This window comes from Mytilus californianus, unplaced genomic scaffold (assembly GCF_021869535.1).
Source record: "Mytilus californianus isolate M0D057914Y unplaced genomic scaffold, xbMytCali1.0.p SCAF_1, whole genome shotgun sequence".
NCBI classification, from domain to species: Eukaryota; Metazoa; Mollusca; class Bivalvia; order Mytilida; family Mytilidae; genus Mytilus; species Mytilus californianus.
Window position 1 is genome coordinate 129,318,829 of NW_026262581.1, and position 112,812 is coordinate 129,431,640.

The 112,812-nt window shown below is 32.0% G+C and overlaps 3 protein-coding genes across 12 annotated transcripts; 2 read left to right on the plus strand and 1 right to left on the minus strand.

The window, feature by feature from the left end:
* Window positions 1-4,379: 4,379 nt before the first annotated feature.
* Window positions 4,380-30,115, plus strand: LOC127713779 (protein phosphatase 1 regulatory subunit 42-like). Of its 6 annotated transcripts, none has more exons than XM_052219813.1 (11): window positions 4,380-4,499; window positions 10,273-10,460; window positions 11,311-11,480; window positions 13,602-13,740; window positions 14,081-14,315; window positions 14,935-15,066; window positions 15,470-15,535; window positions 17,622-17,636; window positions 21,768-21,885; window positions 22,510-22,527; window positions 26,357-30,115. In XM_052219813.1, the coding sequence occupies exons 2-11, from the start codon at window positions 10,326-10,328 to the stop codon at window positions 26,502-26,504; spliced, it is 1,176 nt and encodes a 391-aa protein (XP_052075773.1). In that variant the 5' UTR covers window positions 4,380-4,499; window positions 10,273-10,325; the 3' UTR covers window positions 26,505-30,115. The 6 variants fall into 6 exon arrangements, with proteins under 6 accessions (XP_052075773.1, XP_052075774.1, XP_052075779.1 ...); XM_052219814.1 differs by lacking the exon at window positions 22,510-22,527 and adding an exon at window positions 25,111-25,181; XM_052219819.1 differs by lacking the exon at window positions 22,510-22,527 and adding an exon at window positions 23,126-23,151 and having other exon boundaries at window positions 26,357-26,486.
* Window positions 30,116-40,567: 10,452 nt separating this feature from the next.
* Window positions 40,568-47,549, plus strand: LOC127714016 (uncharacterized). 2 transcript variants are annotated; one of them, XM_052219976.1, is made up of 7 exons: window positions 40,568-40,824; window positions 41,439-41,616; window positions 42,069-42,196; window positions 43,163-43,248; window positions 44,197-44,319; window positions 45,984-46,019; window positions 46,857-47,549. In XM_052219976.1, exons 1-6 carry the CDS (start codon window positions 40,766-40,768, stop codon window positions 46,016-46,018), a joined length of 609 nt encoding a protein of 202 aa, XP_052075936.1. In that variant the 5' UTR covers window positions 40,568-40,765; the 3' UTR covers window position 46,019; window positions 46,857-47,549. The 2 variants fall into 2 exon arrangements, with proteins under 2 accessions (XP_052075936.1, XP_052075928.1); XM_052219968.1 differs by lacking the exon at window positions 45,984-46,019 and having other exon boundaries at window positions 40,569-40,824.
* A 2,853-nt stretch (window positions 47,550-50,402) lies between these two features.
* LOC127713498 (afadin- and alpha-actinin-binding protein B-like) lies at window positions 50,403-105,372 on the minus strand. 4 transcript variants are annotated; one of them, XR_007987496.1, is made up of 15 exons: window positions 104,617-105,372; window positions 66,934-67,087; window positions 66,567-66,700; window positions 65,821-65,989; window positions 65,438-65,576; window positions 64,492-64,564; window positions 63,844-64,009; window positions 63,203-63,293; window positions 62,232-62,339; window positions 61,343-61,473; window positions 60,431-60,604; window positions 58,882-58,978; window positions 57,264-57,387; window positions 53,643-56,160; window positions 50,403-53,475 (listed from the first exon to the last, which is right to left on the minus strand). XR_007987496.1 is itself a non-coding variant. In XM_052219789.1 (14 exons), exons 1-14 carry the CDS (start codon window positions 104,691-104,693, stop codon window positions 55,977-55,979), a joined length of 1,821 nt encoding a protein of 606 aa, XP_052075749.1. In that variant the 5' UTR covers window positions 104,694-105,372; the 3' UTR covers window positions 50,403-55,976. The 4 variants fall into 4 exon arrangements, 3 of the variants coding, with proteins under 3 accessions (XP_052075749.1, XP_052075750.1, XP_052075751.1); XM_052219789.1 differs by having other exon boundaries at window positions 50,403-56,160; XM_052219790.1 differs by lacking the exon at window positions 104,617-105,372 and adding an exon at window positions 80,092-80,162 and having other exon boundaries at window positions 50,403-56,160.
* Window positions 105,373-112,812: the final 7,440 nt, after the last annotated feature.

Sequence of the window (112,812 nt, forward strand, 5' to 3'; positions counted from 1 at the left end):
TTAAATGTTCGTGATTTTAGAAAAAAAAACGATTTTTTTTGCTGTATATCTGTATATTTATCTGATTAAAAAAAAAATCATCTGTGATTTTTCTGTAACTTTTTCATAAAAGTTGGTAAAAATAATCTTTACACATAATAAAGGATGGTCTATGTACTCGTTTTCAAGCTAATGATTAAAATCAATCGAAAAATACATCTTTTCTCAATATGTCACAGTTTGACGTCGCGAAAAATAACATTTTACGTTAGCGATGTCTTTATCTTCCCCTGTAACTGTATCGTATGCCCTTAAGGAAAAGACGGTTCAAATACCCACTCTCATATGTAAAACATCACTTTACACTGGTAGGACACCCACAGATTGGAAATACGCAAATCTAGCAACCGTATTTAAAAAACGGAAAGTAAAAGCCACAAAATTATCGACTTATATCACTGACATGGATCTCCTGAAAATTGATTGATTGATTGTTTGTGTTTAACGCCAACTCGGCACTGATGGCTATATTGTGGCGGTCAGTTTTTATTGGTGGAAGAAGGCGAAGTGCCCAGAGAGAACCACAGATCTTCGTCAGGTAAACTGACAATCCTAGTCAAGTAAGATTAGAGTCGAACACAGCTGCCACGTGCGGAGTACGAATTCATAACCTCAGTTTTGACAGGCTATTGATACAGTAGATGAACTACTTATAGACCACTCGGCCACCGAAGATCCGACTCTCCTGTTAATGAATGGAGCATTTCGCTACTTAACACATTTTAAACGAGCCAAAAAAAAACCATCATACTATATCATTTCTAGTATGGCTTTCGTCAGTTTTGATCATTATAAAGGTAAACCAAACTCATTTTGCTCATACATATCTTATGATAATGGACTTTTCAAAGCTATAAACAAAGTCTTTCATTGTCGATACCATACAAACTTCACTACTATGGTATACAAAACGGAACATTGAACTGAGTCAACTTTTCCTTACCGATCGTACACGAACTGTTGTTCTGGATGGAGAGTCATCTGATATGGACTCATTCACATCAGGTGCAACTCAAGTAACTTAAGACACAATAGTTGATCTAGTCTTGTATTCAGTTTATACCAATGAGCTTCCAGATTATTTGCTATCTAGTAAACTAAGACTGGTTGCAGATGCTTGTATCGTCTACAAAAACATCAGAACTAAAAATGAATGTGACTTTCTGCAGTCTGATTTAGTCACAGTCTTTACAGTAAGACAGAAGAAAGAAAAAAAAACCGTAAAAACATGACTACATTCTTCATCAACACAAACGTGAACTTTTTCTTAGGCTAGATGATATTTTGTTGACCATTACGAACAATAGCCCCCCCCCCCCCCCCCCCCCCTTTGAATCCTGTATGGAACTCCCTTGGTAGAAATACTAATTCATGAAGAAGAAAATGTAAACAAAAAAACTTTCAGGTCACCACTTTTCGGAGTGTTCCACATCATCCTTGGCATGTCAAAATTCCGGAAATTATGCATCTTTTTAACATCTGAGTTTTGCACCGGTTTGCTCTCATCACGTGAACTTTCAATATAGAAATATATAGTCTTTTCGTGAATATATCAATCTAAAAGTTGTGTCTGTGCAGGATCAATTATTAAAGAAAAATATTTTTACAAAGTAGGTTATCCGTTAAAAGATTTGTAGTATATATTTTGAAAAGGTTGTCTCGATTTCTGTACATGTATTTGCTGCCTATTCGATCTATTCACATTCAATGTTCTCCTTGGGATAATTTGTTTAGTAACTAATTTCAAAAGAAGTGTTCATTCTTTGCTGTATATCAATCGATTCCTGTGGATTTTCCCCAGGGCTTATCGGATCTAGCTGCATGCATAAACGGATAATTGGCATATGTTCCATAGACGTATACAGCAGGAGAAAAATAAATTGAAGTTGGTAGTCCAGGAATATATTCGCATAGCAACATTTTAAACCAATTTTACACAAAGCTCATATAGCCTGCTGTACTTGTCGATTGCTACTTTAGGAGGGAAATGATAATATAACATGGAGATTTTGTTTTTATTTTATTTCAATTCAATTTTATTGTTACTATTTACCAGAACGTTTTCTTACAATTAATAACGTCCTTGCTAAAGCGGAACAAACGTTGAAAAGATAAAGTTTTGAGTGTTTACAGGGGAGATAATATTTTCTTCGCATCACATTGCGAAGCTATTAGTTTCATACGATTTTCACGCCATCCCGAAATTATTACGTAACCCATATCGGTCCTCTTTGGTTGCCTTATGATGTGGGAAAGATTCTATTGGCTAGAATGAGATATAGAATTGGAAACATGTCCCGAACAGGGGAAGATATTAATTACGGACAAAATTCAGTATGGGTATTTAAGATCCGATCTGATACCCAATTGCCTTTAATGGTTTACCTTGCTATATGTTGCGTCAAATTCATATTGATAAATAAGATGAGGGACAAAAATGAACAAGTTTCTGAGTGATCATCTTACTATATATGAATATACACCAACACTTAAAAATTATCTATTACTGCCAATGATTTTCAAGAATGTTGACAGAATACCTGTGATCCATGGTATAAAACCAAATGATATAGAAAAAGTCCAGCTCCGCCAAGAGCACATGATACATTGTATAACCCCGAATTGTGCATTATAATTGTTGTGATAATGATGTGGAATATTTAGGAGCATGTAATAACAAGTTAGTAAAATTGCTTTGTAGAAAAACATGCATGATGATCAGTATCCATAATCAAATAAATATTGCGTCAGAAATGACTGTTAAATGTCCAATAACTCTGGCACGATAAAATATAAATTGTCAAAATATAAAGCAAATCTATATTCTCCTATACCAACAACATAGTAAAGTGTGTAGTAAATTGATCAACGCATACTAGATCTAGTGCATTACATGTAGAACAATACCTATTATTAACCTGACCGTCAAAGTCCCATAACTGTGGAATGACAAATCAAATAATATCAAAATCAAAGCATATCTCAGGAATGATGCAACCAAAGAATTTGAAAATCAAAATGAAGCTTTCTTCTAATTTTTACGGTGATGTTGTTTACCGAGCCCGGAAATTTAGATACGATCCGGGTAAAGTTATCAAACCTTTAAATAAACTTATTCTAAAAGGTTACCAATTCAACATTGTAATTAGAGCTTTGAATATTGTTTTAATTGGTATAAATATTGATTTTGTTATCAGTAAATTAAAACCATACTAAATATCATTGATATACACATATGCACATTCACGGTTCTACAATCTGTCGATACCTATATTTTGGCATCACACAAGGTCATGTTTCTGCTCTAACTGTTAATGACGTCTTTAACTTAATCCATTGGATGTTGGATGTCACAGTACTGATTGATATTTTAGACTTAGATACATGATTCTTTTATTTGTTGTTATTGGCCTTGAACTAGCTGTCAGTAACTGCTAGTACTCTCAGATCTATACATATACTTTGCGTCTTTTTTGTTGTGACGGATGTATAAATTCCCTGTCACGTCCGGTCTATGTTTTTGTTATTCTGCTTTGTATCGATCTGATGAGTTAAGCCCTTTTCAACTGATTTTATAGTTTGTTCTTATGTTATACTGTTACACTACTGTCCCAGGTACTGGGAGGGTTGGCGCCTTCAAACATGTATAACCCCGCCGCATTCTCTATGTGCCTGTCCCAAGTCAGGAGTCTGTAGTTTAGTGGTTGTCTTTGGTTCATGTCTGTCATATTTGTTTTTCGTAAATTGTTTTGTTATAAATTAGGCCGTTCGTTTTCTCTACATTGAATTGAATTGTTTCAAATGTTTCATGTCGGGGCCTTTTATAGCCCGTCGGACTATACAGTGTGGGTTATTCATTGTTGAAGGCCGTACGGTTGCCTATAATTGCTTACATCCACTTCATTTGAACTCTGATGGATAGTTGTCTTATTGGCAATCAAACCAAATCTCCTTATTTTTATATTCTATCAATCCGAATGTTCCTTTTAAGCTTTGTGAGAATTGGCAAATTTGAGTTTTTATAGGAAATATTCATGGATGAACTACAGTATGAATATATACACAAAGGAGATAACTAACACCTTTCTCATATTTAAACAACCACATAAGTCACATCTTGCTTAAAAGTGTGATACAGCGAATCACTCCAAAGCTTTTAAGAAAGCTAAAACTTGTTTGACACCAGATTTCCAACTGATACTTGGTCGTATATTTTTCAAATAGATTTTGGTTTTTAGTATTAGTTAAACAAAGTTCTCTTCTGAAATAATCTGAAAGGAGCACATTCACTGCTGATTTGAATACGGCGAGTAATATCTTTATTACGTTTTATTGAATTCTTCCGTCAATAAGGCGCTTGTATCAAACCTGACCTTGTTTTGAAATATTTCTTCGGTTTGGTATCACTTTGCAGACAAAGAGCCACATGAAAAAGTGGCAACAGACTGTTTGATATACAGGTATTTGAATATAACATATTGGAAACTTAAGTGGGTCAAATTGCTTCGTGAAGTTCATAGCAACAGAAGCCTAACGACTAGTCACGTGATTATGCTTTAAAAGTATAGTCTTAATATTGCTTGTTTTCTAGTGTGGTATAGTCCTTTAATGACTAATGAGTGAAGTTAAATTTGGCCTGAATAGAATATAATCAATTAATGTGAATAAAATTAATACTGATTCTAGTCGAACCCAGGTACTTGTCGGTTACTGGCCATTTAACTCCCCTTTTTTACCTAGGTTTGTTATGAATGGTCTGATTAATCAGACTTAAATTGGTTGAACAGAATAGGTATTACAACAAGAGAGGCACCGTACATTGGAATACAGGGGTGTCAGGTTTGCTTTTCAGATGTTTCAGCCACACAACAATTAGCCTGTTCTTAATTCCGATAGTATTCTTCCAATTTGAGTGTTAGGGAGGTCTAGTTGAACTATTTTTCCAACAATAGGTACCAGATCATATAGGTGTCTTCCTGTTTCACCAATTGTCCATCTGCTTTGCCATTTCAGTTTTGTAGACATCTTGACTGCACTTCTGACATCCGACATAGTTATGACATTATATTGTTCATTTAGTGATGAGGCCTCCTTTGCAGCATCTTGATCAGAATCTAAAGGATAGTGGGTTATCACATGGTTATTTCATTTTTCGTACACAAAAATTAAAATTACGTCATGTCAATGGTTGAATTCCCATTGTTTAGGATGTTGTAAGACAATCACAGTATTTTGCTGAATGCTAGTGAAAATTACACAAACTAACGATGAACCAATTCCGTATTATAATGATAATAACTACAGACGCATGAATGACACAGCTGACAGAAGAACAATGATCACAAAAGTGAAAAATATGCATTCCACACACATTAACAGACATTTGGTTGGATCCCCTTAGTTAAATGTATATATCAATGCAAATGTATTGTTTCAATTTATTGATTTAGTTGCTTGAATTTGTAAAATTTATATATGTTTTATATAATTCAATTCAATTCAAATCTTTATTGTCATTACACTACATTTCATAGCATGTAATATAACAGCATAACAAAATGAAAAAAAAACCCAGGGGTGTGGAACAGGCTGGTGTGGAAATGCTATCCCCGACTCACCCGACTTTTACATTTGAACAACTGGACAAGTAATTTTTTTGTCTGGGTTGCCCATGGACAAGCAGGGATCTCCATGACCTGTTTTATGATGGTGCACAGCCATCGTAAAATTATCTTCTGCCATCATCAAATGATTACCACCATCGTTAAATTGTCTTTTGCCATCATCAACTGATCCCTGTCATTGTTAAATAGTTGCACTATGATTTCAATGTGTAGTCAAAATTTGTTTTAGTTTCGCTAGCAGCCGCCATTTCTGTTAGCAATTATAATTATTGGTATGTAATTGCGCATGCATAACCCCTATTATTATATAATCCAAAGAGTCCTCCTGATTGCTGTTTTAAAGCAAGATTTAGAGGGATATCTGGATAACGATCGCTGATCACTTGTACATGTAGTTAGAGACACCTGACAGGAGAACACTTGATCAAGAGAGATGATTAATTTCATTTATATTAAATTTCTTTTCAGCAAATGCCGCTGAAAATTTAGATTCAAAAATAATATTTAAATTCAATTACTACATGTACTAAGAAAAAAGTATAAAAAGTGGAACACATGCTTTTATTGATTTAAGCAATTAGCATCCCCCTTATTAAACAAGTACAAGGTTATACTCTTAGTCTTAATCGTAAAACAGAGCATAATTTCATGCAAAATAACAACAATTATCGATCATAATCACTCACTTTAGTAGTTTTAAAACTAAATACTTAAATATTTACTGCAACTTGATAACCTGAAGAAATTTTGTATCTTTATTCCAAATTCATTTCATAGTTTACAATCAAATTAATACATCCAGTTTACATTCAGTTTTGAAAGATGCATGTTGCATAGTCTATTACTGTGGAATTTGCAATTTTAAGTCGTTAAAACCATTTCAATTTTAAACTTTTGCCCTCCACAAATCTCTATTCATCATTTTACAAAAACAGGTACGAACTCCTTGTTGTTGATGCTGCAAATCATAGATCCCGGTTTGTGACTTCTGAATTGTATAATAATTTTGACACTACTACAACAGGGTGTTTAACAGTGGGAAAAACAATCCCCATTTTTAAGTCCTGACAAAGTTATTTAAATATGGTGAGAAGACGACTCTGGGGAACCTTCTGACAGGAAAAAAACTTTGACGTTAACAGGACAACTGAACTGTTACAAATGACAATTAAAGAAATATTAAAAGAGTTTGGTTTGATAAAATAAATTGCAATTTGGTCAGAATTTTGAATAAACTGCAATAGGTGGAAAGCAACACATACAGTCAAGTCTCAGTAGTGTATTTAGATTTTGAATTTTGGGTCCATTTTTCGGTCGCCATCAGGGTCCAAAGGGTCCAAAATTAACCTTTGTATGATTTTAACAAAATCTGAAAGGGAGGGTTTTTTGCTATGCTGAATTGCTTATATTTGATTAATTTCCTTTGGTTTTTTTTTTACATAAGAGTTACCTCCCTTACAATGTTTTAGCTTATAATTTATGTCTTATCTTTGAGGTGATATGCAAATGAGAAGCTGTCGTTTTATATTTTAATGTTATTAAGAATTTTGCTGATTCAGATATATTAATTTTAGTCCAAAATATTGTCCACTTATAAATAAATAAATTGAATTCTTGGTGTTCTTGGATATGCAGAATCTAATGGTGTATTTAGATTTTGGATACTAGACCATAATATGTATATAAGTCCAATTTCAAATATTTCAGTTCTTTGACCACATTCATACTGTGTCAGAAACCTCTGCTGTATCAAATATTTAATCACAATACAAATTCAGAGCTGTATCAAGCTTGAATGTAGTATCCATATTCACTCCAACTCTTCAGGTTCGACCTCTTTGGTTGTATCAAGCTGCACCCCGCAGAACATTTTATTGATTGATATTGGAGTATTTCATTTATGGAATGATTTTAATGCCTAACCTCATTATGCTCCCGCCACCATTGAATTTGAAGTTCCATGTATAAAGATGCCCAAGGTTATGTTTTAGTCATGTAAGCTACAGAACTTCTTTGTAGGAAATATCTATACACAAATACATAAACATAACAATGCAGTCCTTCTAATATGATTTTGAGATTGTGGGAAGTAGTGGGCATGGCATGGTATACACTCCTGACTAAATAGTTATAATTTATTTTTTCCAGGTTGTGAATTAATATGACATATTATAGTATTGCAGGTAAATTAAAAAGAACAACAATTAAATCAGAGGTAGTATTATTGTCGAGCCTTCGACTTTTGTGGAAAAAGCGAGACATAGCGATCCTACATTCCGTCGGCGTCGTTGTCGTCCGCGGCGTCCACAAATATTCACTCTGTGGTTAAAGTTTTTGAAATTTTAATAACTTTCTTAAACTATCCTGGATTTCTACCAAACTTGGAAAGAAGCTTGTTTATGATCATAAGATAGTATCCAGAAGTAAATTTTGCACAAAAAAAATTCCATTTTTTCCGTATTTTACTTATAAATGGACTTAGTTTTTCTGCCAGTTAACATTACATTCACTCTGGTTAAAGTTTTTAAAATTTTAACACCTTTCTTTAACTATCCTGGATTTGTACCAAACTTGGACAGAAGCTTGTTTATGATTAAAAGCTAGTATCTAGAAGGAAATTTTGTTAAAATTTAATTCCATTTTTTCCGTATTTTACTTATAAATGGACTTAGTTTTTCTTCCAGTTAACATTACATACAGTCTGCAGTTTAAGTTTTTAAAATATTTATTAGATTCATAAACTATCCTGAATTTTTACCAAACTTGGACAGAAGCTACTTATAATCAAAAGATAGTATAGAGAGGAATATTTTTATTAATTTTTTTCCTCATTTTTGTTGAGTCTGCGATTAACAGCAAAAGTAGGCGAGACACTGGGTTCCGCGGAACCCTTACGAATTTTTAAATAGGAGTGACCATGTCTCACATAAATAAAAGAAAACTTTGGGTATATGTCAGTGAGACCAACTGGCTTAAAAAAACCAAAAGCAAAACATATAAGGTCACCATATGGTCATTTACTCAGACAAATTAATGTCTATATACTGTAAATTCAGAAATTATTGCGTGCATTTATTATTGCGATTTTTTGAATTTTAGACTAAAATGCGATTTTATTTTTTTTGATATTGAGAAAAATCCTCTTAAATTCATATAAAAAATTTCCAAATGCGAGTTTAAATTATTGCGATTATAACCCTGTCGCATTTTTCGCAATAATAAAAACCTCGCAATAATTTCTGAATTTACAGTATACAAGATGTCCATATTTAAACTTCAGTCAATCTTGTTAACTTGGAGTTGCCTTACATGTAGCATTTTGTTAAATTGGGAAGGCTTAATATCATACAGTGTACTAGCTATAAACTGAGAGCAGAAATGCAGTCTCATAGAAGGGCACTTATGTGTGGTGTTCATTTTTACAACAGATTTATCTTTTGAATTAGCATAGATCAATAGTGCCTTTATTATATTTTTTACCCAAGCTTAACATCCTTCTTACAGAGATATGTTAGGTTTCCTTTGCCTTATCCCAAAATATTCTTTTCACTCTCTTGCCTTTTTAGCTCACCGGGGCCCAAAGGGCCCCATGTGAGCTTATGCCATCACTTGGCGTCTGTCGTCGTCGTTGTCGTCTGTCATCGTAAACTATTTCAAAAATCTTCTCCTCTGAAACTACTGGGCCAAATACCTTCAAACTTTAAATAAATGTTACTTAGGGTATCTAGTTTATAAATTGTATCCGAAGTTTTGATCCATTGACAAACATGGCCGCCATGGCTAAAAATAGAACATAGGGGTCAAATGCAGTTTTTGGCTTATATCTCAAAAACTAAATCTTTTAGAGCAAATGTGACGGGGTAAAATTGTTTAATTGGTCAAGATCTATAGGCCCTGAAATTTTCAGACGAATCGAACAATCCATTGTTGGGTTGCTGCCACCAAATTGGTAGTTTTTAACAAAATTTTGCAGTTTTTTGTTATTATTTTGAATATTATTATAGATATATATAAACTGTAAGCGGCAATAATGTTCAGCAAAGTAAGATCTACAAAAAAGGTAATATGACCATAATTGTCAATTGACCCCTTAAGGAGTTATTGCCCTTTAAAGATAATTTTACACAATTTGTTCATCAAGTTTGCTAACATTTAAAAATCTTCTCCTCTGAAATACAGGTGAGCGATTCAGGCTCTTGAGAGCCTCTTGTTTCAAGCCTAATAAGTCTAGAATAAACAAAAGGATTATAAAAAATGTGGACATGGTTGGTAAAAAAAATATGTGGACATTGGACATTGGAAAGGGAAACAAAGTGAATATTTTTTTAAGTGTGAGGGGTGCAACCTGAAGGGGCGGGGTGTGGCAACCCTCTATTTTTGGCTAGCTTAGACACTGATATAGTCTATAGTTACCAGTATATGGGAGCACCATGATCTAATATAGTCTTAAAGTAAATTGGAAACACTTTATGCCATATTTTCTCTAGTTGTATTGGAAATACCTTATCTCATTGTATCTAGTTATTATATTGTTAAATTTTTTAGTTATCCTAACTTACTTTGACATTTAATAAAGACCTCTTATCTTATTATTTTTTTTTTATTTCAGGGATGGAAGGTATAGAAGCTACATGATTTTATGGTTTAGAATATAATATTAAAATGGTCAAGTTAACTATTGACCTGATTGCTAGGGGTACCTCTGGTTACACCAAGAAGAAACGAGATGAATCTATGTCACAGTATTTACGCAGATTAACTCATCTTTACTTGGAAGACAGAAATATTGACGAAGTGGTATGACAATTATGCTTTTATTTTATAACTTTTCATGTAATTGAATGATGTAACTGATGATCCCTTTCAAATACAAATAAATAAAAATAACTCAATGTTTTTATGACATGGACACTAAAATTGCTATCATGGGTAAATATTAATAGTAAAAACTCATCACAGATAACAGGCTTATAATTTTGTATGTCATATACACATGTCATCTGTATAAGAACCATCAGTGGCATTCAAATCTATACAGCTTGTAGGCCAATTCAAATATGAAGTGGAAGAAATTGAAAAACATAAATTCCAAAAATTTGTACCACATATGACTAAAGCCATCTCTGCCTTGAGGTAGACAAACCTGAGTGTTTTGAATTCATATTTTTTAGGGACTATAATAAAATAAAATGTTCAGAAGTTAAACCATTTAGACAGTCACACTCACAGATGTATATTCTTGTATGTGAATCTCCTTGAAGGTAGTTTTTACGAAGTTTGAGAAAATTGACTCTGTAGGGTTAATCAAGTGGGAAAAATATCCTTAGTATGTTAACAAGAAGGCATATAAAGTAATTATGCTTATGGGACAGATACCAATAATGAACCTCTGCTCTATAAATTTGGTCTCCAGCAATGATTTACTATCTATAAGGCAATGACAATTTGTCAAAAAAGATCAAGAGATGACCTAATGGATCTCAAGTATAAACTTTCCTGTCCATGTAATTGTATGGATTAACAACAAAAAGAGGGAATGTTTTATTGCATATTTTTGTCTGATTTTAAATTCAGGCTCTATTTCTTTATTTGATTGTGAAATGTTTATTTGTGTAATGTTTTTTAAGTTTTTTTTATCCTTTTTCAGAGTGATGAATTATCAATGTGTAAAAATCTGTCTGTGTTGTACCTGTATGACAATCAGCTGAATAGAATTCCTATGCTTCACCAGAACCAGAACATTAATATGCTGTATTTACAGAATAATGATATCTGTAAAATAGAGAACCTGACACCTCTTGTCAGACTGTCTAAATTGTAAGTCACTTCTTGTTAGACTCTCTAAATTGTAAGTCACTTCTTGTTAGACTGTCTAAATTGTAAGTCACTTCTTGTCAGACTGTCTAAATTGTAAGTCACTTCTTGTCAGACTGTCTAAATTGTAAGTCACTTCTTGTCAGACTGTCTAAATTGTAAGTCACTTCTTGTCAGACTGTCTAAATTGTAAGTCACTTCTTGTTAGACTGTCTAAATTATAAGTCACTTCTTGTCAGACTGTCTAAATTGTAAGTCACTTCTTGTCAGACTGTCTTAATTGTAAGTCACTTCTTGTCAGACTGTCTAAACTGTAAGTCACAAGATTAAAAGGAGATATAGGGTATATGTCAATGAGACAACAAACTGACAACACAACAAAACTAACTAAAATAAGGCTTCACTTGTCAGACTGTCTAAACTGTAAGTAAAAAGATGTGTGATATATTTCAATGAGACAATAAACTGATAACCCAGCAATACTAACTAAAAGCCTCAATGGTCTATCTGTCTAAACTGTAAGTCAACAGAACCTGACTCAAATCATTCAACTATCTTAACTGTAAGTCAGAAGAATCCAATCTGACTGATTGAACTATAAGTCAACAGAATCCCTTCAATCTGACTAACTGTAAGTTAACAGAATCACTCTAGACCGACTAACTGTTAGTTAACAGACTCACTCTAGACCGACTAACTGTAAGTTACCAAAATCTATTCAGATTGACTAAACTGTAAGTTAACAGAACCTGACTCAAATCATTCAACTATCTTAACTGTAAGTCAGAAGAATCCAATTCGACTGATTGAACTATAAGTCAACAGAATCCCTCCATACTGACTACTGTAGGTCAAAATCAATTCAGCCTGACTAGCTGTAAGTTAACAGAATCACTCTAGACTGACTAACTGTAAGTTACCAAAATCTATTCAGATTGACTAAACTGTAAGTCAACAGAATCTGTCCAGACTGACAAATTGTAAGTTAACATAATTCATTCAGACTGAATAGATTTCGCCCAGACTGACTAACTGTAAGTCAACAGAATTCCTCCAGACTGAATAGATTTTGTCCAGACTGACTTAATGTAAGTCAACAGAATTTGTCTAGATTTACTTACTGTAAGTCAACAGATTCCATTCAGAATTTCAGAGACTGACTAACTGTAAGACAACTGAATTCATTCAGACTGATTAACTGAAATTTGCATTGTCTAAATTTACAGATGTGCAACCTATATTGGGTGAAAAAAAGGGAATTTTATGAAATCTAGTTGTATATCTTCAGACATTTAATGAAATTAACCCATATATAAAGTTTTACAAATACTTTATTAAGATTGAGAAAATTCTGGGCCTTAAATATGATGATTCAGCATACATTCACAGTTAACAGTATGCATAGTTTACCTAAAGCCCTGTATGCAAAGTAATTTCATGAATTATGTATATTTGTACTAAAAATTGTTAAGAAGTGCTTATATTTACTCTTCACAGTCATTGAAACTCATTGATGTTCAAGATAAAAATTGTTGTTCAGGTGTTTTGTCCAGACCTGTCAAATTCCTATAAGTAAGCCATAACGCTTGATTGTGACTGTAGCATCAATTGACTCAAGCTAGAGATACATAAATGCCTCTATAAAACTTACCATAATGTGTTCTAAAAATACATGTTAAAGTAATTTAACAGAAATATCAGAGCTATTTAGCAAATTTAAGGCCCCATGGGCAGAACATTGAGAAAAGTCCTAACCCCTGGGTCATAAAACAGATAATTGAACCTTTATAGGCTGTGATTTTATTATTATAAATCTCTTGTACAGAAAGCAATAACCTTGCTTTGCTTATGTAAAAAACATATTATCTTTTGACCTTTGCAAAAAATAGTAGTGCTTATGAACTTTCAATTCCAGGATATGATTGTTCATGAAACTTCATAGTAAAAGTGGCACAGTTTTAGCAGTAAAAGGAGTTCCTATGGGAAATTGCATTGAAGTTCAAACTGTAGTAATTTAAAGCAACATGTTTTGAGAATCACTCAGCGTTTCGGAAGAAAAAATGTCACATAATGATGACTTATTGTCTTACACCGTAACTCATAGGATATGTTTATCTTTTTCAGGTACTTAGGTGGTAACTGTATCACAGTATTAGAGGGACTTGATAAGTTAGAAAACTTACAGGAACTTCACTTGGAAAATCAAAGGTTACCTCCTGGAGAAAAACTTTTGTTTGATCCTCGGACAATAAGATCTCTGTCGGTAAGGATTATTTCAGATAAAAATGTCATGATAGTACATAAACATTGTATTGGAGTTACTATTTGATGTTTTCAGTTACAAAGCCTTAGTAATGTGTTCAATGAGATTTGAATTAAAGATATTTTTGTAGAATTGTAAAATAAATTGTACATTTTTTATAAAACAAAACTGTGGAAAGTAAATAACGTCCTTCAGATTCAATGTATATTACACCTTTATAAGAAATAGAGATCTAAAGGCTTATTTTGTAGATAATCTGGCATGAAGATTACTACAGAGTACATGTATTTCAATTCATATACTATTTGTACTGATTGAAACAAATTTTCTTTCCTTGCAGAGATCTTTACAAGTGATTAATGTGTCAGGGAACAATTTGAACAGTATTAGTGACTTAGAATGTTTAATAATGATACAACAATTTCATGCTACAGACAATCAGTTAATGGATATGAAGGAACTTGCTCATATATTTGGACAGTGGCATAGATTGTGGAGATTGGATTTAATGGGAAATCCCCTGTGTCATAAAGCTAAATACAGAGATAGGGTAATCGTCATGGCAAATCATTTAGGTTGGTAAAATTCAAATATTTCATGCATTAAGAATTGTAACAAATTCATCATCAATGTAGCTCATTTTATACAGATTATCTACTAGTATTCACATTGTGGTCTATTACATTTAATTTATCTGCTAGTTTTCTTGAGTAATTTGCCAAATTTGTATACTTGAAGTTCTGTCATAGATATCAGCAATGAATTTGCAGAATAGTAGCATTTGTTTAAAGATTCCATTCAAAATCATTTAATTTTCTTATTGTACTGAAAGAGCCATCTCTAAGGCAATCTAAAAAAAAAATAGGTGGCTCACTCTTTCCAAGTGTAATAATCCAATTTTTTTTTTTTAAGTTTTAAAAACATGTACAATTAAAAAGGTTGCATTTGGGAGAGATATCTAATAGTCCAAATTGACACCTAAAATAGCAAAAAAGCTAAATAATCCAGCTGTTTTAAAATTATGTATATATTCATTGATAAATGAATAGAATAGTATTGTGTGGTCACTTAAAATACAGAAATTTCATTTGTTTGAATTACAACAAAAAACATGTTAACCTTTTGGTTCATTTGGAGATTGTCCTGTCTTTCAGCAAACTTTCCTTTCAAAAGTGCTGTTTATTCTTCTTCCAGAAATTCTAGATGGTAAAGAAATATCAGAAACTTCTCGTCAGTTTTTAAGGAATTGGCATGCATCAAAAGAAGTACAAAAGAAGAAAAGAGAAGAAATGTATCGCAAAGGAACTGTTGGAGATTTTCTCGATGGTATGACTTACTATATAAAATACAAAACAAAACAAAACCATTCCTACATACACTCAGTGTAACTGTAAACTTTAAACATAAACAGTTTTGCAATTTAAACTTCTGAAAATTATAAATGAAAAATCTTTCTGTTGTTCTAATTAATAACTCCTGTTAACATAATAGATCTGCTAGGGGAGGCATTTTATCCTATGAAAGAGTTTTGAAAGACCAAGAAAGGTTAAGGCTATTCTGTAATAAAATTGAAACAATTTAAAACTTTTAAGTTTGGGAATTGGGTCAGGAGAATTGGAAATTCAGAATTCAATGTTTATGGCGAGATTAATTCAGGAATGGTAACAAATTCATTTTAATTTTAAAAGTGTATTTAAATCTATATATCTTTAATACTGGTATTTGATAGGAAACAAAGAATTACCTCCAGTTAAAGACCCACGTAACCCTAAAGTTCCAGGTTACATGATGCCAGGTAAGTGTAGTATCTACAGGTGTATCAACGATATGGTTAAATAATTTTGACAGAATTTAACTTTAAGGGTAATTTTGCCCAAGACATTTTTTTCATTACATTGTGTTGTGTCCTGATCAGTTTATAATTCTTGCAACAGAAAGATCACTATTGACCTGGTTGATAACTTTACCCTATACATAGAACTAAACTAAAATACAATAATTATTTGTACTTAACTAAGTACAATGCCAGAATCAGTTATTGTTTGAAAACACATATGTGAATAGACATTGATTATTTTGAATTGAATCAGGCATGTATTGCAAATAAGTTGCTATGAATTCACATTTAAAAACAAATTGTAATGTGATGAGTATTTGACAAGGATAAAAAAAGATCAGGCAGATTTCATGGTGTGCCAATAAACTTGATCAATTTCTTAATATGAAAATCTACAATGTCAGATCATGAATTTTTTATGAAAATAATACATGTATATAAAAGATATAAGAGACTCAAGTCTGTTTTCCTTTTGTTTCTTCTAAGTTAAGATATTTGTGTACTGCATGTAAAGTCATATACACACATATAAGAGTTAACCATTTCCTGGTTTACATTTACATGTCTAATTTATTATAACAAAACCTATATTTTCAGACCCAATTTTCTTAAAGGTATCACTTTAGGCATGAAAGTATATATATATACTTACTATAATTCTTCTTTGAAGCATGAAAGGTCAGATTCTCTGGTGTGTATCGTTAATCAAGTTATTCGTTTTCATCAAGTTTTCAAACTGATGAACAATATTTGGTATGAAATAAATCTGATATCTAATGATGCAGATAACTACAAAACAGATGTCAATAGTAGAAAAAATGATATTTATCTGAATTTTAAGTGTACACACCAGAGAATTATAGTCCAAGTGGATTACTAAGCTATAAAACTTATGTACAAGTGAATACACAATTTTACTATTCTAATTCCAAGATAGAAACCTAGAGTTAAGAAAATTATTTCCTCATTGATAAGATTAAAACAATTTTTCAATAAATTTTCATGATACTATTTAATAAGAACATAGCAAAAAAATTGGACTAAATAGTAAAATTGGTGTTTCATACAGAATGTTTTTTTTTTAGAAATAGGCTAATGTTTATATTGTTAACAAACTTGGTAAGAGTTTATGAATTATAAAATTTAGAAAGAAAATAACTTATTTGTAATAGAATTTTCAATGGTGGAAAATGAGCATTTAATTGCTTGTTTATTGAATAGAAGAAGGATGGGTAGTTAATGCATTTTTTAGAATTGTTTTTTCCCTTTTGATTTTGTTGGGGGGAAAAAAGAACAATTTAGGCTGAGATACAATGGTTCATTTGAAAACATGATGAATCTGCTCTTTGGGTGGGTTGCAAATCATGCTTATATTATGGTGAATATCAAAGAAAAAGCTAGCGAGTAGCAGAAGGAGGAAACCACTTTGCATTATTATAGTCTCTTACAGTTTTTAACACAAATTTTATAAAATTCATTTAGGAAAGAAATTGAAACTTGTAGTTTTGCATCTTTAAATAAAACAGTTTCTGGAACTCATTCATTTTTCACCAAAATTTTCAAGAGAGCATAGTTATCAACTCCTAAATCCTATCTTTGTCAACTCAAACATTTGATGCCTCAAACATTGTTTGCCAACATATGAACATTTATGCCCGAGTCATTTAAATTACTTTTGATGATGTACAGCTATGTAACATTGGAGACTTTGACTCTTTTATCGTTGTATACTCTTTGTTTTTCAGCAATATTTTCAGAAAGTACCTATTTTGTAAATTATTGCTACATTTATATTTATTTGTTTTATGTGCATATTTTTATATCTACAATAGAATACTGATCATCTCCTGTTAAGAAATACACTTTGTAACCATATGAGTCTTTGATATGTTTAGAAATAATTCCTTGAAACACTTGAACTGTTTCTAGCTCTTTGATAGATCCATATTATAAAATTCTTTGTATAGAATATCGGTAACAGCTAAACTTAGGAATCTATTAGCACTTAGATACAATGCTTAGTGAATATTATTGGTTTATTTAGGCTACATGATGAAAGGTGAGTTTTCAGTGTTTCAGATGTGGTCATAATTAAGCTAGATAACATATGTAGATTTAGTTGTTAGATGTGAAATTAACCCAGACAAAAAAAACTCTTTCATTCCAAAGTCATTTGATATTCAGGGTCTTTGAAATTTCCAACAAATATCTGTTGTATGTGTTTCTCTGATCTGTAGAAGAAAAAATATGGCAAAAATAAGTTGTTTTGGTAAATATTTGGTTTCTCCTCATGGGTTTTATTGGGTCTCATCAAGTACATGATATCAATTGAAAAAAATGCTTAACAGGCTTTTGTTTCACAAACATTTTTATGCCAAAAGTTTACTTGGAAGTCATGAGAAAATCATTTTACTTGCGATCAATTTTAGTCATAAGTTTTTTTATGAAATGCAGGCCAGGATGGTTTTATTGTTTACAACATCACATATAATGTATGATGTTATTTGATGGTTTATAACAGAGCATGTGACGTCTGTTGTCAAGTGATGGTTTCTAACAGAGCATGTGACGTCTGTTGTCAAGTGATGGTTTTTAACAGGCATTGGATGTATTTTATCATGTGACGTCTGTTGTCATGTGATGGTTTTTAACAGACATTGGATGTATTGTATCATGTGACGTCTGTTGTCATGTGATGGTTATTAACAGGCATTGGATGTATTTTATCATGTGATGGTTATGTTTGTGTTATCATTCCTGGACTTTAATGATTTAATAAACACTTACAATTTTAACAACATTTAACTTTAATTGACATTTATGCAACCCAGTCCTGATGTTTCCACCATGTTCAGACCAAGGGACTTGAAACAGTTGATGGTTTGGTGGTATTGATATCTTAATATCTCCATTGTTAGTTTCTTTAAAATCTTTAACATATAAGTTTTCTGAAAATTTTAAATTTTATTTTCCTGAGTCATATATATATATCTAGGAGTTAATGAATTTCCCTTAAAATAACCAAAGTAAAGATTGGATAAAGATGTGACCTATGTGATCACTTAATTATTACCAAAAACTCTTCAAAATGATGTGTATTTTTATGAACATTGCTGGTGATTTCTGTTGTCATGTGATATTTTACAGCATGCCATGACATCTGTTCCTTGATAGTTCACAACATCTATGTCTACAGTGGTCATTTGTCATCATTATTGACTTCGATTTTTCTATTCTCTTTTGAGTTAAGATTATTAAACAGAAATTACAATGAAAATGTAGTGATAGTATTGACAATCCCTTATATATAGATATTAGAGTAGTCTGTTTAGTTACTCTGTAAATCTTGTCAATCAATGTCTTATCCTAGATTATATATACCTATACTTACCATAGAGAAAGGAATGTTATTTTATAGTGTAAAGAGTGTTTAGTTATTTTGGAGAAATGTGTTCTCAGTGACAGTAGCCTGTACTGAGTGGTGAAATTGGTAAAGAAAATCATTATTTGTACCAGTGCTAGGTTCTTATGTTTTCTCTACAATAAAAAAAATACACCTGACCAAACTTACTGCATATTAAGCTGCTATATATGTTGTATTTTTTTATGCTGCAAAAACATTCACAAAGCTATACAGCTATATACAATATAACATCACTTTCAAATTTTTTTTATGGATTAACAGCTGCCATATATCATTAATATTTTCAGTCGACAAGAAAGGATACATAAAAACATACTGAATGAAAAATAAGGGCATTGTTTACTTATGAAATGCCTTTCTCTAAGCATTATATAGTCCAAGCAGAGTTTTAGGTTTTATTTTTCACCATATAAGTATGTTGTATAGGATAAATTTCTTTAAAAGACTCATACCAAAAAAATTACAGGGGCTTTCTTATGACCACATAATAGGTGAAAGGCCAAGTTTTATCTGGATGATGTGTGTTACCATCACAACTTGTTTGTTTGTTAATGTTGTTTTGTTAACTAAAATGGCAAGATTTATATATATTTTTTATATTTGTAATTGCTTTATTAAAAACCTTATACTTAAATAATGCTAACATTTAAATCATTAAGAATATATAAATGCTTAATATATATATTTGTGTTTTATATGCGAAATTGGTCATTGATAATCATTGCTATCGAAATTGAAACTTTATATATTTGTTGTCAAATTCCTACCTTAAAACATATTGCTGATGACCAACCACAGAATGTTAAATGACTTGTTCCTCTTGTTGCATGGTATTCAAACACTTGCACTTACACAAACCGTAGTGAAACCCTGTTATCACTGGATTAACAAACTTCAATGAAATGTTATCAAGTTATCATATGTTATTGCATAGTCTATTTTTTATTAAGAAATAGATTCCTATTCATGATTTTACCTGCGGAAAATTTATAGTAATATACTGTTATTAATTGTTTCTTTGCTCCATTGTATAATGTATCTGATATTAAGAAATCTGCATTGAAAATTTACCCATTTTTTATCTGAAACATAAAATACCAGAATTATTAGTAAAAAATCTAGTCAAAGTACACACAAATGTATTTTTATATTATCTGAAAGCTTAGAAACATGACCATAACATATTAGTTCCCATAAAACTTTAGGACAATTATATATACTCTTTTTTCAAATGTTTATTGGAATGGTATCTGTAGAGAATTGGATTTCTCTAGGTATCCTTTATGAAGGTGTAATAATCATACTTCAAGTCCTTCTTGGCAAAAACCAGCATGTAAACCCAAAATTTGGGGCAAATCTTGATGTTTCTCTACTAGATCTATCATGATGACAAGAGAGCAAAATTGTAGAACACCCTCAATCAAATCAATGCAACTTGACCATAACACAGCACACATTCCAGGTTACGCATGATTGATTTATAAAATCTTAGTCTGGAGGTTCTTACTGTGATCTAATAGAATAAAAAAGTAAAACTTTGAGTGACTTACAAAAATGCAAAATGTATTTAGTTGTTTGTTAACCTTCTGACCTTCTTGTGATGAGTGTCTGAAATATTTGTAATACCAAAATGTGTATAAATAAAAAATGATGTGAGATGTCAATGAGACAGGAACCCAACAACATAAAGAAACAAAAGGACATTTAAAGACCAACAAATTGTCTTGAACAATAGACAGCCGTTTTGATATATCAAGCTCTCAATTGCCAAGCATCTAGAAATATACTGTGAATACTAAATGACAAACAACATCTAAAGATATTACAAATGCATGAATTTTGACAGGCATCTGAACATAAAGCAGAGTTTTTTAGATATCCCAAGTTCCCAATCCTTCTCTTTTAATCTCATTCAGTGGCCTAAGGAAAAGTTCATAAGAGAACATGTAATAAAAATCAGTACCTTATTTAGAAAGAACTTAACCCTTTTAATAATATTATCACAGGTAACAAAAACACAAGTACAAACAAACAATACCAAACAATTCTGCATCATACAATGCTTGTAGTTACTGTTAGCAAGTGCAAAGTACTTATCATACACTGTTATATTGGTGTACTTAAGAGTAGATTTCATAAAGCTTCTTCACAAACAGTACATGAAGGCACAATTTATAGTATTAGGCAAAGAACAAATATGTTATGAATTTTAATCCAGGAAAAACATAGGAAATAGTTTATCTAGCTTTAAACTTTAAAATAAAGGATTTGATGTTCATTTCAAACAATACCAAACAAAATGATTAACAGCAACAGTTTTCCTGGAAACAACATCATCCAGATTTACCTAAAATACTTATGTAAAATGATTTAATAACATAAACTGTTTACTAGAATATTAAATTGAAACCATAACCAGATTACAAAATTCATCATTCCATTACGCACTTTATATCCAGCATGGTATATTACCAAAAGTAATGCAGTATATTTCAGTGTATTAACATATCATTCAATTATTATTAATTATTGTAACATTGTGAAAACATTTGATGACAGAAGAATGGACATTTTCTCATCATTTCATGAGGTTTTTTTTTAAATATAAAATTATTTTATGATTATTTTTTTTTAAATCTAAGCCAAGCTGTCACATCCTGATTTACACAAACAGCCAGTCACATCTTGTAATATTTGCACACAAATATAAAGTATTCTTGATATTTCTCATGTGCATTACAATGACATTTTCTAACATAATTACAGGATTACCTAGAAAGCAGTTTGATGAATTACTTGCGCGAACGACCACAAACATGTCTGAGAAGCCAGAGCCAGACCACACCACTCCAGTAAAGGCTAGGAGTGGTATTCTGAGATCTAAGTATGTATAACCTTGATATTGAGAATTGTATATAATGCTTTTTGAGGTAGATATTCAGCTTATTTTTCACTTTGATCTATTCTAGTCGTTTCGGAGTACATTATATTTGTATGAAGGCTCAAATATTTTGCTCATAGCACATGCTGTAAATCAAGATTAACATTGCACATATTTACTTCTAGAGAATAGATTTATGTATAATCACATGAGAATGTATTACATATACTTCTCAGCAAAGACATCCCAGCTTTATAACAGGTACTATTGTTGCTTTCATAGCCTTTATTATTAGCACATTATAAGAAATTAAACCTATTAGAAATATATGGAGGAAAGAAACACCAAAAAAAATGATGCTCTGAGAGATTAAAGTTTTTGATGATTTAATTCCTTCTGTAAAATACCATTTTAAACACATTTTTACTATATGTGAATAGTAATACTGTTCTGAACAAAGATTTTGTATGTTTCATAGGACTTTTGCCATACTTTCAATTATGCTATTTGGACCAAATTTGTTCTAAGCTCATCATGATAAGCTCATATTTGCTGAAGCGGAATTTAACTATGTCATCGATAAATGTTTGAATTAAATCTATAAAAAATTGTTTCCTAATTTTCCAGCAAAGTTCTGTCCATAAGGTATATTTTATTAAGGAATGGAATTGGGTACAGGTTTAATATTAAAAACTAATGAGGATTTTGGTAAGGCAATGGAATTTTCATCCATTAGCATTTAAACTAATGCTTGTGTCATTTGTAATCTATTCATAGATTTCTGTCTTATATACAGTGTATCAATAGCTTATTAACAGTTTTGAGATAATTAGGAAAAATAATATCAATTAAATGCTCAAAAAGGCTTTACAAGTACCTGGTAAGCACTCTTGTTATAATGTAAGTCAACAATGACTATTAAGATCAAAATTCATACACTGAACCAAAGTTTCACATACATATGAATTATATGGCTAGGCATCAGGATCAAGGATACCATTTTTAACTAAAATTGAAGATATTTAGCATCATAGCAATTAACTACAAGATAATCTGACAACAAAATGTGTGAACAGAAGGTATGATTTAAAACCATACAATAACCAGTACAAGGTTTTGTTTAGACAGGCCAGAATTTCAAAGATCAAAATAATATGCATGAAACATTGAGTAGCATGTGTAATAGAAAATTTTACTCAAAATGAGTGACCTATGTTTATTATGACTGCTACTTTGTTTACAGAACATTAATAATCAGTTAATTAAGAGGTATAGTATTGCTGTAGAGTGGTTGTCCCGCTAGTGCGTCCTATCACATGCACCACATTATTGTGTCCACAATCACCACCATTTCATATTTCATCAATTAATACAAGCACATTGATTATTTTTAACAGTCTGTTTTGTTAAAGGAGAGTTGGAATTTTAGTTTCATTATTGTCACATGTTTTGTTGCCTTTTGATTGACTGGGTATCTCAGTTACTAGGAAATTTTTTGTTATTACATCCATATGAGGTCAGCATGTAAATTCTGTAATCAGCATTATGTCATCCATTTCCAATAACTTTTTAGTGTCGATCTCGATGGAACTAAACAAAAGTCATTATGTTGGCCTGTAGCATTCGAATAACTTGTTAAATTCAGCAAGCCTACTAAGACCAGAGATTTATTAATTTGAAAATTCATGTTTCTTGTTATCCCGAATCATACAGCTGTCAAGTTAAATTACTAATGGTGTGTTTTGGAATCTAGTGTTAGTTATCATGAATATTGAGATACAACTTTGTCTGCTCCACTAATGCAGTGAAAGATTGCATGAATTTAAGAGCTTTGGATTATTTCATAGTGGAATTAATACTTTGCATGAACATGGCCATATTTTGGATTAGAATAAGTTTAACTGCAACATTGTTCATGATCAGTTTATTTCCATTTTCAGTATCATTCATAATGAATTGTATGTCTTTATTTTATTGTTTGATCTTAAAAGTAACATGGCAATGATGAAATACTAATAGATCTTTTTCATTATAACTTAACTTTTGTTTTACAACTTTTACATTATTAACCATTAATGAATAACCCAAATGATACAGTATATTTAATTCATACATTAACATCAGTTTTCAATTTAGAGATAACTGTATTGTATTTGAAGCATGGCATACGTCCATCGGTAGTTTTACTGTTGCAAATTGAGTTTACCTGGCGACGTGTAGCGGAGACAGGTAAACGGATATTTGTGACAGTAAAACTACCAATGGACTTTCGCAAAGCTTCAAATACAATACAGTTATCTCTATTCTAATGCAAAATAAACAAATCAATTAATTGTAGTCATTATTTTAGTGTAAATTTTCATTAAACGAAAATTCCGCGAAATGATGTTATCTTCTTTGGCGCCTTAACTAGGTGACGTCATAGGTATGCTTCCGGCATCAAACGTAAACACTGGGCGTTTTCTGGCCTCTTGTCGGCTTCAGAATGTAATAAAATTTGATAAAAAGAAGATTTCTAGGTGAAAAATGTGAGTTTTTTGGCTTAATTTATTATTGGAGAAATTTCGTGTCAATACATTCCGGAATTCAAAATGTCGTCTTCCTCAGTTACAGACAGGGAGATAGAGAATTTTACGCTTATTGTCATCCAATCAGAACCATTGATACAACATAATTGCATTAGAATTCCCATTTACATGTTTAAAAATTTCATTTTTCACATTTTCCAATTACCTCCCTTTAACAGAAAATCATTTTCTCATCTATCATGCTTTATAGTGTCCTTGTGATGATTGTGTTAGGATTACCTTTGATTTGAGGTAGAGTTTAGAGGAAGTTATGAGTAATATTATGTTTATTTTTGTAGATGGATATGAAGTTTAAAAATCTTGTCCTGTACATTGCTGCACAATTTCCATTAGTTTTTCCATCAGTTGATTCCATAAAATTTGTCTTTTGCTTGTTATGTATGGCTATTCAAGAAACGGACCAGCAAGGCACAGAGAGACTTTTTATTGTTGAGAGGCAGGATCTTTAAAATATGCCTGCTAATCTCAAGTGCTTTTATCGCTGGAATTGCCCTTATTTGATTTATTTGACTTTAATTTTTAACAGATCCTTTATTTTAAGCACCCAAGGATAACAATGAAACAAGTATACAAATTTGTTTTCAGGCAGCTCCATTATTTTAAGAATATAACCAGAAACTTGTTATACATTTGTTTTCAGACTACCTGATATTTTCAAATCTCCATTTTTATCAGTGCAGACCCCAGAACTGAGTTCATCAGTATCTCCTCGTAAGAATTGTGTTGAATGAAATAACAAAAATTACTTCCCTCCTAACTTATAATGACAATCCTGCATGCAAACATTAAATAAATTCAAACTTTTGAATTGGATTTTATTTTTTAAATATAATTTTCCTTATTTTTAACAGAGGTGGTTTTGAAAAATTAATGTGTTAAATAACATTTTGTTCCTTTTGATTCAAATATTTATAAAGCAATTTTATTTAAAATTACTGAGTTGTCTCCCTTTGAAACATTTCCTGTTGAATCAGGTCTAGAGAAAGTTCAGACCTGCTAACTTGCATGCTTTATGGGGGATTTCCTCCATGAGAGGTGTTGATCTGTATTTAGAAATTCTTTATCAAATTAACTAAATACCTCAAAACAGGCATTCAAATGAGTTAAAAGTGTATTTATGCACAAACATACTCATTCAAACAATATAGTAGTAAATTAAAAACACTGATGACAATATAAGAGGAGCATTAGGTCCTCTTGCGCTTAAAATCCCCCATGGAAATTTCAAAACGTTGGCAGGTATGAGAAAGTAAGATAAATTTCTGCACATTTTTGTATTATTAAAAATTTATCTATGAGAAAGGATTTATAGATCTTTAGCAATTTATACTGTCAAAATTTGTAACTTTTTAGTAAAAAATATATTTGAGACTCAGTAATAGTGGTATGTAATTCATACCAACAAAATTTCCTAAAATAATTTTATTTTGCTTTCTTTTGATAGAAAAGTTGTTTTATTGCTGAATAGAGTCCTATATACATAGGCATGTACATAGCAAGCATTGTTTTAAGAGAAAGAAAATGCCTTTCAGTGACAAGCTTCAATTTACCCAACCTTTTGCTGTAACTTTTTAGTCGCATGCCTATGGACCTGAAATTCTTCAAAGTGTTTTAGTTATTATATTACATGGTTTTTTTTTCAAATTGAAAGACAATAAAGATTTGAAATTCCTCTTGAGTTGTCATATATGATACACTTTACCATTCTACAAGGCTTTATGTATCTGCAGTAATATATGTATTTATATATAGCATGTTTTATTTAAAGCTCTATAAATACTAAATATCAAGGAACAGCGGCCACAAATTAAGTGTCCTAGCTGTATATAACTTTAGATTAGTGAAGTCTTAATATTAGCTATAAAAATATTCTTAATTTATTACAGAAATGCCGAAGATTTTGCGGATTTCAAGAACAGTACGACGATCGCATCTGCCCCTGTACGAAGAAGACCTGTCAATATGACATTTGAATTGACTGGTAACCTTGATTCTACACATCACATTAAACCAGATCATCTCCTTGGACACTGAAGTTCATGTGTATGCTAGTCAGTAGATCCAATATCACATGCAGTAATGCTTGAATAATTTATCTTTGTTATGATTGCAATTCATTTTGATACAAAAAGTTTCCTTTTGAAATGAAAATGTACAATACACAAATGAAGCAACATTGACACTTTACAAAGTTATTGTTTTTGGGGCACAGTGTTGTATTTTACACAATTCAATCCGTCCATTTGTTATAGGAGATACATATTTTAATTCTTAAAATGATATTGTTGAACAACGACACTTTTATTATTTATTCTGTAATATTCATTAATTTACTATTTATTTATATTATCTTTATTGTCATTAAATCTATTTTTATGTGATCATCAATTGTAAGGAAAAAAATAGGTTGAATTATCTGTATAAATAGGTCATTTTGTGGACTTTAGTTATTTATTTTTTTAATTGATTTTTTTTAATTGGAAAGCCTTTTGGGGACAAGTTGATTACTTGTAGAGAGATTTGAAATCATTAAAAGCATATTAATTTGAATCATAGATTAAAAAGAACCTGATCTCAAATATGTTTAAATAGACTAAATAAAAGTTGAAATAATGTATTGTGATTCTGTAAAGTTCTTCTTTGTGATAATTATTTATACTGCGTTGATGGGTTCCTGTCTTATTGACATATACACAACATCTCCATTTATTCATATCAATAAGTGTATAAAAGTATGATAGAAACCCTACCCTCTCCTCCCCCCTGTGTAACTTAAAAAGATGCATGTTAAATTAGTGTTGTAATCAGATAATGCAAGCTTTCAGTTATCAATAATCTGGCAATTATTTAAGGAAAACAAAATATAATTAAATGCAAAGTATCTTCTCTTTTTTCATGAACCACATCTGTAGACGTTCATATAACTGTTTTCAATACCCCCTCTCATGAAAACAAAAAATACTATTACAAGCCTGGATACTAGATATAAGCTAATATAACCTGTCTCAAAAAATAAGTTGTGTTCAATAAATTATCTATATATCTTGTACTGTTTCTGTTTAAGAATAACTTTCAGATTAGTTGTCAATCATCTGTGACTTATACTATTCATTGTTAATCTGATGTTCTGTAGATTCATACAACACTTTTTCTACATTATAAATTAATTCTTTATTTGTACTTAATTCATGATATATAAAAAAAAGTTCTGAATCTGTTGATTTTTGGCATCAGAAATTTAATGTCCTCTGAGAAAATCAGTGTCACAATTAACACAGCAGTACATGTAATATGGAATACAAGTTAAAAATGAAGAAAGGACATTAAATTTATATCTTCATTTACAATTTTTTGTGTACCTGTCTGTATGCTTCCCTATTTTATCATAAACACAATACAAAGATATTTTTTTGTCTAATAACTAAATTGTAATTGCAAGAAATCTTTAAACTATAGAAAAACTTTTATAAAAGAAAGGTTTTTAGACATGAAAATTAAGAAAAACTATAAAGTTGGGCATTAATGTACTACTTAAGAATTCTTGTACATGTATTGTGATGACCAAACCATAGTATGTTTTGTATCCCTCTGAGGTGCATTTACATTTTATCATTCCATTGTAAAGAGGTGCTAATACTAAGTATTGTGACAGTATTGTTAACTGTAGTGCCATTACAAAATTAATCATATATCATGTACATCAAAATAATATGCTTATTTGTGAGATTCTATATTCCTTTGATTAAGTGGCATATTTTGCAAATATAGTTTTGTTTTAAACCTGATTCTTAGGATTAGTTGTATGCAACTTATGTCATATATTGAGATTTCCATTGTGAGCATGACATCTCTTTGGAGTAAGCTTTCCGTATCTGCATCTGCTTGTTCACAGATAGTTTTTAAATGTTATGTTGATTGTAAATAGTAAAGTATACAGCAATGAAAACATTCCATTTATAGAATATTATGATCCTTACTAAATGAGAACCAGTTGTCTTGCAGTAAGCATCCACTTTGAAAACAATAAGCCCATTTCTTAACATTGTTAAACCACTTTTCAGTGCTAAAAAGATTTGAATTAATCCTTGATATTTAAAGAATGTTTGTTTTTGAAATAAATCTGGTATTTTAACTTGGAAAATATTAATTTCCAACTTGTTGATTTGTATCAGTAATATAATTAAGGAGTGAAATTTGTAAACTATGTAAAATGATTTGTACATGAAAAATATGTATGACAAAGTATTCAGCATTATGAATATTTTTCTATATCTAAGGTTTGTTCTTGAAAAAAATAAATAGTTTTTTTAAGATGCTTGCATATTATGTTCTATGGATGGTTGGATCTAGAACATATTTTAGCGTTAATCATATTGTAATAAATTCTATGGGTGGTTGTGCTTCTGAAAAAAAGTGCTGTCAAAGACTCTTTTGTATTTTTCTGTAACAGTCGTTATAATAACTGTCAAAAATATCAGAGTTCAAAGAAATGACACTGTTAAATAACTGTGAAATTATTAAAGTGTTGTAAATAAAACTCACTACATTGTGGACCATTTCTATGTTGTATCAATGTGTTCTATATTAGTTAATTAAGAATCAAGATATAGAAAATCAGAAAATAAATTCTGTAATATGACACCAGAACCAGCCGTATCCAATCTGTTTTGTTAACTTTAACTTTCACATACACTTTACGAATTTGACCTGTCTAAAGAAGACATTTGTTTCAGTTAAGACAGTTTATACTGTAAAGCTTATCCATTTGTTTCAGTTAAGACAGTTTATGCTGTAAAGCTTATCCATTTGTTTCAGTTAAGACAGTTTATACTGTAAAGCTTATCCATTTGTTTCAGTTAAGACAGTTTATGCTGTAAAGCTTATATATTTGTTTCAGTTAAGACAGTTTATGCTGTAAAGCTTATCCATTTGTTTCAGTTAAGACAGTTTATACTGTAAAGCTTATCCATTTGTTTCAGTTAAGACAGTTTATACTGTAAAGCTTATCCATTTGTTTCAGTTAAGACAGTTTATACTGTAAAGCTTATCCATTTGTTTCAGTTAAGACAGTTTATGCTGTAAAGCTTATCCTTTTGTTTCAGTTAAGACAGTTTATACTGTAAAGCTTATCCATTTGTTTCAGTTAAGACAGTTTATACTGTAAAGCTTATCCATTTGTTTCAGTTAAGACAGTTTATACTGTAAAGCTTATCCATTTGTTTCAGTTAAGACAGTTTATACTGTAAAGCTTATCCTTTTGTTTCAGTTAAGACAGTTTATACTGTAAAGCTTATCCATTTGTTTCAGTTAAGACAGTTTATACTGTAAAGCTTATCCATTTGTTTCAGTTAAGACAGTTTATACTGTAAAGCTTATCCATTTGTTTCAGTTAAGACAGTTTATACTGTAAAGCTTATCCTTTTGTTTCAGTTAAGACAGTTTATACTGTAAAGCTTATCCTTTTGTTTCAGTTAAGACAGTTTATACTGTACAGCTTATCCATTTGTATAAGTTTATTTTATGTGTGTCTATCATAATTTATTCACAATTTGCTCAATTCCATGATGTGATATTTAATTTTGCTTTTATGTGTCATGATTCAGTATTTCTGTTTACAAGCAATAAAAGAGTAATTTGAAAAAATAGACTGATATTCTTGTTTCATAAAAAGTATTCAGATATATGAAGTATGACAGACTGTTTCACGAGTACCGATTATCAGATTGTCTGCATATTGATATTTTACAATATCAATATACAGACAACCAGATAATCGAATTATCGGGTGGTATTTGCGTATTTTGCATGATAGAAACTAGTGTTTTCTTTGTTTCACCAGCAAACCGGAAGATGACTTGAAAAATAAACTGACAATACCATGACAAAAAAACGAAAAACGGCAAAAGATAAACGACAGTACACAAAACACAACATAGAAAACTAAAGACTGAGCAACACGAACCCAACTAAAAACAAGGGGTGGTCTCATGTGCTCTGGAAGGGCAAGCAGATCCTGCTCCACATGTGGCATCCCTCATGATTCATGTAAAAACAAAACCAGTGATTAGTTTTAATTCGGTAGGTCATATTCCAGGAAAAGAGGACAGGATTGTGGATTACAAGAATTGAAATATATCCATCGTGATCTGTGAACCAGATATTCCAAAATGGTCAACCAACTCAAGACTGTGTTTGTAATATTTTCGAAGGGATGATTTCAACTCAGCCACTTGGAACTCTTGGTTTAATAGCTTTATTGTAAGCAGCCATCCTCTATTAAGGAAATCATGATAGGAAATTCAAGCTTTGGAATATCGTATCAACTGGAGATATATACTCCATATGCAGGCGCTGCTTGAATGTTGCTACATAGAAATGAAAAGTTCACATTTAGGAGCTGAAATCACCTCTTTTGTCGTGTAGTTTTGTTCTTAACCGACCATCATTGTCAATTTCTAGATTCAAGTAAAGAAATGGGGCTAGCATATCTGTATTAACAACATAAACGGTACCAATTTTTCTGCACCAGATGCAATCAATGTCTCTTCAGTGATGCTCGAGGCCAAAATAGTTGAAAATCCAAAGCTTATTAAAAAGATTAAGAGCTATAAACCAAAAATTCGTAAGGGTTCCGCGGAACCCAGTGTCTCGCCTACTTTTGCTGTTAATCGCAGGCTCAACAAAAATGAGGAAAAAAAATAATAAAAATATTCCTCTCTATACTATCTTTTGATTGTAAGTAGCTTCTGTCCAAGTTTGGTAAAAATCCAGGATAGTTTATGAATCTAATAAATGTTTTAAAAACTTAAACTGCAGACTGTATGTAATGTTAACTGGAAGAAAAACTAAGTCCATTTATAAGTAAAATACGGAAAAAATTGATTTTTTTTTACAAAATTTACTTCTAGATGGCTACTGGGCTGGTGATGCCATCTGTTGTATCCCTTATTTCAAGGTCGATGGGATAGATGCGTTCAACATAGTCACTAAACTTTGAATTATTAAGTGAGAGGACATCATCTATTTACTAGAACGTGAAGTTAAAAGGATAATGTTAGCTTTTTTCATTCTTCCGAAGAAGCTCATGTGTGTAGTCTGCCTCATATGAATAAAGGAGGCAGTCGACAAGAAGAGTTCTTTATTTTTGGTTGAAATTGCAAACGATCATAGAACAGACCAATGAATATGCAGGATTTCCTCCATGGTAAGTGTCGTTTGGGTATATGTCGAGTTTCCAAGTAAATTGTCAATACTTCATTCCTTTATCAAGCAGTTTATTTAATGTGATTTATACACAAAACGTAATGTGATTTACACACAAAAAGATGTTGTCTGGGACTTTGTCTGCGGGGACAACAACATAATTGACATGAGGTAGGACTGGTGCTTAGCAACATTTGGGTCTTTAAAGATCGATGTGGGATGTGTATTTATAGACCCATAAGGATTTTTTAATCTAATTTAAATCAACGACCAGCGCCGACAGCTTTAACCCGTTCGGAAAGAGTGTCCACTTGGAAACTAAACATATTACTCCACGACACTTACCTGGTTAATCACAGGTCTGTTCTGTATTTTTTTTTTTTTTTTTTTTTTGCAATTGCAACCAAAGATGTATTGGATACCTAAATTACATTAGTGTCCCTACAAACAACGTTATAATTGCTGGGTCTTCCGAGTGCACCACGAGACCTCTTTCTAAATCATTAATATTAATTGTAATCAGCAATCAAAGCCGGACTTCAGATCTATTGTGAAACTACTTACTCTAGGTGTGAATCAGATGTAGATAATAGAAAAATCCAAAAATCTGTTAGAGTAAATACAATCTGTCTCTTTCCGGACCACCTGAGATCACCGCTGGTTTTTAGTGGCGTTCGTGTTGTTCCGTCTAGTTTTGTAGATAGTTGTTTGTCTTTTAGTTGTTTTTTCTTTCTTTTTTTCATGGTATTTGTCAGTTCGTTTTTGACTTATGGGATTGGCTATCCTTTGGTTACTTCCGCCTCTCTTTCAGTCAAAATGTCGGGAAAATGAAACAAGATTACCTTACCTATACTTGGCAAAACCTGTCGGAATTTTTGGTCTTCAATGCTCTTCAATTTCGTACTTTATTTGGTCTTTTGAACTTTTGACTTTTCTACCCTTTACACAAGTATTCCCCATACCAAACTAAAGACTAATTGAATGAATTGGTCATCTTGTGTTTCATAAAAATGAATGGCTTACGTAGATACAAATATATCATGTTTAGGGAGGGATTAATCGTACTTCATAAAAAACGAAAAATTCTCTGAAACTGACATCAAGATGCTTGATTTATGATTTACAACATATTTGTAACGTTAAGAGGACGTGTTTGTTAACAAACAATCGGCATTTCCATGAAAACAAATTGTGCTCCTCTTCTTGCGGATGTGTTCCTTTATTCATATGAGACAGACTTCATTCATGAGCTTTTAAGGAAGAGTGAAAAGAATCTAGCAATATCCTACACATTCTGCTATAGAGATGATGTCTTCTAATTGAATAATTCAGAGTTTGGTGACTATGTTGAACGCATCTATTCAATCAAACTGGAAATAAAGGTTACAACAGATACAGTTACGTTTGCATCATATCTTTACTTACTAGAAATTGACAATGAGGGTCGGTTGAGAACAAACCTTTAGGTAAAAATGTCACAATCGGGGAAAAAGACGCAATTATAAACCTACAATATAAAAAAAAGGTTACTTGGATGCCCAAATAGAGTGCAGGAAGATCCAGCTCTTTATCTTTGGTTGAAATTCAAAGGATACATAACACAGACCCATGATTGTTCTGGATATCCTCTTGAGTAAGTGTTATGTGAGTATATGTCGGGTTTTCAGATGATTGTTAATACTTAATTATCTTATCAAGAAAATAATATAATTTAATTAACATACAAAAAATATATTGTTCTGCCCTTTAAATGCGGGGACAATAACACATTTGTCATGGAGGTATTAACGTGCTTAAATAGCATCATTTGGGTCTTTTAATATACTGTATATAGCATGACTGTTCATATACCAATTTAGTGTTTTATTCTGATATAGCCCCATAGGAAAGAGTATCTACGTCTTCTTTATCACATTTTGTCCATTGTTTGCCATAATCCTCGACTGAATGAATGAGTATTTTGATGTTGGGATTTCAGTTCTTTGGTTAACACATGTAATTCTTATGACGTGCCCAACGGGATTATATGCTTCAAGAAGTGGCATTTGGTGATTAACATCTATCCCATTTTACCTTGTATAAAGGTTAAAACAAATACAGTTACAGCACATGGACTTGAGTGTGCAGGTAAAGGTAGTATCTTTGGTTAGCTTGATTGCTAGCTGAACCATGAATTCAATATTAGCCAAGGTCCTACCTTCCTTTGGGCGGATTTAATAGTTAAGCAGAGAACCAATCAAAAGTAGGAACAGTATATAAACAGTATGAAACCAGTTTTTCAAGTCAGTTTAAAAATACGTTTTCAATCTAAATTTAAAATCTAGTGTCAGTTATAAGCTAATTCACAAGCATGTTGTAGGAGTGTTTGAAATTGACAAATCAAACACACCTACAACATTTGAACTAGCTTATAATTGACACTTGCATTCAAATTAGGATTGAAACCATAGGTTTCACGCTTATATATACTGTCCTTACTTTTGATTGGTTCTCTTCTTAACTATTAACTCCGCCCAAAGGAAGGTAGTACGTTAACTAATAATGATTTCATGGTTCAGCTAGCAAGCAAGCTAACCAAAGATATTACCTTTACCTACACACTCAAGTCCATTTGCTGTAAGTCTGCGTCGTCATAGTATCTTGACTAACATCTAGAAATTGACCATGAGGTTCGGTTGCAAACTTAACATAACAGCAAAAGAGATTATTTCAATTTTCCAATTATGAACTTTCCATTTCTTTGTAGAAACACATTCTAGCAGCGCCTGTTAATGGAGTACAGATATTCCAGGGATTGCTAATGGTTTAATATCGTAAAGTTGAAGTCATCGTTTCGAAAATTTGACACATGCCTTTGATTTGCTTGATCATTATGGAATATCTGTGTCACAGATTATCATGGATATATTACACTTGGTGTGTCAACGTATGCTTTTTCCTCCTATCGACAGTTCCTTGTGATGTATGGGGTGTTTGAAGGGTTATCATTTTACTATAGGGCTTTGTCATTGAAACAAAGTAAAGACAACAAGACTACCTCAGGAAACTTTTTAAGAACTCAAGAGTACAATATGGACTACTAGTATGACATAGAAAACAAAATAACGTTATGACTTAGATGAGGACACTTGGTGTATACCCCATGAACTATGAAATAGAAAACTTTGTAAAGACCTCAAGGGAATATTACAAAGATTTTTAAATTGATCAGTGTGTACACATTGTAAAAGAGAGGCGAAAGATACCAAAGGGACATTCAAACTCATAAGTCGCAAATAAACTGACAACGCTATGGCAAAAATAAAGAAAAAGACCAAACGATAAACAACAGACTGGGTATACAAAACACAACATAGGAAACTAAAGACTGAGCAACACGAATCCCACCGAAAAGCGGAAGTTATTTTAGGTGCTTCAGAAGGGTGAGCAGATCCTGCTGCACATGTAGCAACCGTCGTGTTGCTCATGTAAGTACAAACTTTGTGATAAGTATAATTCGATAGGTCAAATTCGAGGAAAGGGAGGACGGGATTGGAACATATCTGTCGTAATCTGTGAAACTCCAACTACAATCCCTTCTCCTTTTACCGAAATGTGACCTACCGAATTAGACTTATTACCTGCTTTGTACTTACATGGGCAACACGACGGGTGCCACATGTGGAGCAGGATCTGCCTACCCTTCAAGAGCACCTGAGATCACCCCCGTTTTTGGTGGGATTTGTGTTGCTCAGTCTTTAGTTTTCTATGTTGTGTTTTGTTTACTGTTGTTTGTATGTTTGTCTATTTCCTTTTTTGTCCATGGCGTTGTCAGTTTATTTTCTACTTAAGAGTTTGAATGTCCCTTTGGTATCGTTCACCTCTCTCCTTGATAATGTCAGTTTCAGAGAATTTTTTGTTTGAATCAGATTGATTTTTTTTTACAAAGCACGATTTATCCCTCCCTAAGAAAATTTACTTGTATCTGGGTTGGCCATTCTTTTTTATGAAACAAAGCAGGACCAACTCTCTCAATTTGTCTTTTAATTTGGAATGGGGAATACTTGTGTAAAGTGAAGAAAATTCAAATGTTTTAATAAACATTGCAAGATGAAAGAGTCTTAGATTATATGTACTCTTATAGATCATTGGAATTTTTTAGTATCCCATCTGATTCACGACGCCTCTAGAATAGGTAGTTTCACAATAACTTCGAAGCCCGGATTTAGTTGCTGAAAAAATTGATAATAATTTAGAAAGAGGTTTCATTGCGCACTTGGAAGACCCAGCAATATAACATTGTTTGTAGGACACTTTTGTAATTTAGGTAACCAATACAGTGAAAGAAGTTCCAGTTCTTCATCTTTGGTTGACATTCGAAAGGAACATGGAAAAAAGTAAAATAACAAGAATACTGAACTCCAAGGGAAATCCAAAACGGAAAGTCCTTTATAAAATGGCATAATCAAAAGCTCAAACACATTTAACGAATTGAAAACAACTGTCATATTCCTGATTTGGTACAGGCATTTCCTTATGTAGAAAATGGTAGATTAAACCTGGTTTTATAGCTAACTAAACCTCTCACTTGTATGACAGTCACATAGAATTCCATTATATTGACAACAATGTGCGAGCAAATCAAACAGACGCAACAGGTAAAAACGTCAAAAATTGGGATACAGCAGTCAACATTGTAATATAATCTTAATCATTATAAAAACAAATAACTGTTTCAACAAAGAAACAGAAAATGGCATATAGACAAAGTACATAGGCACAATATGAAAGACAAGAACTCAAAATTGACTATAGCACAATAACACAATCGGGCAGGATGTATAAATACCGATCCACGTCATAAGTATATAATCAAAAATGGATAAACAGTTAAGGTTTGAAATATACAAGGAAAAAAAGGGGAACTTTAACACGTAATTAAGATGATAAAAAACGTCAGTACCTGGAATCTATACTTCAAGACCATCATATATTATTTGTGAAGTTTCGGAACAGACCTATGATTATCCATATTTTCTTCTTTGATAATACCTAATTCATTTATCAAGCTATTTATGTAATGTGATTTTCACACAAAAACTATGTTATTTGGGGCTTGATCAATGGGAACAACAACATATTTGTCATGGAGATAGGACAGGTGCTTTGCAACATTTGGGTCTTTAGATATTGATGTAGCATGTGTATTCATAGGACGACCTCACAGCCTTATCCATTCGAAAAGAGTATCTTCGTCTTTTGTCTCGCGTTTTACCCGCGTTGCCTGGCATAATCCTAGACTGAATCCATCAGTATTTTGAAGTTGTGTTTCCAATTAATGAATTTAGGCTCACGATATTTCGGGCCATTGGATAACACTTTTCACAGAGAAGTGTTATTGACAATGTTTATGTCACCAGTAATAACGTGGCTAGTCGGATTATATATGAATGAAAATCTAGAACAGGTGCAATCAGGAGGTTTAGACTTGAAGTCGTCAATATTGAGATCCTGCAACACGTGTTTGTAATTGAAAATTTTAGTTGCGATTGGTTTGGAATAGGTATAAGAAATGATAAGTACAGAGCTAGCCTGACTTTAAAATAGGGGGTATTTTCGAGTGAATTGATTTTTTGATGAAGGATATTGCCCAAGTTGATGGCATCGAGACCTTAAATGCGATAATGTAAATGCTATAAAAATGTCTTAGATATAAACTTTGACATGGAAAAACTAAGTAAAGGCACGTATTATCACAGGGACTATATTACATGGAAATCTCAGCAGAGAGCAAAATGATTACCATAAGAACTTTTTTGCAGATACTCAAATAAATTCATCATAGACACCAGGCTTAAAAGACTCATCGGTGACGCTCGAATAAAAAAAGTTTACGAATACCACAGGGTCAATAACTGAAAAAATCAAGACAAGACGGGTACTGCAGGGACTATGTCACTATGTCATAGAAAATAAGTTGACATGTAAGGTACCACAGGGACTTTGAAGTAGAAAATAAAGTGACGACAAGAAGGGTATACAATATAGGGACGTTGACGTAGAAAATGAAGTACAGACAAGAAGGGACAACAGGTATTTTGACGCAGAAAGTAAAGTTAATGTAAAAATGAGGAGATGTGGTTGTGATTTCAAATGATACAACTATTCACCCGAGTTAAAATGAAGTGGTAGTAAGCAACGAGAAAACTAACGGCCTGATTTAGAACAAAACAATTTACGAAAAACAAACATGACAGACATGAATCAAAGACAAACACTGTACTGGAGGCTCCTGACTTGGGACAAGCACATACAGAATGTGGCAGAGTTAAACATGTTTGTGAACGCTCAACCCTCCTATAACCTAGGACAGTGCTGTAATAGCATAAAATAAGAACAAATTGTAGAAATAAATTGCGTTTGGCTTAACTCAAAAGGCGGTAAAAGAAAACCACAGTGATATTGACGCAGAAAAATTAAGTAAAGACAACAAGGGAACATAACTGATTTCGACGCAGAAAATAAAGTTAAAACAAGAAGGTACCACCGGGACTTGGACGTAGAAAATAAAGTACTGACAAGAAGGGCAGACGTTGACGCAGAAAAGTAAACAAAGTAAATAGTGTAGGGGGTAGCAAAGCATAAACTTTAATTCCATATAATAAATGTGTTGTTATACATTGTCTTATCATAAACGACTGATTGGATTTTGATGGAGCTTCATAACATCTTCACAATGCTCGTTATCTATACAATGTTTATATTCAGGTTCTTGTAAATTTTCATTTTTGACTTTCTTACGGAAAAGAGTGGACTGTACAGTTTCAAGTGTATTATAACTTTGATAACTCATCAAATATCACTGAAAATTTCTCGAAAATATATTACTTGTATCCTCTATTGAACAGTCTTCAATAAAACTGAATGAACTCAATGCAATCGTGCAGAAACTTTCATAAAATATATGAAATAGTCTTTAAACAAGTCTAAATTGAAAACAACGTTCAAACCTATGATTGCGTTGGATAAAAACCGCAATTTTTATACGTGTGCATGCAAAACAATTTTTTTTGTAGAGGGGTCTAAATACAGCACAAACAACATTTTCCAAAAGACCAAAAAAGTGAAAAAGTATATTTTAACAAAACGCATTTGACTAGCAGGTCGAACAACGGATGTTCTTAAACCCTGCTGACTGCCATTGGCGATTGCCAAATAAACGGATCACCGGTGAGATGTAACAAAATTTATCTAATTATTCATTTAATACCAAACAGAAAACAATAAACTTGCGGAAAAGATGGTATACCGCAAACAAAAGGTGCAAAAATTAGTACACCATATCCAGATTTCGACAATTAATGTCTCTTCAGTGATGTTAGGAATCGAGACGGTATTTGGAAGGCCATATAATTTACCTCAATTTTGGATAGACTCTTGAATTTTGAAGAGTCGAAATAGGATGAACGGATCATATAAACCCGAAGGCAAATATAATACAAGCCCAAACGAAAAAAATATAAACAAGTCTAAATTGAAAACAACGTTCAAACCTATGATAGCGTTGGATAAAAACCGCAATTTTTATACGTGTGCATGCAAAGTCTTTATATATTCGGCTATCGAAATTTACAGAAGTCCATTAATACCCTAATAATGGACTTCTGATATATCTATAATTAATTTCTCATGGTGAAGTTCGTTAAATTGCTAGAATTTCAGCAGAACATTCGTAAACCAGAAATAGCTGTATCTTTTGACGTCTGCTTCAAACAAGGCAAAACTTAATAAATTGCAATAAACTTAACTTTTTTGTATCGACGAACAGATTTATTATTTTCGTATTAAAGAAAATGTTAAAGGAACTTTTCAAAGTCTGTAAACTGTTGAAAAAAATAAAAATATTGACCTTGTTGTACGCAAAACTGTACCAGATATATTCTTTGAAGACGACGACATTTAAAAAGCATACATCCGGAATTAAAACTGTATGATATAGCAATATCGCATTTGCTTACCAGCACTATAATTTGATGGTAGTCGTACGATGCAATTAATATTCACTTTTGTTAAATGGTGTTCTCAATATATACAGGGGATTTGAACTTCAAAAATGACCGCAGTAAAGCTGTTAAATTTTCTATTTTCGCTTGATCTGCGAGCAATAGACCATGTATTTATTATTCGTGCGACTACTATTGCATAGTCTCAGATTATAATCCCAGTCTTGGATAACGATCCCATAATATAAGCAGCTTTGTTGAAGATCTTTTGAGCTTGAACCTGGTCTCGTTTGTGATAAACAAAATGTTAAAAGAGTTATTTAGCTCTAAATACTTGTAATACACTTTGTTTTTGAACTTGAGTTGGACGATATTCAATCTAAAACAAACAGATTTGCCCCGTTAGTGAAAAAAAAAGAAGAAACTATTAAACATACATATTGACGGACACTGAGACTAATATATGTGTTATAGTGGTCTCAGATGGATATAACAACATATTTTGATCAAAAGTTTCAGTTGTTGTACATAACTAACCAATTTACGGGAGGTACATGATGATCTTTTATTTCCACATGTATTGAATAAATATCAAACAATTTAACCCCATGTATCGATCAGCTGAGAAATTTGTTCTTTATTTTTGTTCACTGATAGACTTTATATGTCATATACGGGTAATAATTGTATAAATGACAGATTAATGAACGTGTGTACTTTAAATGTAACGTGTGATATATTGTTTGTTACAGTTTAAGATATGGGATATTAATATTTGATCTATTGTAGTAGTTCATTAATCCGTATTATACAGACAATTTAACTGGGTACCGTTACCTTATAATATTGCATACCGAAATAAATAATCGTTTTAAATTCAAATTTAATTCGGGTAGAGTCTATTCCGTTGGTAGGTGATTTAAAACATAACTTTTAAATCATAGAAAGTATATGTACTTGTAGATTCTCCCTTAACAACATTTGAATGCGTCAATCAATATGAGTTAAAAAAAATACCCATTTCCGAATGAATTAAGTGTATTGACATTGCAATGATTTGAAAGTAAATAAGGAATTGATCAGTTAAGAGATTCTACATCAGCCGCCAGCATGTCATTGGATTACAGAAAATACACCTATCGTCCAAAAAGACCAGATACACGGTTCCGGTGAGTACGATGTCTCAGCAGGTGTTAATAAATGATTAAATTGTTCACATTCGACTGGTATTCTTTTACATTCTCTCCATTACTTTTCGTTGTATCTCTATTACTATAAGGTAGTTTGGTGATTTTATTTTTCAGGAGTACAGGAACAATTGAAACATAAACCATGGTCATCTTGGTTTTTTTCCCCAGCAAATATATCGCTATCCTATTGCATGATACGCTCATCTCCGATTATGATCTCTCATTGAATTTAAACGCGAGTAAAGCGACGGTTTTAACTAATGGCGAAGGAACTACGGACCTTTCCAGAGCCCTCGTTGAGTTCGTGGTCATTTTTTTGTTGTTGGAAGATTTGATGTTGATCGGCCTCTTGTTTACTGTGTAGTGTTGGTTTTATGAAACATTTTCTTCGTCTTTTCTTTGGCAATGACATTGTTCTTCCGTTGCGTTTTAAATGTCTGTCTGATTTATTGGAATACAAAAACAGCACTTGTTAATTCTTTGATCATCTGTTAATTGCGTTTACCAGAGACGTATATATATATGTCTCCGCGTTTACTAACTCATATCATACGCCCTCATGAAACAATATAACAGTAACCTTCCAATTTCAGAACAAGCTATTCACAGATGTCCCAGTGGATGTCAAAAACACAGAAGCAAAACAGAGGACTCCCTGATGCCATGCAGATGTCGTTACCAAACGTGATGAGAGATTTGCGACCAGTCAACTCTAACAATGACATGGTAGCGTTCGGTAGTGCTCCACTCCCTGGTGCTGCCATGGCTTCGGTAAGGATTAAAACTTTAAAACTTTGGCTTATGCACATTAGTGATTTAAAAATTATGACGATAAAGGATGTAAGTGTCTATTGTTCGGATAATTATAGTAAAAATTGTATTATTTAAAACTGAAAAATGAAAAATTGGTCTTTTAAATATGTTGGAACTGAAATTCAAAGATAGAACACCGATTAATATAACATGCAAATTAGAACAGTGCCCCTGGAATATTATATAACTATGTACTAGCAGATAAGCCTACATTTTACATTAAAGTAAACTTCTGTTGCCAAAACACTTTCAGGTTTAGAAAGCAAAATTGGATTTATGTTTCAAATAAGAAAAAAATATATCTAAAACTTGAGCTACAAATTCAAACTGTTAAATTATTTTTTCCGGTAGCACTACTCTGGAAACGACTATTTGTGGTATATACTGATTTAATTCCCATTAAATATTAGATAGACGAAGACGTGCCACCACATCTTAGATACTCACACAATGCCGGTTATGATGACTACCACAAAGCATTTAGAACTGTCAGCAACCAATGGCCATCCACCAGTTACCCAGTATTCGGACCTCCAAGGTATAACTATATTATTTAGATTGTTGAATTACTTATTCCATTAGTAGTATTCCTTTAGTTATCAATAATGAATTGATAAATAGCGACTTCTTACATTTAAATGCTATTCAGAATTTAAAAAAAATTGTCTAATTATTAAGTTATAAGCGGCAACACATGAAAACACGACCTGTGAAGATTTGAAATAGACAATATTCCTAAACTAGAAAAGCCACAATCACGAAATGATTTATAGTGAAATGGCATCAGACTATACTAATTTTTGGGACATACTGTTGCGATATGTAAGATCTCATCACATTAGTACATTAACATCCGTCATGATAAACCTTCAAAATAAGTAAATGGCACATTCAACAATAAACAATAGGGTAGGGCAAACATATTGGTCTTGTTCGCGTCATTTTTTCTTAGCAACTTCATGGCAGGACACCTATTAGCTTTATTACAAACTTCATGAAATCACAATAGATCAGTATCTAATGAAACCAATAACAACCATGACAGAAAACTGGTTAAAGTGCCAGTCCATTGTGTATACTGGGAAATAAAAGATATCAACAACCGAGTGAAGTTTAGTGTGCATGACAACTTCAGTGGAAGTTTATTTGAAAATAAGGAGATGAGATTTGATTGCCAGTGAGACAATTATCCACCAGTGAACAAATCACAATGATTTAATCAACTATACACAGTTTGGTATGTCAAATAAATGAATCAATTTACGGTTACTACCGAATTTGATATCTTCCTATGACCATCTACGGTTTTCTTACTGATTTAGTCCGATCAGCACTTTATTTGTGTTAGTTGCCTGTGAATTTGCAGGAGGCTATTTTTTTTCTACATATAAAAATAAGATGTGGTATAATTGCAAATGAGACAACTCTCCACCAGAGACCAAACGACATAGAAGTTGACAACTATAGGTCACCGTATTTAATACTGTAAGCGCTTTATTGACAGATTGCGGCAAGGTAGAGCAGGGGGCAGCTGGAGACATGTGAAAGAAGTACTTCAAGCTGGAGGCAATAGAATTGTCTTTGTAGATGGTATGTTCTAAGATTGAAGTATTAACTTGTCTCTTTTAAGCGTTCTTTTCCGTTGGATTTCATCCTCAGTGCAGTTACCACACAACTAATGTTAACAATGGTTTTCTTCTTTATATCCATCGGTTTAATGAAAAATCCTCAAAATATTTTGAATGCTCTTAAAATCGAAGCCTTCCCTATGTATACACGCTTGAAACTTGTCCAGCTCGAAATATTTGGAATTGTCTCAATATTTGCCAAGCTCTAATGCACAAAAATAACACTAAATGTGTCAAAAAGGATGCAGCTGAAATGTTCCTGATATAGAAATTCGTGTAGTGCACGTATCACCAAGTTCTTTTCATAAGCAAAATAGTTTCCCCTTTCCTCTCTTAAACAGTGCAAAAGACAAAAAAATTCTTAAAAGTAGAAGAAACTAACTTCGATAGTACTATGAGTATCTGTATACAAAAAAAAATGGTCCAAAAGTCGTAAATAAATCAAATAAAGTACATTTGGGATAAAAGTTTGGAGAATGGGATATTTCAGCTTTGCATATTTCACCTGTTAATATCTTTCATATATTGGTGCCATATCCATTTTGCCATTGTATTGTGATTTGTTGTAAATATTTTCTGTATACATAAATATCAAATATAATGTTATGCCCATTTACTATTTCAAGGAAATAACGGAGCATACAAATTATAGCAGCCATCTCAAATCACAAAATTTAATTTGGATAAATTTATTTACATCAGGCCTTTCATTTAAAATAAAATCAAAATGTGTTTTAACAAGGAAAGTAGCTATATTTTGGATAATTTTGGGGCATTCAAAACGGTTCAAAAGGACTCAAAACTGAGAAATTTCCCTTTTTCTGGTATTTTTTTGAGATTTGATTTAATAATTAATCTTAGAAAGACTTACACATATCAATACTAAAAAAAATATGTTTTTTATCTCCAGGTCATATTAGATGGGAAGATAATGTAAAAATAGATGAAACTCCTGGTGGTCATTTGATACAACCTGATGCTAGAAATATGAGAATCAAGAGCAGACAATCATATACTCCAGGAAGAATTGAAGGTATGTACTGAACCTACTGATATAAACTACAGTTAGTCCACTTAAGGCAAAGCCAAAGGCAAGTTTTAGTTTGCATTCCGTACCTGAGACTGTTAAGTGCTCACTTTTTCTGTAATGCATAATGAGCAGATATTATGATTGTAGTCATATCATAAGAAGTTACAGATTGAGTTTGAGTTTAGTTCCAGTTGAGTGATTTGTGAAAGTTGTGGCACATGGACATGAAAAACTGCTCAAAAATATCAGTCCCCCTTTTTTTCTGTAATGCCAAAATCAATTTATTATATATTTGGTATAAAGTCATATTATAAGAAAGTACAGATCAAATTTGAGTTTTGATCTTGTTGAGCATTTTTTGCAGGAGTTGTGGTCCTTGGACACAACAGTTGCTCAAAAATATCACTTTTCTGTACTTTTTCCTGCAATGTGTTGAATCAGTTGAATAGATATTTGGTGTATATCTAACATAATTTACAGATCAACTTTTGTTTTGTTCTGTTTGAGAAATTTTTGAATGAGTTGTGGTCCTTGGAAATAGAAATTATTTTAGATATAAAATCAAGCTATTATGGAAAATAAAAACCTTGGTGCTTCATGGGTTGGGTAGGAAATGCATTTGTTGACAGTATCTGCATCTTAAAATAAATATTCTGACCCAATAAAGGATAAGATGGAAATTTCCATCTACATCAGTTACACCTAAATGCTTGTCCTTTAGAAGTGAACACATCCAATGTACACATTACAACCAATATAGTACTAATAGGGGACATTGTATTACATATTCATATTCTATACAATCAGAATGCTTGTTATTTACAATTCTAAATATTCTATAAAAGAAATCATAAAATAGGATTTATAAAAACATTTGCAAGGGGTTAGGCAGAACCCTGTCTCTCGCCTGCAATTGCTGCTGTCAGTGTTAAAGTGTAATGTTGACTTAAAAAGTGAGTCCATTTATCAGTAAAATACAGAATTAAAAAAAAAAAAATCAAACTGTTCCTTTAGATGCTATTTCATGGTCTTTAGATTAGCTTCTGTCCAAGTTTCATAAAACAATCCATGAAGATTTATAAATTTATCATGTCAAAAAAGTTTAATCCCAGACTGTCTGTAAATGTTAACTGTAAAAAACTAAGTCTATCTATTAGAAAAATACTGAAAATGAAAAAAATATATTTTCAAAAATTTGCTTCAGACATTATCTCTTAATCATAAAAAAGCTTCTCCCCAAGGTTCATAAAATTCTATGAAGGTTTGATAAAGTAATTGATGCATAACAAACTTTAACTCTAGGCTGTATCTATTTGTTAAATGTAAAAAAAAAAAAAAAAGGCCATACATCAGTTAAAATGGAAAAATGAAAATAAATATTTTTAAAATTTTGCTCTGGATACTATATTTTGGTCATAAACAAGCTTCTGTCCAAATTTCATAAAATTCCATGAAGTTTTGACAAAGATATTGATGTCTAAAAAGACTTTAACCACAGACTGAACCTAAATGTTGACTCCTGTTGACGTTGACTAAGGAATCTTAGGATCGCTATATCTCACTTTCGCGACATAAATGTTGCAGGCTCGACAAAAAATACTTTATAAGCCACTTGTAAAATTTCATCTCATCAAGCTAGATAAATGTTGTGCAAATCTTATTTTTAGTACAACCAGCTGATGCTCCAGATAGACTTAACTAAGGTATATCTTTTCAGTGTATACACAATAAGCCATTGTTAAAGTTGTGTGAGCACTCTGCCTGTGTGAGTCCTGTCAAGTTTTTGGACACAGAGAGTTAAACCACAATTCCTCTGCACTGTATCCTTCCAAAAAAATTTCATTTTAACTTTTCTGCACTATCATTGATTTTTTCTTGTGTTCACAGACCAATTTTTGTCATAATAATATCTAGAAACAGATAAAATAATTTTTTGTATAAAAAACAACATAGGTCCTTATTAAAACTTATGAATAAAGGCATAGTTTATGGCAATCCATGACTGCCCATCATTAAGTCCCATATTCATGAAAATTTTACCTAAAGTGTATTGTAAAGTGCATGAAAACATAGGGCCAACCAGAAATATTGAAAGATAAACCATAACCTCTTGTACATTTTGTGAACAAGGTAACATTTTTTGTTGGCCATGGTTTATTTAGTATTTCAACATGAAAAATATCACGTGAAAAAAGGATGTAAAAAAAAATTTAGCAATTACTAACATATGTGCAAAATTCAGTCAGAACTAAAAACAAATGGCATTTTCTACCTGCAAAGGCTTATCAAACCTGTTCTGATTATTGTTTTCTTAAGAATTACTTATTATAGATCATACTTCATAATTTATTCACTTTACACACATTAAAAAGTCAGGAAATCAGAGAAATCTCAGGTAAAAACATTTTATTCCACATCTCTCCATTTGTTTTATGAAGCTCTTTACCTCCATTTATTTATCGTATATATTACTAAATTCATATATCATAAATAGAACTTCATATATATTTATTGCAATGCTCTACATTTTATAATTGTAGGTCTAACAACTTACCACTTAAATAGCCGTCAAGGAATAGAACAAAATAATTGGAATGTTGTATGATGATACCAGCTCATGTTTGCATGTTTCAAACTTTATTTTGCAACGAATTATCACTTAAATTTACAATCTCCTATTTGATTCATTTTCTGTTGTATAACAGAGACTCTTTAAGTGTATTTTTTCTTAAAGTAGTGACTATTATGCTAGAAGTATTTCATTTTATAGATGTTTGCTTAAAACTCTTACTGTCACAATGTATTAATGACATTTTTGTGCAGATTATTTATTAATATATGAACAATGTGCTACATTTGCATTTCCAAGCCAAGTTTAAAGACCCTGTTAATGAAAATCCTGAAGATATGTAGCAATCACAAAGTTTTCCTTATATCTACATATTTCAGAAGTAATAATTATCTGTTTTCATTGTAACTTCTGAAAATGTCAAATAAGCCTGGATAAAAGATTTCATATGAACAAAGACAGATGCAAAGGTTTATTGGTACATGTTGGTAGGGGGTGGGTAACAAAGGAAAAATGTTATTAAAATTGGCTTATTCCTATAAAAGGTGAAGGGATAGGATAGAATGGATGTTATCAACCCTTTGATCTATATCTATTATTAAAAATATCAGCAGAAAATAGTATTTTAAGGATGTAAACACTGTATTTATCAATATAATAAGTTGTGACGAGTGAACCAACACCTTCTAACGGAAAAGCTGGTAGAGTAACCAAGATGGATACCGAAGTATGCTGCGGTTGTCTTAAAACCTCATGGAAATATAATATGTAGAGACAACAACATCTGGGTTACCGCAAGGTGATAGTTTTATTGAGTCTACATGTTTCGCCACTTACGGTGGCGTCTTCAGGACAATTTAAACATAGAAAACAAATACTGAAGTACATAAAATGCGGTGCATATGGGGTTACAAAGGTTAACAAGACGTAACGTCACAATAATTGATTTGACAACTTTAAAATGAAAGTGAAAGTAAAAGTTAATAATGCATTGTCAGTGTCTTTTCCAAAATGGACAACACCTCACAGGACATTCCGTACCATTCCAAAAGGCTTCACTCGGAAAGAGGTACTACTTCCAATTGCGTCGGGAATGTTGTAAGATGTATGGTAGTCGCACATGTAGGGCATGGTGGAAGTCGTGGTGAATTGGTTACATTTTGCGGTTGTGGTACACTATCCATGTTGCAAGTTTATTTCAACAATAATCGTGCGGTTCTGCGGTTCAGTACGTTTTGCGGTGGTCTTCTTTTTCGCGGGTTTTCCTTTTCTTCGAGGTATGGGCGGTTTCTTCAGTGAGGTTGGTGGTAGAATGGAACTGGTCGGTAGACATGAGGCTAACGGTTGTAACTACAACGCAGGACGGCTAAGGTGGATCGTGTGCGGATGCAGGGGTTCACAGAAAATTTATTTTTAACTACAACGCAGGACGGCTAAGGTGGATCGTGTGCGGATGCAGGGGTTCACAGAAAATTTATTTTTAAATTTTCTGTGAACCCCTGCATCCGCACACGATCCACCTTAGCCGTCCTGCGTTGTAGTTACAACCGTTAGCCTCATGTCTACCGACCAGTTCCATTCTACCACCAACCTCACTGAAGAAACCGCCCATACCTCGAAGAAAAGGAAAACCCGCGAAAAAGAAGACCACCGCAAAACGTACTGAACCGCAGAACCGCACGATTATTGTTGAAATAAACTTGCAACATGGATAGTGTACCACAACCGCAAAATGTAACCAATTCACCACAACTTCCACCATGCCCTACATGTGCGACTACCATACATCTTACAACATTCCCGACGCAATTGGAAGTAGTACCTCTTTCCGAGTGAAGCCTTTTGGAATGGTACGGAATGTCCTGTGAGGTGTTGTCCATTTTGGAAAAGACACTGACAATGCATTATTAACTTTTACTTTCACTTTCATTTTAAAGTTGTCAAATCAATTATTGTGACGTTACGTCTTGTTAACCTTTGTAACCCCATATGCACCGCATTTTATGTACTTCAGTATTTGTTTTCTATGTTTAAATTGTCCTGAAGACGCCACCGTAAGTGGCGAAACATGTAGACTCAATAAAACTATCACCTTGCGGTAACCCAGATGTTGTTGTCTCTACATATTATAATATAATAAGTTGAAGAAACATGATACTTGCCTATTAAAATATGCAGATGAGATTATATTGCAGTATTTTACATATCAGTATTAACATTTTGCTCATCAACAGTATTGTTATATCTTTGTTAATGTATTTGTTATTTTCTAGCACTTATAATAATAAACAAAGATTATTGTATGACAGTGTTTTTATTCACAATTTTTTAATGAGTTTCTCAAAATGGGAAGAGAAAAATCACCTGACAACATTCAGAAAAGTTTTGAAATATCTACATAACAAAATGAGACAACTATCCACCATTGACCAAATGACATAGAAGTTAGCAACTATGTTTACCCTCATTTTTTGCTTATTTGGATCCAAAAATAAACTAGGTGCAGATCAATGTTAGTTTATGTAGATTTTGTGAAAGACTTGTTGATAGCCGGTCTGTGGATTAATGGAAGCTCCAGAATAAAGATTACAAAACTTTTTTTTATCAGATATGGCAAAGTAAACCAACTATTCTTCGCAAGCGATTTATTTTCGTGACTTTAGCAAGTAAAAAAAAACGCAAATATTAATCGCCGCGAATATGTAAAAATAGGATCTGTCGTTTTAACTATATCAAGTAGTTTGAAAATCGCGAAATTAAATTGTCGCGAAGTGGACTAGAATGGGCTAAATGCGAAATAAAGTATCCGCCAAAATAAGTTGGTTTACAGTATATGGTAAACCACATAAAATATAAACGTGCAAAAAATTGGCATAATTGTATGATTCAAAATGCCCAACCCTTTTGAAGATATGGCCATATCCATGTTTTCCTATTGGATGAAAAAGAATTGTTATAATAGAAATTTAAATAGATTCTCTGAAAATTTAAATATAATCTAGTCCCTGGGTAAAAAAAAAGTGTGGTCAGACAAACAAACAGACACAACAATAACTATATTCTATCTAATTTACTCAGTATGGGAAAAACAAAACAATGGAAGTTTAGTATTGTAATTCAGAACTTGCTGCAATGAGGGTCTAGGAATTAAATTTTCTGTCTTTGCCTTCCAAAGAAATGAAATAACAGAAATAAAAGCACAGTTCCTTTGACATGGTTGTTACAAATATTACTGTGTGTACATGCACAATAAATATATACAATGTGTATGGTTAGGCATTGTATAGTATGCAAGGGACAAAAAAGGAATATGTGGTTGATCCATATGAGAGATGGTTCATAGTTTTGGTGAATTCCAATTCTAAACCCCAAACTTGGAATTTGCAGTTACGAAATGGAAAACAATTAAAGGAAAGATATGAAGTAAAAATGTCAAACACTTCAGCTCCTACTGGATGAATGCAAGGTAAAATAAAACAATTGGTATAGTGAGTCAAAGATAAAAAATACCTTAAAATGAAATAAATAAACTTTATTAACTTGTAAACATAGTGAAATTACAAAGAAAATATAACAAAAATAAAAATCTGTTTGATGGATGGCAGTTATTTTGGTACAATGGAGAACTACCACAATACATTTTGTGATATGATTTGGCAAGGCACAAGCACTTAAAATATGACAGCAAGTGGGTTTATTATAAGCTATAAATGCATTGTAATGTATAGAAAAGCACCACTCTCAAATAAAAGGTCTAAACCAGGTATAAAGTGTGATACTTATAAATATAAAGTAACCTTAAGCCTAAATATTTCTTAATCAACTTTTGCATTTTAAGACCATACTTAATTTTTTTTTCATTCTTAAAATAGAAGGACTTGAATTAACATGAAAAAAAAAAAAAAAAAAAAGGAAATAAAAAACACCAGATATTTGTCATTTTACACAAATTGCAAATAATACATGTATAGATTATTGTTTTCTACACATTGATGTGAACCTTTTTGGCGAGTAAGCATTGTGTCGAGCTGCTGATATTTTACGATATCTATAAATAAAAATCCTGATAATCTGTTTATCTTTCTAATACTGGTCTATTTTCCCTCCCTTAGTCAGATTTACGCTTGAAGAAGAGCAAGCTTGATAACATGTTCTCACACATTGTGAAGTCGCTGATAACTTCTCCTCAAACACTGATAATGCCTGCTCACATCTTGAGGCTATGATACTATATATAGAATTATGGAACGACTTAGCAGGGAGATATAGACAAAGGGAAGGATGATAAATTAAAATATTATCCATTTACCTAACAATAAATTATACTATTCTATACCTAAATATTTGTTTATTTTTCTCAATAATAAGCTTATTAAGAATTTATTATATATCCAGTCATCATTCTGCTCATCTCTAGAATAAAAAAAAATAATAAATTCTGCATGGCCTTAAAGTACCATTACACATCTTATTTGATATTCTGAGATTATTCACCAAAAAAGCACATTAAACTTATCTTGCATACAGTTTGCCATTTAATACAGATATTATAAAACAATGTAAACAGTGACATATCGCATGTATTACATGCATATTTCTTAGTGTATTTTTCTATCAAAGTATTTGTAAATATTGTTCAAAATTCATTGATTTCAATCTCATGCTGACATTTTTTCTTTTCATTAACTTTGCTATGCAGAATATGCATGTTTATGATAAAAATCTTTGATGAATATTTTTTTCAAATTAAAAAAAATAATTTATCATTTGATGTATTTTCAAATACACATTTCGTATGATCATCTATCATGGGAGTGGCATGACTGCATGCCTGTGTAGTTTTGTCAATAATTCATTGATATGTATTTAAATGTTAAACAATATATATATGCTAGAAAACAATTATACAGTGAATTATAAGTCTATGAAAAGAAATGAAACATAAAAATATCTTTATATATTAATGTGCATTGAGCAATATATTGTATACATTATGCTACATACAGTGACCATATAAGTACCCTTGTTTATATAAAGTAAATTATACAACATTATATTAAAGAAAACTCTTAAAACAATAAAGTCAGATCTAACACATACCTGTTAACAACTTTGTTAAAGGACATCTACCCAATAATAATATTTCACTGGGGGTTATAATGAGTAAATATTTGTAGGTATCCAAAAGAGGTAGAAAAAAAAGGTAATCTAAAAATGGGGGTGCTTATAGTAGATTTCTACCAATGTTGAAGATGTCTTAAGGTGGAAATTCAGTTCAAATGGGGAGTCTCTCTCTAACGGGAAAATCTATATTGGCAGGTATAAAAAATATAATCAGGCATTAATGACATTATACATTCAGATCTAGAAAAAATGGTAGCTTATCTACACCCATTAGGGAGCAACATTAATAAATGTACATTGAAATTTGAATTTATGTAAAATAAAGAAAGAGTCCAAAAGTTATTAAATTTGTCTTTTAAATGTGGATAAATGTTCCATTTATAATCTTCAAATGTTTTGTCAGTTCAGCTTAGAAATTCAAAATAAACTGTTAACACAGAGATATGTCTCGCCTTTTTGTAATTTTGATAATGCAAATCTTGAAATTAGAATAGCAATACTTTAACATGTAAGTTATGCAAATATTGAAAGTCAATGAACCATGACTGAAGGTACATGACTAAACAATCTCCATGGAAATGAAATGTGCCAATGCTAATACAACTGCATACCAAATACCATTGACCATAAGTCGTTCTCTTTAAACAAACCTAAACATAAACATTAACTTTTATGTAAAGTTTGTGAGTTAGAGACCCGGTTTACACATCAATAACCTCTAGAAAAAATGTGTTTAATCCTTATAATTCTTAAGCCAAATATTTTTAATTAACATATTTTAGTGTAAAGGCTACTATAATTACCATCAAATGAACAATTGGCAGGTCGTAACTAAGGAGTTGGCCGTCATATTGACTTTCTAAAATCCATAAATGTTCGATAAATGCAACGGAATCTAAAATGAAATAGCACCTACCTCCAAAACTTCATTTTATTTAGATATTATCCGAATTGAAAGCGTACAAGTAACGAAATAATCTTTCCCTTGAAAGTTTTCATTCGTATGACGTCGTGTTTTGCCATGACGTAAACTCGCCAAATCATTCATTTTATACATTTTCGGAGCTTTAGTGCATTTATTTTATTCATTTCTTGTTATAAATACATTAGAATAGAAACAACTGTTATGCATTTGTTTTTTTAATCTCAATTTGCTTAAATTCCCGGGATCCCTGCAAGCATGTGTATCGCGCATGAATAGATTACGAAACTAGTTTCGGGAACATGGTTTATCGAAGTGTAAACCAAAAGAAAAATTCTAATTGACCAATCCAATTCAAGTATTTATAGATATGCAAATCATATAAGAATTATTAACTTGTAAACTATGTAAAAGTTTCAAAGTCAATGAACCATGATGAGAGGGTGGGGCTATATAATCTCAATGGAAACAAGACTTGCAAATGCCAATAAATTTGCATACCAAATATCATTGACTTAACATTAGCAGTTCATATTAAACTGATCTAATCACAAACTAATATATGTAAACTAAGCAAAAGTTTCAAAGTCAATAGACCATGACTGAGGGGGCTGGGCCAAATATTCTCCATAGAAATGAGATGTACTAATGCTTATACAACTGCATACCAATTAACATTGGCCTACCACTAATGGTTCCCCTTGAACTGACCTAATCACAAACTAATACATGTAAACTAAGCAAAAGTTTCAAAGTCAATAGTCCATGACTGAGGGGGCGGGGCCAAATAATCTCCATGGAAATGAGATATGCCAATGCTTATACAACTGCATACCAAATATCATTAACTTACCACTAGTGGTTCCCCATAAACTGACCTAATCACAAACTAATACATGTAAACTAAGCAAAGTTTCAAAGTCAAATGACCATAACTGAGGGGGTGGGGCCAAGTAATCTCCATGGTAATGAGATGTGCCAATGCTTATACAACTGCATACCAAATATCATTGACCTACCACTAGTGGTTCCCCGTAAACTGACCTAATCACAAACTAATACATTGTTGACGACGCTGCCGCGGATGCCGGAAACACCATACCTATGTCTCGCTTTTTGACTCCGTCAAGGCGAGACAAAAATTAAAACGTGAAATTTACGATGAATACATCAGAAACGACAAATTTAGGAATAAGTAGATAAGAGTGGAAACAAACTACACATACACTGTTGAAACATACTCAGAATTGCATAGCATTTAACATAAAGCATTACTCTACCAAAGTTTTTATCTAGCTAATGGAATGTCCTATCACATGGTTTTGATAAACATTATCATGGAATTACAAAAAAATTTGGAATAAAAAAAAACCCCCAATTATGGCTCATTATTGGAATATTGTAATAATTACATGAGTTATGGAATGTCAAAATAATCAAATTACTGATGGAATGACATGACAATCACATGACTGATAGAATGCCATGATGATCACCTGACTGATGAAATGGTGTGACGATCACATGACTGATGGAATAGTGGGATGATCACATGACTGGTGGAATGATATGATGATCACATGACTAGTGGAATGGTGTGATGATCACATGACTGATGGAATGTTGTGATTATCAAGACTGATGGAGTGACATAATGACCACATGACTAGTGGAATGGTGTGATCACATGACTAGTGGAATGGTGTGATGATCACATGACTGGTGGAATGTTGTGATGATCTCAAGACTGATGCAGTGACATAATGATCACATGACTAGTGGAATGGTGTGATGATCACATGACTGATGGAATGTTGTGATGATGACTAATGGAATGATGTTATGATCACATGACTGATGGAATGGTGTAATCATCACATGACTAATAGAATGATATAATGATTACATGACTGACAGAATTATGTGATGAATACATGACTGACAGAATTTCCTGATGATCACTTGACTAACAGAATGATGTTGTGATCACCTGACTTACAGAATGATGCTGTGATAACCTGACTAACAGAATGATATAATGATTACAAGGCATAAAATGTACTTATGATAAGTAAGAATTTCTTTTAAAAAATACAAAAAATATTCATATTTGTTATCATATGCTAAAAATTAGATGTTATAAACATAGATAATGTGTATCATTATACATGTATTCCTGATCGTGTAGAAATGTTTATGAGAGGACGGATGACATTGTACACTTGATACAGTATATAAAAGTGTTAATTGCACTTTTAACATTTAAAGCTTTATACATTGATATATGACATATATACAATTAATAATTTCTGTTTAAATGCACTTACATACAACACAAACTTCCAAAAAAACAAAACTGTAAACATAAGTCAAATTTCCCTGTAAATGGACTATGTCTGTTAATATGATATTTACATTTCACATGCAACAAATGCCTTAAAGTTTTATATTAAGTTGCTAGATTCTCCAAATTTTGTTTTCAATAATTCATCAATTCTTCACAGGAAAAACTTGACCAATCTTCTTAATTATGCATTCATTAAAAATCAATTCCTATTCATTCACATGTATTTAAAAAAAAAATAGAAATTATAACCACACTGAACATTAAATAAGAAGAAATATCAAAGAAATATGAGTATTTCAATTCAGACTTTTTAAAAAAATTTTATAAGATGTTGCATTCAAAATAAAAAACTTAAATATTAATTACTAGGACCTCTAATAAGTACACTACAAAATCAGAAAAGATTACTTATTCATATAATTGTCTACATCTATATTTTCACTTACATTTAACATATAAATACAATTGTATCATAACAAAAGCTGAAAATAGCACAGCATGCTCTAAATCCAATTCTTTTACAAAACATAACCAACAAATAACATAAGAAAACAGTGCCATTGACTTTCACTTGTACAACAGAACATACATACATTATAAAAATATACAATTCACACTGAGGCAGATATAAATTCATTTATGAGATCTTTGTATTTTATCTGTTGTTTTTGTAAGTACCCTTTGTTAAGGAGAACAACTCATACATCTAAATCATCCCCAGTACTTGAACTTCGAAATAAAGTTCTTCGTGGAGCAATATGAATGTCTGACAAAGTTTCTGACCTGAGATCACATGGTGCTGAACTACACGATTGTGTCAGTATTGATTCTGTTGTTGATACTTTGTCGTCTTGTATGTCTGATGGAGTACTCTTCTCTCTTCTGAATATAAATGTATAACTAATTTTAATTTAGACAAAAAAAAAGAGTTTTATTAATGAAGTTTTATAATTATTATATTATACCATCTTAATATAAATGTCAGTGGTTGCCATTGTCTCAGAGTGTTTTTTTTTCATATAGGAACCCTTGTAGTTTGATTCATTTACAAACTGTCTACACAGGAATCTAAAGCTTGCTATATGGTGTGGACACTGTAAATGACCTTAAGGTGATCTTTAAAAGTAGGCATGTGCTGTTTTGTCTCTGTTTTATTGATGTTTATCCCCACACCATTTATTCATATTGTCTAATGAATTTAAAAGATGAAACAAAAGACTAATCATATTCTGTGACAATTTCGTTTTACACTAGAATAGACATAACAAAGATTAAATTGTTAATTGGATAGCAAACCAAGATAAAAGGCATCAAAATAAGAATATAGAGCCCACTGAAAGCCAATTTTTCAATATTAAGATTTGACAACCATGATAGAAGTCTGTTTCTACCAGCAACTTCACTCCTAAATGGATCAAGTACTGTACAATGTTTTTTGAATGGAAAAGAAAAGATTTGGGTGGATTGACATTAAACCAAATTCCTAAAAATACTTGGAAATAACAAATACAACAAAAGATAAGCACTTTTATTGCTGTTCTACAAAAGGGTAATTCTTCACATATGCAATAATTCTGTGAAGGTTTTTTGCAAAAAGAATTTAGAAATTTGACACACTGAAATGTCTTGACTGCTTTGCTGATTTACATGGCAAAAGCCTTAAAGATCAAGGTCTCACAAAAACTTCCATTTGATAAATGAGGTCCAAGACAATGGATATATGTCAAATTGAAATATCAGACAAGACATCCCTATATAAGATGACAAAAAGTGGCTAGTGATTACTATAAGACTGTCTCCAGTCAATGGCAGATTTCCAGATATCTACATTGTTTAAAGTATGGACACTTTTACAAACTTTGATAAGTCTTTTAGATGGTAATCCTAATATCTTATACAATTCTAAGGACACTTGTACAAACCTGGATAAGTCTTTAGGTGTCAATCCTAATATCTTATACAATTCTACAGACATTTGTACAAACCTGGATAAGTCTTTAGGAGTCAATCCTAATATCTTATACAATTCTACAGTGGATGGTGTCTTTGGTTTACCAGATGGAGCAGGTGAGAAAACAGGAGTTGATGGCAGCAAACGAGTTCCTTCACCTTTGATGTATACAAAAGCTTATCAAAATGTTGTCACAGAATCAATACTCATAAATAAATAAGAGATGTAAAGAGTTGGTAGAACCTCATTGTGTTGAAAACTAAAATAAGTCAAGCTATTTTGTTGGGTACTGGTAAAATTCCCCTGTTGTATATCTTACTCTGATGAGTCAAACTTTGATGACTTGAAAAGTCAGTACACACAAGTATATATTGAACATCAATAAAAAGAGGAAATTATTATTTGATTTAAAATTAAATGATAAAAGAGATTTTAAGACTGACGTTCACTTGATAGTAGCTACCGTAGAAAGGCTTGTATAGTCCGCGGTTTTATTCTCCAAAATTGGACATTCCAGACGGGGTGCGGACTACAGAGTACAATAACCAAGAAAGAAGAGAAACATTTCAATTTCGCGGGCGAGGTGGTTTGTTTACGTTCCGCCATCTTTGTTATTTATATTGTAGAGGGCGCTCATCATTTTTCAAACTAATAATTTTAATTCATCCATATTAATAAGTTATTTCTATTCAATATCAAATTAATACTGATAAATATAAAAACTAAACCTTTCATTACAAATTTCTCGTTTCTTTTCAATGCATTGGTTGAAATAAACTGGTATCTGCATGATTGAAACGATACAAACATAGTGAAAAAGACAACCGTAAACCAGCTTAGAATTTGTAAACTACAAAACGTAATCGGTTATTGTTCGTTCCGTTTTGGTGTTTCATACTGACTAATATGGTTTGTATTAGCTCAAGACCCTTCAAACATTAATGTGATAGATATATTAAAGACTGTTTTACAAAAGGATGGAACTGATTTACTATCAAAGTCGTAGTATAGTGATATCTGTTATGTACGGATTTCGACTCTCACCGGTTAATTTCTTCTTTTACACGTGCTTTTTAAACTTCCTGTTTAAACATACACAAGTTTCTAAATTATTTTTTAAGTGAATTAAACTTATTTTAATAATCATGAAGCGTTCTAGAATCATTTACAAGCAGTTTCAGCTTCTGTTTGATGATGGAAAACAGGTTTTTCAAAGAAAATACCGCAAACGACCGCACAGGATTTGAAATTACTGGAGTTTCATTAGACCTTTTCTAACAGTTACAAAAAGTTTTTTTACCTAAAATTTCGTGGGGAGAAGGGGGTGCGAACTATACAAGCCTTTCTACGGTAAACAGAATGCATTCATCTCCCAAGAGCTGTTTTATTTTACAATGACTAATCGTTGCAAACAGTAGTGAACAAATTTCTCTGAAGTATTTTCTTGATTGGATAAGCTTACAATAAAAAGTACACTACTGAAACAGGTAAACATTAAACATAAACTCTTAACCTCCAATAATTAATGGTTATGTTGGGACTCTTAAACTTATATATAAAAGTTCCATTGTAAAATTACATATACTGATTAATATTCAAAATATTCCACTAATTAATGTTTTCTACCCACCTAAAAGATAGTTTCTACTTACTTTTATGTGGTGTGACTGAATTAGATTTTGTAAATGGAGAAATCTGTAAAAACTCATTCTTTAATACAGTTGCCTTTTCCACTTCAAAGCTTTGTCTCTGAAACACAAAGAAACAATACAAATATTTGAGCATTGTGTCTTCCTGCATCATAATGGTAAAATTTTGACGCAAATGCTTTAACATGTGTTTGTGGGAATTTTTTTTTAATCACAGTGCCAGTGTGTCACTAGAAATAATTGGCTGATTAAAAAAAATGACCTTAATTTTAAAGGGTCATATAGAATCATTATTAACTGGCTGTAAGACAAAAAGGTCCACAAAATGGAAAGTTCTGGAATGGTGGAGCTGTGAATGTACTGAGAGAAATAACATTTCAGTTGTTTATTTGGGATTTAGGTCATTTTTTTAAATGAAAATTTACAAAGATCAGGCATAACTATCAATGCAATTTGTCCTATATTGCAATTTTTGTTACATTTGATTTTGATTTTTGATTTTTTGGTGTTTTAACGCCATTTTTAAGCACCGCTTTTGGGCTATTTCATGGCGGCCAGTTTTTATTGGTGGAGGAAGCCGGAGCGCCCGGAGAAAACCACCGACCTTCGATAGGAAAACTGACAATCCTAGTCAATTAAGATTGGAGTCGAGGGCACCCGCACGAGCGGGGTTCGAACTCAAAACCTCACTGTTGACTGGCTAGTGATTACAGTAGTAACTACTTAGACCACTCGGCCACCGAGGCCCCTGTTACATTTGATAAAAAATCTTGATTGCAATGATTGTCCAGTTATAAAACTGTCACTCAGTATTGACGGATTATCCACAGGGCTCTACAAGTTACGGTTTAATTCCCAAGGGGATGTCAGGTAAATGCTCCCTTAACATGTTTACTTGTGTTGATACCTGACGGCAAAAATACTGATCAAGTAGAGATGAATGACTTTTAAGAAAAGGCAATCAATAATTTAGATTTTAAAATTAAAGTTTTCTATACAATTTCTTTACAAAAAACCTTATGGTTTTAAAGTCATACATGCTGATGTTCATTTATACACATTACACATGCGTGCAACTGTCATCCTCTTTTTTGACAAGTACAAGTACTTATTTGAATATACAAGTTAAAAGGTTATTACTCACATTAAACACTTTTACAAGTATGATTCCCAAAACTTTGATCAAGTAGTCAGAAGAAAAATTTCTATTGTAAATCTGATTTCCTTCATAATTAATAATCAGCTTGAAAACTTTCGCTTTCTCAAAAAGGAAAGTATCATGATCAATTCCTAAGGAATTTGCAGTTTTAATTCATTAAAATCATTGCAGTTTGATACTGTTGCATTCAACACATTATTCTTAAACACTTTTACAAAACAGGTACAAAATGTCATGCAGTTCATTCAACAAAACCGTTGATCGATGTTCATTTTTGTTGTTACATATTGTTTGAATATGACTGTACGAAATTAGAAGATTCTGGATTTCTAGTCCTAAAAAAATGAGAGAAATCACTTAAAAAATTTCAAAACCCTTGTTCACAATATGTACCTCTCTACCGAGTCTAATGGCTGCCTCTGTAAAATGTTTCCTTTCCTTTTCAAAATTAGCCTTTTCTTGAAAAAAACATCTTTTCTGTTCTGACAATGTTTCTTTCTCTTGTAGGAGATGAGATTCATGGAGAAAGGAATTCTCCATTGACCTGGACTGAGAAGTTATTGATTGCTGAAATAATAAAATGTATCAATAAATAATAAATATTAAGTGTCTGTACAGTCAATTGTTTACTAAAATTACTGATATTTTTATTCTTTTTTTCCCCAGGACAATGTGTATACAAGAATTTGATTATCAGAATATTCTTTATCAAATAAAGATTAAAAAGATCTAAAGTTTAGAAAGCTAATGTAAAACTTTTCTAAATATGGTTAGGGAAAATGTCAACTAAAAATTGTGTAGCTTAACCTTTTGCTTTTCATGGTTAGCTTAGGCACCTCTTTATAATTATGAATTATACTATAAATAAGCATGTGAATGGTGTCTACATTAATTATTGAAGGGCCTCGGTGTCCGATTGGTCCAAATAGTCCAACTACTGTATCACTAGCCTATCAACACTGAGGTTGCTAGTTCAAATTCTGCATGTGGTTGGTGCATTCAACTCTTATCTTGATTGACTAGGATTGTCAGTTTTCCTACCGAAGGTCGTGGTTCTCTCCAGGCATTTTGCTTCCTCCACCAATAAAAAATGACAGCCACAAATTAGAAAATAGTGCTGAAACACCAGCCAATCAATGAATCATTAATTATTGAGACTATTTCCCTGTCAATCATTTCCATTTATTTGTACATTTTTTCTCTGGTAACACTTATATTTGTCATGAGTGAATGCAAGTTAAGTATTGAATTGAAAAGAATTAAAATTTAAACATGACTTGAGTTTATTAGATGAGTAATAATAACCTGAATTAACTCTTCCTGTTGTTTAATGATATCCTTGTATTTACTGATCTGTTTCTGTAATTTGTCATACTCTCCTTTAAACTTGGAATCACTTGGCTGTGGAGTAACGTTCACTGTACCTTTATTGGGACCTGGAAATCAAAATTTATTAATATTGATCTCGGAGTAACAAAATACAAACAAATAACAAGATGGCATGTAATGTGGTGCTAAGCATACCACAAAGTATCTGGCAAGCAGGAAGTATGAAGTCTTTCTGTTCAATAGTATCTGGGAAAAGTGTGACGAAAATATTTTTTGGACAAAGGATGGACGGACAGACTGATTTTGTGTCATAGATGGATACCCCATATCCTTTGTTTTCTATTATGACAAGGTGAATTCAATATGGCCCTAAAAATTATAGAATTACTTTATGTGCATTCATGAATTATTGTGCTGTTTGGTCATTTTTTTAATATTTTTTTTTTTATATTAGAATTATAGGATTAGTTATACTTTTTATTACATTGACTTTTGATATAAATAAATATAAAATGCAAGGAACTAAATCTTTTTCTAAGTGTTCTCATTTCCTTATGATGAAACCTCAGTGACAAGGTCTTGACAACACTGAAGAAGCAAGTCATGCAAATATGCTGTATTTTACTGACAGAATTTCTAAATGGTTAAAGTAACATTTTAAGGGTCATTTTCATAAATATCTGCTCTAGTGGTTAATACAAGGACATTGTTATCAACAAAACCTCTTACATTTTCATATCATTACTACATTTTGTTTATTACAAACCAATAATACTGCAATCATACAATATAAATGAGAGTACTTTTATAGAGTATACAATTTTCATTAAAATTCATCAGTTAATTGATAAATAAAGAAACCTACTTGGCAAACGTCTTTTAGGCTTCATGTTATGTTTAATCTTTTTGCATGTTTCCCTGAATGACTTTTGTAGATTGTCTTTCATAAAACCATATGGCATCTGGAAATATCCTGGAATATAAATATAGTCATCTTATTATCCTGAATCAGCAGAAAAGATTATACAGATACAGTCATATTATGCTTTCACTCATTTTTTGAAAACTACATGTAAGTGAATTGAAATTTAATTCATTATATTATGATTGATTGATGGCTGCTTAATGTCTATTAGTAAATATCACATTCACTTTAGGGATGATAACATGCTTACAAAATATAAATATACACTGCTTTGCATTATCAAGTCAGATTTTTAATATGCTGGCTCAAAAGTTTCCAGTCAAAAGTAAGACATAACACCTTTCTCAAACACCTTTTTCTGACTCCAAGCCAATCAGTATTTGCTCTTACTCCTATAAACTGCAAGCTTACTGGAGAAGAAGAAAATTCCAAATTTAAAGTCTTTGGTTTGAACACGCCAGGGATAGAACCTAAGATCTACTCCATTCATGGTCGAGGACTCTACCAAGTGAAAATCAAGGCAGTTATTATGCACAGAAGAAACATAGTATAATGTAAAAGCACTTTCAGTCTGTTTTGTGTTTATGAAAATATCAAAGGTAGATAGCATTTTTTGTTTCATGTTTCAGCCTTTGTATTCCTAACAAATCACAGATTTGTATGTGTATGAGAGTGATGAGTCACTAAATTCAAGAAAACTGATGCCCCACTTCCAGGAGAGCACTTTACCACATGACAACCAAGGCAATAACTATGCAAAGAAAAAACACATAATAATAGTTCTTCCATAAATCTTCAAAATAACCCTTGCATAGTTTGAATAGTTCTTTATTTTACTGCATTAAATTTTTATATCTGGTGTCATTATTAAAAGGGACCCATAACTGAGAATTGACTGAATAACAGCTTACCATCTGAGATATCATTAAGAGCGGGTGGCTTCTTGACAGAATAAATAGAACTACTATCATCATCATCACTGAAGGTGTCATCTAAATTATTCTGAAATAAATTAAATATTACAGTATGTAAATAAATATTTTTAATTACAGTGTTCACATTTTCAATCAGGAGAATGCACAATTTATATAGTAATAAAACACAGCACAAGTAAAAAAGTCAGTCTGAGATATAATTTATTTTTCTTGAATTTAATATTGGTTATTCAATGCTTAAGATACGTAGATTATATCTTCTAGAATGAAAATAAATATAAACAATATAAGACTGTTCTAAACTTTTGCTTAATACTTTGCAACCCCTATATGTTCATCCTACACTATGCTTTGAAATTCTTGTCGTTTTTTCTATATTTTTCATACATATTAACTTTCTCATTCATGAACAACTTTTTCCTGACAAAAATTCTCATTTATCCATTGTATCTCAAAAACCAGTACTCAGACCTATATCTTTATTTCATCATGATGTTGATGTATTATACTTTATATATTGAATAAAATGTCATTTATGAAAATGTTGTTATGAATTCCAGCAGGGAGAATTCTTAATAATATCTGGAGACCTTAAATATAAATAATATATTACTAACATCATTAGGACTAATACTACAGTTGGCTATTTCTTCTCCATTGATGACTGTGACAAGTTCTTTCTGCATCTGAACTAAACAATCACGTAGATCGGTATTCTCCAACATCAGTTCTCTCTGTTTATCTTCGTAATGATGTATAACATTTTGATACATCTCTTCCTGTCTGTAAATTACAATGTGTAAAAGAAATTAATCAGCAGTACACAGCTATGCTTGCTATGAAAGAGAAACCTGGTCATACAAATATTTCACAATACACATAGAATGCTTTAGTCATGTATTTCAACCTCATCAAGCAGCAATTCTGAGTAATTAAACTGACATGATTAAAAACATACCATAATTAAATCATTTTGTCCTTTAATAGTAATAAGCATAAATTACCAAAATTATATGAAAATTGATTATTTTAAATTTGAATTGTCTTCCATTGATTGATTTCATGTAAGCTCCTCTTGGGTCAAACATCTGTTGAGTTGAAATTTAACACAGTCCTGTCAGTTTTGAAGATAACAAGAGTAGATTGTACATATTCATTTTGATATAATAAACTGTAAGCAAGAAAAACTTTATTTCTGGATTAGAAAAAAAACTGGAAGGCATCAGAATACTCAGAAGATTCCAATTTCTACATCATACACATACTTATTATTGCCTGCACTCTTCCATGTGCTACGTTTACCATCTCTGTTTTGTAAAGAATTAGCAATGTCCAAACCTGTAATGGTAATTCTCTTATTACGATATAATCATTTCTTTTAAAGTAGACTGGACATAAATATTTCTAAATTACTGTGTAAATTGTCAAAAAAAAATTGAATACTTACAATAATAAATAGGTTAAATCAAAATAGGAATAATTTGTGTCCATTGATAGTTTATAACAGTATCTATTTTTAAAAGTCCTGGTTTCTAAAAATATACAAATTTTCGCTTAACTATTTCAAAATGTTTGCTGTTGCATCTTTTTTCACAATATAATTAGAAAGGTTTTCTGCAATATAAGAAAGGTTACATAAATAGAGAATATTATTTTCACTTAACCTAAAAATGTGCGAGTTTTCCAAAGAAGACATATGTTGCCTAATGTCTCAAAATAATATAGGTTAAAAAGTCTATATTTAGGTATGGGAAACCTAAAATATCATTTAGATTCAAACATTTAAATAGCAGGTGCACAACTTCTTGTCCTGAAGAAATCAGTGCAAGTTTAGTGGAATTCTGGCAGGCCATTTTCAAGGAGTTGAGGTTCAACTTCAAATAATATAAGCAGAAATACAGAACATAACTATATGTGACTACAGTTCTACCTCTGTCAATATTTGCTTCACATGTTTTCAGTCATTTTGTTATTGGGTTTTTTTTTTTAGGGATCCAAATGATTTATGTGAATTTGACTTTCTATACTTTTACGTTTGATTATATCTGAACAATTATTTATAGGAACATGCATTAATCATACCAACTTAAAATTCACATCATTGGACTATGTTGGAGAGTTGTGTCATTGGCAATCATACCCCAGCTCCTTATTTTTCAAAGTAAGTATCATGTATTTTGATTACAATAGAATATTTTCATAAATACTAACCAACTCTTCTGTTTGGAGTTTTATCTGATATCAGTTGATGTAATTTCTCTTTCAGTTTGTTTATTTCTCTTTCCTTCTTCTTTAACTCATGTTTGAACTGTGCATCTCTGTCTTTTATTATACTTTGTAACCTCTTAACCTGAAAATAACACAAAGGATACTTTAATGTAACCAAGCACTTAGAATTGGTTTATTTGAATTTTTATCATTTTAGTTAACACTGGATTACACAAGAGCCGTGAAAATCTTTCTTGAAATTAAGAGTACTTTTTTAAAGACTATATCATTGATCTATAGGGTATCGAGTATTTTGCCTTATGTATTGACACAAAAAATAAAATCAAGATTTCAATGTTTTTTTTGCTCAATTGTATATAACTCACCTCTTCTCTTTCAGCTTTAAGTTTAGATGACAATGTCTTCTGTTTGTTTACCAGCTGTCTGTATTTCTCTTGTTCTCTGCCATTCTCTTTATCTAATTTTTCATTCTCGGTTTTAAAGCGCATATTCATAGCTTGGTAATGGTCTAATTCCCCAGTAACACGATGGATTCTGAAAAACATTAGTGACTTACATTTAGACTATTGTAAAAGGTTTACATTATTGAAGGAAAATTCTTTTCCTAAAGAGATATACATTTTGTATCATCAATTCCATTTCAAAGTGTAACTGAACAGAACAAAATACAATTTACCTTGAGGAGGTTAAGAACATTCATGAGTTATCACTACTGATGATATTTGAAGATAATCATGAACATCTTTTTCAAAATATTTTACTGGTATTTTATGAAAAATGTGTATTTACTGACTAGCATGTGAATATGTGACACACAAAGAACTACACTTTCTTATCAATTTAAAAATTACTTCAATGCTGAAGAAACTGAATGATGGATGTTGAATACATAGAAGCAAATAATCCATCCATATTTAGGACTCTAACAAGTTAAGGTGATATGATATTGGACCATGGTTTGATCTACACTGATATTTGTTTAATATTCAATATGCGAAGTCACAATGTAACAGTTTGAAATCGTTGTAACCACAATCCCGTCCTGTGACCTACCTAATAATGATTATTGCAATACAAAAAAATATAGTCGAAGTTTCTTTAATCTTCTTACCTATTTTCGAGTTCTTCTCTTATTCTTCCTATTCTTTGGAACTGACGTAATACTTCATACAATCTGTTAACTAAACTTGGTACTCTGTCTTGTATATCATAACTTATTGTCTGGAAACCTAGAACTGTTAGTTCCTACCAAAACAAATTGTGGGATAATGTACAATTACAATATAATAAACATGTTTAACTTGTTTTTTGAAGTGCAAAATTCAAACAGAAAATTTGAAAACATAGAAAATTTGCCTTATAAATATATATAAATATGTGAACTTTTACCATGTTATATTTGGTTAGGCTAAACAACTACCCAATTTAATAACTATTCCAGTTTAGGAACTTATGTGTTCACAAAATACAAAATATACCTGGTTAATATATGCTATACTCTGGTCAATATTGTCTGTCGTACAGAAGGTTTCTATTATTGTCTGATCTCCCATCCTTGTTGAATTGAGTGATGATCCAAAAAATGACAGAAAGTCTCTATCACCACCTCTCAAAACACTCCAATCTGCCATCCTGAAATAAAATGACAAGACATTATGAAACATTAGGTCCCTGAATTCCATTTCCAACCTATCTTCAAAGCAGAGATATATTGACAAGATATTGTGTGCATAACTTCAAATCAATAAGCCTCTAAAGATGCTGTATACCTCCTTTAGTACAAATGTAATTTTCTATCCTAAAATAAAATGACTAGACATTATATAACCTTATAACCTCTGACCACACAAGAACCCCTCAACTTGGAAGACAGTCACAATTTAAGGAACAATAACTGCCTTACTTTGAAGTCCAAGGACACATTATATTATCGCTGCATTTTCACATACCTTTATTTTTCCCTATCAATTCATCACCAAATAAAATATTTGACCACTTTACAACCAGCATAGCATACTATAAATTTGATGCAAACCACTTTGTTACACAAGATTTCATGATCTGTTAGCTGTCATTACTTTGCCTTTGATCCCTCTATACAGACCAAAAGATGTGTTGTCAATTAGATGGCTGATGAATTGCTCTCATGCAAATTAAAAACGGTTGTGAATAACATTTAGGACTCTTTAAGAACCCTGTTTAAATTAGTATTACTATTTAGTGGAGTGCCCTCTTATATAAAAAAAGATTTGTAAATGGTTCCACAGAACCTTACGTCTCGCCTGCGATTGCTGCTGACAGTGTTAAAGTGTTATGTCGACTATAAAATAGAGTCCATTTATCAGTAAAATATCGAAAAAATGAAAAATAAATGGAGAATGTGTCTATGGGCCACAGATGCCCACGCTTGTAAATATGCATGAGTCAACTTCCACATACAGATGCAGGATTCAACTAGTTAAGAACGTTTTGAGATTATAAACATTGTGTATAAGTTTCATAACATTTGGTTGAGGCAAACTAAAGTTAGAGAACGGAAATGATAGATTTAGCAATTTGTACATTTAAAAAGGGGCATAACTCAAGAACAGTAAAAGTGTAGCCACCCAATTTCTAAATTGATCTGTGTTTTCTGGTAATAAGCATTGTGTATAAGTTTCATAACATTTGGTTGAGGCAAACTAAAGTTAGAGAACGGAAACCAATTTTGGGGACATACAGGACGTACAAGGGTTACACTTAATGCCCCCTCCGCTATGGTGGGGGCATAATAAAAATATTTACAAAATTTGCTGTGAATACTGTCTTTTGGTCATAAACAAGCTTCTGTCCAAATTTCATAAAATTAAATGAAGGTTTGACAAAGTAATTGTATAAAAAAAACTTTAATCACAGAGTAAGCCTGAATGTTAATGACACAGCCGCCCCCAACGACAGCATCTAAGACCGCTATGTCTTGCTTTCACGACATGAATGTTGCAGGCTAAACAAATAGAGAATGTAATGGAAATTTAAATTGTCTCCCAAGTTAAATTTAACTTAATATAAAAATGAAGAGATGTGATATAATTGACAATGAGACAACTACCCATCAGAGTTAAAATGAAGTGGTAGTAAGCAATTATAGGCCACTGTGTTTCTATGTTAAGCACTGACAGAATCATGCTATTTTAATATTTTTCAGATGAATTCAGGTTAAATAAGATAGCACACCTTGTCATGCTAAACGTATCCCCACTCATAATTTAATATATGAAAAAACAGAAGTAGGTGTCTAACAGAGCTGAAATTGACTCACACATAACAATTCATTACTGCAAAGCAGCCGTCTAAATATGAAGTCATTCTTTTCAGTACTACCTCTGACAGAAAAGTGTGATAGAAATATTTGTTTGACAAATGGATGGATGGACAAGGTGAATGCAATATAGTCCCCACTCCTAAAGAAGAGATATAATATATATATAAAGGTTGTGTTTCAAAAGTATAATTACAACATTATTACAATGAAACTTTTCTAATCTTGTTTGCTCATCATAATTATTATGATTAGTACAAAATGTTGTGAAATTTTGCCCTTTCTCAATATAAATGAAAACAAAAACTGTACTAAACATTTTCAATCTAGTACAATATTGAATTCACACTTTATATATAATTAAGGAACTTGTAACTGGATCAGTAATTCATGTAATTAGGAACGAGTAATTTACGCTTAGGAAAAATGTAAATTTTCTAACTGCCACAGTTCATTTCAAATCCTAAATTGATTAAACCAGACAATAAAATTCTTCTAAATGCTGATTAATTCTGTGATTAAGATAATGGAATTTTTATTGTCTAAATCGATAACATTTATGAAATTACCTTGAATCATTTAGTGAACTCATGGAAACGTAACCAGAGAATTAATAAGCTTCCAAGGTAGAAATAGACAAAAATATAACATGAACAGCCACAACCTATAATCCCTGATTGATCAAGTTATTCTTAGTTAACACGTAATAATAACATTAATAAGAACTAAATGAGTTTGTGCCCTGTATATGCATGAAATATTTGCCACTGAACATAAAGCGATCAATAAATAATCACTGATTTCTTTAACTTAAAGGAGAAGGTATGATAATGCCATAATTTTTGGCCATTTGAAATCAAAAAGTAATATAATCAATCAATTACATTTCATAAATAAACTGTTAACACAGAGATATGTCTCGCCTTTTTGTAATTTTGATAATGCAAATGTTGAAATTAAAATAGCAATACTTTAACATGTAAGTAATGCAAATACTCAATGTCAATGAACCATGACTGAAGGTACATCGCTAAACAATCTCCATGGAAATGAGATGTGCCAATTCTAATACAACTGCATACCAAATACCATTGACTTATCATAAGTCGTTCCCTTTAAACATAACTAAACACAAGCATTAACTTGTGAACTATGTTAAAATTTCAAGGTCAATGAACCATGATGAGGGGTTGGGGCTATATAATATCCATCGAAATGAGACTTGCAACTGCCAATAAATTTGCATACTAAATATCTTGATTTAACATTAGCAGTTCATCTTAAACTGATCTAATCACAAACTAATACATGTAAATTTAGCAAAAGTTTCAAAGTCAATAGACCATGACTTAGGGGGCAGGGCCAAATATTCTCCATGGAAATGAGATGTGCTAATGCTTATACAACTGCATACCAATTAACATTGGCCTACCAATAATGGTTCCCCTTGAACTGACCTAATCACAAACTAATACATGTAAACTAAGCAAAAGTTTCAAAGTCAATAGATCATGACTGAGGGGGCGGAGCCAAATAATCTCCATGGAAATGAGATATGCCAATGTTTATACAACTGCATATCAAACATCATTGACCTACCACTAGTGGTTACCCATAAACTGACCTAGTCACAAACTAATACATGTAAACTAAGCAAAATTTTCAAAGTCAATAGACCATGACTGAGGGGCAGGGCCAAATAATCTCCATGGAAATGAGATGTGCCAATGCTAACACAACTGCATACCAAATACCATTGACCTACCACCAATGATTCACCATAAACTAGACCTAATCACAAATTAATACATTGTTGATGCACACTGCCGCCGCCTACACTGGAAACAGCATACCTACATTGAATGTCTCGCTTTTTGACTCTGTCAAGGCGAGACAAAAACTGCAAAATCTGTCAAACTAGCCTCATTCTGAGATCTTGTCACTAATATTCAGATATGGGCCAATTAAGGCTTTACCAGAAAAGATTTTTTTCCACAAGATGTTTTATTTAATGTTGGTAAACTTTTTTTTTGGGTAAGGCCTTAGCTCATTTCTAATTTTAACAAAATATTAGTGTCAAATTATTTTTTAAGTCAAATACGTCAATTTCAACATGTTTGAGACATCACAACTGACTTTTCTGCACTGAAGTCTTCAGATTATATATATCACATTATTAATTTATAAATAACTACATTTGTAAAAATATAATTTCGAAAGAATAAAGAACTCTACCACTTTAATAAATTCAGGGACCAAATAATGGCTTGTACCATACCTCCTTTATCTAATTATACATTTGTACTTGTAATTAGGCTTTAATTCAAAGATATGTAAAGAGGATTCCTTACAAAGAAAGCTTAAAATAAATATACTGGACAATGCAACCCAAAAATTGGAATTATTGCTCTTTCAATTTAGGTATATAGATACTAAACTTAAAATACAATTGATTTTTGTAGTGAATCAGCCTCAAACATGTCAAAGACTTGAAGTTTAAAATAATTTAATCCATGAATAAATCAAAACTTGCAGTATTTTACTTAGTATATTCTAAATTCACTCCATTCTAAATATCAGATGAAATGTTTCAACTTGTTCATTTCAAATTCTCAATCATTATAAAATTCTTGAAACTTTAAAAACATACCAATTAATAAAAGAAGAAAAAAAAAAAACAAAATGGCAGCCTCCATAGATGCACAGTTGACTACAAAGTTTAGCAATGTCTTACTAGAGTAATCAAATATGTAACATGTCAAATGATTAAAGTGTATCTAATAACTTTATAACAGATTATCTAGGGGATTAACATGTAAGTGGCTTTGGTTTTATAATTCCTTGCACATGTAACAGTCCTCTGTAATCGCTATCCATATTATTTGGGAAAGGAGAAAACATGATAAAAGACTTTATTGAACCCTGTGATTACAAGTCAAACTTGTTGATCTCCTCAGAACAAAGATTTTATTGATAATAATAGGATGATAAAGTGAATATGACGAGGATGTAAACAACTTTAGGACATTGTATGGTTTTCAACAATGAGCAAAACACATATTGTATAGACAGTTTAGTAAGCTATAAAAGGCCCTCTTATTTTTATTAAAGTGCAGAAACAACATTTGTGGTGTCACTGTGATGTTATAACATGTGAAAATTGACTTCTTGGTGTTTTAACTAGAAGGTCATTTAAATCTCAATTTGGTAAAATCAAATATGACCAACAGTATACAAGATCTTATTGCAAAATATAAGCCTAACTTGCTCATATCTAAATAGTAATTACATGATCTCAAAATGAGGCATTTTGGAGTTTTAGCAGTTTTCCTTAAATGCCCTAAACCAACAAGTAAAACCGTGAGCTACTGCTCACTGATGATACCCCTGCCGAAATATTTCCGTAAACAGGAATTTGTTGAGTGATGAATCTGAAAACGCATCACACGGTATAACTGACTTATATAAACCCTGAAACCAAATTTCAGAAATCCTTGTCAAGTAGTTCCTGAGAAAAATGTGACGAATATTTTCAACTTGGCTATCATGTGTAAAATAATACAAGTGTTCGGTAAACAGGAAGTTGTTGAGTGATGAATCTGAAAACGCATCACACGGTGTAACTTACTTATATAAACCCTGAAACCAAATTTCAGAAATCCTTGTCAAGTAGTTCCTGAGAAAAATGTGAAGAAAATTTTCAACTTGGCTATCATGTGTAAAATAATACAAGTGTTCGGTAAACAGGAAGTTGTTGAGTGATGAATCTGAAAACGCATCACACGGGGTAACTTACTTATATAAACCCTGAAACCAAATTTCAGAAATCCTTGTCAAGTAGTTCCTGAGAAAAATGCGACGAAAATATTCATGGGACGGACGGACTGACCGATGGACTGACGGATGGATGGACTGACGGAAGTACAGACAGAGGTAAAACAGTATACCCCTACTTTTTTAAAGTGGGGGTATAAAAATATGTAAAACAAAATTAAAATATAAATATTAATATCTGACATCCAATGATGTCTTGTGAATATCTGAAGGTTCCTATTTGATAGATTTATAAAAATATTTAATTTTCGAATTCAAGGAACCAATACTGGTCTTGATATTACATGTACTTTCTATTATAGCTTGCAACCAAAGAATTCATATAGGAATCAGTGCATGCTTAGCAATATATGACCCTTCCAGAGCTTGCTTAAGGAGCATGAGTTTGTTGCGAGTCTTTAATGTGAGATGTGTATCACATTAAAAATGTTAAAATCACAAATAGTAATCTGCAAAGCATGTTTGGACACCAGGTTTGTATTAACATGAGCAACAGGATGGGTGCCAAATGTGGAGTAGGATCTGCTTATACTTCTGGAGCACCCGAGATCACTCCCCGTTTTTGATGGGGTTTGTATTACTGTTTTTAGTTTTCCATCATGTGTTCTGTAGACTTGTTTATCTTTCTGTAGTTTTTTGCCATGGTGTTGTTAGTTTGTTTTGGACTTGTGTTTGGTTATCCCTTTGGTATCTCCTGCTTCTTTTTTTTGGACAATATCGTCAATATACATGATATATAATGCTACATTTAATCTTACCATTTTTTTTCTACCCATAATATAAAAATAAGGAGATGTGGTATGATTGCCAATGAGACAATTATCCAACAAAGTTCAAATGAAGTGGATGTAAGCAATTAAAGGCAACCGTACGGCCTTCAACAATGAGAAAAAACCCATACCCTATGGTCGGCTATAAAAGGCCCCGACATGAAAAATATAAAGCTGTATCAGCTTAAATATCCTAATGAAAGATAAGAGTTTTTTCTCTATGGCAATCAGAATTCCTGTCCATAGGCCAATTGTATCCTTTAGAAAATAATTCCAGTGCATTCTCATATCAGTATCCAAATTCTATTTGCTTTCATCTTTTCCTTACCAAAAAAAATATTGTTGATTTCTCTTTGAAATACATCAATACATGTATATTATGAAGATTTATAATTTGTTTAACTATAAGTTGACACTAACTGTTGATACGAATAGATGAAGAAATTTTCAATGACAATATCAACGTTTGAATATAATTTTTAATTTAATGCACCGCACACCTTTTTACTAATTAGATTTCTACAGTTAAGCATTAAAGCAATATATGTAAATGAAATTTTATATATTATATCACAACAGGAAGCATATATACCCTTATAAATAAGTTCAGGTGTGTTAAAAAAGACATGTGAATGGTGCAGAATTTATTATATACAGCATGTACATTGTACCTCAATTTCTAGTTAAATCAAATATTATGCATATTTTACTACAATATTTTTAATCATGCATGCTTTGTAGAGAAATAGGAAGTTAAAGAATATTTTGAGGAAAAAATATTTCTTTATTTCTTTACAAACACTTGAATTATTTAATTATCATTGGTTTGACTGATTGTCTGTCGAATGTGGAAGTTCAGTGTGGTATTATGCATAAACTATTTGATTGATTCAGGTAACATTTGTAGTAACTGTCACAATTTCCAGTAAAAGTGATCAGATTTCTAAACCAGAGTGTCTTAGGGGAAAAAAGACATACCCTGACTTACAATAATATTCTGAGCTCTATTCCACACTTCCCTTTATTTGTGCAAATGAAAGCTCCATTAAGACTCAAACTATCAGAACTGGAATAGTCTACATACAAGTCAAGAGAGTCAGTCAATGAGACAGCAAGAACCTCAGAAGATATCACGAGGGAAACCCACCAACTCAACAATAGATAAATAGTCTACATACAAGTCAAGAGAGTCAGTCAATGAGACAGCAAGAACCTCAGAAGATATCACGAGGGAAACCCAAAGACTCAACAATAGATAAATAGTCTACATACAAGTCAAGAGAGTCAGTCAATGAGACAGCAAGAACCTCAGAAGATATCACGAGGGAAACCCAAAGACTCAACAATAGACAAATTCAATATGAATAAAATATTACTCCAACCCAGAAATTATTAACAAACATACAAAAATGTATTTCTCCTGTTAGTCCATTGATACAGATGAAATAATCTGTTGTTTTAAATTTTTTGTTTTTAATGATTTCATTATAAGTAAATATAATGGCAGCAATAGAGCCTTGTACAATGAATGAATGGACAAAATGCAAATTTAAAAATTAAAAAGCTTCAAAAGAAATTTTTTGTTGTTTTCAATTGAAACAGAAGACAACTACACTGCCAAATTGCTACCTTTTTTGGACACTATATAAACAGTGTAAATCAAATTGTTACAAAATTAAACTATCTAATTTTTTTTATATTTAAAGAACCCTACTCACCATATAAAAAAAAAGAGAATCCATTTGGACATTCATGACAAGGTTGTTTGCTTAGGTATAGGCTTGGTTTTGCTGTGTTTCATTTGTATGTAAAGTTTTGTTTTGATCAAAAATGTTTCTTTGCTGGACTAGTATGATCAGTCCACATGTCATGTCACCCATAGAATAGAGGCAATCATGAAGTCATTGATAAGTGAATTATGAAGCTTAATTAGGACCAAAAGTCTAGATACTGTTAAATACAGGTGAACTCCAACATCATGAATACAGGCCGGCTAGGGTCTTTTGACAAACACCAAAACTACAAAATGTGGGCAAACAACAACCATTAGAAGTTAAGGCCTGACGAAAGACATTGAAATTATTTCTGTTATCAACTAACAAGTATGTGGTCACAAGTAGACAACTGTTGGAAAAGCAGCTCTTTTCACAAAAAATCTTACAAGTAAAAATACTTACATATGTATGTCATGAACATTTCAATATAACTTTACGGTCAGTTTTGATCAGATTTTTAAGAAAAGATTTAGATGCTCACAAAATTTTCAGTCTATAGGGTCAAGTATGCAAGCTCCTTTTTAATTTTGCTGTTTTGAAGGGTGATGAAATAACTGTCACTCTGGGTCAACAAAACTGAAAATCTCCAAAATAAAAGGGAGTTGTGTACATGGAACAAACAGAACTGTGTAAAAAGTTTGTTTAGATTAAAAAAAAAGTGAGAGAAAGTTAATGCAAGTAAAGGCAATTTAAGGTACCGATTAACAATTATGCCAGTCTTCAATGTGCATACAATAATTAACTTTGGTCATGGGACATTGATTCTAACAAAATAATATTTTTTTTAAATCTACATGTCTAGACAGAAATAAATAATGCATTTTTTTTATATTTCAGTTTAAAACAAGAAACACTGTATTATGTCAAAAAGTAAATCTTCTAAAATTGAACATACATAACAATTCCTAAGTTACCATATATAAATTATTTTAAAATATTTTAAGCAAAAGTAAAAACACATACCATTAAGAACATGTTCATGTAAAAGTAAGCACAAGTTTTGTCCTGAGTCACAGCTTCTTAACTGACCACATTGTGGTTAGTAGCTTAAAGTCTCAGTCAAGTCTTTAAATAAAATCCTTTGATTTTTAAATCTCAAAATAAAACAATGCATTGAAATCAATAACCGCAGTAATTAACTTCAGTATCAGAATATTGATCATATGAACTTTGGTTGTCACAAACAGGAAATGAAGCTTATTACACCTGTGCAGGTGGTGTCTTTTACCATTATAATTAAACTGAGACAATAGTCAGGTAAATACAATACACAAAACAAATATTTGTGTATTTAAAGTCCCATTATCAACAGTTCAAACAAATCTCCTCAAGACTTATAACAATAAAGAGGACAAAGGATATATATTTTACAATTATGTCAACAATTTCTTCAAACAGTCTGCATGACCCTAATCTTTCATTTTCATTTAAAATGTTTTCATTTACCTTTAAAGAAATGCCAAAAATAAAGTTATTATCTTCTGATTCCTGGTGGCCATCTAATTGTAGGCCTAAAAATTGTTTCAGTATAGATTTTGCAACATATTTTGCACGCTGAACTTTAACTGAAAATTTTAAATAATATCTACCGGTACACATATTCATCCTTTTAACAATGTTTAAAGACCTTTTTTATTTCTAAAAATAGCTGACTAATTATATTAATGAAGATTAGTTGTTTAATGTCCAGCGGCAAGTTAAATGCATATTCAGGACGAGTTAATGTGATATGAATATTTTTTACTAGACCATTTTAAAAGTACTAGTTCACAAGATAACAGTCCGCACAAAGAGATGTCACCCAGATACACTATTGATTCCGAGCTGACAAGTCTTTACTCTTAATCCTTAATCCTGAATACTGAGTGGAGAAGCAGCAAATATCAATTTTCAAGTCTTTGGTTTTACCCAGCCAGGGATGGAACCCACAACCTCCTGCACTCCAGGCGAGCATGCTCAAGCCCGCCTCTGGGCGCGGGATTTTCTCGCTGTGTTGAAGACCCATTGGTGGCCTTGGGTTGTTTTCAGCTCATTAGTCGGGTTGTTTTCTCTTTGACACATTCCCCGTTTTCATTCTCAATTTTACATATATATAATCATAGTTTCTTGAATACCAGTTCACAGATTTTTGTTTAGAAAAATAACAATCATTGGGCAACAAAATTTGGTTTTTGACATTAACCATTTTACGACTGTGTGCATAGAGAGAAATATCAAACAACTATGTTTTACCATTTATAAAGTCATGCTTCACTTTGATGAGAAATTTAATGACCCAAATATTTCATTATACAATGTATCTTCACAACAGAAATTCCTCCAGCAAATACATGTACACTTCAATTCTATGAACAATCTATGGTATCTTGTTTTAGAAATAATGATTAAAAGACAATTTTCAGAGCTCTTTTCACCTATCCTATTACATATATGCATCTATTATAAAAGCTTTAATTAAATCATGAAAAGCATATAGAAGCCATTACACAATAAATCAATTGCTAGCAACTGCCTCTGTGGCCTCATAGTAGTGGCTTGACTTCAATGTGGAATGTCATAGGCTTAATTCCCAGCTAGGTCAAACTTTAAAAATTGTATTTACTGCTTCTCTGTCAAGCACACAGTTTGAATTGATATTTAAGTACATTTTTGTTAAGTAATAATAAAAATATATTTGGTTCCCCTTAACTTAAACTGACCTTTTCCCAAACTTTAACATTTAAATAAGCAAAAGTTTTAAAGTCAATAGACCATGACTGAGGGGATGGGGCCAAATAATCTCTATGGATATGAGATATGCTAATACCCAGTGTAATACTGATATAACTGCATACCAAATATCATTGACTTACCATTAGTTATTCCCCTTAAGCTAATTATAACCTAATCACAATCTCTCTTTGATGAATTTAATGTAATCTAAAATAAGTCAATCCGGCCTAAAGTCAATTCGGCACAAGTCCCCATAATAAAATCTTGAATAATTACTTTATATCTCAGAGAATTTTGTAAATAAACTATTTCATTCAGGATAAGTGTAAATTTGCACATACAAAAGTTATGTATATATTTGATGATCAGAGGAATGATTTTAGGAAACAGATTTGATGACTAACCTCTGTAATATATGTTTTCATTTTACCGGTAATTATGCATACACAAGTCTAGATAACTTCTAATAAAATTGTGATCATCATAAATGCTATATCAGCCTATATACATGTACCAGCATAATCATTGCTACTCACTTAAAGGTGATAAAATGATTTTAATATATATAACATTATATATTTAATATTAAAAAAATAACATATTTCAATATTCTTCATAGCAAAATTTTACCTAGAAATCTAAATATTTATATCTAAAAAATATAATTCTAGTAAATTTTTCATCTACAGTGTACATTTCTGCAGCTTGAATCCAGCGAAAAATTGTTATATACCAACTAATGGAAAAAAAAAATCAATGTATTTACCTGTACTTTTTGCAGAAAAGACTGTGAATAACAGCATTTAAGCATGAAATACATTAAAACGGGGAAACATATTGCATGCAAATTACATGTATCTAGCCACATCTAAATCATTGTGTTGATAATAGAGGCTATATTTCAGGGTTGTGTATTGTTGTTTTGTGACATTTATATAGCATTCAGATGAACAATTTTTGTTTCATGTACATGTATGCCAGTTTTCTTGTGTTATAATCTACATGTAGGTCACAAATAAGACTTAATTCATCTTGTAAAATGAATTAAAGATGTGCATGCAGATTCCTAGGATTTTTTTGCTGGATTTACAATGATTTAGATGTAGCTACATTTGTAGGTACATGTAATTTGCATGCAATATGTTTCCCTGTTTTAATGTATTTCATGCTTAAACGCCATATAACAATATAACAATTTTTCCCTTGATTCAAGCTACAGAAATGTACACTGTAGATGAAAAATTTAAATCCAGCAAAATAATCCTAGAAATCTGCACATCTTTAGTTCATTTTACAAGATGAAGTCTTATTTGTGACCTACATGTAGATTATAAAACAAGAAAACTGGCATACATGAAACAAAAATTGTTCATCTGAATGCTATTTAAATGTCACAAAACAACAATACACAACCCTGAAATATAGCCTCTATTATCAACTGATCAATTTCAACTTGTTTTGGCACTATTCAACTAAGTTCGTTAAGAGCTCTACAGAGCTCATGTTTACTATGTTAATTTGTACATATCATGTTCGACTCTAAATCAAATTTACTAATTACTTACTTATTCATTCAGGTTTTCACTCCCTTACATATCATACAAATGGTTATAATGGGTTTTGGAGGTTTTGAGGTACTGCAACAATATTATGAATTTAACAATTTTCAGGATACTTAACCCGAATAATTCAGTCCCTCCCCTGATCGACTTTCCCACTCCTAAGGTCCTACACTCTTAATCTAAAAATGTGTCAAGAATCCAGAATTTTGATGGTGCTCTCTGGATGAGAGACCCAATCAGCTAATTCAGAATGATTAAATGATGATTTTCAATTAACTGGGCTTTCAGGCGTCAATGTAGCAATCATAGAGCAGCGAAGTATATCGACTGAAAAAAGTCTGAATTATTCGACTACATGATACCGGATTCTTTGAGAGATTGATCGCTTGGACGTTTTCTGTGTGAATATCCTACTTAACTAGCAGCTAATTCTGTTCAGGAAAAGTCATCAATTCTTTGTTTTTAAAATTGATTTAAAAAAAAAAGGGAATTTTTAAATAATTTTACAGTAAACATAACTATGATAATATTTTGCACTGTAAAAATAACTAGAATTTTTATCCCCATTTCAAAAGGTTTCTCGTAAACCTCATAACCTGTGTATTGGCTGGCCAGGTTTCTTTGCGATTTCAGTAAAATAACATAAAGGTTGAACATTAAAGTAACAGAACATGTTGTACAATACCTGTGTTTTTATTGAGGAAAGCGTTGCACAGGTGTTTTACTTTTCACCTTTTCTTATTATACAAAGCTAACCAAAGCGTCATTAACGACATCTAATATTTATTTTAGCCAAAAGTTTGCATTATATGATTTAATTGAAAATGAATATTCATTTCTTATTTTACTTGCAATTAGTCTTGAAAATTGTTACCTGATCTAAACAATGAAGACTTATTTATTTTCGTATATTTTTGCGGGAAATTTAAAGGCACGATGTAAAATGTGGAATAAATCTGTTTTGTTTTGCCAGCTGTCAATCTATTAATTTTTTTCTTTGGCCAAATTGTTGTTATCTCTTTTTAATTGCTCCCTTGATATTTGTTTTCTTTCAAATTGATTAGTTTGTACATTCATTACGCGAATTATAGAAATTAGGGGAACGATCATTTGATTTTCTTGAAAAAGGGGGACGACCGGGTTTCAGGAGGATTTTGAAAATGAATATCCTGGCCTATTTAGAGCTGAAAAATACGCATGCTTAGCAACAGACGAAAATGATTATTCAATTTGAAAATGATATCGCAGAGTCATCAGCTACCCGCTTCATTTTTTCTTACTGCAAATCTTGGTGCAGCTCTGAGATGATAATGATGATGGATACCTCAGATAACGCCAGATCACCAAGATTTTCATTAGATTTAACCCGCCCAACCAAAGGACACAAGGGTCAAAGAGTAAAGGCTCGTAGCCATTACAACTGCATTGCTTGCGAAACTCTGGTATCAACGCATTGGCAGACAGATGGTATATATGACTGTTTCGCTAAATCAAAAAAGTATCGCCATAGGCACAGAAAATCCTAAAACTCAAAATCTGAAAACTGAGTTGTAAAAAATTGTTTTGCTGCTCGTACAGATTTTCCACGTTCTCAACTGAATTCTGATGGTTATTGGCTGAAATCACATCTATACAATCAATAAGTCAGGGTGCAACTTTAACTTAAACTTCAAATAATATCATTCAATCCAAGCTATTCTGAAATAAAAAGGAAATAACTTCTAGTAAAGATAGTAAAAACTGTTTTGCTGTCTAATTGCTAATTGCTATAAAAATCAAGTGGTCCAGATAGAGTATTATAAATAAGGAAAATAATAGATTTTTTTACCTCATCTCATCACATACAGCAACATACTAAGATCTCTCAGACACTGCTTCATCACTAGTTATCCTACTAATTTATGTCAGTCATTTCAAAAAAATGTACATTTTTCGGTTATTGTCTATTATCCGTTTAATATGCTTGTTTTTCATCATTTTTCTTTTTAACATTATACGTTACACATATTGCAAGATAGTAAGTGCAAATATTAGTGTGCAGAAATTTTATTCATTTTTTTGTAAATGTTGAAGTATGAAAAATTGCCAATTTCCATGTGTTCATATTTGATATCTTACTTTTTCATTCAAATAATCTGTAATCAAAATAGCTTTTACATGGTCAACAGGATGATTTTTTTATTCAGTAACATCATAACTTTAAGAAAAATAACTTTCCATGGTTAAAATTAAGAACACAAATATTCCTCAGTAACTAGAATGCCTGTTCGTGAATATTTGTCCTTCCTGTTACTATTTACTTGTTTACGGAAAAAAAATAGTTTCTCCCTTCAAAAACGGAAGTCTTTTAGTGTGACGTCATAGACGTTGATCCAGGACATAATGGCAGCGTGAAGATTTAAAAGGGAAAACGTTTGGCTATCAAATTCAAAAGATCGGTAAGTACTGATTTATGCGTACCTTTTTATTATGTCTTTAATGTTACCTATTATTTTATAGTTTTTAATTGCACTATACTAATAAAACGTATGTTACCGTAACGTATGCATGGGCCGGAAGTATAAAAACACTGCATCAGTTATGAGGGAGCGACTATTTTTATAAAAAATTCGGGTTATGCTATAATTTTTCCATCCTGTTACTGTCCTTCCTGTTACCAAGAAAATAGTAACAGGAAGGACAAAAATGGTAACAGGATGGACAAAAAAGTTAAAAGATAAACATTCTTTGTGAAAAAAAGTCAAAATGCTGTTTGAATGATCCTCAATAAATTTTTTACAGTTAACACTTTAGATTTTTATAAATATACGGTACATTATTTTATGGTATATATGTTCATATCGAAATATTGTTTTGACCAAATATGTGTTACCTTGATTGGTAACAGGACGGACAAAACTGGTAACAGGATAGACATTTATATATGATAATGCAAAGGAAAATAAAACGATGACTTGCGATTTAAACTTGTAAAATTCATTCGATCTGGCAATATTTAACTCCATTGATGTCTTATTATCATTTTCAACAATAAATGAAAGTTCAGTCGCCGATATTACCGTACAACCATTAAGCGTGTCATATTAAATTTGCATTGGTTTTTTTTTTCAATAATCTTTTGTTATAGCTTCATCGTTTGTAATAAAGACTTAGATGTTTATTCTAGTATATGGACCTAAATTGTTTTATATTTATTCTCTATTAATGGTTTTTGTTCTGCTTGGTAACTTCTTTATTTTTAACCTCAGATTTAACCAATACTGCTTCAGTGTGCTATTTTGTAATAACAATATTTTGCTTATAAAATATACTAACCAATTTTGTATTTCTTTCTTGCAGTCATGGTACTATCTCAGGCCGAGAAACAGCGTCGTTACAGGCTTAAAAGAGATACTGACCCTTCTAGACGTGAACAATATTTAAGAAATGAAAGAGAAAGATACAAGATGCTGAAGGATGTAGGGAAGAAAAAAAATAGAGATGAAATGACTAAACGAGAACTTCGTTCCAAGAGAAAATATTGGAAAAATTACAAAAGGGATCTACGAAAGAGACAAACCAATATGAAGAATATTTTAACACCCCCTGGATCCCCTCTTACTAACGATGAACAAGCCGTTCAAGAAGAGGGCGTACCAGTTGCCTTACAGGAAAATGCTCCAGGACCGTCGAGACAGAATATTGCAAGCAAGAGGAAAAGAAAAAGAGAAAAAGCTAAAGTTTACAGAACAAACAAATTACTGATAAGAAAACTTGAAGAGTCAAACAGAAGAGTGCAAATGTACAGAATGAGGTTAAAGAGAGAAAAAAATAAGATGAATTTGATAGAAAATAAAAAATTAGAAACACCACGAAGCAGGACAAAACGGCTGTTTAAACATGCATCAAGGAACTTCAAGTCTGTTGGAAAAACTTTAGACTTTCATCATGTTCTAATTAATGAAATGCAAAACAGCTGTGAGAAAAATAGATCAATGAAGAAGTCAATCTTGGAAATTCTCAGGGGCAAGTTATTCCGAAAGTATAAACTGACGAAGTTTGCCCATAGCCAAATTCAGGTGACAAACCAAAGTAAAAGGAAAAGAAAGTCAAAACAAACAATATCAGCCAACCTTAGAGGAACAGTAAAGGCCTTTTTCGAGAGAGATGACAATTCCAGAATTACCACTGATAAAAAGAAGACAAAAACTGTGAACAAAATGAAAAAACAAATTAGATTCCTGAACGACACACTTTCGAATCTTTTTGTCAAATTTAAAGCAGAAAACAATGATAAGATAGGCTTTATAACTTTCTGGAAACTAAAACCTTACTGGATTAGAAAAGCAACAGAAAAAGAAAGAGCAACTTGCCTTTGTAAATGTTGCGAAAACGTAGGATTGATTGCAGATTGTCTTAAGAAAGCAAAAATTGTTGAGACTGCAAACTTAGAAAGTTTAGTAAAAGAAACAGTATGTTCCATGGATAATCTTGATTGTATGTATGGTAATTGTCTAGACTGTAAGCAATCGACTGTCAAACTAACAGTAGAGGACAATAATGTTGAAGTAACCTGGTCTCAATGGCAAACTAAAAAGATCAAAAAGACCTTCAAAGGTGGGGACGAAAAAGAATTGAGCGTCACGGTGAAGGAAAAAGAAAGTGCTTCTATCGAAAAGGCAACAGAAAAACTTCATGAGTTATTAAGACCCTCGTACAGTCGCCATCTGTTCAATATCAAAAATCAGTATAAACATTACAAAACTCTCAAAGAAACTTTAAGTCAAACTGAATGTCTGATTCATGTAGACTTCTCAGAAAACTACTCTTGCAAGATGTCAAAGGAAATTCAGTCGATGCATTTTGGAGCATCATTACCACAAATTTCCCTTCATACTGGTTACTATGTTACAAAAGATATGGATACTATCCGTTCATTTTGTGGAGTGTCAGATTCCCTCAGACATGACCCTCAAAGTATATGGGCATACATGCTACCTATGTTGAATGAAATCAAAGATCTGTATCCATTTGTAGAGTACTTGCATTTTTACAGCGATGGACCTACAAGTCAGTACAGACAGAAAATTAATTTCTATCTTCTTTCAACCATGCCATTTGAGCTTGGGTTCACTGGTGCTTGCTGGAACTTCCACGAAGCAGGACATGGGAAGGGAATACCAGATGGCATAGGGGGATCTATTAAACGATCAGCAGATAGACAAGTTAGCTTTGGAGCAGATATATTGACAGCAGATGCATTTATCAAGACGATTGAGACTGGTACTAAAATCAAGCTTTACGAAGTTAAGGAGCCTGACGTTTTAGAAGTAGACAAAAGAATTCCTATACCATTGAAAACTATTCCAGGTACGATGAAAATACACCAAATCTTCACCGAATCAGAGAGAAAGCTAAGGTATAGAGGCATAAGCTGCATTGATGTTCATTGCTCTGACCATCTTTGTGATTCGTTTGAATTTTCTGCATGTGGAGGTACAGATCAAGCAAAGTTGATTAACAAATCTGAACCACTGGTATCTACATCAACACCTTATAAAGATATAAATTTGGAAATCAAGAATTCTTATAAAAAAGATGTTATATTACAGAGAAAAATGGAAGAGGACAAAACCTGTCAAAACAGGAATTCAAGTCTTTTGCAAACATTGCAACAATGTGGATCTTTTGAACATTTGCAAATTACTTGTTTGGAATCTATTACAGAAACTTTGCATGGAAAAGATCGGTTTGTTCAAAAAGATAACTTCGCTATTGACAATAGATCCATGAAACTATTCCCAGATGACGTCTGCACCGACAAAACTCTATTTCCAGTACAGGTCAGAGCTGATGGAAACTGCCTTCCAGCATGCGGAAGTGTTTTTGTTTTTGGAAACGATTCTTATGCCGATGAAATCCGAGCTCATATCATAAAAGAATTATCTCTAAACAAAAAGTTTTATCTGGATAAAAACTACTTGTCAAATGCTTTTGGGACCGATGACCAGAATAAAAACATCTTAAAAAGTTTCGCAATGTATTCTGATGAATACACCCATGGCGTTGTATTGACGGAAAGATCAATTGAAGATATATATGAGAGAGAAATAATGCAGATAAGAAATTCCAAAACATACATGGGCATATGGCAGATTTTTGCTCTGGCAAGTGTTATTAGAAGGCCAATAGTGTCAGTGTATCCCAAAAAAGGGAATCCTAACGTACGGAAAGATCTTTATCGGAGAATAGAGCCAATGGAAAAAGATTCCGATAAACCGTTGTATATTATGTGGACATCAACTCGCCTCGATATGAACAATAACTACTGGGTTCCAAACCACTTTGTGCCCTTATTGGAAAAAAACGAGCCTGTTGAAATCATCCCTGACGCTAAAAATTGTCTTCACAAGTACGTCATTGTAGACTATGAAAGCACACCATATCCAGGGTATGTGGAAGACGTGGATTCTTCAGATGTATACGTGGTATGCATGCAAAGACTTGAAAGAGATATAAAGAAGAATGTCTTTTATTGGCCAAAAGCTGTAAAAGACAAGTGCTGGTACAACTACTCAAGAATATTGGCCATTATTCCAAAGCCAAAGAAAATCAAAGGGTCTTCCAGTAATTATGAAGTGGATCCGGAAATATGGACAAAAACCTTGTCAAGACTACAATATTAATCATTGACAATCGAAAATGTTCTTCATGACTTTTTGTTCAAATCTTGTGTTGTGTTCTTTTAAGAAGTTTTACTTTAAAGTTTGAAAAGATGAAATTAGTTTTGGTTTTTACTCCTATAATGTATACTTTCTCTACGATTGTATGACGGAAGGTCGGATTGGTTATTGGTAAGCGTCCATTTACATTTAAATGCATATTCAGGGTGAGATTTACATAACGAGATAAAGACCAACATACTGAGCAAAATCGTAAAAGCACTGAACTCACAAAATGACATGTCACTTTATCTTTACCCATTTTTATGACTTCGGGCCAACCAGGTATTGGTCTTACTTCAGGGTAAGCGACGAAACAGGGAATACAATTTATTCAGTTTTTGTTATTTGTCTGGTTTTGTATCCCTGGGAAATCCCCAAAAGTTGTTTTTTTATTGATTTGTGTGACCAGAAGTTTTTTGTCTTTACTGTTACTTCCTTGTCTTTCCTGTTACTGCCATTGTTCGTTCCTGTTACCTTCAAAAATGTGTAAAATAATTTTTACTATGAACAAAACTGATCATTTGGCTAAGTTTGTATTTAATACTATTAAAAAGGGACAAACTAGTCGATTTGTGCTGCCCAGTTTACCAAACTTTTTTTTTAAGAGCTTTTAGAAAATAAAAAAAATGATGATTTTTCTGAACGTACCGACTATCTGCAGATTTTTTTTTTGGTAATCTTCATAAAGGATAAATGTTAATGGGATGTCAAATGTACACTGTTATATAAGTACGATACATACTTTGATTAGATATATTCTTTTTAAATATCATGTTTTCTGACATTTGAAAAAAGTAACAGGATGGACAAAATCGGACACCATCTGGCACAATATTTAAAAAAAAATCATTTTCAGGTGTCGATAAGATTGCATATTTTGGGAATATGTTCGAAAAGCAATGTGTTTTTAGTTCTTTAAATATAATTTGTATTCAAACCACTTTACTTTTTTAAAAGTTCCAATTCGGAATTGTACTTTATTTTGAAATGACTGATGTACAATATAAATAACAGAGTTTGGTCAAGAAAACTTGGATAGTAAAAACAGTTTTGCTGTCCACAGCTGATCACCAGATAAATTCAGCTTCTTGAACTGAATTTTAATGTGCGTATTGTTATGCGTTTACTTTTCTACATTGGCTAGAGGTATAGGGGGAGGGTTGAGATCTCATAAACATGTTTAACCCCGCCGCATTTTTGCGCCTGTCCCAAGTCAGGAGCCTCTAGCCTTTGTTAGTCTTGTATTATTTTTAATTTTAGTTTCTTGTGTACAATTTGGAGTTTAGTATGGCGTTCATTATCACTGAACTAGTATATATATTTGTTTAGGGGCCAGCTGAAGGACGCCTCCGGGTGCGGGAATTTCTCGCTGCATTGAAGACCTGTTAGTGACCTTCTGCTGTTGTCTGTTCTATGGTCGGGTTGTTGTCTCTTTGACACATTCCCCATTTCCATTCTCAATTTTATCTTGTCTTAGAAAATCATCACTTCTAGTGTTAACATATAAAACATCAGTTTCTAACCAACACAGGATAGTAGAGAAAGTTTTGCTTTCCGCTAAGAACAACTTCACTGTATTCGTCTATTCTACAAATTCAATTATCTGCCTAATAATAATATAGGATAGTAAAAACAGTTTTGCTGTCCATAGAGTAACTCAAATATACTCTAGAAACTCAATCAAACAACTAATTCTCTACATCATCTTTTGAATCAATTCTCGTAAAAATAATTCTTGCTGTCTATAGAGATTATCCTATTCATTACATTAGCTCATATATATAATCCATATTATAATCAACATATAACCTAATTCAACAGTATATTCATCAAGATCATAGCAAAAACAATTTTGCTGTCTATAGAGATCAACCTATCTTACACATAGCTCACATACTTTGTGTCATCTGTGCACCAAAAGGTACACCAACAAATTTAAATTTATATATTTTAGTCAAAAGTAAAGGATAGTAAAAACAGTTTTGCTGTCCAAAATCTAACCAGAGTTATTAGAGAAAGGAAAGGAACTAAGTAAATAAATTTGTCAAGTTTTATTAGCTTCAGAATAGTAAAGACTGCTTTGCTGTTATCTGAATCTAGAATGTCTTCCCCAAGAAGATCACACAGAGAGAAGATCTCTCCATATAGATATACACCAAGTCTAGCAGTTGCAAAACACAAAGCACGACAGAAAAACAGCGAACGTTTGCAACTCTCTAGTCAATTCACTCCGAACATATTAAACCAAGGGAAATCAACTGTAACTAATTACACACTAAATCCAACCAAAGCAGCCCAAAAGATGATTGATGCTACTGAACAGCTTAATTTACAGGCTGAATTCAAAAGAGGAACCCTTGTTATGAAATTCATCCCTGCTGCGTTTTTAATGTTTCATAAGCATACCCTTGCATTCTATGAAAACTCAAAGAAACTAACTATATCTCATTTCAAAAGGGACAAAAACAATCTTATAGTTGAAGAATCACTCAGTATTAAACCAATCACACATGACATAGGGTTGATAGGAGACAAGCTTACAGAATCAATTTGTACAAAACAGCATTCTGTGTAGAAGCAAATGGTAGAGAGATCAAGGACCTACATGAAATTTTAAGTGTAACTTGTAAATTTTTTACAGTGTTACTTGTTATTAAAAGACATATCCATCTGTGAAACAGAAACAGATGCTGGAAACATGGTTCAATTTACTGGTTCTTCATGCTCCCCAGATACTATGGTTAAATCAGTTCAGATCAACAAAAAACTTGAAAAATCTCCAAAATCAGACTCTCAACGTGGTATCTCCAGTGAAGAGCGACAAGACCATACATGCACTAAATTGCATACTGCTCAACAACTAACAAATATAGGAGCTCTTAGAAATAACTCTTCTCCAATATTGCAGTTTGTAAATACTCATTCAGATACTAACTCCATAAAACAACCCAAACAAAGTGGACCAAAGAAACAAAAGATCTTGAAGCAAGATGATTTAAAATCCAAACTTGGCGTAGCTGAAGCACATTTTGCTTCTCTAGAGAACACCATACTAGATAATAACAACTTAATTAGAAACATGAAACTGTCTCAGCTTGGTCAAACTGATTACCACCAAAATAGTCCTGACCATCATAATTATAGACAGGCTCCATCATCCAACAATACTAACTATTCCAACTGTCATTGTACACAATTAGATAGCAGAATCAAAGACCTTGGACGTGAAATGACAAATTTGAGACTGCAACACCTAGAAAATCAATACTTAACGCTTAGGCAACAAAGTCAAAACATAGTCAACTTGCAAGGCTCAGCACATATGAACCAACAAGGCCCTGTACATACAAAACACTCTCAACATGTAGTACATCCTTCTCCACCATCAGTTCAAAACCATTGGATACAACCACCAATCCATCCTTTATTCCAGCATTCAGTTCCAGCTCCACCACCTTATATGTTTAGACAACCAGACAGAACTCAACTGGCACCTACACAAAGTCTCATACCAAGTAATCACATGCAATCCCAGCATTCACAAATGATATATCCTAGAGCTGAGTTTGCAACACAACTACCTCCCTTTGATAGTAATAACAGTATTACTGTCAATCCATCAACTCATCTCCATTCTCAAAATCAAAATTTTATAACCTTTTCAAGACAAATTGATGATAATGAACCCTTACCCCCAATCAGTAGACCAAGAGGACATGGAGGTATTGCAATTTTGTACAGAAAGTCCATGTCGACCATGTTCTCTCAACTTCCTGATGGAGATAACAGAATACAGGCTATCGAAATTTCAAATACAAAAGACCCAATATGTCTCATAAATGTATATCTCCCCTCAAGAGGTACCGATAAAGGACATGACGCTTCTAGAGCAGCTTTAGACATCTTGAAAGAATTTTTACTAAAATATCAAAGAACTCATTCGATGATAATTGCCGGCGATTTTAATGCTTCATTTCATAGACAATACAAGGACACCCAAGATGAACTATTTAAAAACGTCTGTAAGGACATTCTATGCTACCATCTAACTACCCAATAGACCATACATACCATCAAGGTGATTCAAAATCCCAGATAGACTACATTCTAACAAAACCTAGAGAGAATGATAACGAATCAACAGAATATATGCATGTGAAAATCTTAAGAGAAGGCCATAACACCTCAGACAATTATCCCGTCTCTGCTGACTTTTCTGTTAGATTACAGACTACACAAAAACAACACAGTGGGGATATTGTGACTAAGATTAACTGGGAAAAGGTAGAAAAAGCAAACTATGAACAAAATTTAAAGGATAAAAAATATCTGAACATGAGAACACCTTACGGTATTGAACAAGCTACAAACCAGCTAATATCTGGTCTTAATAAAGCATTAAATGTATGCTATCCACGTAGGAAATCCAAATTTAATAGAAAGAAGAAGATCAGCTGGTCTCCACAATTAGCTAAAGCTGTAGGTGATTCAAAAAAGGCATTCTACCTATGGAAAAAGGTTGGTTCACCTCCTTCAAAAAATAACATTTAGAACATGATGAAACTAGAAGCAAAACGTACAGTGAGATCAATACAAAGGCAACAAAGTACTGACAAAAGAATTAAACTTCATGAAGAGATTATGATGGCTTCAGACAGGGACAAGGATCTGTTTTTTCGACTTATAAAAACTCAACGGTCCTCTTCTTCTCAATTCACCCAAATCCTTAGAACTGAGGAAAAAGAAGCACCAACTCCAAATGAGATGAATAGTATCTTCAAAGAACACTTTGAAAAATTAGCTAAGACCAACTCAAATCCTTCCTTCAACATAGATCATGATAATCTTGTCAAGATAGACGTGGAAATCATTGTTAACATCTGTGAAAACCAAGAAATAACAATCCAACCTATTACCTCAACAGAAATCTCTAAGCGTATATCTATATTAAAAAGAAAAAAGGCTGGTGATGTAGACGGCTTAACTGCAGAACACCTAATTTATGGTGGCACAGAATTGGCTGAATACCTGGTAACCTTGATTAACAATATCATCTATACTAAACTTGTACCAGAGGTCATTAAAAAAGGCCTGCTGACTCTTGTCCACAAAAGAGACAAAGACCCTACTTTACCATCCAACTATAGAGGCATCACAGTTATTTCTATCATATTCATGATATTAGAGCTTTGTATTAGAGCTAGAATCGAAAGTACCCTAAATAAGCATCAAAACAAGCTTCAGAAAGGTTTCAATAAAGGCGCATCTTCAATTAATATTGCTCTCTTCATCTCTGAAGCAATTAATGAAGCCAAGGATAAAAACGAGTGTCTCATTCTAATAACTCTGGATGCAGAAAAAGCATTTGACGTGGTTGACCATATACATCTATTTTGGAAATTATATCACCAATGAATTAATGGATCAACATGGTTACTGATTAAGGAATTATATAACAAAACAACTACTCAAGTTAAATCTCAGGGATACATCTCGAAATAAGGCTTATAATAAAAATATCCTTGATACTCTTGAATCCACAAACAATGGAATTAAAATTGGAACCAATTACTAGGGCTGCCCAACGTGCGCAGATGACATAATGCTATGTGCTGGTTCAGAACATGATGCCTCAATCCAACTCCGCATCATTGAAAACTGTACCAAAAATAACCGGGTAATAATAAACAGCAAAAAAAACTGAAATACTGCTGATTAACAAGAAGAATAAAGAAATAAATCTTCAACTTTTTAATGAAAGAATAGGCAAAAAGCAGAACATTAAACATCTAGGTATTAAAAGACAAGAGAAAAACAATCCAAAAATAGAGAAAAGAATCTCTGCTGCAAGAACTACAATGTATTCACTGTTAGGTGCAGGATTACATGGAATAAATGGTATAAATCCACTATTATCATATAAACTATGGCGAACATACGTTGTACCAAGAATGCTCTATGGAATTGAAATTCTCAACATTACCATAACTGATATCCAAAAATTAGAAACTTTCCAGAAAAAGACATTTAAACAACTTCTGTCTTTACAACAAAGAACTGCTGATGCTGCTATCTATATCCTGCTCGGAGCAGAAACTATCGAACAACTAATACATAAAGCTGTCATTTCCCTATTTCTCAGAATATCAAAAGATCCAAACTCAATTGAATTTAAAATTGGAATTAGACAGCTAGCAACAAAAGACGATAAATCAAATAGTTGGTACATAAACGTGGACAAAATACTCTAATCCTATGATCCCCCATCCGCACATGAAATTATAATTAATCCAGAGAAAAATTGGAAACGATTGACTCACGATGCAATAGACACAGCCTGGAAAAGTAGATGGACCGAAATTGCTAGAAGCAAAACAACACTCAAATACACGGAAGTTAACAACTGGAATTTTAAAAAACCAAACTTCTGTTGGAGCAGTGTCAGAGATCACAAAAGAGATATTAGCAAAGGGATAATAAAATCCAGGATACTTACAGGAACATACAAAACCCAAAGTATTACCAACCGATTTGACGAAACAAAATCTGCAGAATGTAAATTGTGCATGGTAGGACCTGAGGATTATAAACACTTCCTAGTTACGTGTGAAAGTCTGAATAGTGTGAGAAAAATTCATCACAATAGACTGAAATCCCCACTGGAGGATAATCAGATCCCTTTTCGCAGTATAATTAATTCTGAGGAGGACCTTCTTGAATTCGTAGTTGACTGTTCTAGGAACAACCTTATATCAGTGTCTCAGCTGAGAGATATAGAACGAATTTCCAAAGACTGGATCTATGCATTGCATGCTAAAAGAGCCCAACTTCTGGTAAACAAATGAACAATCAATGTTAGAGTTCTTGGTGCTTAACAATTGCGGGTGGCTGTCAGTCATGGGAATATAACAAGTGTTATACTACTTATGATATATATATATATACTTAATTAAATATTAAGTGATATAGAAAATTACTTCTAAGTTAAAATTATAACTAGAGTATATAAATATTAATGACCCTTGTAAATAACCTTGTAGATCTTAAATTGTGATAATATATATAAATCAAATCAATCAAACAAATATTTTATTGTCTTATAAACTTTACAGTTTGTGACCAACATGTATTAACACAATAAACATATATTCATACATATCAAACAAACACAATAAAAACAGCATCAAAATTTATAAAAACAAACAAGTTGTTAAGAGTCCCCTGCCCTCAGTTCTAATGACTTTTTCAAGAAGGATCCTAACTTATTTGTTTGTAAAGGCGTTGATGGATTTAGTAAATAATGAATTTTTTCTTCTTCATTTAAATTATTAAAGTTATTATTTTCAGTACATATGTGTTCAAAAAAGGCATTTCTTAGTGTTTTATTATAATCACAATTATAGAGTAAAAAATGTTTCTCATCCTCTAGTATTTTACATTTATGACAAAGTCGTTCCTCTCTTGGGATTTTAAAAAATCTCCCCTTTTCAATTAAGAGGGAGTGATCACTTAGTCTAAATTTAGTGATCAATCTCCTTATCTGAAAATTAGATATATTTAGATAAGATTCTAGTTTGCAATCCTTTTTAAGTTTTTTATATAGATAAAATTTACTTTTATCATCAATGTTTTCAAATTTAGTTTCAATTAAATCTTCATATCTATTTTTCATTTTTAACTTTATATCGTTTTTTATTTTATTTACATCTTTTATGTCCTTACAATTAGAAAAAATATTAAGGTCAATATTAGTCTCTTCAACAATATTTTTTGCATATGTATACCATGAATAAGTTCCAGTCAAATCTAGAGACTGTGCTAGAGAAAAAGCTTCCTTTATCAATGGATTAATATTATTATTATATAGTCTAGCTAAATATAAAAGGGTTTGTGTTTTAATAAAACATTCTATAGGCAATCTTCCTAATTCAACTCTTGCTCCTAAATAGGATGCATTTTTTCTTATTCCTAGAGTAGATTTACAAAATTTAAGATGCATATTTTCAATAGGGGTTTTGTCTGTAAAATCAAGTTGATTAATTTGTTTTCCTGAAGATAAGGCTCTGTTTTTGGCTCTATGAAAAGAAATATATGTATCCAAATATGTTACTTCTGAATTATAGGTCATAATTGGTTTTACTAAAGAATCAAAAAGGTTATTTGCTACTTTTATAGGTAGATTATTCAATGATTTAGTATAGGATTTTATTGCAAAAAATACTTTTTTTGCCTTTTTTGTCAGCTCTAAGGTACTTTGTGATAAATTTCCATTACATTTTATCAACATTCCCAAAAATGAATATTCTGATACGCTCTCTATGGCTTCATTCTCATAGTAAATATGTGATGTTTCACCATTTTGTTTGGACTGACTGAAAATCATGGATTTTGTTTTGTTTGTAAGAGAGTTGCCATTTGTTGCAATATAATTTAACATTATTTAAACTGTTTTGAAGACCCTCTTTCGATTCTGACAGGATCAAAAGATCATCTGCAAAAAGGAGGCATCCCACCTTACTATTTATAAGCTTAAGGGGACTTGAATCATTTCCCTCAAAATTTTTTACAATATCATTTATGAAGACATTAAATAAAGTGGGGCTCAGGGTGTCTCCTTGTTTAACCCCTCTAGCAATATTAAAAAATTCTGATACATAATCTTTGTATTTCAAAGATGATTTAGTATTTAAGTATTGTTGTTTTATAACTCTGTAAAAAGACCTGCCAACTCCCATTTTGCATAATTTATAAAGTAAAGCAGTTCTCCATACTGAATCAAAAGCCTTTTTCAGATCTATAAAGCAGGCATACATCTTTTTTTTCTCTTTATGTAGATATTTATTAATCAAGGACTTCAATAAAAAGATGCTATCAGCTGTTCTGTGATTTTCTCTGAAACCAAACTGACAATCACTAAATTGTTTGTCAGTCTCTTGATTAGCCTATTATTCAATATGGCATTAAAAAGTTTTGGTAGATTACTTATAAGAGAAATTCCTCTATAATTATTAGTGTCTAACTTGTCACCTTTTTTATGTAAAGGGATCATGAAAGATAATTTCCATGAATCTGGATAATTACCTGTCTTTAAAATCAAATTAAAAACTTTTACAATAGAATTAATTATCACAGGTTGTGAATGTTTGAGTATTTCATTCACAATTCTATCTGGACCTGCTGATTTGTTTACTTTAAGGTTTGAAATGACCAGTTTTACCTCAGCAAATGTAATTGGTGCATCAGTTTCCATATTCAATTCAATATTATCCTCTAGAATGTTTAATTCACGTTCCAGTTTATTTACAAAGGGTTTATCATATGATGTTGGTGTACCCTGATCCTGAAAATGTTTTATGATTTTATTTTCATTCATTAAAATTTCAGGAATATCTTCTTCAATATTTGGTTACTTTTTTATTGCCTTTAGAACATTCCAATATTCTTTTGGATTATTTTTAAAATTATCTGAAAGTGATTTATAAAGTTTGTGGCGATATTCAAATTTTTTCTGTTTAATCATTTTTTTTTAGTTTTTTACATAATTCAAAATATTTAGGTTTTAAACTTTTGTCATTTAAGTTATTCTTGATTTTATTTCCTATATAGTTTATTTGTCTTTTTGTTTCATATACTGTATTATCTGACCATACTTGTTTAATTTTTTTCTTTTTCTTTTTAGTTGGTTTAGATATGCCTTTACATGTATTTTCTGCAATATTTTGTAAAATTTTTGTAAGTTTTTCAGTTGCACCATCAACGCTAAGTTTATTGCTATCAAAATGTTGCATCTCTAAATCTAAAATTTCCTTTCTAACATTTTCTGTTGATAGAACATCAATTAATTTTGAAAATGACAATTCTGTCCATTTGTATGATTTAATCAAATGCCATCTCTTTTCATCTAGACATTTCTTCATACATGTATCTGATATAATAGAACAATTCATATATAAGTTTATTTGAACATGATCTGATAAATATGTAAAGTCATTTGTTTTAAATAATTTTACCTCAGGCAGGAGACTCTCACTTGCAATGGCATAATCAACTGTACTGAACCCAGTATTACACATATAAGTAAAATATCCTAGGGAATCTCCCAAAAAACGGCCATTGAGTATACGTAGCCTTGAGGATGAACATAATTCAAGTAATTTATTCCCCAATGTATTCAAAGTGTTATCTTGGTTTACTCTTCTGATTTCAATATCAGTTATATAGCTCTCTGGAAGAAGGTCAATACCATCAAAATTATTTATTTCATCTGAGTCATTTTCTATGTAATCTGCTTTCATTGCAGTTCTAGAATTAAAATCCCCAATTGAAATAATTTGTCCTTCAATAGAAAATGAACTAATTTCATTTTCAAGATTTTCTAAGTCACTATCATAATGTGCTGATGAAAAAGGGGGAATATAAACAGCACAAAGATATATATCTTGATTAAGTCCAAAGAAATACTTATCAAGCTTTAACCATAATCTATTCTGGGATGACGTAGCATCTTTAAGATAAGAAATCCCCTTATAAAATTGTTTTTTAATTGTGACTATAATGCCTCCACTATGTCTTTTGGCTTTTTTTGTTTTCTTTCGTATTTTAGAGATACTGTTATAGCCTTCAATTTTAAAATCTTCTGATCCCCCCTTCCAGGTTTCTAAAAGTATATTTATATCTTTATTTAAAAAATCCAGAAATATTGGGTCTTTCATCTTATCCCCAAGGCCATGTACATTCCATGAGGAAATTGACAATTTTTTATGAACCCTGTTCATTTTTAATTTTGACTAGTGCCAGATATATATTAAACCTTCTTGTTAGCCTGAAAACCTTCAATTATATTTAGACAGTTTGGTTAATGTTTCTATAAACATGATAGATTTAAACTGCAATAATAGTTCCAAACATTTTTTTTTTTATTCATGACTGCTTACAATACAGCAGTCTATGGGAAATAACTCTTTTCATTGTTAAAATGAATATTACAAGTGTTCTGTAGAACTAACTGAATACTACAAGTGTTCTGTAGAACTAACTTTAACATAATAAATCACCCAAAAAAATATATATACAGATATTTTTACATTTCTTCATGAAACTAATATATTTTTCTAAACACCCATCACGAACATGTACAATGTATATTGAAAAATAAGCAATTTTATCTCATTACATGTACTTTTTTTTTTAATCATCTTATTGTTGTAATAATACTAGTTAATCCTTTTATTATTCAGACTAAAATTTTCTTATCAAAACTTGAATATTTACATTCTAAAATGCAAGTGTACCTACATGTACATTTGATATTGCATGACTTAATACCTCATATTTCTAATTTCTTGGAGCATAAATTCCATCATTTCAAGCATTCTATCTCTGTTTCCATTACCCTCAACTTGATCTTTCATATAGTTATTAGAATGATTACTTTGTGAAAACATGTTTTGGTTTTGATTATGACCATAGTAACTATTAAATTGATCTTTTTTCATATAATTACCAGTGTGTGCCTGATAATTTTTATGCATATATTGCACACCTTTCTGACCATAATTTGGTACTTTTTTATAATCGGATCCATGTATATTCTGATCTCTTCTATCCCCTGATTTTACACCAATTAAAGGATTAATGACCCTTTTCATACATCTAACAAGTATTGCAATACCATAACCTTTTAGATGTATGCCATCTCTAAAATGATCTGGACTAATATAATCATATTTTATGAAATGACAATTTGTTTCTTTGCACAGTTCTGACAATTCTAGATTTAGAATGTGTCCACGTTCATTGTACTCTTCAGTATGTAGTTTGTCCCTGTAAATTCTTGGTAGGCATTCCCCAAATGTTATAGTAGCTTCAGGTACACATTCTTTAGTTTGTTGTATAAGATTTTCTATCTCCATAATGACCAGTTCTGTCTGTCGTTCTTCAATGTCATTTGATCCGATCTGGAACACAATATTTTTGGCTTTTACTTTGCCTGATGTTATGAATTTAGTTGCACCAAAAACTGTCTTGTCATGTAAAGTAGTTACTTTTACTCTTTTGTATTGATACATTTTTTTTGCATCTAAGTCTTTAATGATCGAAGATCCTATAATCCATACGTCTGTAATGTCTTTCATTACATTTTTGATTTGTTCTGTTGAGCTGCTAGTTGAAGCTGTGGCGGAATGTGTCGTACTGTTGTTATTATTATAAACCATGGTGTTGTTTTCATCATTAGTTTTGCTACCAATGTAATATGACCACTACTGTTTTTAAAACTAATATTTAGAGAGTTTTTTACCATTTTAAATTTTTTAAGAACATATAAACTATATATGAAACCACACAAGTACATAATTTTACCCATTATTAATACTGAATAGTAATTCATAACACTTTCTTTTTTCTAAGAGAATTTAAAAAAAAACTACATTTAACTTCTGATAAGCTAGTATTTTATCCATTTTGAAAATAAATGTAAAATTTTGTAAGCTCACGTCAGTCTGAGTATGTATAGTGTAAATATAAGTTCCAGTTTTTTAATTTTGTCCTATTCTAACTCTGTTACTATTATTATTTAAATTTTAACTAAAAAAATTTTTAACAAAAATTTTTAATAACGCATTCTTAAAAATAAACAATTTTTTAAATGCGGTGACCCTGCAAATAGGGTGGACATCCTGAATAAGAAGAAGAAGATGGCTGGCTGCTAAACGTCCAGCGGCAAATAAATATGCATATTCAGGACGAGAATACATACGAGCACATGTTAATGTAATGTGAATATTAACCCTGCTTTGTACTATACGCTGAGCCGGATTTTTAAACTACTAGTTCACAAGGTAACAGTTCAGTAACACGGTCACCCTAACCGGACACATTATTCTGACTCCGAGCCAACCAGTCTTTGCTCTTACTCCTCAAAACCACATGCTAAGCAGGAAATACTAATTCTATAGTCTTTGGTTTGACCCGGCCGGGGTTCGAACCCACAACCTCCCCCAATCGAGGCGAACACGCTTCCACGAGACCAACTAGGCGGTTGCAACTCTGAGAAAACTGATGACGGCAATCATTGCACGGATTCTTTCTTTCAAAATCTAAATCTTAACAAACAGTTACAGTCCGCAAGTTTTTTCTGAAAGAACAAACTTTTCAGACCAGGAATTTAAGAAAGATATATGGATTCACAAAATATATTACACCCAACCGTGATAGATGTAAAGATCACAGAAAACTGGGACTATTATACTAACTTAGTATAATAGTCCCAGCAGAAAAATTACTAAAAGGACTACAAAATCAAAGCTGGATTCCGATTACATCTCTTAAAGACTACAAGAACCCCTTAAACTAATACCTGTAAGAAGTGACAATCTAAATCCGCATAGGGTCATGCTGGTCTAGACAAAACTACATCTAGCTTTCTGAATGATATTCACAGAAATAGCACCGAAATTCTGTATCATTTTAACAAGTCATGAATTTTCATTTTATCCATGAGGAACTCATCGAGTTCACAATAGACATAACTCGGAATCTAAATGAAGGTATGGATGCGGGGTCCTTCAATTCTGTATTCTTTAATTTTTTCGGTCATTATTCTTTATCTTTAAAAATAATGGCTATTCTGTAATTACTTGCTAACTGTATTCTGGACATTATTCTTTTCTGTAATCGGTATATTTTTACCAAATTTATGTATGAAGGTGAGAGGATGATGATCAGTATAAACCAGAATAGGATGCATAGTGGGATTTAAATATACATCAAAATGTTGAAGTGTAGACAACAGTGCAAAACACTCTTTTTCAACTCCCTCAGGCAAAGTTGACCTTAGATGAATTTGGCTATTTGTTTTAGATATTTTTGTCATATAGCTCTTCAACTGTTTCGGTACTTATATATCCTCGGATTTCAAATATTTGGCTTTGAGCGTTCCTGATGAAGGTAAATCCAGAAAAGCGCTTCGGACGCATGAAATTATTAAACGTGTTGTTTTCAATTTTTGCAATAGTTGAATAATTTTTCTGATGTTTATCTAATTTCTTAGAAAAATATGATATAGGTTTCTCTTATATTATCATCTGTCTCTTGATACAAAACAGCTCCAACTCCTACATCTTGCGTCAACGGCAAGTTTGAATTGTTTTTTTTTAAAGTTTGTAGTGATCAGAACTGGACTATTAATTAAAAGTGATTTGCTATTTTCAATAGCGTATTGACAATTATCACTCCAGATGAATTTAGAATCTTTCCGTAAAAGATGAGTCAATAGTTGAACAACAGTAGCAAAATTTGAACAAAATTTCCTGTAAAATCCAATCATGCTTAAATGTCTCATAAATTATTTTTTATTTGTAGGAGAAGGAAATTTGGTAATTGCATCCATTTAAGCCATAATAGGTTTCACTTGATTGCAACTGTATGCCCTAAATAATCAACAGTGGCCTGACAAAATGTACTTTTACCAAGATTAACAGTCAAATTTGATTGTGACAATCTATCAAAAGTAGCATATAAATGTGTTAAATGTTCTTCCCAGCTATCACTACATACAATAAGATCATCAATATAAGCATAACAACAGTCTAAATCTTTTATAACATTATTGATCATTCTTTGAAATGTAGCTGGAGCACTTTTCATACCAAACGGCATGACAGTATACTGAAATAAGCCGTCTGGTGTTACAAAAGCTGATATTTCACAAGCTCTCTGTGTTATTCTATGTGTTTCCCTCGGTTTTAGTTTGTAACCCGGATTTGTTTTCTCTCAATCGATTTATGACTGTTGAACAGCGGTATACTACTGTTGCCTTTATTTAAGGATACCTGCCAGTAACCTTTCAATAAATCAAATTTGCTCACAAATTTTGCTTGCCCAATATTATCAATGCAATCGTCTATCCTTGGAATCGGATAGGAATCAGATTTTGAAACTGAATTTACTTTTCTGAAATCAGTTACGAAACGAAAGGTTTTATCTGGTTTGGGTACAAGGAGACAGGGAGAGCTCCATTCACTGTTACTCGGCTCAATAATATCATTGTCAAGCCAGGGCCTAATCTAGGATTTTGAAGAGGGAGAAGTTACTTCTCCTTCCATGAGAGAGAAGGGAGAAGTGGTCAACTTCTTGGAGAAGTGAGATTCCATAACCGTTTCGGTTGCATCGTGTTTTCAAGCTTATCACTAAGGAAATTGTTTAATATTCAATAAAAGATGTACTTGCATTTTTTTCATATGTTATTGTACACAATGTATATATAGACAGTTCTTAATAAAAAGGTTTAGACAATATATTGTTGTTATTTATTTATTGATACCATAATGTGTTCTAAATAAAATTTGTTGATTGGGACATGAGGGAGTAGCCTAGTAATATTAACAAGATTATGATGCATTAAATTCATGTACATCTGCCTCAATTTATTTTTAAAACTCCAGAAAAATATGATGAATTTCACATGACTGGGAATTTATCACCACTTGTCATTGTTTTGTAAAACATTATTGAATGTCCAGGACATTTATGTTAGTTCTAGTAAATTGAGATTATCGTTAAAGATTGTAAGTCTATAAATGAAAATATCTTTCAATCTCAAGTTAATTATCCGGTAAAGAGCTAATTTCTATCATTTTTTAAAAATATCATCCATATCAATCAACGAAGTGGTCATGAGAAAAAATCCACTGCTGATCACAATCTGGTCTAGTGTCGTACGTTTGCAATCACATTATCCATCAGCTGTATTTCTACCTTTTATATTTCAATTTTTATTCAATGAATATAATAAATCTACCGTTAATTCCCACCCTTTACCTATCAAATAGTAAAATTGATCGACTCGTGTAGGTAATAAAAATAAAACAAATCAGCTGAGTGATTACGCAACATCCTCAGATGAAAATCATCGTAAAACGATAACTTAAACAGACGGTCAGTTTTCCATTTGAACAGTTTTGAAAGTTATATCCGAGGATGTACAAAGTCGCCGTTGTATTTATTTAATTTGATCTTTAACAGTATTAGTCCTGGGTCGTTTCGAAAATCTAGATTTTCCTTGTCAGTCGCCATTTTTTTTTACCTGTGAGACTTGTCAATCACAAGTTGTCTCCCTTTTACCGATTTTGATAGCGATTTGACTTCGCTATGAAGTCAGTCGGCCGGCGAGATTTAGCGATTTTCAAAATTCTTTGGCGATTTAAATCGTCATTTCGCCGGCAAGATTATGGCCTGCTTGAAGCATATATTTAATTTCTTGTCTCATAAATTCAAGTTTTAGGGGATTGAGCCGGTAAGGATGTTGCTTAATTGGAGAAGCATCACCTACATCAACATCATGACAAACAGCAGTGGTTTTGTTTGGCACATCTGGAAAAAGATTTTATAAAAGAAAATACCAAAGTTTTTAATTTTTCTCTACGCTCAAAAGTCATATGTGCAAGTTTGGAGTCTAAAGGAGTAGGTCCGGTAAGGGCCGATTTTGGCCTCAAAATTCAGGTTCATCTGATGAAAGATTTTGGACACTTTTTAAACACTTAAGTGTCTACTTCAGTCGATTCAATTGGTTTATGTGAAAGATTTGAACTGATTTAGTCATTAAAGACGCTCAAATTCAAGCTTAAATATGACAAATCTATCAAATATGCCATAATATGTCAAGTTTCAGATGGTTTTTGTCAAAAATGAATGTGGCCGCATCCGTGTTCATTCTCAACCTTTATATATGTTATGTATTATCATCAAATACAACTTACATTTAAATATTAAGAATGAACACAAATGTGGCCACTTCCATTTCAGACGGAAACCGTCTAAAAATTAACCAAAATGCTAAAATTTTGAAGATTTCAGTAATTTAGCATGACTTAATGATGCTAGTACCCGATACATGTGCATTGTATTGTCAAAAACAGCCCATATTTATGTAACAGAAGTATTCTTCTTTCCAATAAATAGCTAAAAATTTACATTTTAACAATTTTGCAAAACTGCTTTATTTTGGGGCCAAAAAGGGGTCTTACTGGGCCTACTCCTTTGACAAAATTTCTGAATTTTTCAATCTAACTGTCTCTTCCATAGTCTTAGAATCAAAAGGTGGTTCAATTATATCTGGTTTGTCATGATCGTTCTCCAATTTAACCATGACTAAAGTGGCAACTGGTTTACTCCCACCTTCATTGGTACGCTCAAAATATGGTATAAACATATTAATGTGACACACTCTATTTTGTTTACGCCGACCTGGTGTTTTTACAATATAATTCAAATTATTAATTTTACTCTCTATGGTATAAGGACCACAGTATTTAGCCTGTAAAGGATGTCAAGGGACTGGCAAAAATATAAGTACCTTATCACCAGGCTCAAAAACTCTGTCCCTGGCATCTTTATCATACCATATTTTCATCTTATTAACAGTTTTTTTTTCTGAGCAATTTGACAAGCAGTATACAATGTTTCTTTAAATCTAAATACATAGTCTAGAAGATTCAAGTCAGCGTGTTCAGTAAGCCATTTTTCCTTAACCAATTTCAAAGGTCCCCTTACAGTATGACCAAATACCAACTCAAAGGGACTAAAACAAAGGGATTCTTGAACAGCCTCTCGGACCGCAAAAAGTAGAAAGTGAACACCATCATCTCAGTCTCTGAAAAATTGAAGACAAAATGTTCTAATCATGTTCTTCAATGTTTGATGAAAACGTTCTAAGGCACCTTGAGATTCAGGTGACCATTTTTCTTACAATAATCACTAGTTAGTGACTTCTTCTCAAAAGTATCAAATTTTGGACTAGACATATTATAACTAGATTGACTCTTATTCTGTGCAACAGGCTTACTATCAGTACGCTCGGTACTTTGATTCTTGTAATTTCCACTCGAAGTATCAAAATTTTGACCTTTGAAACTTTTTTTATGTGAAAGGGTATAATTATCCGAAATAACAGCTGCACCTTGTAATGTCTCAACAGTTTTGTCATCTAAATGTGTTTTAAGTCTAAATGAACACACTGCTTGAACTCTTCTAATAACAACAATTGTCTTAAGTTATCAAAACTTTTATCTATTTTCTTTGACGTAAGCCATTTATCAAATATATCTTCTTTTTCCCTAGCAAATTCAACATAGGTTTGTGAATCAAACTTTTTATAAGACCTAAATTTCTGTCTATATGCTTCTGGCACTAGCTCATAAGCTTTCAAAACTTCTTGTTTTACCGTGTCATAATCAGAACTATTTTCTGATGAAAGTACTGAGTAAATTTCAGTGGCCTTGCCCTCAAAGACACTTTGCAGCAATGTAGTCCAAAAAGGCTTCGGCCATTTCAAATTTTGAGCAATTTTCTCAAACTGTGGAAAAAATTTATCAACTGTTTTTTCACAAAATTTGGGAACCAAACGTATATTTTTTGCTGCATCAAAATAAAAATGTTCTGATTTTGACACTACTTTAGTGTTGCTTTCTTCTTTGACCATTTCAATTTTCATTTTCTCCATCTCTTACCTTTCCCTCATTTCAAGTTCTGCCTGCTTTAATTTGAATTCATCTTCTTTTTCTTTCATCTTCTCCATCTTCTCCATCTCTTACCTTTCCTTCATTTCAAGTTCTGCCTGTCTTTCTTCTTTTTCATTTTCCAGTTGTTTTAACTTAAGTTCATGTTCTAATTCAAGCTGTTTTAATTTGATAGCATCAACATTTTCTACCTTGAGTTCAAGAGCCTCTTCACCAAATATTTCTGAGTCAACTAAATTGTCTATTACCAATTTTTTTATAATTTGTTTTCTCATAGATGTTTAGCAATCAACACTAATTTTTCTTTCTTTAGTTTATCAAACCCTTTCAGGTCTGGCGTTTTCAAAAATTTACCAGCACCAAATGCCATATTGTTGACTTTTGTTGGCTAATTCTAATGCAATAAAAATACTGAAAAAATTTTAATCTGATATTAACGTTCTCCCAGACGAGCCCCCAATTTCTGTTACGGCCAGAAATCACCTTTAAATTGTAGCCAACAAAAGACACAAATCAATAATAAAATTTAACAAGATTTATCATACACAAGTTTACAAGAAGTATTACACAAATATAAATGTCAACTTAACTGTCAAAATATATGTCCGATCTTTTGTCTTTTCTTAATCCGTAATTCTTCTCGGGAATCCAAACAGAATTTTCCGTCCAATAGGTCACAATCTAGTATGATGTTGTTCGTAAATAAAAGTGTCAATCCAATTGAGAAAACTTCTGAGAATCCAATGTCTATGTCTGATCTGTAATTTCGGTATCTGTATATATAGTTGTCACGGAAACTTCTAGAACACTATAGAAAGGAAACTCCTAGAAAACTTTCCAACGGAAACTTCTAGAACAATGTAAGAAGTTTAAATTACGGATCTTTTATTATGATCATTCTGGAATCGTTATGTAAGTCAAATAGAAACTTCTTATCATTCCATCAGTCTCTATGATTGTTCCAGTGACTTCTAAACTGCACAATATAATATTATTTTGTAAACAACTATACATGTTATAAGGCCACACAAAACAAATTAGGCCAACTAAATAAATAGTCACACTATCATAACAGTTGTCAATCAAGAAAATCAAGCATCTCGACAATGTCAGTTTCAGAGCATTTTTTGTTTGAATCAGAGTGAATTTTTACAAAGTACGGTTTATTCCTCCCTAAGACAAGATACTTGTATCTACGTTGGCCATTCTTCTTTATGAAACAAAGCAGGACCAACTCCTTTAATTTGTCTTTTAGTTTGGAATGGGGAATACTTGTGTAAAGTGTAGAATAGTCAAATGTTTGGATACTATTGCAAGATGGAAAAGTCTTAAATTGTATGTACTCTAAAATATCTGATTTTTTTAGTATCCACATCTGATTCACGACACCTCTAGTGTAGGTAGTTTCACAATAACTTTGAAGCCCAGCTTTTATTTCTGATAAACTTAATGTTAATAATTTAAAAAGAGGTTTCGTGGAGCACTTGGAAGACCCAGCAATATAAGTAAGGACACTTATGTAGTTTAGGTATCCAATACAGTGAAGGAAGATCCAGTTCTTTATCTTTTGGTTGAAATTCCGAAGGAACATAGAACAGACCTATGATTATCCAGGATTTCCTCCATGGTAAGTGTCGTGGGGGTACATGTTGAGTTTCCAAGAGAATTGTCAATACGTAATTCATTTATCAAGCAGTTTATGTAATGTGATTTAAACACAAAAAACGATGTTGTTTGGGGCTTTATCTGCGGTGACAACAATATATTTGTCATGGAGGTAGGACAGGTGCTTTGCAACATTTGGGTCTTTGAAGATTGATGTAGCATGGGTATTCATAGACACATTCAGTTTTTTAATTATGATTTGTATGAACGACCTTAGTCCATTCGGAAAGGGTATCTATGTCTTCTTTCTCGCGTTTAACCCATTGCCAGGCATAGTCCTCGACTTAATCCAGTAATTTGAAGTTGTGTTTCCAATTGATGAATTTAGACTCAGGATATTTCGGGCCTTTGGATAACACATTTCGCAGAGAAGTGTTATTGACAATGTTTAGGTCACCAGTAATAACGTTGCCAGTCGGATCATATATGAATGGGGGGACTAGCACAGGTGCAATCAGGAGGTTTAGACTTGAAGTCGTCAACACTGAGATCCTGCAACACGTGTCCGTAATTGTTTTGGTAAAGGTATAAGAAGTGATAGGTACAGACTGATCTTTAAAATAGGGAGGTATTTTCGAGGGAACTGATTTGTGTTGAAGGATATTGCCCAATTTGATGGCATCGAGACCTTTGAGGGCAAAGGAGAGTTTTAGAAAGGATCTTTTCTCCTTTTCATCTTTTCCAATGCGAACTGGTTTGAAAAGTCTGTGACTGGCAATATCCGAGATGATAGCTTATGTTTGTATTGGTTTGAATGGGGGTTTGTAACAATGGTTTCCAAACATAAGAAATGTACAGAGAATGAAGTCTTAAAATGGGGTAATGGATAAAGCTCCGTGCGAATGTAATGAATACCTTATGGCTTTTGTATAAATAGCAGCAGGTCATTAATAGAGACATCATGGAGAGTAGGTGATGTAGAATGACTATGACCATGCCTGCGTCTACGTAGAGGAGTAGAGTTGAAAATGTTCATCACATTCGCCGAGCTACAAGAAGGACTAGATAGAAAACCTATATCATCAATTTTGTCATTGTAACCATATGGTGTCGCAGTTCCCAATTGTCGAATCCAGTAGTCTTTCTTTTGTCTACGGAGAGGTGTTGCAAGATGATGATTGTTAGTCCTGTGGTTTATTTTTTCGATGATGCGAACTTGCATAGACAGGATTGAATGAACCGGCTGATTAAAATGCTGGTAAACAATGTCGCTTGCATTGTTATTGATGTCCGATCTATGGCCGCACATACGTTTATTAAGCCTTCCTTTCGTTTCACCGACATATACCAATCCGCAATGGTTACACTCTAATCCGTAAACGAGTTTTGCAATTCAGATCATCGTAGCTTCTGGTAAAGTAAGGATAGCTTAGGTGAAGAGAGTTTTCCTTGTGTATTGGCAAGGAATTGTATAGTAAGACCTACTATACAAATTCTTGGTTTTGGTATCTAGCCTGACCAAACTTTTAGATTTTGTATAGATTTCAGGAAAGTCAATATCATCACCAAAACAGATGATAACTTCAGCATACCAAAGATGACAACTGTATAAACAAAATTGTCAGTGCAAAAGTTGTATGTAAATTCTACTGAAAGAGGTTATTGGCAAGCATCCCTCATGAATAGAGCTGAATAAGTTGCAGTTTTTGTAAGATCATCTGGTATATAAAAATATAAACTTATGCCTTTGTGAATGAAAAAAGGACCTGTAACATAATTTAAAACCTAATGAATAGATTTTTAAATGTTATAGAAGAGTGAATGCTACGTTGATGATTTTATTATCCATAGTTACTAGGGATGTCAACTCGATGAAGATTTAGTAATCGAGTACTCGTTGGATTTACCGAGCGATACTCGAGTACTCGCTCGGAAAAACATCTACAAAATTGAAACACAAAATTATACCCATTTTACGTATTGTGGATCGTTGTCTTATGGACGTAAAACCCTCAACATTATTACCTAGGACTAGATAACAGTCCCAAGAATTTCATACCATAATTAAAAGTTCATTTACTACAAGTACTTATTATATAAACAGGCAATTATTTAATCAATTGACCAATAAACATCTACAGACAAATGATTACTCAAACAACAGTATTTGGGAATCGTAAAAAAAACACATTTAATGATCAACAAAGGGGTGATGATTAGAACTTACTGATGCCTTTAACCATTTTCTGAGGGTCGACACAGGGTGCAACGAATTTGTTCTTATTTAGAAATATTATTTTGTCAACTTTTTATGGGACGAGTCGATTTCTAAAATGATGAAAGTATTTGCTTTGATGGTACAGAGGTGGTGGAATGACTAAGATATGTTCAGCTAAAAGTGTAAGCCCCGGAAAGGTGCTCTTGTTCATAGCCTACCTCTGTTCGAGGGAATTTTAAATGACAATTAAACGCAAACATTCTAAACGTATTTTAACTTTAATAAATTTTGTATTAATATTTAACTTCCCGGGAGGCGCTCTTAATAAAAATATTTTTCTTTAAGAAGACAACAACATTCTAACAGAAAACCGATTAGTCGAGTGTCATTTTGGTATTCGATACTCGGTACAACCGAGCGATACTCGAGTACTCGTTGACATCCCTAATAGTTACATTTGATAAGGGCATGTGAAACCCTTTAAATGCATCATTTTAAAGACTGTCCCATGCAGATTTAGTAGTTATTCTGCTATAAGGCGAATTTTGTCATTGCACTGTCGAATTTGTGGTCCATTTTGTTGGTCATGAGCATGGTAAATCTATTAGTTAAGGTGGAGGCAGTTTTAATATTTCCTAACACCTATCAATTAGAAAGAAAGATAATGTATTAATAAAAGAAAACAAAGGGTATACTTCAATGAGATAGCAACCCGATGAAACACACTAACCAAAAGCCAGAATATCAACACATGGTCTTTAACAAAAGACAAGTGTGATATACTAAGCTCAACCTGAGTCACGAACCATTGGTTGACAAATTTAACACAAACCATCAAAGATCTGTCATCAATTCTTAATTCTCTAAACCATAAAAACAAACAGACAGGCACCTGGAAATGTTTTGGGGTTAAAACAATGGTTTTTCTTAGCCACCCCTTTTTAATCTTTACCCATTAAATAACAGAAAACAGCTTTTTATTTAAAGTTGGAATTATTTTTGATTATGGAATTTTTCATATTTACCTGTGTTTGCCGTTTTGAATAAAAAGTATGCTTCAAGTCTGTTTCTTCAGTAGTATCCTCTGTTCCTTCTGTATTATCATGGTTGTTTCAGTTTTTCATATGCTTATCTGACCATGTTAGAGTTTGTTCAAGCCAGTAGTTTTTGTTCATGTTATGTTGATGCTTATATAATTTGCACAGCACAAATTAATGTATTGTGATAAATCTGTTCCTTGAATGAATAAGTAATTTCATTATGGAAAGTGTTGTGCGCAGCACAGTGCTTTCTATTGAAAAAATGCTGTTGACCACCAAGATCAACTTTTATTATGGAAACTACTGTGCGCGGCACAGAACATTCTATTGCAAAAAAAATATATTATGGAAAGTGTTGTGCATCGCACAGAGCATTCTATTGAAAAAATGCTGCTTACAACAAAGATCAGTTTCTAATGGAAAGTGTTGTGCGCAGCACAGAGCATTCTATTGAAAAGTTGCTGTTGACCACAAAGATCATCTTTTATTATGGAAACTGCTGTGCGTGGCACAGAACATTCTATTGAAAAAAATAATTATGATGGAAAGTGTTGTGCGTCACTCAGAGCATTCTATTGAAAAAATGCTGCTTACAACAAAGATCATTTTCTAATGGAAGTATTGTGCGCAGCACAGGGCTTTCTATTGAAAAATTGCTGTTGACCACAAAAATCATCTTTTATTATGGGAAATGTTGTGCGCAGCACAGAACATTCTTTTGAAAAAAATAATTATTATGGTAAGTGTTGTGCGTCGCACAAAGCATTCTATTGAAAAAATGCTGCTTACAACAAAGTTTATTTTCTAATGGAAGTATTGTGCGCAGCACAGAGCTTTCTATTGAAAAATTGCTGTTGACCACAAAAATCATCTTTTATTATGGGAAATGTTGTGCGCGGAACAGAACATTCCATTGAAAACAAAAATATTCTGGAAAGTGTTGTATGTGGCACAGAACATTCTTTTGAAATAAAATGTTATTATGGAGATTGTTGTGTGTAGCACATAGAATTCTTTTGAAAAAACAGCTGTGCAAAACAAAGATCATTTTCTACATGCTCATAGAACATTCTTTGAAATAAAAAAAAACCACACACACAAAGATTATTTTCATTTTCAAATTTCCCATTTTTTCTATTTTCATTTCTTTGTTATTAGCATGCTGTGTGTTGCACTATTCTTTGTCTTTATGCAATGCTAAATTTGTTGTATCAACACACTTAATATGTTGCATTTGACTCACTAATTATCCACCACTGGACATTAAGCAACCAACAATCAATCAATTAATTAATTATCCACAGTTATAATGCAAAAGTGTATATATATATACCTTAACAAGATAGCCAGTAGTTTGTATATCTCTTGTGTAGATTGTATTATATACTTTGCATGCTTATTCCATTATTTAAAGTTAAACTCACTGCTCTTAACATGAGATATCCTGTGCACATAAACTACATAATATATATATATATATATATATATATAGCATGTGCAGTATTACAAATCTTATATATTCAGAATAAAAAATAAAAAAGTTTGATAAGTATAATTTATTTATCCAATTGTAGTACTCATCACATTAACCAAAATTCACAATTGTTGTACAATCAAAAGACAAGAAATGAGCTATCAAATTGATAGCAAACCAGATTTTCTGCATACATAACCCCTATAGTATATGTGGACTACCTGCAATTTTGTCAATTTGGTGGAGGAAGCATGACCTTCGGCAGGAAATCTGACAATCCTAGTCAATTAAGATTGCAGTCACGCCCACCAAGGCCTGCTACATGCAGGATTTAAACTCAAAACCTCAGTGTTGACAGACTAGTGATACAATAGTTAGCTTAGTTATAATGAAACTGATCATTGTTGTTATCGTAAGACTTATTTTTAATTTTTTGTTTCAGATGATTGTTGTGTAGTGTAAGGACCAACAAAAATGTGCTAAGAAGTTGGTGAAATAGTCCTGCTCAATAGAAAGGAACATCAAGATGAATGGCGATGAATTACAAAATTTGTTTAAATACAAGAAGTAAATAGCACAATCATTGGTTCAAAGGTGCAAAGTCCATCACATAGAATTCGTGTTCACTCAGTAAAAGGAAAAAAGGGTAGAGACAACTGACCTGTATAAAAATTCTTCTTGTGATGTCTTAAAACATGTTTGACTGTAAATACACAAAATTAGTAACAAAATTCACAAATTAAATCTGTTAAGGAAATATTATAATTCAAAATAAATTATAATTGTTGCAACAGAGAATACTTTAATAGGAAATATTTGTTGAATGTTTTTAAATTAAAATGTCTTAATTTAAATGAAGTCTTTGATTGGTATAGAAAAGGGAGACATGGCATGATTGTCAATGACCTCAACACAGAGTAAAGGACAAGGATGTATATTACTACAGGTGAACCAACAGTCTTCAACAATGTACAAAATCTTTAATGAGAGTCAGATATAAATTCCCCTGGATAACGAAACATGAAACATTTCAAAAGATAAAACTGTCAAATCACACTTATAACATTTAAAAAAAAACTTATGTTTGACAGCAACCAGACACGAACTCTGCACTTTAATTTAGGATCCTGGATTGGTAAAGGAACATGAGTTACACATGATTGGGAGAGTTCAACCTGCCCTGGGACAGTGCACGTGTTGTAACAGCACATTTGAACAAACAGAGAACCAAGTTTAATAAGATTGAATTAATCAGATTGGTACAAAAGACAAAAACTAACAAAATGACAACATTAAATATAGAGTTGTTGTCCTACTCATTACTGTTTAAACTGTTTACAAGAAGAGGTTACCAATATTCTTGATGCAGATAACATATTAAAAGAAACAGTATCTACAAAATCATTGACAAATAAAGGTTGAATAGAACTAACACCGCTAAAGATTGGTGTTTCAACACTTCATGTAAAAATAAGGAGATGTGGTATGATTGCTGATAGACAACTATCCACTAGAGTTCAAATTACCTAGATATCAGCAATTTTGGTTCACTGTACAGCCTTTAACAATGATAAAATCCCATTCCCTATAGTCATATATATATGTCCTTTGAAGGTTGCTTGAATAAGCTTTGAAAAATACTCTGAGAAATGTTTAACATGTGTTAATGCAGACCTTAAGAGGAGCTAATGCGGCTTAGGCAACATAACACAATATGCTAATTACAGACATGATAAAAATACAGAAAATGAACAAATACAAAACGTATCACTAGTAAATGGTCTGCACCATTTATGGATTGATTCCAGTTTCAATCCAGCTAATGGCAAAAACAACTTCCTCCTCTAACC

Bases quoted from the DNA above. Each gene is read 5' to 3' on its own strand.
- LOC127713779 (XM_052219813.1), top strand. From the start codon at position 10,326: ATGGTCAAGTTAACTATTGACCTGATTGCTAGGGGTACCTCTGGTTAC. The intron at 13,741-14,080 runs GTAAGGATTATT...CTTTCCTTGCAG, and splicing joins GGACAATAAGATCTCTGTCG to AGATCTTTACAAGTGATTAA. The intron at 15,067-15,469 runs GTATGACTTACT...GGTATTTGATAG, and splicing joins TGTTGGAGATTTTCTCGATG to GAAACAAAGAATTACCTCCA.
- LOC127713498 (XM_052219789.1), bottom strand. From the start codon at position 104,693: ATGGAGAAGATGGAGAAGATGAAAGAAAAAGAAGATGAATTCAAATTA. The intron at 61,474-62,231 runs GTAGGTTTCTTT...TTTGATTTCCAG, and splicing joins GCCTAAAAGACGTTTGCCAA to GTCCCAATAAAGGTACAGTG. The intron at 57,388-58,881 runs GTAAGTAGAAAC...TATACATCAAAG, and splicing joins TTCAGTCACACCACATAAAA to GTGAAGGAACTCGTTTGCTG.
- LOC127714016 (XM_052219968.1), top strand. From the start codon at position 40,766: ATGTCATTGGATTACAGAAAATACACCTATCGTCCAAAAAGACCAGAT. The intron at 42,197-43,162 runs GTATAACTATAT...CTTTATTGACAG, and splicing joins CCAGTATTCGGACCTCCAAG to ATTGCGGCAAGGTAGAGCAG. The intron at 43,249-44,196 runs GTATGTTCTAAG...TTTTATCTCCAG, and splicing joins TAGAATTGTCTTTGTAGATG to GTCATATTAGATGGGAAGAT.